Source organism: Magallana gigas, chromosome 6, assembly GCF_963853765.1.
Source record: "Magallana gigas chromosome 6, xbMagGiga1.1, whole genome shotgun sequence".
NCBI lineage: Eukaryota > Metazoa > Mollusca > Bivalvia > Ostreida > Ostreidae > Magallana > Magallana gigas.
In genome coordinates, this window is record NC_088858.1 from 45,886,148 (window position 1) to 46,008,043 (window position 121,896).

Below are 121,896 nucleotides of genomic sequence, written 5' to 3' on the forward strand. Positions count from 1 at the left end.
ATATATATATATATATATATATATATATATATATATATATATATATATATATATATATGAAACAAATGCTTTAAACGTTGGCTAAATATAGCTATAACAGTATGTAAAGGAATAAACCAACAAATCAAAATTACCAATACTGTTATATGTAATTTCAGAGAAAAAGTAAATTGAAATGTTATCTGTAATCAAACAATCAACTTTTATCACTAGGTAAACTGATAAATCATTTAATCATTGAATAGAATTGAAAGTTTGGCTTCAAATAAATGCAAAAGCCACCCTAAAATAGTCACCACTGGGCCTCCATAGCACACAAAACACATAAACAGAACGTTCCGTCTCCAGTCCCGGACTCGAAGGTATCTCACTGGAAACTATCCACACAGGGCCTCCTGACAATAAACGTTCAAACACGAGCTCCCGTGCGTCCCACTTGCGTCACGCGTCGCTCCGTCAACTGCCCTCAGTCAAAGTCCTGCCCCACAAATGCTACGCTAAGCCTTCAACTGTGGTTGCACCACTGACCCACCGGCTTTAACGATATAACTATCCCTGCACTGAAACAATAATAACCTATTCTAAAACCTATAGACATACTCATTTATACAACGAAAATAACAAAGACCACACCCTCGTAAATATACCATGAAACTGAGAAAATATATACAAAAACTTACCGGCTGGAGAAAATCAAATGCCCAATCAGATTTACAGTAATTTAAGGCTACCCGTCTACCAGACTAACATCTGGACTTCGCCAAAATTAACGAACTGGAGGACGAATTCAACAACGTGGCCGCACACTTGACAAGCAGCCACTGCTCTAACTCACCAAACCGGTTATACTAAAAATAGCCCTAATACCGAACACTCTCGATTGACAAATATGGAACACAACTTGGTCCAAAATTACAACTATTTACAAACAAAATACAAAAATGAAATAAACTGAATTCAACTTCATCACATACCCCCAAACTTTGTTTGCGGGGGTATGAAAAGTATCTTGAAGATATAAAAATCGGAAAAATATGAAATTAAACAATTTTTATTACTTGCAGTTTCTTGATGATAAAAGATTAAGAGCGGAAGTAGATAAAGTAAGTCTTCAAGCTATATTAGAAAAAAACAGTAATTTTAGTAGACTATTTTCCTGCTAAATATGTAGCAAGGGGATTTTAGAATTTCAAACAATTTTAAGTGATGATTTGCCTAACAAAACTCAGATCATTTACAAATAAACATATTTGAAAATGACCATAAACATTTAAAACAAATACTCATACAAGAATTGGAACATTACATAGACAAAAAATTAGCAATGTTCTGAAAGATTTGCTTTCCGAAGACAATGTGAACATTTACCATGTATCATTTGATGAAATAAAAAATCAGAAAAGCTTGTGGTTTATCCGACTATTTTCAGAAAATCAAAATTTTTAACCAACGTCAGTAAAAAAAAAAACTTTAAATTATTGAGAGATGAATTTTCCTTGCACACCGACCTGATTGTTATCTTGTAAACATTGCTGCTATAAAATAAAAGCTACAGATTTATATAAAAACACAGCATAAACACAAAAGGGGTAATGCTTAAGAACATTTCAGAATGAACTTTTTTTTAAGGAGAATTTTTAAAATTTGAACACTTTGTTTAAAATGAAACATGTGATAAATAGCTGTAGAGTGTGATTTAAAGAAAGAAGCAACTGAAGAAATAGGAAAATTCAGATTTGACTAAGCAAATACATTCACCAAAAGTGAGAACTAAAATAATCAAGAAATTATTCGATTGAAAAGATATCCTTGTTTAAAATTAAATAAACTGGGAAAAATCAAAAACTGTAACCAAGAAGAAAAATGCAATATCTGGTGAAATAAAACACTTGAATGGGAAACTGGATGATATCTAAAAAAGGAAAGAAGCGTTGAGATACAAAAATGTCTTGTTGCAAGAAAACGTTCGATAACATCAAATGTAAAATTGTGTGACTCTAAAATAAAGAAACTTGAAGGTATCACTTGTAAAGAGAGAAATAGAGTGTCCAATTGTTTAATGGAAATTGAAGCCTTAGGGGTATTGGCAACGTTCTTGGGTTCTGTACAATTTTTTCATAGATTCTTAAGTGAATTTATATGTGTTTATATAGACAACAGCAGACACTACAGACACATCCTTATTTAGAAAAATGAATAAAAAATTTATTTCGCATTTAACATTCATTTTGATGTAATATAATATTTCAAAATTTATTTCGCATTTAACACTCATTTTGATGTAATATAATATTTCAAATAAGTTAAATTACATTTTTTTCATCACAAAAATATCAGGCAGGTTTTGGAAAAAGTACAAAGAGCATACAATAGGCTACAAAGATTGACTTTGTCACTTGTTAGAAAGCCGTATGAGAATATGTGTTCCAAAGTTCTCGGAATTTTGGCAAAAGTTGTTACGGGTCCATTGTTGAAACTCATAGAGAGTAACAAGCATGTCTTAGATTTAAATAAAGATTATCATACTTTATTATTGTACTTTAACAAAATGAGCAAAGATGCAACAGCTTTCAATTCTGGGGAAGATCATCCATTTTGTGCTAAGTTGTGGAAAAGACAAGGTATATGAAATGCTCATTAAACCTGATGAAAGGTTGATAGCATAGCGTGTGCTTGTGCTCAACTAATATTTTAAGGATTGGACAAAATAGGCCAAGAAAGAACAACCTCCCGGCGGTAGTTTTTAAAATTCACAAACACAGACTGTCATTTTTGCACTATAGACCCAATTTTACCACAATAACCAATAAGGCTTTTCTTATGTTTGTATTTAATAAATTTAGGTAGTGATAAGAATCCCCTCCAGATGATGAAAGAGAATAAGTATTAATGAATTACAGAAAAATAAAAGACGTATAGAGAACAGGAGAACAGTTTAGCTGAGGAAAAAAAACAACCCAAATAGCATTGGAAAATAAACAGGAATTTATTGAAAAAAGGTCAAAGTACACCAATGATGTCCTATCCTTATGCAAAATACAGAAGATTTTGACAAAATATTGGACGAGCCATAAGACCTGGCTGAAGAAAAATAATATTACAACAATAAGGCTCAGATAAAAGGTTTTGAAACAACGTGTCAGTGACAAAAAAAATTTCAAATGGGTGAAAAAAATAAAGCTTATTCATTGGGGAAACTTACAGGAAGCCTAAACAAAATTAATTCAGAATGCCGCAGAAGGACCATTGAAAAAAAGGCCACATCATACGAATCCTCTATTTGATGGGGAAACAATTATTCACAAGTTCAATGTAGGAGGATAGTCATGAAGGGTTATTAGTCTTGTCAACGTTTCACAGACTTTTATGATGTCATACAAGCTGTAAGATAATTATATAAAGAAGGGAATATTAGAATTGTTCCAGAGGTGAAGAAGTAAAGAAATTTTAATTGCTGCAGCTAATACACCAGTTGAACCTTTTATTTTTCTTTTAACATTTAACAGATGTCAGTTCTTCTTAAACTATCTCATTTAACATGCTAATGCTCTGAAGAATCAGTCTGAGTAAAATTTGAAGTAATTTGAGTAAAATTGGCCTCAAATTGAGTGGTCAAAATTAATGATAATTTACATTGCTGAAATGTTATATTGTATATGCACATTATTATGTTTTTTGAATTCTACTCGCTACTTACGAATTTTACGGAAAATGTCCTTTGATTTTCCACCTTAAGCTTTTTTATGCCCCTCTCGGAGAAAGCATATTGCTTAGCTGTTGTCTGTTGGCCGGTCGGCCCATTACATTTTCTTCGCAGAGGTTGCACGTATTGAAATAAAATTTGGTATACCGATTTATCATAATAATGTCTAGGTCAAGTTCGATTTTTGGGTACGATCGAGCAATTGTAAACAGAAGTATGCTCCTTGGACATAGACAAATTCCACGTATTTGCAGTTTCCGTTCATTTTCTTCATGGATGTTTTCAAGGGAGGGGCATAAGTGTTTCACAAACATCTCGTTTATTTCTGATTTCAACAGATCAGAGTCAGATAACATGAAGTTGAAGTTACATGTACTTTATTTTCTAATATTCATGAATTAAAAACAGTACTAATTTTCAGTTGGCTGGGTAACAACAAATTAAATAATTACACCCCGCTCCAAAAGAAGAATGGGGGTCTATATGTCCGTCCTTAACGTATTTTTGTCTGGTAAAAAACACATTCTGCAGCATTTTTCTCAGCAACTAATCATTGCAGATGATTGAAATCTTAAAACACTCTTTGTTTAGGCATGCCATACGTTGGGATTTATTTTTGTACCAATCGGACGTCAACTTCCTGTTAAGTAACGACCTTGTTTATGTTTAGCCTAAATTTTCAAACAAATTTTTGTCTTACATTTCTCAGAAACGATCTACTGCAAATGCTTGAACTAATAACACACTATTTGTTTAGGCGTGCCATATCATGGGATGTATTTTGTACCAATCGGACGACAACTTCCTGTTAAGTGACAACCTTGTTTATTTTTAGCCTAAATTTTCAAACAAATTTTCGTCAAAGATTTCTCAGCAACTATAAATTGCGGATGCTTCAAATTTTGACACTCTATTTGTCTAGGCATGCTTCATGTTGGGATCTATTTTTGCACCAATCGGACGTCAACTTCCTGTTAAATGACTACTTTGCTTATTTTGTATATTCTCATGAGAACGGGGATATTACCAGTGAGCTTTGGGGCATTGCATTTGTCTCATTTCAATTATAGCAAAGATTTTTCAGATGAGCACTAAGCATCATGAATTGCACATGATATTTTTAATGCACATTTCCCAATTTTGCATGGTGTTAAATGAATAAGTTTCTGAGATTTCTATAATCCCATACCCCATGGACATTTTTCCTACTTGTACAACAGTATAACTTGATAGTGGGTTGGCATTATCATAATGCTTTGAGAAAGATTATGTTAACACTCTGAGAAACAAAAATGAAGATTTTTTTAAATTTTAAATAATCCTTTACCGTGCATACTAAGTGATTAAAAGGGCATTGTTAATTCTGCACTTATGTACGCAATTTCCATGCGAACAACATGTGAAACCTTATATTTATTGATTTTTGTCTTTTGACAACAGTTTTTGGTCCACATTTGTAAGAGATGGTCGTACATCCCCCTTAAAATACCATTGAGAAGACACAATAGCAGTGAGAAGAGGGCTGAAATCCAAGTATATCCGTTGCTTAAGATGATCACTTGACAGTTATAGAATAATCCACACTTTACAAAAGTTACGTCCCATGGCCACCTTCTTTTTAAAAAAAACCCCAAAATCATTGACTTCTCACATTAACCGTTGTAATTTAAAGGATTGTAACTTTGTCATCTGATAATTAAAAACCTGTTCCCGTTGTGAATGTTGATTTCAAGAGGATGGGGGCAACCTTCACATCGAAGGAGGTAATAACGTTCAAAGATATTTCATCACAGGACGCCCAAATATTTGGTTGCACAAATGACTGACCCTGAAATGGGAAACAACTTTTGCTAAGTGTGGATTGGTTTGGGCTGTACATAACTCTATCGTTGTAAAATAATATTTTTTAATGCTGTGATGTTTGCTTATTTCTGGAAAAAGGAATACATGTGAATTAATGTTGATACATGTAACTGTTTCATAAAGGCCAATGTGACGAAGTTAGGGCCATCAGACATGACGTACATCTGTCAAAAGTGTTCAATTAATTCATTAAGATAATAAAGTTTGAACGCGACTTGCTAAATAATACGGTCTTCATAATTATATCTAAGGACTGAAACCAAAAGACAATACAAAAGTTGATTTATTGAAAAACGGCGGGTTCGCTTATGATGAAGGACTGGAAAATCGGAAATATCGATTTCAATTCTGCCTCGGGTATGTGTATTTTTAACTTGGATTTTCCAAAGGAAAAATCTGGTTATTGAATTGGTAAAAATGGCGGGCGGATGAGCGCCTGCCAAAAAGGTACCCCTATTGTACGGATAACTCTTCCTATAGTTTTTAAGATAGGAAATTAATGATTTGCAGATGTATTTAAAATATATCAAAGATGTGCTGATGTCTTTGATTTTTATTTTTGATAATCTATGAAAAAAGTACCAGCTGTTGAACTTAGTATTATTCTCGCAGAATATTGCATATACATGTAAGGTACCCCTTTGGTACGGATAACTCCTCATACAATGTAAGATATGGAGTTGTTGTATTGCAGATCAATAATATCAGAGATGATTATATTACTTGAATTTTAATTTTTGTAAATTGATGAAAAAATACTTTTGAACTTATTTTTTGCATAACATTTCATAGAGGGTACTCCATTGGATAGGTAGTGTTTATCAATTCAGGGTTGGCAAGTTGATTATGGATACTGTTCACCTAAAAGAAAACCCGGTTTGCTGTCCCATTGACAGCTTTTCCCTTGTTAAAATTCGTCAAAACAGACAAAAGCAGAAGGTAAAACAAGTATTTTTTTGTCTAATAAGTATACCAAGTTCACGAGCGACCGTTTCACCCCTGCGAATGTGTTCGGAATGTTTTCTTTATCGTTGCTAAGGAAGTAATAAATCCAGAGGTGCTCGAATGAAAGTTTACGAGACTTCACCGATATTTGTTCAGTTCCTGTGAAATTTCGAGCGGAAGTATGTGTTCGGATAATATTCTCAAAATACGTAAGTACTGGTCGTTTTTCATATCAAATCCTACTTTGATTTATGTTAAAACGGGAAAAGCTTTCAAGATGTTTGTCTTATTTTACCATCTAGCAGTTATTTATATTAAACGATAATATTCAGAACAGAGTTATCGTTCGTGTATAAACACGTGTAGAATGGTTGGAAATATAAACATTGGGTTGCTTAATAAAATCATAGCCATGTTTGATGCTTGTGGTGTGCAATACCATGTTTTGAAAAAAAATAATGGGTGTCTGTTTTGCATTAAAACTTAGTATATCGAGACATTTTCAAGGAACATTCTGCAAAAAATGGTATAGTCTGTTTCACTATTGATGTTATTACTAGGTCAGGCGCGGATCGAAAATTAATCCCCAGAGGGATCTCTTTTAAGCATGTTAGTTGTTGCAACAGCAGACAAAAACTAATTTTTGTATAGTCACATTTATTTCTAGAACACATTTTATCCACCAATTAATGAAGATAAAGTTTAAAATCAATAAACCTCTAGTTTTTATATTTGACTACTAGAACCAAGATACTGTGAAATAGACTTTATACACGAGGTACGATTTTTACTGCGAAACTGAAAGGGTCAAATAAAACCACGTGGTCTAAAATTTGAATGACAATAACGTTCGCAGGGGTGCGTTTTAAGCCATTTACCTTCATAAATAGACGGGGAGAATTAAAAACTGCAAGTTGCCTCTCTTGAAGCACAAGGTAAGAAATTTTATCAATTAATACCAATGTGATTGGGCTATAATTAATGTATGAAAATAATCCCTTTTCAGTTCAAGGTAAAAAACGTTACATTTATGTCGAATATCTACATTTATAATATAAAAAGTGAGTACAAATATAAAGATTAAATATTTCACCAAATCTTGACGACGATAAACACTTATTTGTAATTTACCCACAAAAACCCTTGGATTTCCTGTTTATTTGAACGAATCATTACAGTGTGCGTGAGCAAGGTAAAAACACCAAATATCTACGTTTGTTTAGATTTCAAATTTTGGTATTCATCTCGTATTGAACTTACTCTTACTATAAATTTTGAAGTCCAATCTGTGTCTCTATTTTTGTTGACTACTTAAATACATTTACATTTTCCAATGTCTTTGTCTGTAACAACACTACGAAACGATTTTGTTAGGTAAAGTGTTTTTAATACATTTCATCTTTGACTTTTTAGATAGTGCAATCGTTTAACTGTCGATTATTATATAAATATAAGTAATTAAAAAAATCATTCTTTGAATATTATGAAGTGATCAAATACAGTCGGGTCTGATTAAATCGGATTTGACCATTCCCGACCGTATTTGATTAACTCATAATAATAATTAAAAAAAATGATTCATATTCCTTAAAAAATTTCGTAAACAATATAAGGCAAAATTATTCAAAGCATTTCAAATTTTATCCCAGTCGGAAATTAGTTAATTTGGACATGGTATTTATTGTAACGCGATAGAAATCAAATAATAATTGCAATAATACATGATTTACCATTACCATTGCAAGAAACAGTTTTTGTGTTATTTTGATGAAATTTTAAATTTTCTCACAACTATTCCGATGCTTATCTTAGCGTTTTCTATGGTGGCATATCTCTGCCCCTTGTGTGCAAGTTATTTTTCTATCAAAAATGTCAACATGCAAGATAAATATGTTGATATGCAAGATAGTTATGTCAACATGCAACTTAAATATATTGACGTGAAAGAAAATTGCAATAAAAAAGTATTATAAAAAAAAATCTCCAAAAATCTCAAATATTGCCAACATGTGACATCCAAGATGCTAGATGCAACTTATTTATGTCAACATGCAACTTAGTTATGCTGTCAAGCATCATATTTATGTCGACATGCAACTTATTTATGTTAACACGCAACTTATTAATATGTCTACATACCACTTATCTATGTTGACATGCAACTTAGTTATGTTAACATGCAAGATAAAAATGTTCACGTGAAACATATTTATGTCGACATGCAACTTAAGTTATGTTTACATGCAACTTATAAGTTCCATTTCAACATATTAATCTGGCATATGAACATTACGAAGTTTAATGTCAACATATTTATCTCGTATGTCAAGATACTAAGTTGCATGTGAACATAACTAGGTTGCATGTCAATACAACTTAGTTGCACGTTGACATAAATAAGTTGCATGTCAGGATATTTATCTTGCATGTAAACGTAAATACATGTAAGTTACATGTCGACATAATTGGGTAGACATAGCATCTTTGATGTCGCATGTGGGCGATATTTGAGATTTTTTATAATTCCTAATAATTGATTGCAACTTTCTTGCATATCAACACAATTATGTTGCATGTTGACATAACTATCTTGCATGTCGACATATTTGATAGAAAAATAACTTGCACAGAATGGGCATAGATATGCCACCATAGTTTTCCGTTATAGAATTATATAGAACTTGAAAAGAATCTGAAGTTTGCACAATAATTTTTTTCACAGAAAATTAATCGGAACACGTGTATTTTACAAAAAAAAGAGTTAAAGTATTAAGTGTCGTTTATTATCCATACATACACACTGTCGTGGATGTTCGTGTACTATTGGTGACAATAGATACATAAATGTCGTTAAAATGTCTGGTTGATGGGGTGCCTTTCCATACGTGAGGTCGTCAAAACATGGCTGAGGCAAAATAATTCCCGAATTTTCCTTTGAATTTGGGGCGTTTCCGCTCGAGACAGGAGCTGATTTTTTTTATGAGATGAAAAACAATGTGTACCATGTCTAACTATCCCAGTTTTGTAATAATGCGAGGTCATTTGAATTTTTGATGCGTGTTGTTTCCGGAGGGGGTGAAAAGGCCCGGGCTTGATTATTAAGCACTTGTGTAACTTCAAGGTAAACAAAGCTGGATGCACGTGTGTATTTTGCTAGAAAATTGTAAATGAAGCGTTGTTTAAAAAGATGTCAAGACGATTTTTTCCAGAAGTTCGTTGTGAATTTTTAATCTGTATGTAAAGTTGTGCAATTTTGGTAAGAATATATTGTGAAATTTAATACTGTAGTGCCACCTGCTGTTGGAAGACCCTTTACTATGGCAAACCATCAATAACATAATAAAATAGAAAAGGACTTGTGAATTTTCATTTCAACTAATATTATTACATAAATAGGGCATGCGCAACAATATAGATTTTGAAATAATGTGCTTTGGTGAGGTGCCTTTCCATACGTTAGATTGTCCATGCTGTTGGAAGACCCTTTACTATGCCTATTCATTAATAACATTGTCAAATAAAAAAAGACTTGTGAATTTTTATTTCAACTTATTTTATTACATAAATAGGGCAACAACAAAGATTTTGAATAAATGTGCTTTGGTGAGGTGGACAAACAACAAAAAGGATAATCATTTATAAAACATGACACACTGCATGAAAACAATACACGTACATTTAGAATGTGAGGTGTTGTAATGTTTTTGTCCTTCTAATGATAAATGTCATATGCTAGAAAACAGCTATGAATTGTCACTTTGGTGTAACGTCGGCGATGCCAAAAAATGAAGAAAAATTTATCCAAGATTTTCTAAACAAATGGGTCAAGAACAAGATAAAAGTTATACGTTTACGTTGATAACAGGACGAAAAACACCATCGGTAAAAATATAAAATTACGGATGATTCAAAAAAATTATAAGCGAGAAATCGTGGTCTTCTGACTGCCTTTTCCCGATAGCATCCGAGATGACTCCATCGTGGAATCAAACATAACCCGACGATATTTGTCTTTGCTCTTTAAACAAATACATTTAAGACATTTCTTAAAATTCTTCCTGAAATTCTGGCTAAATATGCTATAAAGAATAGGATTCGCGGCAGAGTTTATGTATGCGATAACGTGTACAATGGCTACGAATTCCCATGTCTCTTGAAACCTCGTGTTGGATATAGCATTGTAAAACAGCAATACTTGGGGAGGAGCGTAGCATCCTGTGTACACTATTACGCTTGCCACCAGCATTTTCACAACGCCTTTTCTGGCCTTTATTGTGTCGCTTGTTCGATCCGTTTTGCAGTTTGTGTCTTTTCTCATCTGAAACTTGGTGTGAAGTTCACTTGTGCTGACATACAGACGTTTTCCTATGATCGCGTAAAGTATTATTTGAATGCAGACGGGAATAAAGTAAAACAGGGCAAATTCGGAAAACTTGTAAACATGCTGACCGAGCATGGTCGGAAATGACGTCAAACACAACGAAAAGTTCTGAAGAGGATTGACAAGAATAACTTGGTTGTAGAGGGCAGTTGGCAAAGCGCACATGAAGCCCACATACCATATCAATGACACAACTATGAAGTTTTTTCTCCGGTTGCACAGAATTTGAGCCTTAATGGGAAACACAATTGCCACAAATCTGGAAAAAAATAAAAGAGGTTCAGAAAATTATAAAATCGTTCATTTTTTTGTGCATTGTGACCTTTTTAAACATAAAAAATATAATATCTCTGAAAAACAGTTGAACAAAATGTTCAGAGTGGTTTGTGTTTTATTTAAAAAGACCACACATCATTTGACAATGTCATAATTAATTTGCATATTTTAAAAATGTTTCAAGATTCCAATAGCATACAAAGCACTGTTCCGAAAAACTTTACTGTTACTGTTCCGATAAACTCTCCTTTATAGTTAAGAGATTATGTCTGTCAGCAGATGCAAGTAGTGTCATTAAGTGGTTCGTAGCTTTTAATTGAACAAAATGACATCACTTAGCACAGGAGTGAATTAGATCTGAGCTAGGAGTTGTCACCTACTTAAATCTGCGACAGACTAATTCGAACCATTGTCAAAAAATACGCTCGTATACAGCAGAGAATGCATTCTAAATCATTGCAACGGAATATTCAACCTAATTTCTTTGTCAGTTATAATTCCCTTAGCGAATGTTTGAGATAGACCGCGGAAACACCGTAAACAAAGGTGTAAAATTCAGCAAATAATCCACCACGGCCTACAAAACAACGTTAGCCAAGTCTCATACTGCGTTACGATTATATAAATACACGTCCTTAATATCTGTCCCTGACGTTCTTCATATAAATTTTCATTCAAAATACAGAATCCGTCAATCAATTGTTCAGAAATATTTTTTCCTATCCTTACGGGAAATTCGGTTCTGATTGGAAACGGCTATCCCCGTTCTCACATATACAATAAACGTGATGCATATGGAGAGTCTCAACGGCTGTTGCTTTGAACGTTCTTTATCATTCAGTTGATACCTCGTCCATACGCTTCTCTATAAAATGTAAAACATTATTGGCACCGACCTACCCTCCTGGTCGGAGGTTTAGAAAGCTTTTCAATACACGGCTAATTTACCACATGTCAGCGGCAGGAGATCAAAGGGCGCGGATCAATGGAGCTCGATGGAAATTAGATCTGGACAGTTAAAACGAGTTAAAAAGAGGCTGATGTGACGCAGATCCCAATAAGAGGACTCTTGATAACGAGGCTAAAGTATTATAATGTTCTGATACCCTTCATCAAGACAGCCCCTCTTACGTGCTGCTGCAATTCCTACTTCGATTATCGAAATTGTAGTGATGTATATAAGTATCATCTGGTGTAAGAACAATTCTTAATACTACATTATAGATTAATAATGGAACATTACAACTTTATTTTTACGTCTTGGTATGAAGGACTTGTTCTTAACAATTCTAAATCGGTCATTTGAGAATAGACATTAAATATTTACATAAGACAATAAAAGAGGCCCGGGATGTTGTCAAAGCCATTTAAACTTTGGAAAAAATAGCTCTGTATAGAATTAAAGAGAAAAGTTTTAAACTCCAATTCAATCTTTAAGCTAAAACATTTCCGTTTTTACCTTTACTAAACTGTTTGACGTCAAATTGTTTTGGTATTATATATAGTCAACCAAATAAACTTATGCACACAAAAGGATGACACTTTCTCAAAACGATTAGCATTAAATCTGACATTTAACACAGCCTGTAATGTTCCGCGAACAATTATACTGCAAAATACTACTGTGAAAATCGCAGCGCCTAAATAAAGCCAACTCCTTGTTTAAATTGTTTGACTTGAGAAAGGAAGTAAAGAGGTTTAATGTTCAAAACGAACAGGAAATTATTTAAAAAAAAGGTTTGCAGGGTATTAGATCACTATTTAGGTTTATCCATTAGAACGCAACGCAATGATCCGGTACTCTTTTAAGACATACCATTTTCATGCCATTTTTTCACTGTACATTGTTCAGATCAATTTCTTGCATTTTAAGCTGTATCCTTTTTCTGTCTTTCTGCGATATTCATTTAGTCTTCATAAAATTCCTTTCGTTTAAACTTCTTTGATAAATTGATTTCTACACTCGAAAATCGAAAGGCAAAATCGAGACCACTATTTACAGAATGTATTTTTTTTTCACTGATTTTCCCTTCATTTTCAATCGTAGTTGAAGAATCAATCACTTTATGCTACTACATCACAGCTAATCAGGAAAGTGCAGTTCTTTAAGATTGATAAGGTTTCGAAATATAGAGGCTGTATCAACTTCATATTAGATTTATTGACCTATTTGCACATGTTTAGTGCACTGAAAGCACCAGATTGAGAGTATCCATTATATTAAAAGTCAATAAGGAGCTCCTATAAATTAACAGATTACTTTGTACTATTATTGATTTTCCGAAGGAAAAACGTAAGAAATCTTCTACTGAAAAACAAATTTATTTATGATTTATTTAATCTTATAGCTGGTATATTGCATTTTTAGAATCAATGTTTATGTAAATATTCACTATTCAGTTCGTGCATTAAGGTGGATTTAGTCAACATAGACACCTGTTTGTCACATTCTTTTCACCATTTACTAAAAAAAAATCTTATTTCCAGAGCTTCGAGCTCGGCATTCTGTAAATATTTATTACTCTGTTCCTGAATCCAAGTAAATCAGCCTCAGCAATGTGTTGTCATTGCTCAGATCATCAATGATTCATAGCTTCGTTGATTAAACCACCTCTCTTCCGACATTTCCTGTTATTTAAATCTCGTCCTTCTTCGAGAAGTTTAATGATGAAAAGTAGGTTTGGCATAGTTTCGGACGAGAGTCTTCCTGTATTATTTTTATTTTTTTAATTTGATATCCATCTTAATTTGACGAGATGCTTTGCTTAAATGTCTCTAGATCATGTGTTCATCTAAAAGCCTTTGAAAACTTTAAATTCTCCAGTACAAATAATATTTTTTTCTATGAAATCCTCTTCTAGAAATCTCGCTTTGCCCTGTGACAAAATTTTAATATTCGTGTTAAGTACTTTAATACATGTAGTTAAGACGAAAACAAAAACAATTTTCATGATTAAAAGAGGCAAAAAAGCTGTTTCAATATTACTTTAAGTTTTCAGACAAGACTGAATAAGAGATAACCATATAAAATATAATTGTCGCCGACACTGAAGTGATTTATTACACCATGAAGTCGCATTAAAGCTTCAATCGGCTTTTACAAAACATGAACTTTCTATCTTGTGACGGAAAGAAACCAAAAAAATATGTAAATGACACCAAGGAAACGACCGCTCTGTTCATTGTTATGGCAATTTAGTTCCATTCATAAAGTATTTTCCAAATGTCGCAGTCAGCTTGCAATAGTTTTTTTGTCACTCAAGAAATTGATGTTAAATCGTTCGTGATGTATACATGCTTTTAGATAAAAGGTTTTTTTTTTTTTATAATTTGTGCTTCCATTTAGCAAAGTACAGAGTGTATTCTGAATTAGGGTTATTACCCACTAATTCTTGCTCAACCTTTGGTTATATGAAATACAAGTTAATCCCTGTGGAGTTTTGTTAAATAAACTAAATGTTCACCGACTTTTTCTCTGAGCATTTTTTGCAATTAGTGCGATAAGATTCAATTTGAAAACGAAAATAAATTCAAACTTCCATTAACATAATTATTAACATAGAATGATATTATTTCTGGGATATGGGTTTTGTTACCGTACATTAAGTAACAAACGCCTGATTTAACTACAATACATTTGCTACAATTTGTGGTATTTGAGAAAACCCGCCGAGCCAATAGTTTGTGTATATCTTTGATCCAAGGAAAATGGTACGAATCAGCTTTAATTACTCGTCAGTAACAAACATCGAGAGAGCAATAATCGTGCGCTATTGTTTTCCGAGAGGCACGAAGCCTCGATCTGGATACCCGTCAATACTCAAGAGTCTGGACGAGTCAGAGTGATAAAAACAACACTTGGTCATTCCAGCGCGCCAAACAATCGCCTCCTCGGAGTAATGTTAGATTTTTGGGTAATTTGATTGAAGGTTAGACAGGCTTAGCAATTTGGTAGGAATTCACCTGACCTACATTCTATAACGAACAGAAAGTGCACCATTATCTTATTGCAATATATCGCGGGGTATTTGTTAATGTACCGAATTGTCTCAGTGAGGGAATCTCTACAGTTGATACGATCTGTAAAAATTGTTACATTTAATGCATAGATCTCACAAAACAATGATTTTTGTGATTCTTGCTCTCCAGGGTAAAACGGGGAAAATAAACATTCTTTCTAAGGGTTTGTATACTACTTTGTATGCGGAGTATCTCAAGGTCTTGCTTTTTTGTTCGGAACGAATCTAGGTGTTACAGAGGAAAATTGACGATGGATATTAATAAGATTGGATGGAGCAGAACTGTCAAGATCTATCCGCCGCTTTAACCACATTCTTGTAAATCTATCTTTATTTTTTAACCAACTTTATCTCCCATTTTTCTAGCTTGAAATACGTGAAAATCAATGATTCAACTATTTCATCCCATTTAAATTATGAACATTGAACGGAAAAATCTACTGCGTGACGTAAGCGAGCGCTGTCGTTCGTATTATTTATTACTTATGTTCAATTAAGGAGCGCAGAGGAGATTGCTTTTAAGAAAATAGCAAAAGCATAATAATCGGATAACTTTTTGATCTCTGCTGTGTATATTTGTCTGCCTGCGTTAGTTTTCGAGCGCTGAACCCATGAAAGTGCACAGATGTATCAATGTCTTTAGATCAAATGTGTCCTTTTCACGAAACTATAACGACATCTTAATACTATGGGGCTTTTTTATAGAAATTTTGATGCAAAGAGAATTATTTTGGTTTGTGTTTTCTCACAGCACGCTATGTAGAGCTTTGATTACACAGAGGAGAAATCTTAGTAGTGCAACAGGGGGTGACATTAGTTGTGAGAGTAAGGTTTTATTATCATAGTTATTCTTTCAAAAGAAATGAAACAAGAAAGAAAAATGCAAAATATGAAATTTTTCTTTAGCACAATAAGCTATCAATTTGAAATCATCTTTTTATTGTCAGAAAAGTCCACGATTTGCCGCTTTTAACAGATGTATCTTTAAAAATAGTCATCGGGAACGAATCTTACTGTACTACCAACTCACAAATATTAAATATAAAGCAATACAAAACGTTGTTTTTTTTAGTTACATAACTTGTCGGAAACGCCCTAGAATATAATTTATGATTAATCAAATTTCAGCCTAACCAATTTATAACAATTTAGTTAGTTAACGTTGTTTTTTATGCAGAAGTTCTCTCAGATCATTTGAAGCGTGTTTACTTTTCTGCATCACCCAATTAAATGGGATTAGCGTTAATCGACCGAAGCAGTACCCACTATCAAATGCTGCTCTGTTTTAATCTCCAAGATGTGTCGGTTAAACGTTCGGATTCCCCGGCGAGTTTGCCCATGCCTTCATTCATCACAAGAATCATAATCAATACTTTATTAATCACCTGTTGCAACGCGATGGTAATTTAAAAATTCGTTTTATTTGAAAAAAATAGGGCAGCGTCGCGAAAGTTTTTTTTTTGCAAGTACAAATTGAAGCGACTTCCAAGTATGCAATACTACACAACTTGAGGCACTTACAAACCACTAACTCGTCCGTTAAATCTTTGATATGAACGAAAGAATACCTCAGAATTTTACATATAAAATTCAATCTTTTTTTAATGATTCTTTGATTGTTTTTTATAATCTTCTGTAAGACACCGAGAAAATGTCATTTTTCATCATTTTTTTTTAAGTTAAAAGAATTTTTACATTTGATCAAATATATTATCATGATTGTGCATACAGTAGTATTCGACAGGTGCCCGACAAGTGTTTTATAGATACCGGCCGCGGGTAGTCAGATTGTCAACACAAAAGGGATCCTGGGTATGACATAGATAAATATGAATAAAAAAAAACTGAAGACGTTGATCATATGAGAAATGACGTCATAGGCTAATTGTTTTATTTGTCATACATTTGCAGACTATTAATGTTATTATCATGCAAGGCATTTTTAATGGCTGTGTGAAACCCGTTGCAAACTTTGATTCGTCTTTTTTTTTTAATTTTATCTTTTTAAATGCAATTATTTCATCCCAACCAAATGGATGTTGCAAAATATGAATGTGAAATTCATACGTTTTAGCAATCACTGCTGGAATGTGCTGGAATTATTTTTATTTGTTTCCAAATAAGAGCAGTCCTTATTAAACTTTTCCAGACATTTTATCGCTCAAGTCATGTACTGTATTTATACTTTTATTCTTATCTCTAACCCTTTGGTTTTCCACTGTGCGTTTTAGCAACTTTGGTTTTGTCAAATCTTGATTTAATTAAGATAATTAGGAGCGGAAGTAAACCGAGCACGTGGCGAGACTAACTTAGTCATAATAACAATGCGCCAGAAGAAAAGAATACGAATACGAACATTGCACGCACAGGTCCACGAAAGTCGGATTTCAAAACGGACGTCAACGTGGCTTAATGATGTCCGATTAGGATTAATTTTCCTGTTTGTGAGTCGAGATTTTTTTAATAATGAAGGGACAAATAAACGGCGAAGAAAAGAGGGAATTTTTTTCCCCAATCAACACAGAACTCGGTGTCATCAATATTTTTGCGAGGCACGTGAACTCTCCCTCTAAAATTATTTAAAGCACAAAACGCGCCAAATTCTTAACACGGTTGTCTTTACACACATTAAATGTGACAACCATTCTGACAAAGTAGTTTCATAGAGAAACACTTTTACTAAAACCTGATGCTTTCTTACTGTCTTTTGCATTTGTTATGATTTTTCATTAAATAAAAATTTTTTTGGTGACTACGTCAAATTCTGCACAATTGCGATTCGAGCTGGAAACATATTTATATTATAACATAGCATTTTTACTTTCATGCGAAATATACTGAAATAAAGTGTTATTTCTAATGGCCATATCACCATGTGTACCTATAAACATTATATAATGATTTACAAACGATAAAAAGCGGGGTTTTTTAAAACATAAATGAACTCGCAAAAAATGATAACGACATGCACTTTCTCTATCTCAATCCGTCAATCAAATTTTCTATAATAAAAGAGCATGATTGACCATTATGCTGATATTTATACTTCGGTTAGTACTGCGTTCAGACGGACTGCTATCTAACGAGGCCTGATTGTTTAATGGACTCGGAACTGCTTGCTCAATAGGAGAGCACCAAGTAATTACTATATGTGATTTTTGACAAGTACAATTTCTGAGATATGAAGATGGGTTGGGTTGGTAGTGAACATTTTGGCTTGTACACAAAAACGCGGTTTTTTTTTTGTTAAGGACAGTTCTTTATCACTTTCCAAAAAAAATTAAAATCCTCTTAATTTCTCTAATTTCTCAATTCAAACAATAAATCAACGAAGACCCCCCCCCCCCCCCCCCCCTGCAAAAAAAAAAGCAACTGTTGAAATATAAAATAAATGTGATCTTTTATCTATTGTCATTGTATTTTCAAAAACTAAAAATCTTAATTACTCGGATCGTATTATGTACTTTAAAAAAATGGACCTCCAAGAATTCTATATAGACAGCTGGACGTTAAAATTCATGAAGCAGTAATTGTTTCTGACACATTTCTGGCTTTAAAAGAGTGGCTGGCTGCCGGTCATTTCATTTCGAGTGCTGATTAGAACAAACTGACTTTGCGATTTCTTGGCAGAGAAATAATGTTGATAGGATTCCTATCTACTATATCTTAAAGGTTTTCGTATGCATTTCCAAATTGCTTAAAAATGTATGAAGGTTAAAACAATAAATAATACATGTAGGACAAATTGAAATTAAATTTAACACGAACACCGAAAATAAACATATTCTAATCTTAACAAATGGGATAAACCGATTTGTGTGCGAAAGGTTTCAGACTTGAATTAAAGCCACATTTTTGCATGGGTCTGTACAATAGCATACTAATTGATTTTCAAATCCAGAAACTCAAGTAAAATTGTAAGGAGCTACTCGATAAACATTTGACTGAAGGTGAAGCTCTCTCGATTAATAAAAAATCAACAATCTAGAGGAAAGTTTGATGATTTATAAGGAATATTGAGAAGGCCGCCTCGGCGATAAATTAAGCTCAAATAACAAATGTCTCAAAGAAGTTAATGGACTACGTATGCTCTCATTAGATCTTGTATAGAGTTATACACTTTCTGGTAAAAGAAGCTTGACAGAACGTATTTCAGAGATACAAAGGCAATTCATTCCTATTTAAGACTTGATATTAGATAAGTTAAATGTGGAATGGAGATCAATTTGACGAGTGTCAATTTATTTGCAATGCGAAATATAAGTACTACTCGAGTAAGGCCAATCAAACACTCTAATGCTAAAGCTTGGGTCACTAAATAAGCCAGAACACGAGGAAAAGAAACAAGTTCTGAACTGATTTATATATGACAGAAAACCTAAATTTACTATAGGAGAAAATAATGTTTTTGAATGCGCAATATAATTATGATATTCAGATAGTTTTACAAATTTTGTGATGATGGATAAATGGATATCGTGAATCAAAAGTCCAAGGATTCAAACTTCCCTGAAGTAAATTTCAATCGTTTTATTTAAGCCCGCCTCCATAATTGTAGTTTATTGATGTTAAAAATATATGAGAGATATTTTGGTAACGATCTAATACCGATAAGACATTAGTATAGAACATAAAAGTCAGGATTAGTGTTAAAGACAGAAAATGTATAGACAAAACTTTACAGCGATGCCGTTATTTATTGATATTGGAAATTAATCAACCTCTAGTGCGTTACAAGACAAATATTTATCTTATGGGGAAGCCACCAGATATGAGTGCTATAAACAAATTACTTTTTAATTTCCATTGTAACGTCCGACATTGTTCTCGATATCTATAACGGCGCGATGATTATAATAGCTCAACCGAGGAAAGATAAATTGTACCTCAGAGAAAGAGAGAGAGAGAGAGAGAGAGAGAGAGAGAGAGAGAGAGAAGTAACAAAAAAACATACCTTTCAATGCAGACAGATACGAGAGAAAGAACAGAAACATATAGGCATGTCACTAGAATGTATCTGTTGAATTTACACATTCCAACCCCGAGCAACCAGCCTCGATTGAGAATAAACTGGATAATGTCAGGAATGAAGGAAATCATAATAAGCAAGTCAGCAATGGCCAAGTTCATAATGAAAACATTTGTCACTGATTGTCTCATTTTTCTGTCGATCAAAATTACCGTGATGACCAAGGAATTACCCACAATTCCCAAGACACCGATAAAGATAAATAAGATGCTAAGAATGATGATAGTTCCCAGGGCGACGGGTGGATCTGCGGAATCCCCAGGCGAGCTAAATATCCCTGTCACATTCTCCATGCTGCTACTGTTGCTTGTTGTTTCAGTCCAGTTGTAGCCAAACGGCTCGGTCTTTGTGAGGTTCAACAGACCGTGCGGATTAGTTGCATCCATTTCTCTCCAAGAAAACTCGCCATCTACAAGACAAGGTTTTAACTTATCAATAAATATGTCTGAAATGAGTATTGTTTACATGAAATTAGTCCGGACTTTTTTCCGATCGTTTCTGCCGATCGTTTAAGTAAATACACTGTCCTGTCGAGGTAAACTGTTTATTGTCGAAACCATTCTAATAAACTAAGCAAAGGGAGTGCGTCTCTATTGAGCGAGCACCCTATCTTGCTTCTCTCGGGGAGAATCAGTCAATCAAACTCGGAATTCCAACGTTTTTATTTCCGAACAGTCAGTGTCTTGTCATCAAGTTGAGAAAATGCCCAAAAGTCCTTTTGATCAAAAGGAAAGGGTTCACTCTTTCGGCGAGATTTGTTTAGCTTCAGGTGTGAGATTACTCGCAAACTCAACAGTTAATTAAGAAATCGTCAATCACAACTTATATTCCGGAAACTGCTCTCTAATGATAATGCATCTCTAAAATTTATTAAGAGATTAAATATGGACTTAATAATGCAAATATTTTCTCTTTATCAAAATAAAGATTTATCAAAATTAGCTACATGTAAAAAAAAAAATAACGTTACTTTATACTTTAACAAGCACTACAAAAAATTGTAAAATAATGTGAATACAGTATAATGAAGGTTGAGTAAATATTTGGAAGCTGAAGTGTATTTAAAATATAAAGTACATCAATCAAGATAAAAAAAAATACTGCAGCTGCAGACTTACTTGAACCGTATTTTTGTATCAGATATTAAGAAGTCCAGTGAGATATCTATATTATAGATTTACTTTTACAGATGTTCCGTAATAAATAGGATCAAATTTTAATCACTCCCTAATAGCGAAGCTTAACACGAAACACTTCTCTGTATGCTGATTGGATAAAAATGCACTTAAAGAAAACAACATCGAAAACCATAAGGTGCATCAGCGTATATATTTCTAGTTCTGCACCAGGTCAAATCTTTCTTTATTCAAAGAACAGATTTTAATTATCAAATGAAAAATATAACTTCCGTCTGAACACAACACATCTACCTGTAAAAGCATAATAAAATCTGCAGGGGACGTATTAAAAGCACTATCTTTTTACCAATTACACAATGCAATGGGGAGAATTCCTCTCAATGCTCGCCTCTCCGGTATAACTCATCGCCGCTTTTCAGCTCTGTATTCTCGATCGAGTGCGGCCTGCTTGTTCAACAGGCAGAGAATATGTATGGATTTATGTCCTTCTCAGATAATGATATAGTCAACACAATAAATAAGAAAAAAATATCATTTCACAAAGCTACTATTCCTCACCAAAGAAATAATTAACCAAGCGCTCCCTCTTCTCGTCCATGCAACATATGCTTGGTCCGACAGATCCTCAATAACGGAATTAACTCTACCGTCTCAGGTCTGAGTTTTATAATTTCGTGTTAAGTTGTGATCAATGCTCTCGACCATGATTTCTTGTTACTCAATTTGTTCACGTCAGCAGGAGATGTACCAATTAATTTTCCATCATAAATAAACTATACAGTCATTAAAGTGTATCAGAGATTGTGTATGTTCTACAAATTATCGTCATGGTAGTCTCAAATGGTCTTAGGAAACTCAGCACGCAATCCTACTGATAAAGCAGGAATTTCTGCAATAGTCCGTATTGATATGAAAGTAAAGGAAAGATGTGTGTTTATTATGTATATCAATTTTTTCCTGATGATTGTATGATTTATGGTTCATTAGTGTTTCATAGACGTAGATTTCATCAAGATTTCCCTACGAATTTAATGAGAGGAATGTTGTACGACTGGTCTATGGTCGTCTTGCAAACCAGTTCGATCGTCGTGAATATTTATTTATGGCTTTGTACGACTTGTTGAGATTATAGTTTTAATTGAAATCGTGCTCTTTGTACCTTGGGTATTTAAGAAATAGAAATGAAATATCCCCAATTCGATTACACAGTTCTTCAAACCTTTGCCTGGTTCCAATAGAAATCAAGGCAGGTCGAGTCATCTGCCAGAATCAAACAAATCACCACAGACGGGTATTAAGTCTACACTTTTCAAATATTGTTCTACTGTTCTAAATGCACATAACACAAAATGCAATCAAAAGGTCAAGGACTATTGGAGCAGATATTGAGATAGTCATAAAACAAACACTTTGACAGAGATGGGGTTATTTTTGGTCACACCGGGGAAAAAGAAGAACAATATCTATATAATTGTATATTCCTCTTTGTTAACGGTTATATACACATATATATTAAAGAAATAAGCAGCAATTTGAAAAGTTCAACGGGATATGAACTTGGTTGATCACGTTTATCAAATCCTCTGAAGCCCGAAGGACTTCTCAGAAGATTTGATTACGTACCAACCAAGTTCATATCCCGCTGAACTTTTTAACATTGCTGTTTATTACTTATATTTAAGTTCATACATAATTGAACGTTTTCGCTATTCTTTAGGTTCATATAAGGAACATATTTGCAAATGTAAATATACAAGTAAAACTTGCTATAATAACATGAATCAACAAAGAACCCCATCATTCAGCTGAGATTCGATTAAATTTCTCTTACTTATCTACATTGAATAATAAAGTAAAATTAAGATAAGTCTTATCTAGTAGAAAGATTAGTAACTTATTCGAAAGCGCAACCGAGTGTGTAAAGGTCGCAATCTTAAAATCAACTTTCCCCATCGATTGTTGATGGCGAGCAGTGTATTGGAGAGAGCACGACTTCCCTTATCAAACAGCCGCGTTAACTTCAAACTCACACAGGTGTGTTAAAGTCAAAAACAATTTTGATTGATAAATGGTTTCATACAATTTTATTAAAAATATATATCAGAGAATTTCATTAAAATACACGTTAAAGTGCATATGGAAAAGTTTTTTTTTAAATAGGAACTTATTATTGAACTTTAATAATGTTATCCATCCTCGTTTTTTATATTAATTTCTTGGGTTGCACATAATATAAAAATAATAATAAGTACGTGTTGTTTTTTTTTTAAATTCTACATTTTTGCTTATAAATATTAATGAATGACAAGAAAACTAAAAGCTTACTCTTTCTGTGATAAATTTTAGTAATGTATTTAACGTGCAGTACAATTGCAAGGCAAAGTTCTGTCACCACGCCCGTCCGTGTTCCAAGAAAAAGTCTTAAGTCACACGTTATCCGGATTGTGAACGAACATAAATCCTGAAAGGTCAAACACATGACTTTGAAGCACGTGATCTGGTCTTTGATTTTGTTGCAGTCTAAAACAGCTAGAAATCGTTTCTTTTGGACAGCAACTTGTAAAACTTCGCTGATTAAGTGGGGATTACTGAATTCTCTAGCGTTCAGAACTGGTTATTTCAATTTGTATTAAGTATTTGATGAAATTACTCTGTATAAGTAGTTTTCCATTCTAGCCCAATATTTTTTTTTAGTTTGTCATGCACAGCACTTTCATGAAATTACTCTGGATTAACGAATTTCCGGATGAAATTAAAAAGTTATATCATCACATCTTTAATAACAGTCAGAAAACAATATTTCTCTATGTATGTGGATAAACGAAACCAAAAATAGTCCACAAATTTGTTTACGGGTCTTTTGTGAACCCGATTAAGTATCTTGGATTTTCGTAAAGTCGTGAATATCTAAATTTGCCCAAGGGATGCGGGCGGACGGTCGTAATCAGCCACTGTTATTACCAAATACAAAGTCGGCCTTGAATACGGGGCCATTCGAGCATTCCATTTGATTAAGAATACAGACAGCAATACAAATGCAAAACACTGAGAAAAGAAAGTAATAGAAATTTGTTCATTTGAGAATTATACGTGCCCTCTTGGTTGATGAATATCTATGGAGATAAAAATGGCGACCGAAAAACATGTACCATGTTATGCAGCCAATTTTTAATTTACATAAAATATTTTTCTTTAATTGCGAATTCCCATAGATACTTAAAAGAGCTTTCCTCGCTTTCCTTATGATTTTCTGTCGTAAATTAAAAAAAAAACTGGATCAGTGCTCTTTAGCTGAGTGAAATTCAAATGATTCAGAGCTGTCATTTGTGAGCTGACGTCCTGATTGACAAGTGACAAATGATGACAGTGTGGTCTTTTTATTCTTTATAAAACACTCTCTCTCAATAAGAAATCGGGACCACATAAGTACATTATTTATTTAATAATGCACTGCCTCTGGAGAGAGTATTAATAGCAGCCCTCTCTGACTTAGAATCACGCTGTTGAATGCGGTCTGGTTTCATCGTCGCTGTGTCACTAAAATACCACGTCTTGTGCAACCACTTTTTTGTCGATAACGACTTTTTATACAGGTAAATTAATCTATCATGTATAATTATATACATGTTATTCTGCAATAAACTACTACATCAAGCTACTGTTGCCAAGTAGATAATATGAAGTCGACGTAATTACATGAATATGTTACAATACGATTTAGCGTTATATAATAACATGAATGTAACGGGCCGTTTTAACGTAATTACATGAATGTTACGGGATAATTTGATATATTGACAACGTGGTCTTTATTTGAAAGAATTGAGTGTTAAAAATCAATTGAAAAAAATAACAAAATATTTTGGAGACATAACAAACTAATGACAAGACAATTAACGAATGAACAAAGAATAGAAATTATTTGTCTCCCATAATCAATCCCCAGTGTAAATAATTTATAAGAGTACTAATATATTTTTGCCCGTGAAGCGTTAACAAAGCTAATATTATCAGAACTCCACATGTCTATTTACACTCTTGCTGAGCTATGCCTTACCTTAATCATCGAGGTAACAAATATACCAGGTCAATTAATAACACGTCCAAATTAATAGATACTCTTTGTATAACTAATTAAACATTCCATGCTCCAAAACAAGTTGAAGACCCATTTCCATATTCCGTTTAATCGCATTTGATATTGGCCTTTTCAGGAAACGAACATTACGTATTCATTTTTTTTTTATAATTGTTAGTATATCTCTGCAATTGATGAATGAACTGACACTTGACTACGAAATATAAATCCCGAAAGAAGTACCATCCTAAAAAGACCGTTCTGCTATTTGTTAGTTACCGGATAAAAAAGGTTCTTGTGGAATTCAAATAAAAACTGTTCCTTGTTGAACCGACACATTTTTGCAAACAAAAACAAACTGGTACTACCTACCTCCAGTTGTCTCTACTTCTGTCTGCAATGACAGTTGTTGTTGTGTAAACTGAAAATGTTGCACACTTTTCGCACCGTTTGCTTTCTCTCTGACAAGTATGCAATAGGTAGTTGACAAATTGTTAAGCGGCTGGCCCGAAGAGTCTTCTGTGATAACAGAAGCACTAGACAGGCGGTATCTCCCCACTTCTAATCCAGAATTGGGAGCACCCTGACATAAGGTACCTTGTTGTCCAATACCAAGAGATCTGTTTATGACTGTGAAGATGTACAATAAATTTCGGTTGATCTGCCAGCTTACTATGAACTTACTATAATCTGCGGTTGTCTTTGATTGGAAGCTAAATTTCCACTTGTCTGAATGAATTGTACTTTTAGGGACGAAAGCACTTTATCTTATATAATATTCAAAATAATTTCTTCTTAGTGTTGTTTGTTAAATTTGTTGGTTTGGGTGACTATGATAGAGCTGTTACCTCTCTACAATAAAATTATTAAGCAACCTTCAAAACCCCAATCTCTTTTTGTCTGCCTGGTTAAATTTCAATTCTTTAAGTGATTTTGTTTTTATTTATTAAAACATTTGGTAAAATATAAAGACATATCATGTAGAAGAAAATGTGAGGAAATTACTGGCAATAAAAGCATTCCAACTGTACATTGTCATATGACAGTTAATTTGATAAAAATAAAACGATCACACCTCCTTAAAAGTTTTGGCAAAGGTAAGTCAGTACTACATGTGGTTTTAAATGTCATACTTCCTTAATAAGTAGAATCTAAAAAGCAATGCGGTAGTAAAAAAAACTAACTTGACCAAATAGACACTAATTGTGCTATAATCTTTAGAACATGAAATCTACATAGTTAGTATATTCCGAATACATCAGCAAGGTGCAACAATTAAAATACTGAACCAAAAAACATTTATCCCTGTTTCTACTTCACACCACATGAAGCTAAGGAAAATTATCCATCCAAGGGAGTTTGAAACACTCTTTCTAAATGTTATTCTGCAGAAAACAACATTAAGATGCACAAAATGCAAAAAATTACAGTCACTCAGTACGAGATTTTATCCAGTTAAACTTATAAAATATTAAGTACGTACTAAATTATCATTTTGCATAAATATTTACAGATCTTGTTGTATGGGTTTTTTGGTTTTTTTTTTACCAAATCGTCTTTGTTTATTTTGTTTGTCTAATAATCTTTAAGCAGAAAATGTGATATAAGAACATGATGTTCGACTACATAACAGGACTTATTTGATAATGGGTTCTTGGTTCGAATTCATAGCGCGTATCTGACGTTATATGCAATGCGCCCAAACAAGTCGCTTATTGACAGACTGTCTCGATGCCTTATTGTTAAACGTAGCAATTGATTTTGTTTGATTTCTTCAGGGGAGCCATGTGGAGAAAGGGAACGTTATCTATGATGCCTATAGCAATCAATGCAGTGTATTTGTGATCCTTTTGCTATAAACAAAAGCACATTCTCGAAAAAAGGAAACAAAAAATTCAATCTTAATCTCAGCACATAAGTTAAGTCCTGACTTAGAATTAAAACCGAAATACAAGAGAATTTTGCCATACTAGTGATTTGCTGTTGTTCGTGGTAAATAATTAATCAAAACAATTTTAATTCCAGACAAATTAGCATTTATAATTAGAGGGATAAATAATGAGGGGACCGTTCGCTGGATTTGACAGTAGAGCTGGGCTCATGATATTTCTTACCATTGATTGTCTCAGAGCCGCTCAGTGGGGCTCTCTACCGTAACTGAAGCGTAGCATTCGCCAGCCGTCCAAAATATATTTCTTTTGAAGATGTCTTCCAAGTCAAAAATATATTAACATGTAAAAACATCATTTTCATATTAATTAAGCCTGGACCGAATTAATGATAATACAAACTGGTGTTTTGTTTTATATTCTAATAAGATTTACGCAGACCGCATTAAGTGGTATACACGGCATACAATACATCATTATTGTTCAATCCTGGCAAATTTATGTAGTGAATATTTACACAAGAAATGTACAATAACGGTATTACGATGACAAAAATGTACTTACATTTGGTCTATGACAATATCTGTCATTTTGAATTATTCTTTTTATTTTATTGTTATTTTTTTTATTTGTTGTAAAATAAAATGAGATTCAATGATGTGTTCGTGATATGTGACAATATTGTTCATAACTTTAAAGGAATAAATGCCGTGCGGTCTTGACAAGTATTGGTTAAAAAAAAAATATCAAAAGATTGTTTTAAAAAAAAACTTCTATGCTCTATGCATTTTGCCCTTTTTTGATGAATGAAGTACTTTAGTGGACCATCCACCTGTGTATATATTTGTTCCTCAATGTTTACATTTGTAACCCATTTAACAATAATAGACTGCATACGTTTGGTAATTCGTCAAACATTTTGATGAGATCCAACTCATCATTTCTGATATTTTAAACAGAATTCTTCACTAGTTTGTACTATTTTGATATTTTTTAAATCTTTTAAATACAATTAATGATAATTTAAAAAAAAGAATCAAATATCCCAATAACATACACAATTATTTCTCTTCCACTGCTTAATATAAAATTGGGTGATATAAACATTTTTTTAATCCAGTCGAATTTCAGATGGCTGTTTTGAATTGTATTATTTTAATTTTAATTTTAAAAATGATAATACCGTGCATTGCTTTCTGCGCTTGTAATGACAAATGTTTTAGCAAGTGGAGTCTGATAATTAATTAAATAAAAAAATTTAAATTCTTAGACATTTTTTTGGTATTGACATTTTACTGATTTTAGACAAAACGTTTTACAACACCACAGTCGTCTAACAGACTATGGAATATCGAAAACGAAGTCATTAGATACATGCGAGAAAGAGCACGGTGAGGTGCTTGGCATGATTACAACAAGAACTGATAATTCAAAGGAATGGCGACGATTTGTGGAGACCATTCAATGACTTTACATCGTAGAAGAATGGGATTAGCTCATGGTGAGAAAGGATCATTAGAATTACAGAAGATCTCGCAGAAATCTGCGGAATATCATGGAGTCAATCTCAGGGTTGCCAATAAAAGAAAAACAAACCAATACTAGTAGCCTATACTGAACGAAAAACATGCACATGTTGATTTTTGATGGCGGTGCTGAATGTTTCGTATCATTACAATGTAATAGAAGTTAAGTTTACAGAGTTAAACGATATGAAAAGAATGACCCGAACAAGCAGAATATATGTACGCTGGTACATACATGTACAAGAAAGATACTTGTATAATGCTGCAGGTGTTTTCAAAATTTAACTGAAAAATTAAGAGCATCAATTTCAGAAATGAACATAATTATTGCCACTGCAACTGTACAAGTAATTTGGTACTGGAAATGGTTTGTAGTAAAACAACCCAAGGTATGTCTTGGTACTTGATACTTCACAATTAGGCACAAACTGGATGCTAGTATCATCTAGAAGAGTGTATATTCAATATACAAAAACCACGGGGGCATTTATTCTATTAAGAAATAAGGAATCATTCTTTGAGTATTATGAGGTGATCAAATACAGTCGGGATGATGAAATATAATAAAGCCCGAAGGAATTTATGATAGATTTAATCACCCTACCTTATTTGATTACCTCATAATACTCAAATAATGATTCCTCATTACTTATATTTGTATAATTTTCAGCCTTAAATGCTGAAGGTAGCATTTGACGAAATGTATCGGACCATATATTACAAAGACACTTGAAAATGAAAATATTTAGGTATAATTTTTTTGTATCGATAATAATACTTAAATATTACCATTAAAATAAACATCATATCTTAGACCTACCACTCTCGTAGAACCCAGAAAGCATCGTGTTGACACAGCGGCGAGACGATAAAACGCGAGATCTCGCCTAGCACCTTGCACAGTCTGACAGCATCCATGAAGACAAATGCAAGTCTTGTCTGAATTAGGTCTACATTATAAATTAACAAAGAGGCATAACATAGAGAGTTGATTAGACCGCGATTTAACAGTCTTGTCAATCAAAGCAAAGTTATAAGAAGTGTTAGAATGCTCATTTGCATAGGTGAAATCTTGGCATGACTGAGAGGTCCCCTGCTATATTGTTTTCTCTCTCTCTGTAGTGTACCTTTGGTTGGGTCTTCCGCCTAGTTTGGAGCATAATCTACATTGTTGAATTAATTAGCGGTTGCTCAAAAAGTCTTTCATTTGCGACTTTAATTCTTTCATCGGGCCTATCAAGAAATTAAACTAGGGCAAATTATGTATTATAAAGTTGTTTATGGCGGTAGGGATCTGAATATGGAACACCGTTTAAGCTTCAAAAATCCTCTGCTACAAAATACTTCAAAGATTTTTTTATAATCTTCTAATGTACATTTTCATAAAGCACTATGCATTGTGATATAAAAATTTTTATTTGAATCCATCGTGCGGTGCTCATATTCTCAAAATATGATGATGAACAGAACATATGATATGAAGAGATCACACTCTCTACAAAAAATACTATGTTTTTTTATCTGAAAATAAAATCAATAATATTTACCATAATATATAACACAAAGGATCGCATCAAGAGAATATAAAACAAGATATAAAATGTAGGGAAGCGGTGCTTCTTTTGCAACAATAAATTTCTAAAAACAAACAACAAAAACTATAATATTGGGGACGTATATAGTACTAAAAGTCCATGATTTGCAAGAGTTATCTTTCATGAAAAACAAAGATACATCATATATATAATGAATTTTCTACGGTGTCCGGATAGGGCCATTTGCGTTAGCGCGACATCACGTTCAGATAAACGAGACATCGCGCTAACACACAACACGCCGTCGCGCTAACACAACTTTGCACAATATGCCATCGCGCTAACACACAACACACTATCTCGCTAACACACAACACGCCGTCGCGCTAACACAACTTTGCATAACACGCCGTCGCGCTAACACAACTTTGCACAACACGCCGTCGCGCTAACACAACTTTGCACAACACGCCGTCGCGCCAACGCAACTTTGCAAGTCTGACAGTCTAGTAGGAAGTCGTGTCCGGAAATATTAGACTGCGCATGCTGAAATTTGTAGGCCTGCATGCAAGCATGTGTTAGCGCGACGGCGTGTTGTGCAAAGTTGCGTTAGCGCGACGGTGTGTTGTGTGTTAGCGCGATGTCTCGTTTATCTGAACGCGATGTCGCGCTAACGCAAATGGCCCTATCCGGACACCATAATTTTCCATTATATGACCATTTTTATTTTCTCATAAAAAGACTGAATACTACTATCTTTGCCATATCTAAGGGATGCTTTTTTTAAATGATGAAAAGAATTACCGGATGAAGAAATTTTATCTGCCTTTTTTTTTTGGAAACGACGTTGTTTGAAACGCGGGTTATCAAAGTATCAAAATTCAATTTCCTGTCACACTGAAGACTACGAATACCAAAGGAACTTTCGGTAGTAAATATCTATTTTAAAATGAATATGTATTTTCTATGAACCGCTGCAACACTTTGCAGTCCTCAAGTAAATCATGTGCAGTGTGTCTGGATTGTATGTGTAAAGCATTTTTAAGGAAGTTATCTCTCTTATCAGAGTGTATATGTACATTAAATGTAGTGGAGTAATAGTTCAGAAATCGTTGTTATGTAAACAAGGCATCATTACATCTGTTATAATAGAAAATAAAATTGAAACAAGTTTAGTTGCGACACGACACTGACCAAACTCCTCGTAAACGTTAAACATGAAATCTTGCCTTATTTCTTCATTTTTCATGTAGAGTTACGAGGAAAGGTGAGCATTTTCCTCTGCTCTTTATTAAAAAAAAAAGGACGTTAACTAAGATTCCACAGATACATGTATTAGATAGATTGTCCGTTTGTCAATTGTTCTTGACTCCTGGTAAAATTTATACTAAACTTCATTATCTTTGATTCTGGTTCATTTAGCGTTTACATCCGGGAACTGAATTAGCGATAGTAACGATGACGTTGTAACAAAAACTTCAACCGATTCCTTTTACTTTAATCTTTTCCAATAAATGATTTAACGACACGCGGGTTAATTTCTAGAGTACCACGGGTAAATTAATATACCACGCAAGGGAAGAAAATCCGCCTCTGATGACATTCATTTACGGAAAATGCACGACAAGATTTATATTAATTTCCAATTACTTGTAAATTGATTCCTCGGCAAACTGTGTTCTAAAATTAAATATTCCATGTCTCGGTCAACAAAGACTAGCTGCAATGCATGGATTTAAAAGACGTATATATAGATTTTAAAGCTTCCTCTTATATATGTGTGTTAATTCTGTTCTGGAGTCTTGAAAAATACTAGTAAGGATGGTTTTCTGTTATATTCGGGCTAAACGTTTTATTTAGAAGAAGTGTATTGTGGAAACAGATAGGCGTTATGTTGTCAACAAAATATTAATTTTTACACTGAATATTAATTAGACTTTATCAAAAAAAATTGTCCAGTAACTGAAAATGCCCAGAGTTTCTATTTATAGACAACTGCTGCATTGAAGTGAATGAGTATGAGCTGGCTTTAGTCAGACTGCTGCATTATTTATTTTCTATCTTAAAAATGCTTCATAAATGTAAACCAAAATTCGTTTTATCAAAAATTAAATAAAAATAAGAATTACAGAAAAACACGCTTATATTTGTAACGAAGTGTCAGGGACGGGCGATTTTACTTCGTTATAAGTAAGTAAGTAAGTAAATATTTTATTATAGTCACATGTGTATGTCATGAGTATAGTACAATACAATATTATACATTATCGAGTTACACCCGGCTCATTGGACCTATATGTCACTTTGAAATCTTATAATATACAAATATAGTATATACATTTGATTTGAGCGCATGAGTTTACTTTGATTTGTACAGATAAATTTGTCTAACTGAATAAATCAAATTGAGATATTTGGCAGTTTGTCTTTGATTTTTTTCCATGATGATATTTAATTTGACAGTTTCATCTAGATATTTATCTAAGTTTATACAGTGAAAGAAAGAGATTCTATTATTTTCATAAAATTTGCATTGAAAAATAAAATGTTTTTCATCTTCAATCGAATAAGCGTAATTCGTTATGTCTGTCAAGTTTAAAACGTGTGATAAAGTCACCCGGAATGAAAATCACTTCGCTGTAGGCGTCAGTTCAAAATAAGTAAGCGTGTTCGACATAACCGTGTTTTACCGTATATAAATTATTCGATAAGATGATTTTTTTCGTGATAAATCTCATTGGAATCATTGAAGCATATTTTTGACAGTACTGATGCAAATTTTTATTCGTTTTTTTCTTTTTTGATTTTTTCCAAGATCACAGATGTAGTACGAACGACAACTCTTAGTAGCAAAAGATATTGAAATAGTTATGCATCTTTTTCTTTCCATCTTTTTCAGACGTCCTATACACAGGGACCTAGCCCGTTTTAACTTTAATTTCAATGTAACTATAAATAAAGAAAATCTACCAGCTCGCGTTAAAAGTCTTGTAAATCAGTTAATTTTATGATGTATTTTATTATTATCTTATTGATGTAAGATTTTAAAAGATTAGTGCGAATGTTTTTTTCATTTGTCGAGATACTATTGTTGTCATAGGCAAAGACCCATCGGGTGCCCTGGACCGGTAAATGTCCGAGTAAAAATAAACTTGCGACTTCAAGAGAATAATGACGTATATCTCCGCTTTTTTTAAAGATCAATCGACTTGAAATTCGGCATGAGTGTATCTCAGACATTACTATTCTGAAAACTACATGCATATTGCAAATGTTTTAAGAATTAATTGATTTTTTAGGCTTTCGAAGCGAGCTGGTAGTTTTTTATTTGGGTCATAGTTCGACCCCTTTCTTTATTTATGGTTACATTGAAATTAATGTTAAAACGGGCTTGGCCCCTGTGTTCTTATATTCAATAAAAAATGCATCCCTTGTATATCATAAAATCTTCAAGGCCTATAACTGTTTTGTTTTGGTTTATTTTATCTCGAACGGAGGTAGTCAAATTTCAAGCTGATTTATCGATATTCAACATATTTCTTGACATAGTACATACATTGTATATTATCATGAAATTATCAGATCTTTGTTTGAAAACAAATTATAATTTTAAAAAGCGTAGCTGAAAACTTTTAACGTTAAATAAGAGAATTACATACAATTCTATATAGGTAGTCTTCTCTGAAACTGCTGGATAATTCTAATATCTTTCTAAGTCTAAAAGTCCAAAATGGTCAACAATTTCCTTTGTTTGTCACATCACAGGGAATCAATTAACCGTGTGTGTTCAATTTACATTGAAAAGGCAAAAGTAAAAATTAAAGTACTTTTTATGTAATGTAACGTTACATTGAAAACACTGTACTCAGTATATATAGACACGATATAGTGAAATGAGCGAGGGGGTATTTGACGTTTTTATTACAACACACAGAATGATGTTAGATTACCACTTTTAATCTTTTTTGTCTTCGGGAAGAAATAATAAAGAACTATATTGTTCGATAATCAAGCCCCGTGTGTGTCACATTATTCCGGAATTTTTTTTCATACGTATGTCATTTTATATGTAACACTGCGTGCTGTTGTTTCCTGTATAAGTATCATGGCAAGCAGATGGAAAATTCTGCCTCGGATTGTTGCACAGTCAGGACCCAAACATAGTGCCTCTGTGATATGGCTGCATGGCTCAGGTGATGTTGTAGAACACTTCAGATTATTCTTTTATGTTTAACAGTGCTTTCAATAGGATGCAAAGTTCATCGACATAAGGTGTCAATAATAACTGTAATCTTTAAAAAAAATTGTGTTTATTTTAGGTGACACTGGACCAGGCGTGTTAGAATGGATCAACATGGTCTGGAAAGAGGAGTTTCAATTCCCCCATATAAAACTGATATATCCTACTGCAGACCCAATGTAATAAATGTGTTCCTTGCGCCTATATATGTTTATTATGTATGATTTGTTGTTGTTTGTTGTTAATGTTGTAGTAGATTTTTTTGTGTGTGTGACACTTTTAAAGTCGTAATTTGACAATTCGTATTCATTTATTTTCATTATTTTCTTATTTGAAGTCCATACACTCCAAATGCCTGCCAACCATCAACAGTTTGGTTTGACAGGCAACAAATTTCTCCCATGGTTCCAGAAATTTTGTCATCTGTAGATGCTTCAGCTGCAAAATTAAATGATTTAGTTCAAAATGAAGTTGATTGTGGAGTTCCACTGTCTAGGATCATGATAGGTCTGTACAATGACTGCACGTCATTATTATTTAAACAACAGAGATTAATTTGATTTGAAATTTCACATTCATTAAATGACTATGATGTTTAAAGGTGGGTTTTCCATGGGTGGAGGAATGGCATTCCACATGGCATACAGATATCAGAGAGAGGTAGCAGGTTGTTTTGCACTATCAAGTTTCCTGAATAATGAGTCTGTAGTATACAAGGTAAGGATAACTATTAAAGTATATGCTCTAATTAGATTTATTTTCTTAGTATAATTTCTTATTATTTCAAATCAGGATAAGGATAACTATGAAAGTATATGTGTGACGGTGCACATTTTGATTTTTATATATTTGACGTAATAATTACATATAGTCTATAATATTTCGTAAATGTTTTAATTATTTTATATTTTACAATTTAAGATTTAAGGGACGTGAAAGTTAAGAATTTCTGGGCTATAGAGATATTAAGAAGAAAGCGTCGTGCTAGATAAATAATTTACATGAGTTCGGATTAACGTTTACACGTACTGTAGCCTTTTTGTTCGGATCTAAAAAGTTAGTAACAATTTATTTAGGAATCAATCATTCTCACATATCGGCAATTATCAAATGTTCAAGTTAATAAGTAATGCAAACAAAAGTAGGTCTATCTATTCATCTGTCAGCACGTAGGTATTTGAGTTAATTTTACTATCACTTTAGGATTAACGCATAACAATAGATGTCAGGGATAGTGAGAAACTCTTCCGCTAATTGAATAAAAATTTAGGTAAAAGGGGACGCTAACCCCGCGAGGCTCCCCAAAGGAAATTCAATAAAGTCATTATAATAATTTGTTAATTACACTGTAATTACCCCCTTTGAGTGACCTCACTGAGGACAGGTCGAGGATTAAGTTTATTCCCCCGTCTCCCTCTCGTCACTTACGCTTGGGACACAGAGGAATAAACATCATATGTACATTGTATCCTCGACCTTGTCTTTATTCAGGTCAGTATTTTTATGTTTAATAAGTTAGATTGTTTATATGAATTATAGGTATTTTTATTATTTAATCAAGTTATTAAAAATTAAGTTAAAGTGATAGCTTTAATTTAACATTAAGAAATTAGTAAAAGTTCCATAACCTTTAGCTTGGGTGTTAAGATAATTTTAAACATAATTTTGTACAGTAAATCCAATTCATATTCACTTAATTTAATGATAATTTAATACTAATTTGGATATTGGGTTCAGTATTTGAAAAATTGTTTAGTCAATATTTTTACTTTAAAATTATAATACTGTCAATCAACGGCCGGGAATTGATACCGGAAGTTGATTTTAAATATGGCCGCCACTCTTTTAATGGCGGACCAGTGATGTTATATTAATGTCTATTTTAATCATGTTCTTTAATAGTGTTCAATTTAAATTTAATTGTCAATATGTTGTAATTAATATTCATTTTTATACTGTGTCACTTACGCTTGGGACACAGAGGAATAAACATCATATGTACATTGTATCCTCGACCTTGTCTTTATTCAGGTTAATAAGGTTTCTTACCATTTACGTCCGGGCGTAAGGCTAATTACAACAGCGAGTTCCCCTTTACGAGAAGAACTTCGTAAAATATGCTCTAATTGAATTTACCTTCTTTGTATAATTTCCTATCTCAAATTAAAAAATCTGCAGTCTGACTTCGGTTTAATTAAAGATATTATATACTGTAAAACTGGCAATATTTTACCCTGCATATTAATCAAATTACTATTACTTGTTCTAGTTTGAATGCCTTTGATATTTAGGAGTATATTTGGGCAAATTATCATTTGGAGATTAAAAATGTTTAATTTAATGTAAATTATAGGCCATATAATAAAGATATTTTACATCAGACAAAAATCAGTCCAAAATGTTTACAGAATTATGATGATTAACAATAAATGATAAATTGATTGATGATAACTTTAATCTTAAAATTAGGCTGGTCTTAAAATCTTGGTATCTTGAATTGTTTTTAATAGTTTGACAGTAATTAAATTAATGCTTTGATTTGTAATTAAAGAAGCTTAGAAACGTTGAGGACAGATCGGCCTTACCGCCATTACTTCAGTGCCACGGGACCAGGGATGAACTGGTGTTATTTGACTGGGGAAAAACGACCTTCAAAACTTTGACAGACTTGGGTGTTTGTGGAGAATTTCATGAATTTAACATTTTCCATGAATTCAATAAGAAAGAATTACAAATATTACAACGATGGATACTTGACAAGCTCCCACCAGATTAAGATAAAAGTGATGCTGTGTGATTTATAGATCTCTACTTTATTTATTCGGATGCATTGATTAAATGATTTTACTTTTGTATATATCTCCATGTTCGTATGAATTAGAACATGTAACGTTTTTATAGATATAAATGTTGTACAATTTTAGCGAATCTACAACCTCTTCAATAATAAGAACATTTTTATTATTGCAGAGAAATGTAGATTAGCTAAAATTTTAAGATATTTAGATTTTTAAAACAAAATTTTATTTTTCATCATTCAACATAAAAATGTCTACAGATGCGAATCGTGAGGGAAGTGAAAATATAGGGTTTGAAGCCCCACTCTAGAGCAAACTACATTATACCTCTGACCCTACAGTACCGATCAGACCCAACCTAACAGAAAGTAAACCCCAACTAAACCCTGGGTTTTCTTCCTGGGTTTACTCTGGGTTTACTAGAGTGGACCCAGAGTAAACCCAAAGTAAACCCAGAGTGGACACTGAGTAAACCCAGTCAGAAGTATACCCCTGAAAGCAGACGCTAACTGTGTATTTGGAATATACAAAGGGTAGGAATTACAGGCAAGTAGGATGGTAAGATAAAATACTAGTCTGCTTCACACTTCAGTGCAATACATATGTAAGTGGACCTCAAAAGTAATTTCAAAGTAAACCCCGAGTAGACCCAAATTTTCAAAAAGTAAACCCAGAGTAAACCCCAAGTAAACCAAAGGAGTAAACCCGGGGTTTAGTTGGGGTTTACTCTGGTGTTAGGTTGATCAGTACTGTAGTAGGGGGGGGGGGGGACAGTTGATTCATGCGTGTTATGTGTTTAGTACAGTCTTTTCTGATGCTATTATATTAATGTACTCGGATGATTTAAATAAAAATTGGATTTGTTCTCTCTCGATTGTCTGTTCACACCAACCTTATGTTCTCAATACGACAATGCTTTCAATCCTTTCTGACACATTTTTCTGGGGTTCAAATCCCGTCGTTATTACCCTGTGTTAATACAAAGTACTAGTATGAAATATCCCTGCTTGGAATACTATTTATTGTATATATACTGATATCTGTGGTCTAGAAGAATAAATAAATATATTTTCGCAAATAACTCTTCTTTACATATATTTCGGAAACGATAAAGAGGGATGTACAACACAATTGCCGTTCATGGCTTGACTCTGCCTACTGCCCTTTCCAAAACTTAAGATTATTGGGAATCAAAATTCGTACATGACAATAAGACACTACCAACGGAATAACACAAATGTTAAAATGGTGTACATGTCGATTTCATTTTCTTTTTCACTTTATAAATACGGGGGAGGGGGGGGGGTAGTGGATGTTTTATTGCAATACACAGAAGCATATAAGATTGCCAATTTTAATCTGTTTTGTCATCGGAAACGAATAATACAGAACTACATTATCCGACAACCGAGCCCCAGTGTGTAGCGCATTATTCCGGAATTATCTATCACACGTATGTCATTTTATATTTAATACTGCGTGTTGCTGTTTCTTGTATGAATTCTCATGGCGAGCAAATGGGAAATTCTGCCTCGAAATGTTGCACCGTCAGGAGCCAAACACAGTGCCACTGTGATATGGCTGCATGGTTCAGGTGCTATTGCATTGCATTCATCTATTTATTAAGAACCAAAGTCCTTTCAGAATTTTTTTCCTAATATGATAACTTTATTGTATGCCACCATATTTTCATCTTTAATCTTTATATGTGTTTTATTTTAGGTGACACTGGGCTAGGCGTGTTGGAATGGATCAAGATGGTCTGGAAAGAAGAGTTTCAATTCCAACATATAAAACTGATATTTCCTACTGCAGATCCCATGTAATGAACATGTTTCTTGTGTTTAAAATAAATATTTATTGCGTCGCTTTTTATTGTGTGTGTGTGTGGGGGGGGGGGGGGGTGTTGGTATGTGACACTTTTTTTTAAAGGTCAGGTTATAATTCATATTCATTAATTTTTCACATTTCAAGTCCCTACACTCCTAATGCTCGCCAACTGACAACGGTTTGGTATGACAGGCAACAAATTTCACCCATGATTCCAGAAATTTTGTCATCTGTAGATGCTTCAGCTGCAAAATTAAATGACTTAGTTCAAAATGAAGTCGATTCTGGAATACCACTGTCTAGGATCATACTAGGTCTGTACATTGACTACCCACCATTGTTGTTAAAATGTTTTGCATCATTATTGTTGAAATGTATGAGCTGAGATAATATTTGTGAATTTGTTTTAACATGAATTATATGACTTTGATCTTAAAGGTGGGTATTCCATGGGTGGAGGAATGGCATTCCACATGGCATACAGATATCAGAGAGAGGTAGCAGGTTGTTTTGCACTATCAAGTTTCCTGAATAATGATTCTGTAGTTTACAAGGTGAGGATTATACTGAAGTCATATGCTCTAATCTTATTTAAAAAGGTAAGGATAACTAAGAAAATACCTGATATACGCTCTAATTAGATTTGTTTTCTTTGAATAATTTCTTGTTATTTCAAATCAGAAAAATCGCCAGCATGTTTTTTGTGATTTTGACAATGCCGTATACAATAAAACTGGCAATATACTACCTTAAATGAGACTTATTTTGTATAGGTATTTATCAAATTATGGGAACCTGTCCTGGTGTAAATGCCTTTCATATTTTAGGAGTAAATTTTGCAAACTATCATTTGGAGTTTATATTTAATTTAACATAAATCTATAGGTTGTATAAATATGTTGCATCATGCAAAAATCACACACGGAACATTTACAGAGTTACATTTATGATGATTAACAACAATGATAAATTGATTGAAGATAAATTTAAATCTAAGGCAAATAAAAGTATAATTGATAAATATTTTGCATCTTGCATTATTTTTAATAATCTGACAGTAATAAATAATATTGCTTTGATTTTTTAATCAAAGGAACTTGAAAAATTAGAGGACAGAACAGCCTTACCTTCATTACTTCAGTGCCACGGGACCAGGGATGAACTGGTGTTATTTGACTGGGGAAAAACGACCTTCAAAACTTTGACAGAATTGGGTGTTTGTGGAGAATTTCATGAATTTAACATTTTCCATGAATTCAACAAGAAAGAATTACAAATATTACAACGATGGATACTTGATAAACTCCCACCAGATTAAGATAAAAGTGATGCTGTGTGTTTTATAGATCTCTATTTTATTTATTCGGATGCTTTGTTTAAAAAAAAATGATTTTACTTTTGTATACAATTTAATAAAATTTTAGCTAATCTACAACCTCTGCAATGATAGGAACATTCTAAGTATTGCAGAGGAATGTAGATTAGCTACAATTTAAAAATATTTATATTTTTAAAATAAAATTTTATATTTTTCATTATTCAACATAAAAATGTCTAGTATACATGCAGATCTTGAGGGAACCCAAAATATAGGGTTTGAAGCCCCACTCCCAGAGCAAACGACATATGCACTATACCTCTGACCCTAGTAGGGGGAAAACAGTGGATTAATGCATGTTATGATTTTAGTACTATCTATTTTATGCCATGATATTAATGTACTCGGATGATTTAAATAAAAATTGTAATTGTTCTCTCTCGATTGTCAGTTCACACCAACCTAATGTGGTTAATATGACAACGCTTTTAATCCTTTCTGACGCTTAAATTATTCTGGGGTACAAATCTTGTCGTTATTACCCTCTTTCAATACAAAATATGCATAGATCTCCCTGCTTGGAACACTACTTGTTATAAATTTATATAAATACCGATATTTGTGGCCTAGAAGAATAAATAAATACATTATCGTGAATAAATCTTCTTTACATCTATTTTGAAACAAGATGGAGATATACACAACTGATGTTGATGGCTTGACTCTGCCTACTGTCCTTTCCAAAAATTAAGATTATTGGGAATCAAAATTTGTACATGACAATTATTGTCACGTACAAATTTTGATTCCCAATCTGAATTTTTGTAAAGGACACTACCAAAGGAAATAACACAAATGTCAAAATGGAGTACCTGTCGATTTCATTTTTTTCGGGAGGGGGGGGGGGGGTGTCGTCAATGTCGGCGCAATAACATGCCCTAGTCCGATTGGCTACTTCTCATTTTTTTGTTAAAGTTTTTACCAAAATTACATTAAATTCCCCTATAGAATGAATAGTTGCGTTTCTTCATTGGTGGAGTGGGAGCAAAAATATACTTATCCAGAACTGGAAAAAGTTCAACATGATCGTCAGTAAGCATATCTAACACTGACGATATTAATGGCTGTATTGTGACGACTAATAACAACCATCCTCATAATGTCCCACGACCACGAGTGGACTCGGGACCCCTGATATTAAGAGAATGTCCCACGGCCACGAGTGGACTCAGGACCCCTGACATTGTGAGGATGTCCCACGACAACGAGTGGACTCGGGACCCCTGACATTGTGAAGATGGATATGGTCCCACGGCAACGAGTGGACTCGGGACCCCTGACATTGTGAGGATGGATACGGTCCCACGGCCACGAGTGGACTCGGGACCCCTGACATTGTGAAGATGGATATTGTCCCACGGCAACGCGTGGACTCGGGACCCCTGACATTGTGAGGATGTCCCACGACCACGAGTGGACTCGGGACCCCTGACATTGTGAGGATGTCTTACGGCCACGAGTGGACTCAGGACCCCTGACATAGTGAGGATGGATACGGTCCCACGACCACGAGTGGTCTCGGGACCCCTGACATTGTGAGGATGTCTCACGACCGCGAGTGGACTCAGGACCCCTGACATTGTGAGGATGGATATGGTCCTACGACCACGAGGGGACTCAGGACCCTTGACATTGTGAGGATGTCCCACGACCACGAGTGGACTCGGGACCCCTGACATTGTGAGGATGTCCTACGGCCACGAGTGGACTCAGGACCCCTGACATTGTGAGGATGGATACGATCCTACGACCACGATGGGACTCAGGACCCTTGACATTGTGAGGATGTCCCACGACCACAAGTAGACTCTGGACCCCTGATATTGTGAGGATGGATATGGTCCTACGACCACGAGGGGACTCAGGACCCTTGACATTGTGAGAATGTCCCACGACCACGAGTGGACTCGGGACCCCTGACATTGTGAGGATGTCCTACGGCCACGAGTGGACTCAGGACCCCTGACATTGTGAGGATGGATACGGTCCCACTACCACGAGTTGACTCGGGACCCCAGACATTGTGAGGATGTCCCGCGGCCACGAGTGGACTCGGGACCCCTGACATTTTGAAGATGGATATGGTCCCACGGCCACGAGTGGACTCGGGACCCCTGATATTGTGAGGATGTCCCACGACCACGAGTGGACTCGGGACCCCAGACATTGTGAGGATGTCCCACGACCGCGAGTGGACTCAGGACCCCAGATATTGTGACGATGTCCCACGACCACGAGTGGACTCAGGACCCCTGATATTGCGAGGATGTCCCACGGCCACGAGTGGACTCAGGACCTTTGACATTGTGAGGATGGATATGGTCCCACGGCAATGAGTGGACTCAGGACCCTTGACATTGTGAGGATTGATATGGTCCCACGGCCACGAGTTGACTCAGGACCCCTGACATTGTGAGGATGGATATGGTCCCACGGCCACGAGTGGACTCAGGACCCTTGACATTGTGAGAATGGATATGGTCCTACGGCCACGAGTTGACTCAGGACCCTGACATTGTGAGGATGGATATGGTCCCACGGCCACGAGTGGACTCGGGACCCTTGACATTGTGAAGTGGATATGGTCCCACGGCAACGAGTGGACTCGGGACCCCAGACATTGTGAGGATGTCCCACGACCACGAGGGTACTCAGGACCCTTGACATTGTGAGGATGGATATGGTCCCACGGCCACGAGTAGACTCGGGACCCCTGATATTGTGAAGATGGATATAGTCCCACGGCCACGAGTGAGATATTAATGGCTGTATTGTGACGACTAGTAACAACCATCCTCATAATGTCCTACGACCACGAGTGGACTCGGGACCCCTGATATTAAGAGAATGTCCCACGGCCACGAGTGGACTCAGGACCCCTGACATTGTGAGGATGGATACGGTCCCACGACCACGAGTGGACTCGGGACCCCTGATATTGTAAGGATGGATATGGTCCCACGACCACGAGTGGACTCCGGACCCCAGACATTGTGAGGATGTCCCACGACCGCGAGTGGACTCAGGACCCCAGATATTGTGACGATGTCCCACGACCACGAGTGGACTCAGGACCCCTGATATTGCAAGGATGTCCCACGGCCACGAGTGGACTCAGGACCCATGACATTGTGAGGATGGATATGGTCCCACGGCCATGAGTGGACTCAGGACCCTTGACATTGTGAGGATGGATATGGTCCCACGGCCACGAGTGGACTCGGGACCCCTGACATTGTGAAGATGGATATTGTCCCACGGCAACGCGTGGACTCGGGACCCCTGACATTGTGAGGATGTCCCACGACCACGAGTGGACTCGGGACCCCTGACATTGTGAGGATGTCTTACGGCCACGAGTGGACTCAGGACCCCTGACATAGTGAGGATGGATACGGTCCCACGACCACGAGTGGTCTCGGGACCCCTGACATTGTGAGGATGTCCCACGACCGCGAGTGGACTCAGGACCCCTGACATTGTGAGGATGGATATGGTCCTACGACCAAGAGGGGACTCAGGACCCTTGACATTGTGAGGATGTCCCACGACCACGAGTGGACTCGGGACCCCTGACATTGTGAGGATGTCCTACGGCCACGAGTGGACTCAGGACGCCTGACATTGTGAGGATGGATACGGTCCTACGACCACGATGGGACTCAGGACCCTTGACATTGTGAGGATGTCCCACGACCACGAGTAGACTCGGGACCCCTGATATTGTGAGGATGTCCTACGGCCACGAGTGGACTCAGGACCCCTGACATTGTGAGGATGGATACGGTCCCACTACCACGAGTGGTCTCGGGACCCCTGACATTGTGAGGATGTCCCACGACCGCGAGTGGACTCAGGACCCCTGACATTGTGAGGATGGATATGGTCCTACGACCACGAGGGGACTCAAGACCCTTGACATTGTGAGAATGTCCCACGACCACGAGTGGACTCGGGACCCCTGACATTGTGAGGATGTCCTACGGCCACGAGTGGACTCAGGACCCCTGACATTGTGAGGATGGATATGGTCCCACTACCACGAGTTGACTCGGGACCCCAGACATTGTGAGGATGTCCCGCGGCCACGAGTGGACTCGGGACCCCTGACATTGTGAAGATGGATATGGTCCCACGGCCACGAGTGGACTCGGGACCCCTGATATTGTGAGGATGTCCCACGACCACGAGTGGACTCGGGACCCCAGACATTGTGAGGATGTCCCACGACCGCGAGTGGACTCAGGACCCCAGATATTGTGACGATGTCCCACGACCACGAGTGGACTCAGGACCCCTGATATTGCGAGGATGTCCCACGGCCACGAGTGGACTCAGGACCTTTGACATTGTGAGGATGGATATGGTCCCACGGCAATGAGTGGACTCAGGACCCTTGACATTGTGAGGATGGATATTGTCCCACGGCCACGAGTTGACTCAGGACCCCTGACATTGTGAGGATGGATATGGTCCCACGGCCACGAGTGGACTCAGGACCCTTGACATTGTGAGAATGGATATGGTTCCACGGCCACGAGTGGACTCGGGACCCTTGACATTGTGAAGTGGATATGGTCCCACGGCAACGAGTGGACTCCGGACCCCAGACATTGTGAGGATGTCCCACGACCGCGAGTGGACTCAGGACCCCAGATATTGTGACGATGTCCCACGACCACGAGTGCACTCAGGACCCCTGATATTGCAAGGATGTCCCACGGCCACGAGTGGACTCAGGACCCATGACATTGTGAGGATGGATATGGTCCCACAGCCATGAGTGGACTCAGGACCCTTGACATTGTGAGGATGAATATGGTCCCACGGCTACGAGTTGACTCAGGACCCCTGACATTGTGAGGATGGATATGGTCCCACGGCCACGAGTGCACTCAGGACCCTGACATTGTGAGGATGGATATGGTCCCACGGCCACGAGTTGACTCGGGACCCCTGACATTGTGAGGATGGATATGGTCCCACGGCCACGAGTTGAATCAGGACCCTTGACATTGTGAGGATGGATATGGTCCCACGGCCACGAGTGGAGTCAGGACCCTGACATTGTGAGGATGGATATGGTCCCACGGCCACTAGTGGACTCAGGGCCCTGACATTGTGAGGATGGATAACAACTAGCTAAGATAAACGTAGCAAAATCGGCCATGTTTAGCAAGACTCATCTTTGCTAGCCAAGGGTTTTCGGTATACTCTCTCCCCATAAGAGTGCAGAGTGGACCGAAAAACCTTGGTTAGCGAAGATGGGCAAGACTGAAATTGACTTAATTAATATAACTTATTTCCTTTCAGTGCATTAAAAAATGTTTTTGAACATTTACTTGATTTGTTGTTTTTTTTAAAGCAAAGTGTTCTGTTGTATAAGATCATACCGGTGCCAATTGCAAACTTGCTTATCTATTTCAGAAGGATCAGAGAAGCATATGATTTTATTGCTTTTAAAAGAGATGGAAGTAAACTGTTTGCTTTTCATTTATTGCATGATAGTGATTGATATAGGCTTATCTGTAGCTCACTGGTCTGGAAAAATAAATGAATTTTCAATATTGAATTGAGAAACCGCGCACTTTTTTGTGCGCAATAAACATTCACTCTTTTTTAATGGGTGGCACTTTAGCTCTTTAGTCGTCCATCCTTTTTTTCAGACCAGTTAGCTACAGATCTGAAGCTCATAGATGGAGATATGAATCATTTTCTCACCTAAGAAAAATTCTGAGGACATCGCCAGAATGTCGCACAACTGGACACTTGAATCTCTCTTCAGATGGTGCATTTAAAAGCGGTAGGGAAAGTAATGAAATACGGTACGCCAATAAGGTTGTGCATGTATACTAACTTTTACAATACAGTGTACACATATATGCAATTAGAAATTCTAATAAACTTTTTAATTTGTATGTCTTTCAATAGCTGACATGCAATAATTTCCTTTCAATATAAGCTGTTCCCATTTTAACAGTGTGAGTACAACTGTTAGAGCAAAATAAAGAGCAATACACGACGATTGGCTCATATTCTATACACACTTTATGTACATGACTATTGTTACAACGATAGTCTAGATAACAGAAATGGTATTTGCGACAAGTTTAATGTGTCCTTCGCTTAGAATTTATACAAAATAGAGCTGGATTTTCACCAACTATGACACAAAATCCCTTCTTTAACAGAACATTAAAATCTTGCATTTGACCCCCCCCCCCCAAAAAAAAAAAGCCCTGAAGATATAACAAAGCGCTCACAGTTTTTATGTTTGGGAGTATAAAACATCAAATATTAATCAAAGATTGTTTGGATCGTAGACATAGATTGCTTATAATCAACAGAATGGACTAGTTTCATTCCACTTTAGATATTGTTCCACTTTAGATATTGTTTTACCCTATGGTTATAACACTCTTTATCCCCGACGGACCAGGCCTTTTTTTCGAGCAACTTTGGAAACATGAAACATAATGGCTACCAAAATCTTGGTACGCGTTTTGGCGAATTTCCAGGAAATCTCGGTGGATTTATTGTTATCTGTCTTTATTTATGCATAAAATTTAGGGAAAATGCCATACAGGTTCTTTGACTGACCAAATGTATTGGATGTGAGTATAATAAAGACAACCAAACGTTTTTCGCAGAAAACGACATTCTTGTTTCCTGTATGAAGCAATTTCCATATAATTGCTCAAACACAGTCGCGTTTAAGGCAGATTTGTTTCACAATTGGAAAAATGACCTTAAATGTTCAGCGAATGTCAACTGGAGGTGCAGCAACGGTGTTGACTATAGAGACAGGATAATTGGTCGGTTCCCTCGGGATGTTATTGAAAATCAGAGTCGATGGACGTGATGGGGAGCTGGGTCACGTGGATTTATTATCTTATTTATCTCCTATAAAATTAATTTGTTGATTCACTTCACGCACGTGGACGATTCAGGAAAAGTCAATATCAATCAGGGTTCTGACCGTTTAGAAGTGGAATTTCATAGCAAGATGAAGGTACCTGTATTCGTTTTAAAAATTATCGACAGTATGTTTTGTATCAAAATAGATTTTGAATTAAAGTAGTAGTTTTTCTTTTACATAAAATTCAACAATGTACAAGTCTATAAGTTTTTATTTTATTACAAGCTAGCGCTGTGAGAAAATGAAATAGAAAATAGCAAAATAATATATCTGTCGTAACTTCAAAAACGATTACTCTTTTGTTGATTGTATAATTAAAGGAACTCTAAATGATTTTTGTAGGTTTTGGCAAGTTTGGTTCTCATTGTCTTTGCCGTTGATGCGGCTACACAGTCAACCTGCAGCAACTGTAACTACAAGGGAAAAAACTACCCGTTCCTTTCCAGATTTGAGGCAGAGGTGGACGCGTGCATGCGCGAGGTCTGCTATTGCAAGTGTAACGGCACCGCAGTGTGTCCGCCTGGCCTACGTATCCGCACGTGCGGAGACTGCACACAGTGCACTCACCCAATCACGGGAAGGGGGATTGACCCGTACTCTACGTTTTTCTTCCACCTCAATTGCTACCGCCTGTCCTGTCTCTGCAACTGTAACGGAACCTATGACTGCCCAGGGGCAGTTCTACTGTCAAACTGCAAATGAAAAGTTCCATCTGGCAAAAAAGCGAAGCGCTTGAAATGGAAAGTTTCAGTAAACAGCAACTGCATGTGTACTGCAGGATTACATGACGTCTTAGATGAAATTAAAAAAAAAATCTACTGATATATTATATTGTTGAATGTAAAGAACTAGGGATAAACTGTAAACAATTGCAATATATGATGGGAAGGTGGAAACAAACCATTCTGTGACTAACAGCTGAATTGGATAATTACCTCAGTAAAGGCGATGTCACAATATTTGGAATCAAAGAGAACAGGAGCGGTGATAATTCAGATAAATTGATTCATAAAGTAATGTTTTTAAGAAAAGGAAGCTGTTACACTTGTATTTGTCGTCATCGGATTTAATTAATAAATGAATATCCTTTCTATCATTATTAGACGACTGTCATCGGATCGAAATAATTAGCTTATAATATCACACGTAGTTCCGCCCTAACAAAAATCGTTTACATGTACGTGTATTTTTTTTCGCGCAAAAATTGCGCATTGAAATCATTTTTCATAAGTCACAACCTTATCTGTCTGGTACTAAAATTACCCTCTAGTTTAAACCTTTCAATATACTTAAAAGATCCACCATAATGCCTCTGAATGAAGGCTGCCAAATTTTTGACGACCTTTGGTATTATGTAATACAATCCTTAACTATAGAGTAAGTGTTGGATCTATAGTCAGAATGGAAGTTTTGGAAAACGGACTTGCATGGTCGCATTTTAAGCTTTTATTTTTTCCAATTTAATGTTTACAGTGCTTCACCGGGGTAATTCTACTGCTCAACCAAACTTACATTGTTGTAGATGTCAAACTATAAACTCACAATTCTTTGTAATTTGTAAATAACGCTCGCATCATTTTTTTTCCTGTTAACGATGGTTAAATGCACTAGGAAAAGTACTGTTTCAAACAGACTTTTACTATCTGCTAGTTTGTTTTGCATTTGATAATAGAAATTTTACAGTTTCGAGTATTTGTGACATTCAATTGTGTTTTTAATCAGGTAAAGCATTACACTCTCAGTATGTAAACAAAACATGACATGGGCATTGCTGAAGAGGGTTGGATAGTTTTGACAATTTTTGGACCAAATTACAGTCTCTAGAAGAATTATATAGCCCTGTATAAAGATGTAAGAAATAGAAAGTGTCCAAAATTTAAAGCTTAAAGCTTCGTATTCAGGTACATTCTTAACACCCAGGTTTTAAAAAACATTTCACACACTTAAAGTGAATGATTGGGAAAATAGCTCGGTTGGAAGCCCATATGCATCTACGGCTATGATTTTTAACGATCTCCGATCCTCAGCAATGCTCGATAACTCTAAATTATCCGGAATTTTTCTATTCGTACCATGAATATGCCTTTTACAAAATTAGTCTTGTAGTGTTAATAGTACGCAAATTGCTTAGCTTAGTGGCTCCACAGAGACCCACTACATAGAGATAAAGGGGTTCGATCCACCGATGCACCGAAACAACCGATTTTTGTTTTCTAATTTGATATAAACTTAAAATAGGTGTTATTAATATTGAAAGCAAATTCCACGCTGCCAAAGCGTCATGGATAGGTAGAATATTAAATGAAAACAGTGTTACACATAGAACATTTAGTGCAGTTATGAGACAATATATATCCGATATTTTAAAAACAACATAATTCAATGTATACGTTATTTATTCCATTATATTCATCGTGACCAAAATTGCAATAACTTCGTAAAATACTTGGGTATCATAAAAAAATCTTATTTTATTTCAATTATGAATTTAAGTTTGAAGGATAAATAACATCTTTATGATGATAAAAATACTTTGAGGGTTGAGATCGGAGACGTTAAACAAGAGGAAAATAAAAAGCGATATAATAATCAAAAAAAAACTTCAGATCTTATGCCTAACTCTTTTTAGATGTGATTTGCAATTTCTAATAGAAAATAGAAAAATCATATTGGTATGGAATGTGAGAGAAATGTTCGATACTATCTCAAGCTAAATTTTAATTAGATTGATACCAATCTATTGATATTCAATTTTAAGTCATTAATAATCAATAAAGCTAAGTATCATTCTTTAATCGTAACTGACTCTAATCGATGTGATTAACGTACTTGAATATAAAAATGATTATAATCTCTTGAATACCCAAAACATCTTATGAATTTTCCTATTTACAGCAAATGCGGAAACCGTGTATATTTCTATCCATGAACATGTCAAACTGGAATACAAAGCATTTAATGTCATATAACTCAATAAAGAGCATAGTTAATATAGCTAAACAGCCAACACCAAACATGATTCAAAGTGCAACAACTAAAAAGGATCAAAGTGCAACAACTAAAAGATATCAATACAGGATTTCCTGAGGATGGGTTCTGGATAAAAATAAACATCAAGGTTTTCCAGTGACTTTCAAGGTGGGTGGGTGGGGTCTGGTCGGAAAGATCACTTCAATACATGTTATAACTGTATTAAATTGTCTAGCGTATTTATTGCTTTCCATTTTTTGGGAGCATGTAAAATCAAACATGCAGAAATCTTCATGAAACATATAAATGAAGAAGATGATTATAGCAAGTACTATTTAAAAAAATATTTACAAAGCGGTATGGGTACATTAATATTTTCCCAAATGACTCAAATTATGAAAGAGCCCAGGTATCAACAAGCGTTCTGGGAGTATTGCATAAGCAATACACGTCCCCTACCGGTTTGTGGAAATTGTGAAAACAATGCACTGTTATGCAGAATATCAAACCCGAGCATTAAAAAATTGGAATGTAAAAAATTAATTTTCTCGAAAATATGTCAACCAGACGCTACAAAAGTGTAAACTTGATCTGTAGTTTGACATTTTGAAGCTGTTCAGCAAATTTCATATTATTCCTCAAACGCATAAAGAAAAAAAGTGTGGAAAACTGAAGTGGGACAGACAGACGGACGGACGGACTGACGGACGCAGAGGAAAGCTATAGTCCCCTCCGGTGAAAACCGGTAGGAGACTAATAATGACCAAGACTAGTACGTAAGGCAAAAAAACCTAATATTTCCATCATTAAGATTACAATACAATGATGAAATGATAGCGAAACTGTTAATATTACAAAGTCTTGTCTTTTTTTTATCGGAAGTTTTGGATCTGCACCTGCAAAAAAATGACAATAGAATTCTTCGAAGTGCTTGCAACTGAGTATTGAAATGTTCTCAGCGTGGTTTCTTTAAAAGAAGAATACACATTGATATCACAATGACACCCAAGACATAAGAAAAAAACATTAAAAATGCACAACTTCTAGTCTCCTCAACAACCTTTAACTTTTTAAGAATTACAGGATAGATAAAGAATTCTACGCGTAGTACAGGCCTAGGTAAACCGGTATGTAAGAGGTTATACAATATGTGTGACAATTTTAATTCTTTACCTTTCAACAAACTTATCCAAAAACTCAATGTTCTCATTTTAACATTCACACACACAATGGATGTCTAGCAAGTTCGCCATAGATCATAGATCCATACATACGGTGTGGATGTCTAAGCATAAAGGCTTACAAAATTTAAGATGCAATTTTTCAATGGTGTGTACATTTTCAAAACCCCGCAACTCAGAACCATATATACATGTAGTAAAATTGAAACAATCATTTTATCAAAAATATCAAATTGACAATCAATCAATAAATTTATTTCTCTTAATTGACATTTTAATTATTGCATGCATATGCAACTATGGTAACTCTTGTCATTATTGTATAGAAATGATACATTCGAAGTTTGTCTTCCATTACCAAAAATTATAATATTAGTATTCTCAACATTCACTTATATTTTACATTTTCACAGTACATTTGAAAACAATGAAGCTGACATTGTAGATCATCTTCTGTTTCAGACATTAACACAGTGTCATCCACATAATGCGTAATCATGATTTTTTGGTAACAATTAAGTTTTGATCAATTTCTTCAGAGAGGCTTTTCAGTCTTATGGCATTTTCAAGTGTCAAAGAAAAATTGTCAATGTCGTTTAGATATAATGCAATAAGAAACGAAGACGATTTTTTCTTCATGAAGGACACCATCCCGACAAGGCAAATATTCGGAAAAATCGTTATTACCGGTATGTAAAATTCTTGATCTGCAACTTTTATACGTATATATTTACATTATCCAGTGTCTTTGCCTGTGATAACACTACGTATCGATTTTGTACTATATAACTCATAATACAAACGACGCCAAATCGAGGCGCCAGCGGGGTTTGTTTATTTATATTTAAATATTCAATCGTAAGATGGCCTAAGATTATATAAATATAAGTAATAAGGAATCATTCTTTGAATATTATGAGATGATAATTTCGGTCGGGGCGTGATCAAATCTATCATAAAGCCCTTCGGGCTTTATTGGATTTGATCACGCCCCGACCAAAATTATCACCTCAAAATACTCAAAGAATGATTCCTTATTCCTTATTACAAACAACCCTTAATTTCTCTGTCGAAAGCTCCCTGTTGATTATTTGTCTGAATGTTTAACGCAATCTGAGCTGTATCTTTTTAAAAAATTTATTTTTAGAACTAAAATTCATAGATTAAATGCAAAAGAAAAAAATCCCTAATGCAGCTCATATTGCTCTACTTGGTGGTATTTTTTTCCCATTTCAATTCTATATATGCCTTTTGTAATCTCTGACTATCCTTTGCACGCTTGGTTAAATATATATGTTTAACAAATCGATCTTGATCAATAAAATACCTTTGATATATTGATTTCCCCGTAAGTTGGTAATGGGAGCGCTTATGGAAATACATGTACTTCGCATCCCTCAATCATGAGTATATAATTTTTGTTTTAACAACACCTATCCAATCAGCATTTTAAAATTTAGAGAGAACAGATTTGCCAGGTGCTGAACAATTTAAAAGCTGTATACGGGCAAAAAGGCGTGGCTACACAAATCACTGCGGTGTTTGTATTTTACAAGGCCGTTCGCCGGTGTGAGGGAAGGGCAGAGGCTCCATCCGCTCCTAGCCTTGAATGTCTACGTACATTCAATGGCGCATCTTTCTCTACGCCTCATGCCGACATAATATATGCATACGTTGGAGCTACGGGGGCCAAGAACAAGCATGAAGATGCGAAGAATGGTTAAGAGCTTATAAGATACAACATGCAGACTGTTCTTAATAGAATATATGTAATTCTATTATAATCAATGGAAACTTTAAAAATATTGTAGTTTGATAGCTATAAAATTGTTTTATCTTCTGACAATATACAATGCATTGATCAACATAATTTTACACCTTCTCGGCTTCCGTAGAAACATTTTTATCCTGGGAGCTTCAAGCTGCCCAGCGTTCTTCTATGCACAAGGGGTCCATGTACATTCTTTAATAGAGAACTGTGTACACCAAAGTGCCGATATCGCCACCATATCAATTACTGTATGCATCTGTCCGTCATATGCACGTGCATGTAAATAAATTGTCTGGACAGTTTCTCAGTGAACCGTAACCAAAATTCAATAGCAATGAAGATAGAATCTGTGGAAGTGACTTTTAGAGATGACTATTCTCAACAAAGAAGGCTGTACTTTCCGGGCCAGACTGTCAGTGGGACTTTTAGCTTCCGAGTGACCGAGACATTTACAGTAAACAGTAAGTATGACAGTGTGTAATCAGTGCATTCCTATCCCCATCGACAACGCTAAACAGTGACCGCTCGTTGACCCCTCTGCACTGGGATACTGGCCATAATACACGTACAAGTGTATTACCGAAGCTGCATACGCATGCCTTTTAAAAATTGATTGCAACTGAAATAATATTCATGCATATACATTACGCAATCAATCATGAACCGATTATGGATTAATTAAGACGATCGCGAATTCTTATTCTACATGTAAGTTGCATGTAATGCACTTTTCATGTTGTCCGTGCTTTAAATATATGGAAGGAAATTATCGCCAAAAGTCTATGCATCTAGCTTTTATTCTAATTATGCTTACTTCTTTAATCTTCAGTATATTTACACATGTACACGTATGTCACTTTGTTGTTTTCATATCCATGCTTATCAAATTTCACTTTTATTCAATTTCATTCTTTATGTTTTCCTTAATACTTTGTTGCAATATTTTCTTTTTATCCGTGTAAATTCTTACTTCTTTCGTTTATATTCATACCGGTTCTTTACATCTTCGCTAGCCAAGGGTTTTCGGTCCGCTTTGCTCCCCATAAACCCAAGAAAAGGGGAGTCCGAGGCCTTTTGCAGTATGTTTATTATGTGAATTTAAAAACTTTGAGTTATGAAGGTTTGAGGGGTGGCTAGAGCCCCCCCCCCCCCCCCCCCCCCCGAAAGAAAAACAACAAAAATAAAAAAATAAAAACTTTGAGCTCTGTGAAAGACTGAAGATTTGAATCACAAGATTACAAGCTTTGATAACTCTAGGTACTTTAAGATATTGATGTATATTTGATGCTCTTTTCAATATTTCTCATAAACACTCTCCATCTGCATTTACATCTAATTTAAAAGGTGTTGTTATGAAATGCAAGGGGAAAACTCACGTGGAATGGACGGATACAGACTCTAAAGGCGATGATAAAGAAATCGACGTTGATGAGATGCATTTAGAAGATGTCCAATATTTGATAGGATCAGGTATAGAACTGTAATGTCAGGGGCATGAATAGCATGATGTTAAAAACAATTTTTAAAAATTAAGACATATGGAGTTTATTACATGTTTAGCTTAATATGTGGTGGTTATCACTCATGTGATAAATTTTTGATATATATTACTGTAACCGAACGTGACGTCGCAATTAACAATACACATTGAATCAATTGATTGAAAAAGTAAAAGATATCTCATTTGAAATGTTTTAAGTTGTGAATGTGAAGCATTAATGCTGTTTTATTTTTTTTTTTACATTAATATAAAATTAAATGTTTGTCAATCCTCACTTTTTCCATGCGTAAAGTTGTTTACGTGTTGTAGTATATGTGTTGTGCAGTTTGCAGTTATAATTTTTACACAAAAGATTGAGGTGTAACAAAGACGTGGTAAAACATGATAAAAAGAATCTCCCATGATTTGCAATGGTATATGAATTTTATCCAACTCATTGTGTGTTTTCTACAAGTAATTTTTCAAACACACAACAAGTTTGATAAAAATCATATGCCATCGCAAATCATGAGAGTTCTTAATGTTATGATTTTAACGCAGCTTAATTGGTAAGGGTGTTTCATGGCAATGTTTCCCAAATAAAAATACTGAGAATACCGAAAGAGGGATTGGATTCGTAATTTTCTATTACACTATAATCTTACAATAGATCGTGTTACATGTTCTTCATAACACGATGATATTTAAAAATTTGTATTTAGATGTCATTTAATAATATGTGAACCTCAAACGGGCAATATTTGATATGGTCGAATACCTGCCCCAATTTTATCTATTACGTCACATAAAATATCTAATTCACGCAATTTTGCCAACAAATAAAAATATTGTCATATTTTTTCTTTATATTTTGCATTTGGGAGTATAGAGCGAAAATCTTTTCAAGTACGATTTTTGCATATGTTTTTGTTCTTATAATTACACATCATACTTAATGGTACTTAAGCAAGCATGCACTCGATTTTTCTCAGTCGAAAAACCATCGGAAAACACCCATATTTTGCTCCAAAACATTAATTTATCAAATAAGACAATCTCATTTCTACACGATGACGTCACTTTGGTGATAAAATTTTACACACTTGTTTTTAATATGAATTCAACTATCTTTCACCTTATTGTTATAGCTCTTTATAAAACTTAATAAGAAGATGGGTGAATAAGGCGTGTAAACTGCCCATATGAGGATAGATAAGATACTATAAAATTAAAATATGAACAAATCGCATAATTTCTTTCTCAATTATTGAAAACAATGTATATATACCATAACATCGATTTATAACCTTTAAATATGTTAAATATTTAGAATTTAAACTGGCGTGTGCGAGTCAAAACCTCCAAATAGTGTCATTTTTAGGACTTCAATTCCTTTTCTTTTATAAAGTGGGTCTGGGCTCCATATTTTTGTCATAGTCTATATGAGGTTTAAAGGAAATCAAACCGATTTCAATCAACAAAAACGTGGAGAGATGACCCACTATGGTTTAAAAATGTCATTTTGTATCCCAACAATTGAACGTTTTAGAGAAATACTACAAGTCCGTCAATTCGTGGTTGAAGTTGCATTTAGCATTTAACAATGATGTTTGTTGTGACTGAAATGGCTCAGTGGTTAGAGCACCAGACATGAGGTAACATTGTAGAGCTAAGGTTTTTAGGTTGTGGGTTCGATACCACCAAAACTTTAGAACTTATTTTTTTTTCTTATCGTTTGTTAAAATATTCAAAACTGAATATAGTTAGAAATCGTGCTTTTATAAACTTGTAATATAACATCATCTAGTATATTTGGTTGGAAAAAAATTAATTTGAAATTGTTTTTTACGACAAAACCAAATGGGCATTTCCGCTATCTTGTTCCCCCATCTTCTTTGGGGGCGAAAAATGCATAATACCGCATATAGTCCTTTTGTAATACATACTAGTTATCCAGATTTAATAATTTAATTCTGGTTGCGACGCGGCATTTGATTGGATAGGAAAATTTTGTTAAATTTGTATAACTTGGTTACACGTCACAAGACACATCACCATGCACCAACGTCAAAAACGTACTAATTCGCTTGACGTTACGTTTGATTTTTGAACAGATTAATATCATTTTTAAAAGTAAAACGCACTTAATTTGTACAGTAAATTACAGAAAAATAAATTATATGGAATGAACTCAATATATACCTCAGTTATACTCGTATTACTTGGGTAGACATTGAGTTTATTTCTGTAAAAATATTGTACTACATGTATATGTATCTTACAAACCCAACTTTACATCATAGTCGTTTCATATCATAACAATGCCTCTGATTTCGAATAAAATTAATATCTTTAACACATACATGTATTTTATAAGAAAAACATCAGTTTGTATTGTAGCATTTGTTACATGAACACATGTGAAACGGTGCTTATCATTAACCAAACTATACATCATGAACAGTGTTTATAGGCAATAATTTCTGGTTCTCATTGGATTTTTTTGTAGAGTATGACAAAAATTTTCGTCAAGATTTATATGTTGGGGAGCATAGACATGAGTTCTCGTTCAAGTTACCGGAGAATCTGCCAACATCTTATGAAAACAAGCATGCCTATGTACGCTATTACCTGAAGGCAAAGTTTTACAGACCAGAGTGGACGAAAACTGACTATGAGTTCAAGGAACACTTCACTGTGATCGGTCTTATTGATCTTAACGGAGATCGTAGGGCCATGGTAAGATTATCGTATCTGTGTGAAAACTTCATAAGGCATAAGTTATATTATCATATCTCCTAGAAAACTTTGTAAGGCCACATTAAGATATCGTCCCTCTGTGAAAATTTCGTATGACAATGGTAAGATTATCCTATCTCTGAAAACGTCCAAGGTCATGGTAAGATTATCGTACCTCTATATCTCTGAAAACTTCTTAAGGTCATGATAAGATTATCATATCTCTGTGAAACCTACGTAAAATCAAAGTAAGATTATCGTATCTCTGTGAAAACCTCGTAAGGCTATGGTAAGATTACCATACACTGTATCTCTGTGAAACCTTCGTAAGATAAAACTAAAATGATTGTATCTTAGGGAAAAACTTATAAGGCCATGGTAAGATTATCGTTCATGTATCTCTGTGAAAACTTTGTAAGGCCATGGTAAGATTATTGTATCTCTTTGAAATCTTATATATCAAGAAACTTTGTTTTCAAAATTCAGAGAACACTCCGCACCATGGTCTTTCACTAAAACAACCATCACAAAATATATTAAAAAAAATCTAATTTCCAATTTAATGTCAACGACGGAAAACCCTCCATCTTATTGCATAAACAATACTCCATTGGCTATGTCATGTTCCCATTCCTACCAGGTTTTGTTGAATTTCTTTAAAATAAATAGTAATACATGTACCTTTTGCCAAAGAACATTTGGAATCGATCGCTTTAATTTATAAGGGAAAATTACCAATAAATCTCCTCCACTCAAATGTTCCCTCTTTTCACTCGGAAAAATTGAAACGAGTGAAAACAAATTACTAACAGTGATTAATAATGCGAATCCATTCTCAAAACCAAACACCCAAAACAATATTTTCAACATCATCATCGGGGTACCATCACTTTAATTTTATCAGCAATGAAAAATCTCCTTAAACTCATTGCTTCATTTTAAAACATGGGCGAAAATGGGGCGTTTCAAAAGAAAATTGACCGGTCTAAAAGATACAAGTTTAAACATCAAATTCATTGTCATTTCAAAGACAGTCACAACCAATGGATGATTGAAATAAATAATAATTTGAAGCATAGAAGCTCATTTGAAACAGTTCGGTAATTTCATTATTACATTTTTGCCCTGAATTATTGCTTTGTGACCTTGGTATTTTTACTAATAGCAACCGGTCAATTCAACCGATACGGACACGGTTGGATGCTGCTGCTGTGCTGAAGGACCGATTGTCTCGGAGTTCAAGCTGGAGAGAACCTGCTATGTGCCAGGGGAGTTCATCAACATACGGGCACTGATTGACAACAAAACCTCCAAGAAGATGAGCGGCTCCAGGGTGGAACTCTGGATGGTAAAATTTCTAAGTATCGGGATAAATTAAAGATGATAAATTACAAGTTTTCTTCAATGTGCATATTTTTGTCCTCTGCTTGTAGGTGTATATATACCGTAATTTTAAAATAGTAATGTTAAAATAGGGGGCGTGATCAAATACAATGAAGTCCAAATGGCTTTAAGATTGATTCATTTATTAAGTTAAGATAATTTGATTTTCAGCAACTTTACTATCAAATATTTAAAAATCATTGATATTTGAAAATGATTTTTACATTATTTGAATTTTTTTATAATCAATATGCAAACCCCGCTTGCGCCATAACAATGCGCCATTTGCTAGCTTCATTGGTGAACTTTATCGAACCATATACGTTTCAAAATTTGACCGTAGTATCACCGCAAAGACACATGAAAATGTAACGTAAATATTGAATAATACACATAGTAAGAGTTTTCAGTTTCAGAGTGTTAGTGCATGGGGCATTAAATGTATGTACTGAATTGATATTTATTCTTCCAGAAAGAAAAACTGGTATATAAAAACTATTCGCATACAGATAAAAAAATGATAGCTGAACTAAGACACGGGGAAACTCAGGCCGGGGGTCAGGATATATGGAGTACCGAGAGACTTCATATCCCTCCGTGTCCCCCAACGATGGAATCGAGTTCCATCATGCAGCTGACATATAGTTTACAGGTTGGTACGCCAACATTAACCTCTTTGTTGTTTTGTTATCTTTCGCTTCGCTAAGCCGAACATAAAACTTTTCCTGTCCTAATACAATAAAAGACAAACACAAATATAGGATGAAACAAAGTTAGCCATTTATTATTATTATACTTTCATGTTAAATAATGAAATCTGATTGGTTTAGATGCAGTTGGTAATCCTTTCTATTACCCTCAGCGTAAGCAACACACTTGGCAACGGGTAACACAACGAATTGTTACATGCGCGTAAATTATGCGCTTACAGTTCGCCGTAGAATTCACTTTATTTCTGTATAAAAGCAGTAAAATTTTCTTTAAAATTAAGACATTCAGTATAATAAAATAAATAGTGCCTGTTTAGGAGGGTAACTGTTGAAATTGACACCCCGAGAAAACCATTGTCAACCTCCGCTTCGCGTCGGTTGACAATGGTTTTCTCGGGGTGTCAATTTCAACAGTTACCTTCGCTTCGCGTCGGTTGACAGTGGTTTTCTCGGGGTGTCAATTTCAACAGTTACCCTCCCAAACAGGCACTATTTATATAATGCCAATTCTGAACAAAGATCATCGAAACCATAGGAGGGTCAGTCAGCATCCATATAGTTGAAGTCGAGATGAACTGTTACAGACGGACGAAATCCTGATTGGAATGACACTGTTAAAACAGCCCCAATAGACTGGATATATTAAACAAAATTCATATAATGTCTCTGAAAAGAGAACTAAAATTAAAGCATAGAATTAATGTAATATGAAGACAGATTTACCAAATTCTGGATTAACGTTAAAGGTCCCCCAAAGCATGCACTTGTTTCCGTGGTAAACTGTACCCCATAGTATAATAACACAAGGTGTCACATTGAATTATTATACTTTATGGTGAACTGTTATTACAGAAACAAGCTCATGTGACCCCAAATTAATAATATTGACAGCTTACAATGCTTTAACCAGATACCTGTATCAGTAGTCTACTAAACACAGTTGAACTTCGAAGTCTCGAACACTGATATCTCGAATACAATGGATATGTCGAAGTGATTTGTAAGCCCCAACTACTTGTTTTTTAAGTATTTAACCCTCGATATCTCGAACACTCATATATCTCGAAGTTTTTAAACAGTCCAATCTAGTTAGAGATAACGAAGTTTGACTGTAATAACATTATGTATCGTTTTTAGTTTATCGGCGACATTGGCTTCCTGGGGGTCAATCACACCGTCCCTGTGACTATCGGAACCATCCCCTTGACCAGTGTTTACTCCATGCCCAGTAACTGGAGCTCCATGCCCAGCCCATTCAGCTCTTTCTACCCGCCCCTACCAGCTTCCGGTACGATTACCGATCCAGCGGATATATCCCTCAATCCTATTACGTCACAACCTGGCACCCTGCCATCGGCACGTAAGTGACGTTTGGACAAAAAAGACATTTTTTACAAGAAAATTAGAAATAAATGCATGCGCATGTTTGTGAGATAAAGCCTCCAGATAATAATAATAGTAAACTTTCAGACAAAGCAATGTTCATAGCTTAGAAAAAAAAAACATCTAAAAATTTAAGGTAGATCTGATGGTTAATTTGTTTACCAACTACCGTAGTCTCCTTAATAAGTGTTAATAGAATGTATTTTTATTACATACAATGTGTAAAATGTTTTATTACATTCAAATAGTGTTTTTAAGTTGGCGAAGTTAGTAACTAAGAATTATTATGCACAAAAAAATATAACCTCTTATTTGTGCGTCTTCATCTTCACATTTTTGAAATTTTATGTCAAGATTGTCAAGCAACACTCAAAAGAAATGGATAAAAGACAATTTTTTTGTGTAAATATAATAATTCTGTTAACCATATCAAAATACATGTACCGTACCTAGTACAATGTCAAGTTGATGTTTCTCTATTTTTTATGTCAAAAATTCTCTATTCATTACCAGTATATATAGTATTAATGAATTTGCTTTGATATAAAACTTAAGAGACTTGTCGCCTACAGGTAATTCATGAATACCTACAATACGGGAGTATTTACTTTTTTGATTCCACATACATATATAATAACTTTTGTTGTTCCCCTAATATCTATTCATCACACCCTTTCAACATTTTCCTAACGACCAACTACCTGGGTATATATCATTGTCAAAGATTATTGCAAAATAGATTCAATAATTCAATAAAATTTAGACTGATTTAAAAAAAAATAAAGGCGTCAGTCTAAAATATTATTGTCAACAAAACAAAACTGTAAACCGCTAAATATAAAATGTGTGTAACTTTTCTGTTACAGCCCCTCCTTCGTTCCATGAAAGTGTGAACTTCACAGGAACCATTGTGACGGAGAAAAATGAAGGGAAGAAGAAAAAACAGAAGTTTCAGCCGACTTTTATATATTATAACTTTGGGGGAGAGCCATTGCTCCCCAAAGACATGGGTCTGCGCTGAGAATGCATTGTCTGATTTTATTTGTAGGTCTGATGATTGCAAATACTGAATTTTGTTGATGTACGTATGTACATTCTCAATTTTTTGATTTTTATTCAAAAAATTTCTATGAATTATATTATCAATTTTACTACTCATTATAAATATCAGGGTTTTTTTATTAAATAATGATTTTATTCATAATTTTATGCTATGTGTAATGTACATGTTATAGAATCGGAATGGTTTAGTCAATGGATTTTAAAAAAAAAATCATATGCAAGTGTACATGTATTAATATCTATTTATTAGCAATAACCATTAAAAGATGAACATTTCTATATGATTGGTTGCAGATTATATTGTTTTTTATGAGGCTCTTGGGCCACATTGCTGGTCAGCTGTGCATCAATCTAAGTACCAATAGTTTTCTTTCATCAAATTGTTATAAAATCTTACAGTAGTTTTAGACTGATTAACTTAGTTTACACAAGTTTTTGCCACCGCCATGAAATGGCTGGGGCATAAATTGTTACCCCGTTCCTTCATTTCATCATTCCATCCTTCTGTCATTCCATCATCAATCACTTTTCGATTATTATCTCAACTACCATTAATTGCACACATTCAACTCAAATGTGATACAAATATATATATATATCTTATAAATGTACAGGCTAAGTTCGAATTTGGTTCCGGTCCGATGATTTTTGAAAGAGTTATGCCTCTTGAACTTTGAAAAAAATGGGAAATTCACTTTCTATTTTTATCTCAACAACCGTTGCAAACATTCAACTCAAAATTAATATATGGATGTTATGACTATACAGGTTGAGTTTGAATGTGGTTCCGGTCGGATGACTTATGACAGAGTTATGCCTCTTGAACTTTGAAAAAATGGGAAATTCGTAGTTTCTGCTCTCTAATTTTAAAATAAGGTTAATCTATTAGGAAATACAGATCAAGTTTCAAATTGGTTCCAGTTCGAGGTTTTTGACAAAGCTATGGTTCTTGAACTTACAAGAAAATGAGTATACGTAATTTTCAGGGATTGATAACTTTAATGCTATACTTTTGGCATTTGAAATTTTGGTCACCTGCGGGGGCATTCCTGGCGTTACGAAACATCTAGTTTTTAAATACATTCTGTAAAAATACTTACCAAAAATATCTTCAGGCATTTAACAACCGATATTACAGTAAATAACGCATATTTTGTCTTCTGTTAATCAATTAAAGGGATGTGCATTTATCAATTAAATATTCTCTTTTAAAGACTGAACCATTTAGTGCCAAGTGTACTGTATAGAGGGAAACATTTACCCCCATTTTATTTTAGCCTTATTTTAAACAGGGCAAATTCAAAACAGTTTTTCAAATTAATGCTTACTTAAAGAATATTTGTTTCTGTGTTTAGATGAATACAAGACGAGGCGGAATTGTTTGTATGTGTAGAAGGGCGAAAAATAGGCGGAAATTACCATGTATACATTTATAAATCAAAATGTAGATTGAAAGACACATTCTTCATGTAACCAAATTACAACAATGCCCTTTATATATCAGGCTGGAGTGTGGAGCCATAGTAAAGATGGGTGAATAAGGCATGTAAAATGCCTAGTATACACGGACGGGTAAGATACTGAAAAAATAAAATATCAATAAATCTGATATTTTTTTCAAAAATTATTTAAAACAATATGTATGTAACATGTCATCGATTTTTTTACCATTAAATGTCTTCAATACTTATAATATTTTGACTCAATCAGGCGTTTAAGTATTAGAACCTCCAAATAGTGTCATTTTTTCAAACTTCAAGGTCTTTTCTTTTATAGAGTGGGTCTGCTCCATATTTTTCTCGAAGTCTGAATAAGGTCTAATGGAAAACAAACCGATTTCAATCAACAACAAGTGAAAAGCTGTCAATGTGACAGCGAACCGGGTTTTCATTTATGTGAACTGTATCCATAATCCATGTCAACCCGTATCCAGTGAAATTGGAATACCCTATATGCAATATTTTGCCAAAAAATGACTAGCAGTATGCACACCTCTGATATATGTACAATTAATCTGCAAAAGAACAACTTCTTATCTTGAAAACTGTAGGAGTTATCCGTACAATGAGGGTACCCTATATGCAATATTTTGCCAAAAAATGACTAAGTTCAAAACTGGTACTTTATTCATAAATTATCGGAAATCAAAATCCTAACAATTTATGCACACCTCTGATATATGTACAATTGATTTGATTCGAGAACTGTAGGAGGAGTTATCCGTACAATGAGGGTACCCTTTTGGCAGCCGCCTGCCCGCCCGCCATTTTCACCATTTTCATAACCGGATTTTTCCGTTGGAAAACCCGGTTAAAAACGTGGAGAGTTTCACCACTTTATACATGTATTAAAAATATCATTTTTGTATCCCACCAATTTAGTGTTTTGAAAAAGTAATACAAGTCCTTAAAGTTGGGGGCAAAAGTCACACACAGTATTCAAACAACCTACTTTGTTTTGTCTGAATTGTCTTAGTAGGTTGAGCACAAGACATAAGCTAACCTTTATATATATAAAGGGTATTTATGATGTGGGTTTGATACCACAAAAATTTAAGGCAATATTTTTTCTCTTATCATTTGTTGAATATATTAAAAACTGAACATACTTAGAAATTGTGCTTTTGCAAACTTGTATTATATTTGAATAGATGCAATTCGAAAAAAATTAATAAAAATTTGTATTTTAGGACTAAACTGAATGAGCATTGCGCTATCTTACCCCCCAATCTTCTTTTGGAAGAATATTTTTATATCCTATATTTGCACAGAATTCGTTAGGAAATAATTAACCATCAACACTAGCACAAATTTTAATGTCCTATAAATTGCGCGTTTTTTTTGTATATGTGAGTAATGGCATGTCCTACCTTTTGCACCACTGTAAGTTAATTTCCGCGTAAAATCACGAGAATCAGTCCTCGCGGATTTTAAAATATCGCTCTTATTTTTCTGACAGTTTTGTGCTATATGAAATCATAACAAATAATTGGGGCCCGCGATTTTATATTCTCACGATTTGATGAAAAACAGCATGTAAAATAAAGATTTTACAGCAGTTGGGTCTATAAATCAAGTAACAGCCTACACACCCACTCTGGCTATAAGCTCTGCAGGTATTAAAATCAATTCAACAAAAAAAAATTCATCTTTTTTTTTAAATTTAACTTTCTTTCATTTTACAACTTACAAAATACATGTAGTTCTAAAATGACAAAAAGTAAGAGAATTATATATGGATATGTTCCCTTGCTTTTTCTGTTTATATCACATTCATATTTCTAGAATTCTTCAATCATCAAGACTTCTTTCACTTCTTGCTCACGAGGTCAGTCATTTCCGGAACAGCCTGAAAAGCAATATACAAGTGTACAATTACAATTGAAACAAACCTATTGAAAAAATAAGATAAAAATTGGACAAAAATTTTATATATTTACAAAATTCAAAAGAGAAAATATTCTTTCAACATCTAAAGCTTTTGCAATGCACTTTTTTAAATGAAATAATGTTATCGAGATAGAGACAAGGAATAGTTCCTCAGACTTTGGACTAAGTCACCATTTCCATGAATGCTAGCCTATGCAATTTACTCTGTGTCAAGAGTATTGATATATCTACGCAAAATAAAATTTTTAAGGCATAATTTAATGTGATTATCTTGACCTTGAATAAATCCTGCACGATTCCGTAATCAGCCACCTGGAAGATGGGGGCCTCGGGGTCCTTGTTAATGGCCACAATCACTTTACTGTCCTTCATGCCCGCTAGATGTTGGATGGCTCCGGAGATTCCAACCGCCACATACAGGTCCTACAGAGGGCAAGACAAGTATCAGGAAAAAATACATAAAATAGCTGTCGAAATGAAAATACATGTAGATACTTCCTCCAAATGGCACCGATACGTATAAATTTCTCGAATATATTTGAGAATAATCTAATTCTGGTTGTAACTCGCTTTCTGATTGGCTAAAAAAAATATTTTATAACATATATTGAATGTTGCCTATGTCATAGTAAGACTAACGTCAAAAACGTATTAATCTGTGAAACGTCAAGTTTGAATTTTTTTACGATTTAATGTCATTTTAAATATCAAATGACTGTTTTTATCTACAAATAATAGCAAACAAGAGAAAAGCTGTCAATGTGACAGCAAACCAGGATTTCTTTTGTGTGAACAGTATTCATATTCCATTTGTCAACCCTGAATTGATAAACACAACCCCTCAAGAGATATGGGGTAGCCTATATGCAATAATCTGCGAGAAAATGACTAAATTGAAATGCTAGTATTTTTTTTTTTACATGATCAAAAACAAAATCCAAGTAATATGCACAGCTCTGATATATGTACAATTGATCTGCAAAACAACAATTTCCTGTCTTAAAAACTGTAGGAGGAGTTATCTGAACAATAGGGGTACCCTATATGCAATATTTTGCAAGAAAATGACTTAGTTCAACAGCTTGCTTTTTTTCAAAATTATCAAAAATCAAAATTCAAGTTATATGCACAGCTCTGATATATGTACAATTAATCTGCAAAACAACATCTTCCTATCTTGAAAACTGCAGGAGGAGTTATCCATACAATAAGGGTACCCGTTTGGCAGCCACCTGCCATTTTCACTATTCCAATAACCAGAATTTACCTTTGATAAACCCGGTCAAAAATTAAATTTTAGGCAATGAATTCAATATTCATTACTTTTATATTAAAATGGTTTGGAACAGTTTACCCTTATATATAAACCACTTCATGGTTTATAAAGTGTAAACTGTCCAAAACCATTTTTTATTGTATAAAAAAATAAATATTGAATTCATTCCTTAAATACTGGTATTAGGATACAAAGAGCAAAAAAAAAAATCTGCTTTTCACTTATGTAGATGAGTATGTAGATATATTTTTTCATGAAGTGTGTACTGTGGTTTTATCATGAACATTTTGTAAAAATGAAATTCAAAAAAATTAGTACGACTATATACATAACTTACCCTTTAAAAAAAAAAAATTTAAATCATTTTCAACCAGGACAAATGACTGGATTAGTTTTGTATTTTCATTCATAATCCTTCTTGAAGTGAAGAATACATAGAACACTTTGAACGATACTGCTGTACTTACTGGGGCTACAATTTTGCCAGTCTGGCCAACCTGCATATCATTAGGAACAAAGCCTGCATCAACTGCAGCTCGTGATGCTCCAACAGCTGCCCCCATTTTATCAGCAAGGTCGTACAAAAGCTTGAAATTCTCTCCATTCTTCATTCCACGACCTATTTCAATATATTACAAACATATATTCATGTATACATGTAGCAGATACACCAATATTAAATTTATACTAATCCTACAAGTAACAAACAACCCTCACTGGAATAAACTTTTCAACTTTTGTTTTGTAAGAAGAACAAGGGTAAATCCCTATCAGAGAAGGGAGAACTTTGAAATTGAGACTGCTTAAACAACACAGCATTGGGTCATCTGAAATAACTTTATAGATGAAACCAACAACTAACTGGACCTCCATTTTCATGCCTGATTTTAACCCACATCCCACCCACTCACCTCCAGAGATGACCGTGCCGGCACTGGTTAGTTCTGGTCGGTCACTCTTACTTAACTCTTGGCCCACAAACTGACTCAGGTCATTCTTTGCATCACAGGCTGGGGCTACAGTAAAAAAGTTATGTACAGGTCTACATAATCCAGTTCATTGCTACATACTGACATTCTGCATTCATTTCATTTTCTTAAAGTACTTCTGATACATGTATATACAATATATCCAGTCTGTTACTTTAGAAAGCATGTAATACACGGGTATTTTAAGATTTACATGTATATGCCAATACATTGCTATATATTGAGTGCCTGATTGACTTCATAGTTTATCTGCTGACTTGGACAATTATTCTAATTTTCATGTACTATAAATCCTAGGGTATAATGTATTGCAAAAGAAGCTGACCATCTTCTACTGCTCCCTCTCCCCCTTCAACTTCTGCTGCCTCAAAAGCAGTCCCTCGTACTGTAATCACCTTGACATCATCCTTAGATTTCAGGGTCTGGATAGCATTACCTGAAGGATAAAAATGAAAGTATTCTCAGATACATATACTGCAAAACAACTTTAATTTACCCACTTCATTCTTTGGTCAAGCAGTAATGCACAGGTAACTTTTGCAATCTAGAATATGTAACGGTAATGCACACTTGAAGATGGTATTCATGTTAATGTAATGCTAAAATAGGTACCTGCATAAATTGTTCTGACAAAGGTTTCTTTATCCTTGATTCCAATAATGTCTGAAATGGGAGACACATCCAATTTTGCAGCCAACCTAGGAGCTACATTCTGAAGGACAAAACATGAATATACATCATTCTATTTGCATATCTATCTAGACAATTTCACTGTAAAACATAACACAGGTCTGCATTTTATTTTAAAGGTATGATATCTGTGACAGTTATCAATGGAAAGGACATTACTTGGTTGCCATCAGTGCCATCACACCTGAATTTAGACCTATGTATCCATAATTCATTAAGACTGATACATTTAACCATATTTATCAGTGATTTTGTAACTAATCTACCTTTCCAAAAGCTGTTGCAGGTGCCACAATGTGAGAAAATTTAAACTGCTTCTGGGCTGCCAACAGCAATGGAGTCAAAGCCTCTAAAAAAACAAAACATTCATGTAAAATTCATTTTTAAGCATCATATATAATACTGATCAGTGTTGTCTAAAATTAATACAACTTTTTAAATTATAGATTTTGAAAACCCACTAAATGTTGATATCTAGTAAATGTAACAGCTAGTCTTGAAAACACACAATTTCTTTTTGCAATGACAATGAAACCTTCAACAAACCTGGAAGAAAGCCCTTGTATGCTTCATTGTCAGCTAATATCACTTTCTTAACTCCTTTCACTTTTGCCACTTCAGCAGCAACCTGTAAGATTTAGATCAACTCAGGAACACATGACAAACTTTTTTTTTTTACACAGGCACTAACACATTGTACATGTATATACATGTATAGCTATTTAAACTATGGCAATCCCATGAAGAGAGCAGTTCAAAAGATCTGCCTTCAGTTCTCATAGTCTCAGTAAATTTTCATTTGAACTCCACTCCTTGATATGCAAAGGACACTTCTTCAGAATTCAGTAACTGTAAATTTAGGCTTTAATTAATATCACCACATACCTGTGCACATTGTGTTCCTGCTACTAGACAGGTGACTTCCCCAAGACTGCTGGCTGCTGTGATTGTATTCAGAGTGGAGGGAATCAACTTCTGGTTATTATGCTCAGCTATCACAAGGGTACTGTTATTTCTACATAGTGTAGTAAGCTGAAATGAAAGGTAGGACACATTACTAAACACGATGAAACCTTGCACATTTCTCTATGCTCAAATGATCCCCTAATATTCATTGGGCTGTTATATGTATTGTTTCGGTAGGTTAACTAGAAAATGAAAATTTAATGAAAATGTATAAGCCAATAAACATATATTTTCAACTTTGATATGTAGTTTACACAAGGAGTGCATTAAATGTAATAAGGATCTATTGGCAGTTCATCAAATTAGCCATGGATGTGTTACAGAGTGTTCCTCATGCTTGGTTTATAATTAAAATGAATTATCTTATCCGAGATTATACTTTTTCAAACAAGTTTGTATCCTGATTTTGGGATATACATATTTTCTGTCAGAGAGGCTTACTTATTGCCATGAGCGAGCAATGGGTTCTACAGAGTAATGCTTGCATGGGAAGAAGAATGATCTAGGGCATAGAATTTTTTAATAAACATTTTTGAATGCATTTTAGTAAAAAAAAATAGTTTCCTTTATTCTTATAGTAATTGTTTATAATAGGGACAGAACTTATGAAAGCAAAACCAAATGTTTATCACACAAAACTTTATTAAAGCTAGAGAGATTTTTCATTCCCTCAGTTTATCAGAATCCAAACCTTCTTGGGGAAATCTTACAAATTAAAGGCTTATAGGAAAACTTGCCAACCAAATGTTATTGCATTTGATATACACTTAAGAGGATTTATATAAAAAAAATTTGCGCTTCAAATTATATCATAATGATCTAGGATATTAGGCCAATGTGTATATCCCAAATGGGCTGTACAATTGGTTACAACATGTTAAATGCAACATAATGAAAACCATATTCTTGTAATGGTCATATTGTCAACAAATTACTTAATAAAGCGTTCTGAAGTTGAACTACTGTAACAGATTAAATGTTACATAAAAAATTTTCAGGTAACAGTGCAGTGCAAGAGGTTCAAAGTCCACCTTTTGAATTCTTAAGCGTTAAGGAAATCGTCATAGAATCGCATAAAACAGCTTTAACGTTTGTCTCTTATGGTATCAATTTGAGAGGGGTTAAACTAGAATGAATATAGATGTACTTTCTTCCAAAGAAATTTGTGTCAAAGTTATTCACAAAAACTAGCTCGAATTTTCTCAGAATTACATTAGCTCAGACAATTTTTCGTGTTGCTAATATCTACTAGATACATTTATTCTTTAAAAGAAAAATGATTTGGTAACTTTTTGTATAGCACTTACGGTTTGACGGAGAAAATTAATCTTTTTCGCAGACGAAAACATCTCGGACTGCTTACAAAACTTACAAAAAATATTTAAAGAATCCCAAACCCGATGTTCGACCTCTTGGGCAGGGGGTGGGGTTAAGTCGCTTTTACTTTTAAGTAAACAACTCCACTTAGCAATAATTTTGAAATTTACGAGTTTTTTTTTTCAATGAAATCAACGACATCATGCAGAATGTTCGAAAAGTTTAGATAAATTTAAATTGCCTGTAATTCGAGGCTATTCTCAACTGGGTTTTTTTTTTCTGTCACTGAGTTTGTTAAAGTTTGCTACAGTCAACTTTTACAGTAGATTTATCAAAAATGAAATAACTGTATAGATGTTTTTCATCAGATATGATAATATATTTTTAATTCAGAACATTAAGAATATCATTCTTTGCAGTCATGCAGTGATCGATATCCCAATGACAAGCATGGTGCGTTATGAAGAGATGTTACATGTTCAGGGATTTTAAAATTTTAAATTTGTGTAAGAACCCCCCCCCCTCCCCCCCCCCCAAAAAAAAGGACAAATATAAGACTTCAACCATAATAGATATATTTTTAAAAATAGAACCGAGGAACAATAGCAACTTAAGTAATGCAAGCACAATTTAAACGACCAGTATCGTCGATCGAGTCAGCAGCTCGGGAAATCGGATTGATTAAACTCGAAAGTTTTTCAAATAGGATTGGTTTTTTTTTTTATTTTCGCCTAAAAGAATTCAAGTTCATCTTTTTATTCAATGATTAAAAAATAAAGTTAGCAAGTTTTGTTTTGAATCAGAATTGTAAGCAAGTTTACACTGAATATTTAAGTGTATTTGACTCTTTATTATTTCTTTTAATCATGTATATGCATTTGACTCTTTATTATTTCTTTTAATCATGTATATGCATTTGGCAATTGCCCGGGTTGTTACAACCTTTTTTGTATGGCAAACATACAAATAGAATTGTGTATATCTATATTTCTCAAACTTAATTTTTGCGCAATTCACCCCTATTCACAACTTAAAAGACCAACTCAACTTCTATATACTTATTTGTCCCACTAACATCCTCTGAAACAAGGTGTGTCGTTCCCTCATAACAAACATAGAGTATGAATATTTTTATTTTGGTTATTCTGTAGTAGGTAGTTATTATGAAATATGGTTTTTTGTCCGGCTCTGAATGAATAATTTTAGGATATTTTTTTTATTTTTAGGAAACGTTAAAAGAAACTCCTAATATGTTTGCATCTCTCCCGGGATCCATAATAGGTAGAATAAGTAAAAGATGATTTATTAATATATTGCAGCACATAAACACGATGATATAAAACTTATAAATTTCACTATAACCTTTATAAGCTATTATCTGCATTTCGAAGTAAATATGTAAATATATATTGAAAAAGCGCGTTATGGACTTTATTTTGAACAGCAATAAAATCATTAATGCAATCAAAAATCAAATTCCGTCATTGACACAGAGAGAACAATATGACTGATATACATTTGTGCTCATCGCAATAAGAGTTAAGATGTAATTAAAAAAATGTTTTGATTTCGTGCTCACCGTGCTGTCTGCTAATTTGATCGGGATCGAAAGCCAGTGACGTAGCCCGTTAGGCGGAGCTACTGTCGCCTACTTCCTGATTTGATCTGTCGATTGACGTGTTTTTTCACTTTGAAGTAGGCTGTGAATTAACACGGGCCGACGTTGGAACTTTTCTTGAACATGTCTCTTTATTACTGAGTGATATAACTCTTTACTCTTTGTTTATTTCATCCGCCATGGGTTTCATTTCTGGTATTGGACGGACGAAATTTTCAGCGTTGTTTTTGTCGAATGTCAGTCGGGGATTCAGTTTATTTTGTTTATTTGTCATTATTTCGTGTCAGCATACTAAGTGCACCTATTTGAATCAAATAGCCGTCCACATAGAAGGGGGAAGTCATATAGCAGACAGAATAGCTACAAAACATGGATATACAAATATGGGACAGGTATGTATTCCAATTATTGTAATTTGCCATACATATTATTGTTTATTAAGTTGGGACCAATAGCCCAAATGTGATATATAATAGCCTGTTTGGGATATAATATTCCAATTCTCAAATGGAATATAAATTTGGTAAAATTATTATTTTGCTAAAATTATGATAAATCTGCATTAGAATAGATGAAATATGCAAAACTTTTGGTAAACAGCTTTTTCTATACTGTTACAGAGATTGATCCCTAGGTATATCCTAAACTTCTTTAGGATCAATCTTGCAAACTCTAAGCTTATAGGAAAACTTGAAAACCAAAAGTTATTGCATTTGATAGGCATGAATGCAGATTTATACAAAAAATTACAAAATGAAAAATTTTCATTTTTTTTTTTTTGCACTTAAAATTTATATCCCATTTGGGATATTATATCCCAAATGGGCTATTATATCCCATTTGGGCAATTGGCCCCAACCAGTTTATTTCATAAAATATATCTTTTTGATAGTGGCCTTATATTCAACCACAGTAATTTTGTCCTAATAAAGAACTTATTTCAGGAAAATTTCCTGTACTATTTTATACAATATCTACCGTAGTTAAAAAGTGACACTCAGGAAGTACAGGAAATATGTACAATTATACAGGCTTGTTCTTTGTAGATGAAATTTAACTGTTTACCGGTAGTTATAAGTGTGGAGCATATGATGTACATGCTCCTATAGCCATCAATTTATTCTGTATCAAAAATTCCTGGTTGTTACAGACTTTTCTCCCTAAATTTGCACAGCTAGTGTATATCTTTGAAAGATCGACAGGAAGAAAGTACTTTTTAGAATAATGCATGTGTTTATATGGATCATAGATATCTGCGGAGATAACTCTATGGTTAATAGTGCTTGAGATGTTAACACAGTGCTGCATTCAATATTAAAAGTGTCCTCTTTCGTAATTTGCCTCATGCATGAACATTGCCTTTCTAAGTGTCAATTGATTCCAGGGTGGTGCTCTTCATTGTTATGTAATATTCTTGCAGTAAACAGTTTTAGTTTCTTTCTCCTAAACAAGTAACAGAGAATCTTGAATCTCAGATATATTTTATGAACTGGGTGCTGTGCATTTTCTTTGAGTTTTATTTAAGAGCATTTGTGATAAGATATACATGTACAATGTATTTATTATTTATTTTAATTTTTTTTTATAACTTCACTTTGCACAAATCTTAGTAATACATACACTTTTCTGATGGTAAATATAATAAAGGACAGGTGTCAGTTTAAGAGAACTAGGATTATTATATATCACTATTAGTGAAAGACTTAAGTGAATTACCATAAAATCAATAGTACTGCATGGTATTACTATTAGTGAGACTATCAAGATTTACAAATGTCCTATGGTGAACTTGTTGAGTATTAATGTATAAAATCCTGCATGACATTTATTGGATTGTTCTATCCAATTGGATTGTTGAAATCAATCAGTAGCAATTAACCGTACATTATTTCATAATGCTTGGTCAAAATTAACAGCAGCTGAAGCAGCAGTCTTCTCTTTTGTAAAATCTCTCTATGTTTTAACATATAGTATTGAAGATTTGAACTACAGTATACATGTGATATATTTACCAGTGTGTTTAAGAAAAGAAGAATTTTTAATGCAGAAAACAAAAACCCCAAATACATGAATAATTATTTTGTAATGTAGATATGTTTTGTATTATAAAAATTTATATTGCAATGTATGCAAATAAGGAAAATTAAAGTTAAGTTTGTCATGTTGATAATCAAGGAAGCCTTTGCCTGACTAAGATGAACTATCAACAACTGTAGGATCATTAGAAATCATGAATATTTCAACCCATTGAGCATGTTTTTGATAGAATATCAATCTTCCAATTTAAAAAGATTAAAAATATATGCATACAATTGTGTCCCTCAAAATCTGCAATACACATTTTACAAGTCATGATAAATTGAAAGTTGGTGAATCCAGTGGACTTGAATATTTGACTAAAGTGAACAATTAGTACTTGTATTGGCATTTTGTTTAGTTTTGATTGATGAATATTTAAGACAAACTCAAACTCTAAGCATTTGAACACCAGTGTAAAAAGATCAAGTTTAGAAACAAAATACTAATTTAACATAAATTGCATTTTCCACAGAAAACAGATTTTTTGCTAGTTTTTCGACATTGATAGATGTAGTTCCTTCACAGATTTGATGTTTGCAAACCATTGGTTCACCAAAGTTTAACTAAAGTGTACATTTTGTGCTGAATTTCTGAAAAATGAATTTCCACATATTATGAATTAATGACTCCAAGTCATATAAACCTAAAGATTCATTATCCAAAAAAATTGTCTATATTGGACCTAAAGAAATTAAATTACAGCATTAATTTGATTAGATCGATATTTGGAGTTTATGTATATGCAGCTCTTATCAATATGTGAAAGATCTTTAATAATATAAGACAATCTTGAACTCTAAGCATTTAAACACCTGTGTAGAAAAATGTAGCTATTAGCATTTTTAAGAAACTAAATACCGGTACTAATTTAACATTAATTGCATTTTCTTGGTTATACCGACACTGATAGATGAAGTTCCTTCAAAGATTTGATGTTTATGAACTATAGCTTCACAATTATATAACGAAGTGTACTTTTCGTGCTGTTCATTTCTGAAAGATGAATTTCCATTTTCCACTAATTATTAATTAATGACTCCAAGTCATATAAACTGCAGAATTCATTGTCAAAAAAAAATTGTTTTTCTGTTGGACCTAAAGAAGATTACAGCATGAATTTAATAAGATATTTAGAGTCTTATATGCATGCATATACATGTACAGCTTTTACGAATATATGCAAGATCTTCATATCATCTGAGATAGAATGAAGCATTAATATTTAATGAGATTAATATTAGCACTTTGAAGATCACAATTCTCAATAAATACCAGCATGTTGCCCAAATCATCATTTATTAATGTTTAGATATATACAAATAATATGTTCTTTTTTCATGAAATTTTCTATTTCTGTAACTATCTTCCTCTGTAGGATAGGTTACACGATGCATATTGCAAATCCCATTCTGGGAATAGGCTTATCTTATCAATGTGAGCCGGATTACAATGTCTATAATATACATTTACTTGTGTAATTCTTTCCCATTGCAACGTTGATGAAATTAACTTGAAACATTTGAGCCTATCAAAGCAAGAACAGCCTTAGTGGGCTGTTTTATTTGAAATTTTATCCAAAGGTTATCCAGACTTTCACGGATCATTTCCCATACTGTGATGCCTCACTGCCTCCCTAAGTGAGTTTTCTCTGATGCAGCTTAAAGCAGTCTGGGGTTGTGTCATGTTTCCCACGTAGCACTAGTAAAGTCAACACATTATGAAACGATACACCCAGACAGACAGTTTGTTAAAAATGTGTATTGCATGTTAATGAGTTTGTTTGATCTGGTAGATTTTGACTGATTTATCAATTAATGATTGTCAGAGCTGTGATTTGTGACCAAGCAATTATTCATTATTTTGGTTCTCCTCTTTAACAATTATAAAGCTGACATCTGTGATAAAAAGACTAAGACTAGTCATAATTAGCAGTGATTTTATTCAGAATCATTTATGTTACTGCAACTAGTCATTTTAGTAAATGTTACAGTAGTCCTCGGGAAATGACTTGGGACTTTCTGCACACCAGATAATGTGTTTTGATGATTACTTAATCAGAAAAGAAGTAAAATTATCATTAATTAGTAGTCAAGGCTGTCCCATATCTCCTTAAGCAAGCTCATGAATTTCCTGCATTTCAGACATGACCGATGAATAAAGCAGATAATATAGCAATCATTGTTAAGGAAATGCACCTCACATATTGAGTCATTACCTTCCACAAGGGGCCATAACTCTGTATAGACAGTATTTAAGTACATATTGTTAGGATTTGTATGGTGGCCCCATAAGATTGCCTTATGATGATTTGATGATCCCTATATGACTGGAGTGATTGACCCTTTTATGGCTGTTGTAGATCAAGTGAGGTCAATTGATGTAAAATCACAATGTATTGACAAGTTTTATGATGATTTGTCAGTACCATTGCTAATACACACAACTCATGTTGGATTGTTTAAGGTCACAGTCATAACATGTATGTAATCAAAATAAAGAATGTACTCTGTTAATGTCTGCAATATTATTTGTAGACCTCTCTCTCTCTCTCTCTCTCTCTCTCTCTCTCTCTCTCTCTCTCTCTCTCTCTCTTTGCTCACTCTGTCTCATTATTGTATTTATTCTGGATAAAAAAGTATGTTAAGAATTATACTTGGAATGACAAAATGACTTTAAAATTCACATTTCACATTGATTATTATAACAGAAAAATAATATTTTTCATTTTGTTTTAGATCAATAAAACTTAAGAAACCATTTCCCTTTTCTTAATAAATACTGTGGAATCATTAGAATTCGAGGTGGCTCAATTTTCGTGGTATTCGTGGGTACCTCTTACCCACGAATTTACATCCTCCACGAAAACTAATTATAAAAGATTTAGTTTTCCTTCTGAAACTGAAAACCGACGCATCCACGAAATTACGTCCCCACGAATAAGCAAAAATCCCACAATCCACGAAAATTGGCCCCCACAAAATTAAATGATTCCACAGTAAAAGGGAAATGGGGATTAAATGTACTCATAACTTTTCTGCAGTCTAAAATTATATCTGTAGATAGACCTTTTTAAAGATCAATTCAAGACTATTTGATCTGTTGATCTCTTGATACTGATTCCAAATATACATGTAATGTCATCTCTTGATTATCATAGTGATTCAGAAAATGATTGGGATGCTTTTACACATTCATGGGTAAAAAAGTTTTATTTCGATCATCATTAAAATGGTAAAAATACTGACACTACAGAATTGTTAGAGTAAACTCAAAATATTAGATATTTAATGTTGTATTTGACACTTGAGAACATTTATAAGATCAGGAATATTAATTCAATATTTTCAAAAAGGAAGTTTTACAGATAACTTCATTGTAATCTAATGTTGAATTGTATGTGAATACTGAGGATTATCTGAGAGGATAATCTGGTCAGGTACAGGTGTACTGAGTACATGTACATATACTAACTAATAAGTAGGTATTTACAATATACATGTACTGGTATGTAGTGAGGCAAGTAATGATTGTACATGTAGTACATGTTACATGTGTCAGCCCTTTCATCAGCACCCCCAGGAAATAATGCTTAATCATTGCTTCTCTTGCTACAGCCCTAGCTTACAAAATGTGACACATATTTTGTAATTGAACCTATTTGTGTTTTCTGTTTTTTGCAGATAGGAGATTTAAAAGACCATTATTTATTTCACCATCCCCGCATTAGTAAAAGATCTGCAAATCCAAGCCTGGAGCACCATCAACAGTTATCGAAGGAACCCGAGGTAAAGAAGGCGTTTTATCTACAGCATTGGCACATACTATCATTAACAATTTAGGGTTGTCATGCAGCCTGCATGTAGGCAGTTCAGAGGTTGTCAGAGGTTTTAAATCTTGTAACATATCTTTCTCTTTGAACACCAAGTATCAGGAATAGACAGTCAGCGTTCATCCATGATTAAGTTGTTCCTGATTTGTTGAAACCTTCAAGAAGTGTTATTATACCCCCCGCAAACGAAGTTTGGGGGGGTATATAGGAATCACCTTGTCCGTCTGTCCGTCCGTCTGTCCGTCAGTCTGTCCGTCCGTCCGTCCGTCCGTCTGTCTGTGCAATCGTGTCCGGTCCATATCTTTCTTATGGAGACACATTGGAAGTTCTTACTTCACACAAAGATTGCTTATGACCTAAGGGTGTGTCATGACCTTGACCCAAGGTCATTAAGGCAAGGTCAAGGTCACTGGCAGAAAAAATACAAAATTCGTGTCCCGCTCATATCTTTCTTATTGAGAAACATTGGAAGTTCTTACTTCATACAATGATTGCTTATGACCTAAGGGTGTGTCATGACCTAGACCCAAGGTCATTCGGGCAAGGTCAGGGTCACTGGCAGAAAAAATACAAAATTCGTGTCCGGCCCATATCTTTCGTATGGAGAAACATTGGAAGTTCTTACTTCACACAAAGATTGCTTATGACCTAAGGGTGTGTCATGACCTTGACCCAAGGTCATTAAGGCAAGGTCAAGGTCACTGGCAGAAAAAGTGCAAAATTTTTGTCCGTCCCATATCTTTCGTATGGAGAAACATTGGAAGTTCTTAATTCACAAAAAGATTGCTTATGACCTAAGGATGTGTCATGACCTTGACCCAAGGTCATTTGGGCAAGGTTGTTGGGGGGAAAAGTGCAAAATTCGTGTCCGGTCATTATCTTTCTTATGGAGAAGCATTGAATGTTCTAACTTAACACAAATATTGCTTAGGACCAAAGGGTGTGTCATGACTTTGACCCAAGGTCATTTGGGCAAGGTCAAGGTCACTGGCAGAAAAAGTGAAAAATTCGTGTCTGGTCATTATCTTTCTTATGGAGATGCATTGAATGTTCTTACTTCACACAAATATTGCTTATGACCAACAGTTTAAAAAAAATTGAGCAGTTGTTATTTAAAGAAATAGACGGTGAAATAGATTCATCCAATATTTTCTATAATTGGAAAAATACACGCATTATGATTTTTATCTTAGCGGGGGGTATCAATTGTGAGCTTGCTCACAGTACCTCTAGTTACATCTTACTACACTTGTATCAGCTAGTATCTTTGAGATCAGACATTACCGGTAACTCTCTGAAAAGGGATGGTAGCAAATAAATAAAGCAAAAAAGTCTCTCCCTCCATATCACTTGTATATGAATTTTGTTTGAAGAAATTCTATGCAACTATTTAGAGTTCTTTAAAATTTGGTTCAACATCATTACCAGTATTACATTTTATAACACAGCTGTTTTGCTCCTTTGTGAAATTATTAAAAAAACCACAATTTTTCTCCTGGGACACAATACATTTATTTTGATGGATTGATTTTTATTTTTCTAAATAGTTGTTGGTATAACATGTAGTGGATGAATTATATACTGAATGGCCATGAAACATTTATAAAAAGTATTGTGTGTGGAATCAATATATACCAGTACTGGTGGTTTCAGATAGGGGACAGTAACCCTTATTTCTTTTGAAATTTCAGATCCGATGGTTTGAACAACAGAGAGCAAAGAGCAGGGTGAAGAGAGATTTCAATGACTTCAATAACTTTAATGACCGCCTGTGGAGATCGCAGTGGTATCTGGTATGTATATTAATTGATCAGACATGTCAATGATAACAACCCATAGAACAGGTACCACAGATCACTGGAGTCAGTGTCCATCTGTAGACTGTGTAGTCAGGAACATAAACAGTAGTTTGATGTTGTTTCAACTGACAAAATGTGGTCGGTTTTATTTGCCCCCAGACACTTTGTAATGATGAAGGCGTAGGTCTCATAGCATTGAGGATCCTTGAAGTGTCCTAACACTGCAGTCGGTGACAAACACATTCTTCTGTAGATAGATAGGGTAAAATATTGTAAACTTGCAATCAGGATTCCTCCAAAACAATTTCCTGAACACTCTTTTTGACTAGCTGTTAATGAAGTCTGACAGTATACAAGATGCTTGGTTACACATGTACTATAAGTGTGGGCTGTAGGTGCATAGCCCCAGCAGGACAAACCACAGCTAATGTTTAACAGACAGATAAATTGATAGAAAGATGGGACAATTGACAGGCAAGACTCAAAGCATATTGGTATTTAAAAAAATGTGGCTGTCTTTTCAATTTTTTTTTACATCGTGTGCCCAGATTTTACACCTTCTAGTAAGACGTGCGAGAGAAAGATCTGTGTCGGGATTCCTTTTGATATTTTTTATTGTAAATTAATACAGTACTTTTATATGATGATTTTTTTTTATTGCAAATGTTAAGGTTAGGAATGATTAACAAAAAATTGAACAAATGTATCAGTATGATTTTGACTTTCCTTCACCAATCTGCCAAGTCATCACTTTCTAAAGCTGTCTATTCTCATTTAAAAAATTATGGCTAAGCCGAAAAGCATGAAGTTTCACATACAACCTAGAAACCCATCTTTGCCATGGTCATCATCGTATGTAAATTAGATCTGCCAGAATTGATACAGAAAAGATTCGCATTGATTGCCTGGCCTGTGTGCGTCCGTGTCTCCTCAATTAACAGTTGATGGAATAACCCTTATTTAGCACAATCTTATTCCCCGAGTCTCTGCGGGAAAACACCGATCTCAGCTGTAATCGTCCTCCAGAAATATTGTACAATTATTAGTAATTGTGATTGATTTATTAGCTTAAGTTACATTTCCTGGACTCAAGTTGAGCGTAGTATGAATCTAGCAGTAATTTGATTCAATTTGTATTTTTCTAAATAAATACTGTAATTTTCTAAATAATGGTATTAGTCACATTCTCTGATCGGAGTGGTTAATCTAGGTAATTATTAAAAGTACACGTAAGTTAGTGTGAATCCAAATAGTGATTTAAATAAATTCAAATTAAGTTGAATTTATTATTCAGCATTAAATGATTGAATACGTTTTTGAAAATTGAAGAAGGAAGGAAAAGCATTTTAAGCGGTATGAGCAATCAAGCAACCTGTGAATTAAACGAGTCATCTATCAGTGTGTCTTGATGTGCATGGCTAACTCTTCAAATACGTGTACCGTATATCATCTATATATACATTAATGATGCCTGCATTTAATTCATATTATATGTGTTCCTGATAACTTTCTGAGATTGCTTTTTCTCTTAATTATTAAGAATAACTTTATGCCTCTGTTAGTTCACAAAACTTTTATTCAAATGGTTTATAAATAAAATCGTAAACAGATTCAAAGAAGAGGATAGAAGGGTTAAATGGAAAAGGACAAAAGCGAAAAATCTATACAACAATTCATTAACTAGTAGTACATGTACATAAACCATGTTTGATTGTTGGGGAGGGGGGTTCTTATGTAGTTCTTGCTCTGTAGTAAATTTTCCCAACTTTTTCTTTTCCACAAGACCACCGTAGTCAGAAAGCATTAGTGTGACAGCAATTTATAAACAGCATAGTTGAAGCAATATCGTTATACTACCATTAATTACCGTAGTACTAATGAAGGACCAATTTTTATTTCAGTTTTTGAATAATTGATGTGATTTTCAATTTCAGAATGGAGGAGGCCACAGGGGAAACAGTGGTAACTACGATATGTCAGTCAAGGGGGCGTGGCAGATGGGGTACACAGGAAAGGGGGTGGTAGTCAGTATCCTTGACGACGGGATTGAGCGCACTCATGATGATCTGAAGGAAAATTATGTAAGTCTCTCAGAGAGAGAGAGAGAGAGAGAGAGAGAGAGAGAGAGAGAGAGAGAGATTTTCAAAGTAGAACTTAATACAATGTAATTAGCTTTGACATTATGGTTTCTCCAGAAAGGAAATGTAATGAAGTTAAACTAACTGATTGGTCTGCAGCCCTACAACTGAGTAGCATTTTGATATTGATGTAGGATAATTTCAGTCAGATGCATAATGCCTGGTGATTTATCTTTGTTAAGGGTAACCATGTCAAGAGAAAAGATGATATCTTGCTTCTGAAGAGAATTTTCTCCTTAGATTTATAAGCCCTTGATTTTCTGTTTTATGTCAAAAGTTAACACTGCATGCATAAAAAACAAAACCTTTAAAAGTCATGCATCTTGGCAGATAGTACTTCTAAAAGCCTTGACATCAACTTGTAATGTAAGATTCCTGTCTCAAGAACAATTAACATTTAAATTAAACTTAATGCATTAAAAACAAATTTGTGGACAAGAATTTAGATGAATCATGATACAACAGCACTAAAACGTTTGTCATTTCAGGATCCATATGCAAGTTATGATGTCAACAACCATGACCCAGATCCAATTCCTCGATACGACCCATCCAACGAAAATAGGTAAATTAATAAAACATGTAGAGTTTTCAATAACAACTTGAAGGACTTCTCATTTGCTCTGCTTATTTGTTCATCACTCGGAATTTTTTTGTGAAACCCGATGAGCTTGAATGTTTAGTTGTCTTTGATGAGAAATCTAGTGTCTATTATGTTTGAAACTCTTTAATAACTGCACATGCAGTGATTTATGTTCTGCTGTTTCATTAGTTGATCTGACAGTGATGGAAAAAATAAATGAAATAACAGACAGTATTGTATAGGGGAAAAAAGAATTCCTTGAAATTCCAAGTCCCCAATCCTTAAGTATGAATGTAACTGATAAAGATTAAATAGTTGTCAATCAATAAAAGATTAGTATCACTAGTGACGGCAATTGCAGACTAATTAAGGTTGCCTTATGCTCACACTTGAAAAACATTAGAAAAACTTTAAACGATAGATGTACATCCTAGCAAAAACCCCCTACATTCATAGGTTAACAGCCAATACATATTTTTATCTACTGCCTCTCGGCAATATGCACTCTTTACCCTTATCATTGACAACTATGAAACATTGCAAATCATGCTTCGTTTTTTTTTTGTCAGTATTCAAAGTTTCCCAAACCCACTTATCAATGAAATTAAGAGTGAAACATTTATTGGTATGCTTGTGATTGACAAATTTGTCACGTTTGTTTTAATTTATACCTTATGAAGTTTTTTAACCTTTAGTACATTAATTTATTCTCACATTTTTATACCAATTAACATTGTAAATTTATTTTTGGACATAGTGCTATAATAAAACTTTTTAAATATACCGGTATTATTTGCAGTATTTAATGTTTTCTACAACAATTAAGGGAGAACTGTCTATGTATTTTATTGATGATGTGTTACATTTGATAAATTACTGTCATAAACCCCCTAAACCTGAGAATGTTCCCTCACATTTGGTTATTTACTGTATCAAAATGTGTTTTTTATTATTGTATGATTGAAAATATTAGATATACATGTATTTTTTTATTGTATACTGGTATGTATCCAAACCCCAGTGGATTATAGTTTGGTTGATTGACAGTTGTAATTAACTTATTCTTTTCGTTGTACACTGTGACTTTTTCATTTTGCATGTTTATGTGCTACATATTGGTCCATCAAGATATATACCGGTACATGAAACTTACCAGATAGTTATATTTTGCACAGAGACATAGGGAAAATGTAATGTTTTATACATCCAAGGTTTGGTAATTTTGTTCTGTAAATTCTGTTTGTATTTGTATATAGACATGGAACACGTTGTGCTGGGGAGGTAGCAGCAAAAGCCAACAATAACAAATGTGTGGTGGGGGCAGCTTACAACTCCAGGATAGGGGGTGAGTACACTAAGGAGAATAGCCCTTGGCTTTCATCAGATAATTATCACATTACCTTCTGTATGTTGTGTAGTTCATGATCAGTTACTATGTTTGAAATAGAGAAATTGACTCGTGTCAAATTAATGCTGATTTAGATCAAATACTTAGGTCATTTGTACATGTATATGTGAAAGGCTACCAATCTTTCTTCATAGCGGAGAATAACCTGTACATATAAATATAGCTACAATATGTATAGATATAGAGATACATCAAGTAGGTTTTGAGTGGCAGTATGCCCCATCTGTCTGCTCTTTGAATGCCCTGAGTTATTTTGAATGATGGTTTTATTGTATCTACAAAGTATAAGACATCAGCTTTATATTTCTGTCATCAGCACGATAATCACAAATATTTCTCTGAACTCTCAGATACTCTCTGTCCCGAGTGACAGCTATATGCAGTTGGAGTGATGTGAATAGAAATGGGGGCCATATTGCTTGTACAGAAACTTTATTGCTCTCTCCCATTAGATGTTAATAGTGACATTAAACGGATAGTAATTCGTTGAATATGAAATTAAACTGGTGCACTTTACTGCAGAATATTGTAAAGCCTTAGAAGACTTTTTTAACGCATGTTAGCTTAGTGTCGACGCCGTGACATTAATTCTCTGTCCATCATCTACTGAATCAATATCATACCAACGAGAAAAGGAAATGAGTTTTACGAGGCGTGCTGCAAAGAGCTGTTGTTTAGTAGCCAACTGTGTGTCATTTTGTCAGGTATTGCGTGGCAAAAATTTACTGGCATTTGTGATGGAAGTTTCAAACTTCAGATTGAAAATGACTGTTTATGACAGAAATATTGCAGACTCTGTCAAGGTTAGGAACAGAATTGCAGATTGGGTTGTATCTTTGGAGGTTTATTTGATATAATGTCATACAACACCTAATTGGTTCAAGGAAAATTATATGACATATGAAAATATGAACTATGAATCACCAAGAATCAGATGAAGGAGACTTCGGCACACAAATTTTTAAGTACTGTTGAATCATAAGAATTTATCATGGCTCAATTTTCATGGATTTTATGGGGTACTCCTCCTCCAGAAATGAACACACCTAATAATTTATAAAACAAGGTCATTTTTCTCTTTATGGCGCTACATAATCCCCAAAAAAACACGTCCAAATGAACCTAAAAAAAAATTGACAATCCTTGAGAATTGTTCTAGTAAATGAATTAAAATATAGATTTCAAAATATTTATATATATATATATATATATATATATATATATTGATTAACTGTTTATGAAAATTTATTTGTTTGTATTTTAAAAAGTGTGAAGGAAGAAGGAAAATGTGCATATGGTGTATGAATCTTAAGTACATGCACATAATAATACAACTACTACTAGAAGGATTTGTCATTTTGAATTAGGAAAATTTCCATGTCCACTTTGGTGAACATATTTTATGCTCCAGGGAAGTGTAAAGTGGATAAAAAGAGATTTAAAAAACATTTTCTTTAAATTCTGGAAAAGGAAGTGATTATGTCTACAGAGTATTTAATTTTTAGACTTGATCAACAGCAAACAAAAGCTGAGGTTGCATTTAAAGTACTGTGTTTATGGCAGCTCTTTCTAAAGTATTTCTAAAGGAAAACTCCTCTATAGTTCTTTTCATGCTTAGAATGAGACAGAACTTAAGATTTTCCTTTGAAGAGAGGGAGTAGGGAGTAGATGGATCATAAATATCTTGATTAGAAAGTTATTGATTTTCTTTTATTGATAAACAGTGCAGTACAGGCATGCAGAATGGACCAAATGTGAAACCTGATTGGGTTTTTTTTTTTCAACCTTCCAAGAAAATATTTAATGTTGACATTGTCTACTACATCTACTTGCATTGACATTTATTTTTAAGCTTGAAAAGACTTAAAAATGTGTAAAAATTCCCACATGGCCCCAGAATACTTTTGCCTCAAACAAAACAGATTTTATCACCTTTCGTGCACCTGCATCTGTTGGATGTTCAGTCTTGTTTCTTTTTTTCCTGTTTTATTTGTTATCATGCTTTTATGTTAATTATGCATACAGGTGTTCGGATGTTAGACGGAGATGTGTCTGATGCAGTGGAGGCTGCCTCCCTGAGCTTTAACAGAACCCACATTGACATCTACTCGGCCTCCTGGGGGCCAGATGATGACGGTCGGGTGGTGGACGGGCCGGGCCCCCTGGCCAAGAAAGCCTTCATCACCGGCATAGAACAAGTTAGCTTACCTTGTATGCTCTGTAATGCACATGTAAAAGAAAGGCATCCTAAAATTACTGTGACATAAATGAAAAACATTATGAATTGTTTAGGTAACATTTATTGTACATGTAGTATGTTCATATGGGACAAAATTCTTGGGAAAATAATGCAATCCAAATTTTCTGTAAATATGGACACCTACACATTATGTTGTACAAAGTTTCTAGAAATTCTTTTCTCAGACTGAAGTTTTAAAGGTGTTGCATTGCAAGTCTATTGAAAGTAGTAGTTGTGCAATATTCTTATTGGAAATATAAATGAAACAAAATCATGAACATCATTTTATTGATAGTTATTATTCATACACATGTAAAATAGTACATGTTGCACTATTGTTGAGATGAATGTTTGTGTTGACTTTCTGTAGGGTCGAGGCGGGAAGGGTAACATCTTTGTGTGGGCCTCGGGTAATGGAGGCAGTGCCTTTGACAGCTGTAACTGTGATGGATACACCAACAGTATCTATACCCTGTCCATCAGCAGTACATCGGAGCACGGCCGTAAACCGTGGTACCTGGAGGAGTGCTCCTCCACCCTCGCCACCACATACAGCAGCGGCGCCTACAACGAAAAACAAATCGTAAGCCGCTTTTAACTCCAAATAGTAAATCCAATAGTGCTTCTCTGTTGTGTCATTGGAATCTTATCTTTCTGCAGTGTATGTATTTGTTCAGAGAGAGAGAGAAAGAGAGAGAGAGAATACATCATGAAGAAATTTTAAAAGGTGCTTGTTCAACAATTAAGAAAATTTATACATTGGTGATGCATTGGGAGAGAAAGAGAGAGAGATCAAGATCGTAAAGTAAAATGTTAGCACAGGTTTTACCTTAATCAATACTGTGTTGCATACTGCACCTGTTGGATTTTCTGCTTGCTATTAATGCATGAACATGTGTGCCATGTTTTGTACACTAATGTGTAACTTCTATTTTTGCCAAATAATGGCATTTGCTGCAGCTACAGAAATATTAAGTAGACATAAGTTTAGTTCTTTTTAAGCGTGAAATATTGAAAATTAGAAATTGAAATGAATAAAAAATTGTGATTTTAAATAAGAGGAAAGTATCTATGTATTAGGAGAAATGAGACTTAAATGTTTTAATTATGCTTTGCTAACTACTGGCACATGAAATTTAATTATTGCCACTTGCCAGTGAGATAAGAATTACCATATAAAGTATCTTCTCTTGTGTTGTTTCTTTTTTTTTTTTATTTTGACCTATCTTTTTTATCCGTATGTAAACTAGGCTTATATTACAGTTATAATTAATCCCTTTTGCAATAAATACCGGTAAGCAATATACATTTGAAATGTGATATTTGTAGGTTCATGTAAAGCAAATACATATAATCATATTAAAAGCTATCACCCACTAGAAGCTAATCATATTGATGCTGGTCATCAGAAATTAAGTGCCATATTAACACCACAAAACTATTGATTTTTATATTAAATCTAGATAGCATTGCAATTGGTTGATGTGCCAACATTTCTTTTACGTGATGTCGCATCATGATTTATATTATTGCATTTACTTTTACATTAGTTCATTGAGGTGCCTGGAAACAGTACAAAAAGAATTGTTACAAAATCACAATGTATTCAGTATTAAAATGGTACTTAGAGAGGTCATTCAGCAAACCCCTTGAGACTTAAAGATTTAAAATGTAGAACGCGTACTGGTGGTACATTTAAACAATTGGCAGGCTGATGCATTACATGCTCTGATAATATACAGATAATGCAACCATTCTATTTCAATACAATTTTTTTCCTACCTTCATGAGGAGGAATAACTAGGCTTATATTTAGTAGTATGTATTCCTGATGTTATTTATAAGAAGTACATGTACATTTTGTCCTGATATTTCTGATATCAATGTGTCCTGATATTGCTGATTTCCCACATCTTGCTGTTCCAGATAACGACAGATCTCCACAACCAGTGCACCAGTAGCCACACGGGGACCTCCGCCTCTGCACCACTAGCGGCGGGGCTAGTGGCCCTGCTCCTAGAGGCCAAGTAAGATAACCTCACATTCTGATAGAAAGGAAAATTTAGATAAATTGGGGGGGGGGGGGGGGTCTCTGACAGTTTGATGTTAGTAACAAACTGTGTGTCATTTTGTAAGATATAGCATCAGCATGGCAAAAATGTACTTGCATCGACATCTCTTTTATTTTAAGAAAGACAAATGCAAATACAGTCTTTAGTGGCCACTGTTTTAGGATACAGACAAAAAACAACATCAAGTCATGCATAGAAAAATAAGATTTTAGTTTTTAAAGAAATTTTTAGTGACTGCTTTCAGATATTAGAAATGATCATTTCTTTTGATAGTCCATCCTTGACCTGGAGAGATGTTCAGTATATAACCTTGTTGACCTCTAACCCTGAACCAATGGAGGACGGAATGTGGACTACTAATGGCAAAAACAGGAAAGGTCAGCCTCATCTATGACTTAATGATTTTGATTCAATGAAGAAAGAATTTGTAAAGCTTATCTGATTGATCTGTTTATGACTTAACCATTTTGATACAGTAAAGAAGGACTATGTTAGTATTAAGTTGTAAAACCGTACATAATTTTAGCATAATGCTGCTGAAAGGGATAATAGGCTAAACAAACTAATTCTGTTTCCAGTGAGCTTAAGGTATGGTTACGGACTGATGAATGCTACAGCTATGGTAGACTATGGACTACGATGGACCAATCTTCCACCAAAACACATCTGTACAATTCTGAATGGGGACAACAATGTGTAAGCTTATCATACAATGTAACAGATAGCAGTTAAAAGCAGATATTTTTTTATAAGTTCAGCTGTTAAAAATGGGTTGCTTTTCTCTTTATGATTATTCATTCATTTATAGATATATACTGTGGAATCATTAGAATTCGTGGTGGCTCAATTTTCATCGTATTCATGGGTAGCTTACCGCTCTCACCCACGAATTTAGATCCTCGATGAAAACCACTTATGAAAGTTTTAGTTTTCCTACTGAAACTAAAAACCGACCTATCTATGAAACTACATCACCACGAATAAACAAAAAACCTACAATCCACAATAATTGGCCCCCACGAAATCAGTTGATACCACAGTAGTTTGTATCTCAACAGTAATGTCTTTCACAGCAAATTTTACTTTGCGTACAGTTTTAGATATTATATTTTTAAATTCCTCATGTAAAAGGAAGAAAGCTATGTTTTTTGTTAAATGTACAAATTATACATTTTGTTTGATAATTACATAATACTATTTTACCAAAAGTTTAATCACATACATGTATGCCACTGGTTTGTTATGAGTTATATTGATCAGAAGTTCTTTTTATTTAAATATATGTATCTGATTTTTATAGAAATTTGATGGGGACACCATATTCAAGCTCAGTCAATACTGATGGGTGCCAAGGCACAGCAAATGAAGTCAATTACCTAGAACATGTCCAGGCCAAGTTAACCCTGACATACTATCGCCGTGGTAACCTGGTCATCCACCTGACCTCACCCAGTGGCACCAGATCAACCTTACTCCCTAAGCGACCCTCGGACATGAACAAAGGGGGCTTCAACCAGTGGGCTTTTCTGTCGGTCCACTTTTGGGAGGAGAATCCCAGGGGGACCTGGAAATTGGAGATCGAGGATCAGCACCCAGCCTCTAGCTGGCCGAGACCCCCCAACGGGGCCAAAGGTATGGTGTTAAGACCAAGCTAAAGTAAATACTCTGAGTGGGAATGGGCAATACTAGATTCTTTATCATAAATTATCTGTAATATCTGCAGACAGTGTAGGTAATTACATGTATATTTATGGATACAAATCAATTACTTTGCGTACATATTCCATAAAGTGAACCATTGAAATAAAAAATTTTTTATAGATATAAAAATGAATTTTAAGAGATTAATGTACATATGAACCTTATAGGAACGCTTGTATCCTGGTCATTGATTCTGCATGGAACAAAGGACTATCCGATCCAGCTGAAGCAGTCGGATTCTAATACTCAACCGGAGGTGACGGAAACACCAGTCTTCACAGGAACTACACTCCCCCCTGTAAGTCAGAAGTCAGCCTACTGGGAAAACTTCTCTAGATTTCATCTAAAAGAGATTGTTATTAAATTAAAAGAAGGGAATTGAAACACACATTTCCTTTCAAAGTATTTAGGAAATACAAAAGCAATTGTGTCTAACATGAATTTTACATGAAATAAAATTGCAACAATGTTTTAACTTAATGTGAAATTCATGTTTTAAGTGAGATTTTCTTGATGCCCTTTTCATGTGACTTTTACAAAAGGCACAAATGGCTGAGTATTTGGTCTACATTTACTGTACATGTGGTTTTTAGAAATGTGACGATGAGTGTGTAGACACGTGTACAGGAAGTCGGCCGGAGGATTGCAGACTCTGTAAAAATCTACGGATGGGGGACGCTGGGTAAGTTGTCAGTCAGGTCTAAACTGTGAAGAAAGATAAAAACACTGTATGTTTTATCAAAAGATTGAAAGTTATTTTACTTTAATTTAAATTGTATCAAAAATTTCTTAGACTATAGATTGTTATAAAATATATATATTTTTAGGACATCATCATTCTGCCATCTAACATCAGTGATCAAAATTTCTTTTATCAAATGTTCTTCATTGAATGATGATTGTTGTATTTTATGGATCTTGTAGAAATTGCTTTTAATTAGCTTAGTAAGAAGTATGTACTATAGTTGTTGAAATATTTAAAACTGATGTCAAACATTCTACATTTGTATTTTACATGTGTTAATTGAATGACAACAAAAATTTTCAGTGCTTGTGTGAAGGAGTGTCCCCATGGAACCATGGAGTTCGAGAGGAAGTGTCTTCCATGTGACCCCAAGTGTCAGAACTGTACATCTAAGTATGGCTATCGCTCTCACTGTTACGCATGCCGGGACGGGTACTTCCTGTTACCGGAGGAAGGAAAATGTTCAGTGGAATGTCCTGAAGGATATTTCTTAGGTATTCATCCAGTCTGTCTCTTTGGCTCTCTCTCTCTCTCTCTCTCTCTCTCTCTCTCTCTCTCTGTTTCTGTGATTGTAAAAACTAACATTTTTAAAAACTTTTACAGAGAGTTCAGGTCATAGAATCTGCCAGAAGTGTAACAACATGTGTGAGACATGCGAGGAGAATCAGGACAAGTGTTCCAGCTGTCCCAAGACCCTGACCCTCCTGTCCAACAAGTGCTACCTCCCCGAGAACGTCTGCTCCAAGGGTTACTACAGGTTCAGGAAGCAGTGTGTCAAGTGTGACGAAAACTGCCTACAGTGTCAGGACAATGACAAATGTGTTCTCTGTGATCCAGGAAGGTAGGCAGTAACTGACCAGTCTCTTGAAATAGTCACTATAAATGTATGTAGACCATTTTTAAAGCAAGAGAACAACATTATGATAATGCCTTCTGCAGTGTCATTGTTTATATGTTGAGCACCAATTTTTGTGGATTTTGTTGTTGAGTCAGTTCTTGAAATTGATTGTTCATCAAAGTAAAAAAGATGATAAAATCCATACTGCTTAAAATATTGTGATTTTTTCCTAAAATTTTTAAAAACTGATATCCATTAATATTTATGAAACCAATATAACAATCGTATTGCTTTTATAGTTTTCATTTAAAAAACAAAGTTTTGTATTTTTACACATTCTGCACTTAGTTTGCTCTATCACTACTAATTGCAGCAAAATCTAGGCAGTTAGCAGTTCATCATTTTTTCTTTGTTACAGCTATTTTCATAATGGTAAATGTCTCCCAAACTGTCCCAATGGATTTTTACCATATGTTGTTAAGATGGACCAATCAACATCTCATACAGAGTGCCACGCCTGTCAACATGGTAATTAGTTCATAGCTGTAATTCACTAAAAAAAACCCATTTAGTAGTCAGCCAGTTTATGTGTGTTTTTATTTGTACTTACTGCATAAGCAATGAACAAGAAAAAACTGACACTTATAGATATATGAAAGGAATGTTGAATGCCCTATAGAAAATGAACAGTGTACACTGAAACACAGAGTGTACAAAATTGTAAAAGACATATCTCACATGTACAAAGAGTTTTCTTGACAATAAGATTATTTTATATATTTATATATATTTTTATATTTATATTTTTATAAATATATTTCTATATTTTTATTTTTATAACATTATTTTTATTTTTAAGATAATTATTCTTTAGACATATATCTCCATCTTGTTTTTATCACATATCATACCATTTTGTGTTTCTTAATACATGTACAAACAATGAATTAAATTGTATATGTATTTCATTTTATATATGGATTGTTTTATGCTTTACATACACATGCTCTGTTTCTCTGTTACATGCATGCATCATTTGCTTCCAGGGAATTGTAACAACTGCATTGGTGACTTTTTGAAGCGAGAGGGCACCTGCCATCAGCAGAGCTCTTGCTTCAGAGAACAGTATTATGATTTCATCAATATGGTACGTACACATACAGTTAAACAGGATTACAATAAAGACCAGGGATAAGCTGAGCAATTTTGATTTGTTATCAACATAAATTGTTTTATCCAAAGACAGTACATAAATATCTAAAGACAGTTTTAAGATTTGGAGAATGAAACTGACTTTGCTGCGAATTTGTTAAAATGTTTTGATACTGTAACCATATTTTACTGTAGCTGAATTTGAAATTTTTCTGATTACCGTATTAAATACCTGTGAATTGTCCTATGATCTATGTATTGTAATAAATGCTTTTAATAGGAGTGCCGAAATTGTCATTACCGATGCAAGACCTGTTATGGGCCTGGATCACATGAATGTTTGTCCTGTGAGCCGCCGTATGCCTATCACTCTTATCTACAAACCTGTGTTATGTGCTGTAAAGACAACGAAAAGGAGGGGTCATGCTGCAAGTGTGACGGTCACGGTAAGTAGCTCTACAGTATCCAAGAATGGCACTAACTGGAGAGAATGTTGAATAGCTGAACACGTAATATCCTAGTAAATATACAGTAATAAAGTCACGACAAATATACAAATATCACTCTCACGTATTTGTATGCAAACTCACCAAATACTTGTATAGAGTTTGGTAGATTTTAATAACTTGATTGAAATCTAGTTGTGGTTTTGTGCGTTAACATAAACTAACACAGCTTATAAGATATTGCATTAAGCTGTTAAATTTGGCTGACTAATGAATTTTGGGGACGAAAAGGGTTTCAGCAGCATATTTAAACAACCCTTGCTTGACTAGTGGGACACGAAGCGGTTAAGTAACTATTTATGCTTTTAGGCATGTGCATTCTACCCCAGACCAAATCAGCAATGGCGCTACAGTCGGGGATGCTGGTGACCGTGCTAGTGGGTCTATGCTCCGTTCTCATTGTCCTCGTTGTGTTGGTCGTCGTTTACATGGTCCTCAAAAAATCGAGCTGGTGGTCTAGAGGAAATGAGAGTGAGAAAGGCATACATTACAGTCCATTGCTGCAGGAGGACCTTTAGATGCGGCAGGGTAGGTGATTATTTAAAAACACTGTATTTTATCCTTATTTACTTTGGTACTACTTAATATTTAAATGGGCAACAAGAATCATTCTTTTGATACAAATTTCTTATCTACAGAGGTTGGTAATACAAAGGATTTATTGATTTTTAAAGTGACACAGTGACTCAGAAGTTTTTTTTTACTTTTTGATTATGACAACAGAAATAAGAAAAAAAATATAAAAAAAACAAAACATTATCATACAGAAAATTTTGCGCTTTCCAAGTCTTCACATATCAGTTAAGTCATTGAAAATTAACCAGAATTATACATGTAAACAAACTAAGCAGAGTTGGACATTGATTTGAGTGTCACACAATTGCAATTGCTGTCTAAAAATAGGTACAGTGGTATTGACACAATGAGAAAAGAATTGGAATTTGAAGTTCTTCGAAGTCTATAGTAAAAAATATGCATTCATAGAGGGTACATCTTAATAAATGTACAAATAATATTAGTTCTTGAAAACGTCTGGTGTCACTAAGAGCCTGCTTGCTCATACTCTATGCTGTGCTGCAGTACTTGCATTCCTTTACCCTTGTGTGACTATGAAGTGGAAGGAAACTCAATATTCACGTGTTGGGCCAATGAATAATTCTTTGTTTGCTTTTTAACCGGATTTATTTACTTTTAAACACTGTAATTTTCAAAAACTTCATCCTTTCATATGAGATATAAAATATTTGGAAATCATATAAAGCTTTGATATATGGTAAATCATGTAAGACTTTGTAAGTGTCAATTGCATCTGTCTTTTATGAAATATCAATGATGCATTTCTTTTCATGATTCCGCAATTTTCTCAGTATTTATCTATGTTGTCTTTCCTTTTTATAGCAATCTCTGAGAGTCCCCAGGTAAACGATAATCATCAGCAGATTAACAAGAGAGAGAAAGGGCAGCACATTCCAGTTGTACTCATGTAGTACAAACATGCGCAGTCTCCATTATTAATACCACTCTTAAGGATCACTAAGGATCACAACATCCAAACCAAGGGAGAGAACTCCTTATGATTTAGATTTGAGTTGTTATATGCAATGTTATGTTCATCTTCATTTGTTTTTCCCTTCATTCTTCTTTCTATCATGTTCTACAAATTATTTTGATAGATTATTGTTATCATGTTTCAAACACGTGTGTGTGCTGGTCACCGACCAATTCATTTACAGATTCTTGTGAGTTTTGTGACGTGTACAGAGTAGGCTGGACTAACTTGTGATTACTGTTGAGTTTTAGAATGGAATTATTTTAGATTGGTTACACTGGCTTGCTTTAACAGTTCTGAGATTGTTCTTAATTTATTAAAAATATTGTCAAAAGGAAGATGTAGACTTAATACAGTGGGATAGAAATACATGTGATGTACATATAGCACATAGTTCTTCCTCTTAATTCCTCCCTCTGCCCTTGTAACTGACCCTGATTACCTTTTTCAGCCCCTCAGGAGTTACCCTTTAACAGATTTTGTATCAACCTGGACAGTATTCATAAAATTGCAAGAAATATGTTAACATTTATTTGGTTTTCTAAGCTTGATCACTAGCGTAGTTTTTGTGTGAGGTACAACTAGATTATGTTCGACCCCTCTCCACCGTAAAGCTTTTAGTTTACATTACGGGGTCATTGCCAGGTGTCTGCTGACCTGAAATACACATGCTCAAGCTCCGCAAGGTGATATGTATATTTTTTTACACTGTCGAAAGACTCTAATGTTTGTGCTGAACTGACATCACCGTTGGCAATTAATTGGACTAAATTGATGTTTAAAGAAAAAAAGGATGAAACAGATGCTAACTAGAAAGTTACAATCAATTTAGTCCAAGATTTGTTATGGACTATATATCTGTGATACCTGTGTTTATACAGATTAAGAAATTTAAGTTTGTTTATGAATTTGTATTATGTTGATGAGTTCAAAACAGCGTGTCTTTCCTTATGAAGACTAACCAGGGTATGCATCATCATGCATGCACATGTATTAAACAAATAAATTTGGTTATATATGAATGCATAAATTGTATATGATTGTTTTATAAAATGCTGATTTTGTAATATAAATTTGGTATTAATTTGAAAGGAAACTATTTAGGAGTGAACAAAAATTAATGGTAACTGAATAGTTACAGAGTTAGGCCATAGCCAGATTTATGGAGTGTTGATATTTTTCAAGCATACATGTATAATATATGTGAAGTTTTTTGCTGTCATAGAAATATGAATTGATTTATCATAGAGTTTTTATGTGAAGTTTAATACATGTATTAATAATGACATTTATTGTTTTTCTCATTTCTCAGTTATTATTTTTCATCACTGCATGCCTTTATCACCATGTATCTTGCAAAAAAAGGGGATATCAAACATTTGAAGCCATTTGATCCCCAATATTTTTGTCATTAGAATGTTTTTTTGATGAAATGTTTCATTTAAAAAACTAGAATTTGACATTCATATTAATTTGTTTGCATGGAGATTGAATGTTAGAATGCATGAATGAAAAAACAATAACTTATGTAGAGCATGCCATTAATTTCCAGAGATATGCATTTTGTTTAAAGAAAAAAGGGGAAGTACATGTACATGTACAAATGTATTAGTATTTGATGACAGAAAAGTTATCCTGTAAATGATACATCGAAGAAGTTTCTGCATAATATAGGGCGGTGAAAACTCATTTGAAAGTAGGTCAGACATTGGATGTGTAAAAATTCAAAGGAAATTTTACAGTGAAAGATATTTGTTGGTTAATGATTTATAATTTCATGCCTTAAGAAGGAAGAACAAATACAGTTTAAATATTTTAACTGTTTTGCTTTTTATCTGGGATTCTTGATATCTAATTGGCATTCATATTATGTATTTCCTTGGGTAAAACAGTTAAACTTGTGTGCACAATAACACAGTTATTAATGATGAGTTTATGTAGGGAACTCTGCCTCTTTTTTGTCTGACCTTTGGCTGTGATTTTCCTTTTCAGCCAGGTGTTTGGTTAGAAGGCGGATATTTTTACCAACTCCCTGGCATTACCTCTACCCAGGATACCCCAACTGATCTCAAACTGAGGCTTAATACTGTTCTTGTCTAGTCTAGAACTTCTTTGCTGTAACATTTTTTAACACAATGCCATTGTAGTATTTGCATTTCATAATAAGTTTGTAATTCTTAATTTGTAAGATTTATTTTGCAAGTTTACTCAGTTTATTCAGCATGATGTTGAACTTTTATGTAGTTCGAAAATCGGGTAAGAAATGCATCTGGACTTTTTTTCAGACACACAGAATTTGTACATTCTTCAATAATTTTCCATTTTGGTTTAGACTCTCTATTGGCATTTGCTTGTGTGTGTGCGGAAGTTTATATAGAGTGCTAGAGTGTTATTTAGAGAAATCCATTTTGTTCATTTTTTTTGTGTGCCAATTTGCATGGACGTTGCTGCAGAATTTATGAAACAAAATTTCAGAGAAAGAAAGAAAATGCAGAAAAGAACTTAAACCAGTAAAAACTTTAGGAAATAAATGGAGTTGTCTTTCTTGATTTTTTTAATGCTATGAACAGCATATTTTCAAATAAAATTTTTTTTTGCATAAATTGTTTATTATGTCATTATAAGTCTCCAGGGTCTGTCTAAAGACCTTTTACACATTTAACTCCAACTGTTGATTTTTGTTGAGAATTTTTTTTCTTATATTTTGATGTTGTACTTGAACGGCTTCTTTGACACATTTTTTCATGCATGTTTTTAAACATGAATATTATGTATACGAGTTACAAAATGGAATAAACAAAAAGCAGTGGGTCAGATTTCTGTGGTTTTCTTTAGAAGGAATGTAAAGTACATATTGTATCAGTATCAGTATCAAGAAATCAAGTAGATATTTTTGGTGGTTAGAATATATGCTAATAATTATTTTTTTTTAAGTGATTTGACATCACTGATTTAAGGTGGCTCACTACACCTTGAAATAGTTGATCAAATCAGCAGTAAATTACTTGATTATGAAAAAATAACATGATGCATATTTTGGATTAAAAAGAGATGATTTTCATAAAATCATTTATTTAATATGAAAAAAGCCCAAGGCAGAGCCTTGTGATCTGTGGTTTACAACACTGATACTTTAACCACAGAGCTATGGTGATGTTCATGCAAACGATTATAACAAAACGTTTGAATCACCATCTTGTAACATGTCTTAAAAAGTATAAGTCTTCGTAAAATGAGCCACCTAAACAGTTATATTTTTCTTTTATCAAGAATAGAAAGGTTGTTTAATTAGAACCATGCCGAAAAAGATTCCGACTTATAGTACAACAAAAGAAATCTCGATTCATTTAATTGGCCTTACAACTATGGCCATCACTTGTTAAATTTCGACTACGAAAGTGTAAAACTGAAATAATAATCTTTCTGTAATGAGAACTAGTAAATGCTTTAAAAAGCATTTAATTATAGTACTTAATTACATGTACTTTTTAAAAAATGAACATGTCTGGAATGGGCTGACATAACGCGACCAAATATCAATTTCTTATGCATTTTGTAAGTTTTGAAGTACAATCGTAAAAAAGAAAAAAAAAGGATTGTTAAAATCTCAGAATGGCCAAATACTGACAATGTAATTAATCGATGAAAAAAATAATGAAAATCTAATCGATCAATCCGACAACAGAGTACTCGGAATAATTAATTGTGTTGATATTTCCTCCTGCAAAAGATACCGCCATTTTCGTCAATAGAAACATACTTAAACATGTAATTTTATTATTGTGAAATATATTTTGAGCAGTGCCGAAATCAATTATTAAAAAATCCCAGAAATTCTAAACCTTAGCCTGACAAGTTTTCTATACGTAAGAGTGGGATTGGGCAAATACCGGTAGTCCTTTTTAAATGACTGATTTGATATGACCACATGGGCATTATATCCGATCTACTCTCTGTGACATATTGATTCATTCGAGATATGAAAGTAGCGACATTGCAGAAAAATACATAATCTGAGCTATTGGGTTATGTAATTTTTTTCTGCAATGATCGCATATTCAACTCATAATGTCATTTCAAATGACCATGTGTCTTGTCTATTTGTTGTGATGAATACGCTAAGTAAGACGTTGATTGGACAATAAATACAAACCAATTCGAAACAAAATGAAGAATCGATTCCGCCAACGTGATGCAATAGTATAATAGAAACAATCAGACTGAAATCTACACGCCCCGTTTATCGATTGGTCGAAACCTACAACAGTCCAAGAAAAATCACGGACTGAACGAAATTATCATGATGATGTCAGACTCAAATTCCAATAGGAGACGATTTAACTGTTTCTTTTAGCTAACGTACCGATGTACATTAACAGTAATTTAGTAAATTTTACTTACTTTTTACAATCAATTCATTATTTGTTAAAAGAAAGATGTAAATATAAACAATAAAATGCTTTCGTTGATGATTCATGCGAGTTATGAAGGTAGCGACCATTGCAGAAAAAAATTACACATCACGCTAACGCGGGTTATGTATTTTTTCTTCAATGTCGCCACCTTCATAACCCAAATGAATCACTCAAAGAAAGCATTTTATTGTTTATTTCAGTACTTAACCATATAAAGAGACTTAACAGTGGACATTAGTGTTAACACCACGACTAAGTCACGAGGCATTTGCAATTGTGTTTAGCAAACAAATCCTAGGAGGTCAATATAACATTTGATTTTCTCTACATTGGACTAAAAATAGATCGTCCATTGAAACATCGCGTTTCTCATTTTTTTTTCGGCTATGACCTCAAACGAAACCGTTGCTTGTAAACACTCAATTTAATATTTGTCTGTATCAATTCGTCGCTGAATCATATAATAAAATAATTATCGCTGGGTTTTTTTTTCGATCAATACGATGATTTAAGCTATCGATCCTTGAAGTACAATATTCACCTCGCCTTCGACTCGGTGAATATTGTTCTTCTCGGGTAGCTAAATCATCGTATTGACCTCAAAAACAGCAATAGTTGTATATTATTATATGGTTGATTAATCCCTAGCTCTCTGATTGGCTCAAATCGAACTATCTCGAAAAAACAGAACGTTATATTCAGCTGCACGTGACATAGGAGTTCAATAAAACATTTTCTCTACATTGGACGAAAAATAGATCGTCCAATGAAACGTTGCGTTTCTCAATTTGTTCGGCAATGGCTCCAAACTAAAACATTGCTTGATAACACTCAATTTAATATATATCTGTATCAGTAACTGTTCGTCGCTGAAACATATAATAAAATAATTCTTGCTGTTTTTTTCGATCAATACGATGATTTAGCTACCCTTGAAGTACAATGTTCACCTCGCCTCCGGCTCGGTGAACATTGTTCTTCACGGGTAGCTAAATCATCGTATTGACCCCAAAACAGCAAGAATTGTATAATATTATTCTATTATACATGTATATACAAGTAATTATACAATTAATATAGAATTTTTATATTATTTTTATATTTGACTATATATTCATAGCATTCATTTATGTTAAAGGTCCTATTTCTTATATCTAGTGCAAGGTCAAGAGTTACCTAACTTATACGTCAGTAGTGGAATATTCTTGATCCGTGTTTACAAATTGTGTATTCTAGATAGTCAGCATTAAAAAGATGGTCAACATGTTACTTAATTTTTGATTACATTTAAGTATTGGGACCAAGCACTAGGATTATTAATTGATTCATCAAATATTTCATGTACGTGATCACTGTTTGAATAAAGATAAAAATGTTGAATTTCGATAAAGTTTATTATTATAAGCCAATGCTGATATTGGTGTTATGAAGTAAGAATTTGGAAATTTGGCAAAGGAGTAAACTTTTAATTAAGATTATGAAACAGTGATCACAGGATGACCACATGCGGTCAAGTCACATGGGTACTAAGAAAGTTAACAAGTTGTGGAAACGTCATGGAAACCGGTTCTGGGGTATAAAATGGCCATGCGAGCCCTGACAACCTCAGTTGCGGTTTCTCATTAATAAAATTGTAACGACATACAACTTGTTTTCTTTTAAGGTACGTATGTGTAGTTCAAATCATCTTAGCTTTAGAAATAGTATTTATAAGTAAACGCAACTAAGATGTTATAACTTGGAATTTAAAATGTTATTAATTAATTATTTATTTTCAGGATATTTTGTTAAATTGATTTAATTATTGTTACTTATTAATTTGTTTTATTCTGTTGTTATGAGTTGCGGTTTCTCATTAATAAAATTGTAACGACATACAACTTGTTTTCTTTTAAGGCCAGACAATAGAGGCTGAAATCAAGTACTAAGGTCCATTGCCCTCACAAACCAAGCTTCCCCTCAACTAAAGTCAAAATACAATACAACAATCTGGTGGAGAATCCGTAATCTTCGGAAATGGATCTTAGGAATGGCAAATCTATAAACAATTTCCAGGGAATGTTTCCCGTTAGACCGACGTCGGCTCCAACTACCGCCATCGGGGCAACACCAACGGCGCCACCATCCATCAGGATGCAAAGCCTGCAGAGGGCGAGGAGACTTTTGAGCGACCTGGCTACTCCCTCCTCGGATAGGCAGTCTCCTGATGTGCCGGCACGGCCATCCTTAAGACCAGCTACAAGTAATATTACTTCTGTAACTTCATCTGCAACGCCTCATTCAACTCATTCGGTTAACGTAACTGCATCTTTACCACCCTATTCACTATCATCCACTCATGCGCCGCCACAGGAGATTCGGCACGCGCCGAATGTTATAAAATTGTCTCCATACCACCAGGCTGAACCCGCTAGTCAATGGTGGTCTCTTTTCATGGCCATGGTGGCATATTTTAATATGTCGGAATCGGCAGCTTTGTCTGCTTTTCCTTTTTATTTAACGGATATCCCTAAGCAGTGGTACTTTCAGCTTAATGATACGATAAAAACTTCTTTAGAAACATTAAAAAATTCTTTTTTGGAAAGATTTCAGAAACAAAAATCGTCCTTTGATTTAAATTTGTTAAATTTAAAACAATATAAAGAGGAAAAAGTAGATGACTACATGGCTCGTGTAACGCGTTTGACCACTGAGTATGATCTTCCCATGCACTTGCTTGTAGGGATCACTATTCAGGGGTTAAAATCCGAATTGAGACAAATCGTAATGCCTCAAAGTCCGGATACTTTAGAAAAAGTTCGAAAACTTGCTCTTGTGGCGGAGCAAACCATAAGTAGTACAGAAACTGCAAATGCTTCGTTTGCAGCTTCTATTCAGCAATTAGAAGACAGATTAATGTCAAGTTTATCTAACAAACTAGAAGCGACCGCGGCTGCAATTTCCAACACAAACAATTCAAATTTTCGTAACCAATCTTTTCAAAATCGTTTTAGCCAAAACACTCAAAGAAATTTTCGTTCGAATTTTTTGCAGCATCCAAATTCAAATTTTAATCAAAATTATTCCAAAAACACATTTGTTAAATGCCAAGGTTGTGGTGGAAATTGCGCGAGCAGGCGAAATTGCCGAGCTCTAGGTAAATTATGTCTCAAGTGTGGCAAGCCAGATCATTTTGCTAGTGTCTGTCGATCGTCGAGACGTGTTAACAGAACCCAATAGGGGTGCGCGCCTATCCCTGGGTACTCCAAGGATGGGCACAAAGGTCAGAAAGCGGTGGTTTTAGGATTAACTATGGCCCTACAATCGCGAAACACAATAGATGTACAAATTGGTATCAGAAAAACGAAAGCACTGGTTGACACGGGTTCTCAAATAACACTTGTCAGTCAATCATTTTTTCAAAAATCTGAGTATGCAAATTCAAAATTATCCCGCCCGGATTATGACGTGATAAAAGGGGTTAGTAACAATACTCTTCCTATTTTGGGTAAGTTATCTCTCCCGATTGAAATGAACCACAAAATTCTTTGGACTTCCGTTCATGTTGTTAGAGGTCTGAATCAATCTTTGATTATTGGCATGGATTTCATGGAAAAGCATAATGTTTCAATACATCTAGGTTCTAAAACTATTCAAATTGCAGAGGCAAACAACTCTTTACCAATTGTGGACAAGCATCATTTTGCTAGAACAGCTCAGAAAATAACCATCCCAGCAAATCATGAAATGTTAGTTCCCGTCAAAATCTCCAGACTAAAATGTAACCAAACTGTTTATTTGGAACCCACTGAAAATATAAATCATATGAACTTATTAGCAGCAAAAACAATCACGCGTATTCAAAATCAACGCGGTGTTTTAAAAATCTGCAATCCGACCGAAGAGGAAATCATGCTTAACAACAACGCTATTGTTGCCTCAGTTGAATGTGTAAACACACATGACATTATTCCTTTTTATTCCCCAGAATGTGTTCAAACTAATGCAATAGAAACACAATTAAACTCAAAAAGTCAGCAAAAAACTCCAATAACCTTTGACTTGAAAAACTCTGAATTAAATGATACTCAAAAGTCGGAACTGCAAAATTTTTTAAGAGATTACAGGGATATCTTTTCAGTGGATTTATCAGAAATGGGGAAATCGATTAGGAGATTTTCACACAAAATAGAGACATACGACGCTCCCCCCATTCGAATGCCTTTTTATCGTCAACCCCCTCATTTACAAAAAGAAATAGATAGACAAGTTCAAGAGCTATTAGAAAATGACATTGTTGAAGAATCAAATAGTGAATATCATTCACCTGTTGTTTTAGTAAAGAAAAAGGATGGAAAATATAGATTCTGTGTAGACTATCGCAAATTAAATAAAGTTACAAAACCTTTGTCATTTCCCCTACCCAGACTTGAGTGTGTCTTTGACACTATTGCAGAGGCAGAATCTCAAATATTTTCTACTTTTGATCTGCATTCTGGGTATTGGCAATTACAAATGGATCCGGAAACCAGACATAAAGCAGCGTTCATTACTCAAAATGGAGTTTATGAATGGAAAAGATTAGGTATGGGATTAAAAAACAGCTGTGTTTCATTTCAAATGGCAATGTCACAAATTTTAAGGGGTTTACATTGGAAAAACATGTTGGTTTATGTGGACGACATTTGTGTCTTTTCAAAAGATTTCAATTCTCATTTACAACATCTTAAAGATCTTTTTGGTCGTTTGAGAAATGCAGGTTTAACCTTAAACCCTAAGAAATGTCACTTTGCGGCCAAAGAAGTTAAATTCCTTGGGCATCTTATTTCTAAACAAGGTATTCAAGTTGACCCCAGCAAAACAAAAATTATTGATACTTTTCCGATCCCTCAAAAGATAAAAGATATTAGATCATTTTTGGGAATGTGCAATTATTACAGGCGTTTCATTAAAAGTTTTTCAACATTGGTTGAACCCTTAAACAAATTGTTGCGAAAAGACGAAGATTTCATTTGGAACGAAGATTGTCAAATTGCTTTTGAAACTTTAAAAAGAAAATTAACATCTGCCCCAATTCTTGCATATCCAAATATGAACAAACCTTTCATTTTAACAACTGATGCTTCCAATTCAGCCATTGGTTATATTCTTTCACAAAAAGATAAGGGAAACAGAGAACATGTCATTGCCTATGGTGGTCGATCATTATCTAAACCTGAAAGAAATTGGTCCGCATCTGATGTTGAATGTCTAGCTGTCATTGAAGGTATAAGAGAATACAAGACATACCTTTCAAATAATGAATTCTTGGTCTTCACAGACCACAAACCATTACAATATTTAATGTCACAAAAATCCACAACTGGCAGATTAGCCAGGTGGTCCCTTGAGCTACAAGGGTACAATTTTAAGATAATTCACAAGGAGGGAAAAAGCAATGTAGTAGCAGATGCTCTCAGTAGACGAACGTATGAAAATCAAGATGAAAATGTTACCCATTCTCATAGTATTGAAGTTTTTGAACATGGTGCAACTGTAGAAGTTGAGTTCCACTATGAAAGTAGTGTGCAGGTCACTACTGTGGAACCTGACAATATTGAACCAAACTTGTCTTTAGTACATGAAAACATGGGATCTCTTCAGAAAGAATGCCCTGATTTCAGAGACATATATTTGTATTTAGAGTCAGAAACTCTTCCCGATGTTAGCAAAGAACGCAAAAAGGTCATTGCACAATCAGAGTCATACAGTCTTTGCAATGGTGTGCTTTATCACTGGTTCCAGAGACGAACCAAAAAGGTCAAGGATGATGATAGGTGGATTAAACAATTAGCTTTACCCAAAAAACTTCGTTTAGACGCACTCACAGCTTATCACGACAATAAAGCTGGAGGGGCTCATTTTGGGGTAGAAAAGGTCATGGCAGCTCTTAAACGAAAATATCATTGGCCAAGAATGCATCAAGAAATTTATGATTACATACAATCATGTGAAAGGTGTCAAAGAATCAAAAAGCACAAACATAATGGTCCTCCGCCTCTGACATCTATGCCTATAGATGGTCCATTTGAACGATGGCACATTGATTTTTTGAAACTAAGTAAAACAACTGAGGGTTATCAATACTTGCTTCTGGTTGTAGATTCATTTACAAGATGGATTGAAGCTTTCCCTCTTAAAAATCAAGAAAGCAAAGAGGTTGCAAAAATTTTGTTTGAACAAATTTTTTCAAGATATGGAGCACCACTAAAACTAGTGTCTGATCTAGGGAAACAATTTACATCAAACTTAATATTGTCCCTGTGTGAAATCTTTAATGTAAAAAAACATTTCACTTCAGCTTATCATCCTCAATCAAACAGTTTTTGCGAGAGAAACAATCGAACAATCTTACAAGCGATTCGAGCTTACACTGACAAAGAACAAAACAATTGGCCGAAATTAATTCCTGGAATTCTAATGGCACTAAGAAATTCACCTTGTACTCAATCAACAGACCATTCTCCCTTCTATATGACTTTTGGTCGTGAAATGAACTTGCCTTTTGATTTGAGTGTAACACCCAAAGACTCGCTGCAAGCAGATGCTAAGGAGCATATCCGCGATATACTCGAAAATTTAAAAATTACGCATGAGATAGCTAATCAAAATATAGCGGAGAAACAAGCGAAATCAAAAGAAAGATATGATGAACGGGCAAAAGAACCTTCCTTCAGATTAAATCAAATGGTTCTATTACAGCAATTTAAAACTCCAGTGGGTAAATCACCAAAGCTCATCGACAAATATGATGGTCCATATTACATATCTGAATTGGGACCAAATTTTACATACAAACTTCGAAGATGTTCAAATCACAAAGAACTGAAATCTTATGTAAACGCGAGCAGATTAAAAGATTACGTGCCAGGTGATGACATCAGAGATCAGCAACCTGAACAGGACATAGGCAGATTATTTAATGAAAATAATGACAATAATCAAAATGTCGTTGAAAATGCAAGGGAAAATTTAAATCCCCCTATAGATAACAATGTTGACAAAATCCAAGATAACACGTATTATCCTGTTGACAAAGTATTAAAGCTCAGAAATCGTACTGGTAAAAGGGAATTCTTTGTAAAATGGGAAGATGGTAGCAAATCTTGGGAACCAGAGGAAAATTTAAGCCAGGAACTTGTACGAGAATACTTCGTTAAACACACTAAACAAGGGAAGAAACGGAAATTTCCAACAACGCTTAAAAAACCATAAATACATGTACATCCAATAAAACATGTGGTGCTATGGGATATCTTTTCAAATAACGTTATTTTTTTATTTGGACGTTTTAATAATACAAATCGTGGTGCATTATGTGCCTGATCAACACATTTTGACAAAACACCACTAATTTTTTTTTATCTTTGGTCTATTTGTAGAAATTCAATGGCCCACAAAATTATTGTTGATGATGATGTTCTGGGGCGTATTTTCCTCCCGTGTGTCAGTATTGGGAATGGTAATACAAGGGTCTCATCCTCTGACAATACCAGGATCAGTTCATCGGCTTAACTATGGTACAATTTTTAAAAGTGAGAAAAATTTTGTACTAACTAACGAGTATTGGAGACAGACTTATGAAATAGTTCTTCCGAAACTACCCCCACGACCTAATTTAAAATATGATTGTATTACATTACCATCTAAAGCTTGCTCAAGTTTTACAAGATTTTTGCATCAAATAGAAGATTTAGATGCTAGAACAATGCTTGAATTTAAAGACACATACAAGTTTTTAGATGAAAATGTACCATTTATTCGAATTTCAAACAGAAAAAAGAAATCTCTCTTACCATTTGTTGGTGACTTATCAAAATCTTTGTTTGGGACTGCAACAATGGATGATGTAAATATTCTAAAACAACATGTAAACTCTTTGATAAAAAGCAACATTAAAGTCGCTAAATTCATCAAGATGCAATCACATCAATTTTCTTCATTTATGTCGGCTGCAGACAATCGATTTGACAATATCCAGGAGAGTGTAAAAGAAAACTATTTGGTCATAACAAATTTATCACAAATCATAACGGAACAAATTCAAAATTTTCAAAGTGGTCTTCTTCAACTTTCCGAACTTTATAATTCTCATATGGAAACTGCACACACATTGGTAAAACAATACTCGGCTTTCAAACAATCCATTGGTAACTTAATTGATGGTAAACTATCACCTGCACTTATATCCACACCGGTCATCACAAATACCATCCAAGAAGTTTCAAAAATTCTAACAGAAGAATATTCAAATTTTTACTTAACGATTAAAGATCCAGAATATTATTATAAACATGGTCAATTTGTATTTGGACGACATTTCGGAGCAATATATGTAACACTTAAATTTCCACTTTCACATGAAAAACTACCACTGAATCTCTATCAAGTTATATCCATGCCAGTACCTGTCAATGAAACGTCCAATCATGCTACGCAACTGCTTGATTTACCGGACTACCTAGCCATTACATCACACCAACAGTACTATTTACTCTTGGACAAGACTGACTTAGCAACTTGTCACAAGCACCAGCTATATCTTTGCAATTTCAATAAAGCCCTCATGCCGGTCACTCAGAAATCCTGTATTATGAGTTTATTTGCTAATGATAAACAGTCTGTAAATGAAATGTGTAATTTCCGATTTCAACATGATTTACTTAGACCTACGGCTATTGAATTATCAGCAGGGTCTACTTTAGTTTACAACAGTTATCACCTCATTGTAGATTGTCCAAACAATCAAACAATTTTACATGGATGTTCTATGTGTATAATTCAACTACCTTGCAGATGTTCCATAACTACAAAATACTGGTATCTTCCACCCAGGTTAGTCAAGTGTCAAACCGAATCTAAAGTTCAGATATTCCATCCAGTTAATTTAGCATTATTGCAACAGTTCTTTAATGACTCAAAATTACTGGCATTACAAGCTGACACTACGTTTGCTTCTTCTTTAAAAGTACAAATTCCTGGATTTGAAATGTATAAGCATGATTTTCAAAAAAGGCTAGTCGCAGATTCAAAACTTCATTTTAACATGAAAAAAATGACTGATGCTACTAAAAGGAACGAAAAAATTTTCCAATCACTATCAGAACCAATTTTGACTGGAGATATTGAATTAAATACTATCTGGCCGACTACTAATGATGTATTGACTTATATTTCATTTATCATGACAATTTTGGTATCTCTGATTTCAGGATGGTTATTTTTCAAACAGAGAAAACTTTTATTACTTATTTCGCTTTTAAAACAATCCCCTTATGCCAAAGCTGTTGAAAATGAATATGTTTTTCTACAAACTACAACTGAAAACCCTAAACACATTTTAGACGTTATCAAGGATACTTTGAAATGGGATCATGTCTTATTTGCTCTCTCTATTTTTATTCTTGTCACATGTGCTCTAGTGCTTCTTAATATGAATAAGCGGTATCGGTGTGGAACAACAATTATTCTGGAGGTAACTTCAGGTACTAATTGTGCTATCATTCCGCTAATTTCTCTGTCGTTGTGTCCATCCTTGCTTGAGATAAATCCACCCTCTTCAATTTCAAACATGTACATAAAAGATTTCCCATCGAGAATACTGATAACTGATTGGACAGATTTCAAAGTTACAAACAAATTACAATATTCAACTATAGAAATTCCACCCTGTACTAAACTGTCATGGATAAATCGATATCGAGTAAAGAAAGTTATGAAACAACCTTACATGGCATATATCTTGCTGAAACACGGAAACATAACAATGCCTATTCCTTCAATCAGCATCCAAAAGCATCTTGAGTATTACAAATATTAAGACTTCTGTCTTCTAATGCTTGCTTAGCACTCTCATTGTCATGTTTGTTTCTTATGTTACTCGCATTTTCTTTTCATTTAAACTGATTGTCAAATATTCTACGGGTGATTGCAGACTATACTATAATAATTATTTATATATGAAAATATATTAGTAGCCAACATAAAGATGTATTAATAAAACTACATAAAATATGTGTTGTTTATATATTGTATATTTACTAACTATGTTATTTTTTTTTATATTTTTCATGAATCACTCCGATGATGTTAAATGACGACTCGCCCAAGGTGCTACACCATATTGTACACAATCTAATCAAAACAAAAAGGAGTGCTTTAAGGACTATGTATACAATGACGCTATATTTACCTAAATAGGTAATGGTACTAACACTTGTGAACTGTGCAAATACAAGTGAAACAAAGTGAACTGTGTAACTCCTAGACAACACTGTGTATTTACAAACTGTGATCATGTGACTTTCCACATACCTAACAAACGGTGAACATTATGAACAGTGGTTGGATGTAAACTGTGTACTTATATATCATTTATAGTGAGATGTTGTAATTTTTATCATTGTTTTGAATGGTGTTTATACACTTATAACTGACAAATCATGTAAAATATGGTTGGCACTCAAACTGTTTTTAAATTTGGAGCACCAAATTTTTACGGGCGAGGAAGTAATTAATATAGAATTTTTATATTATTTTTATATTTGACTATATATTCATAGCATTCATTTATGTTAAAGGTCCTATTTCTTATATCTAGTGCAAGGTCAAGAGTTACCTAACTTATACGTCAGTAGTGGAATATTCTTGATCCGTGTTTACAAATTGTGTATTCTAGATAGTCAGCATTAAAAAGATGGTCAACATGTTACTTAATTTTTGATTACATTTAAGTATTGGGACCAAGCACTAGGATTATTAATTGATTCATCAAATATTTCATGTACGTGATCACTGTTTGAATAAAGATAAAAATGTTGAATTTCGATAAAGTTTATTATTATAAGCCAATGCTGATATTGGTGTTATGAAGTAAGAATTTGGAAATTTGGCAAAGGAGTAAACTTTTAATTAAGATTATGAAACAGTGATCACAGGATGACCACATGCGGTCAAGTCACATGGGTACTAAGAAAGTTAACAAGTTGTGGAAACGTCATGGAAACCGGTTCTGGGGTATAAAATGGCCATGCGAGCCCTGACAACCTCAGTTGCGGTTTCTCATTAATAAAATTGTAACGACATACAACTTGTTTTCTTTTAAGGTACGTATGTGTAGTTCAAATCATCTTAGCTTTAGAAATAGTATTTATAAGTAAACGCAACTAAGATGTTATAACTTGGAATTTAAAATGTTATTAATTAATTATTTATTTTCAGGATATTTTGTTAAATTGATTTAATTATTGTTACTTATTAATTTGTTTTATTCTGTTGTTATGAGTTGCGGTTTCTCATTAATAAAATTGTAACGACATACAACTTGTTTTCTTTTAAGGCCAGACAATAGAGGCTGAAATCAAGTACTAAGGTCCATTGCCCTCACAAACCAAGCTTCCCCTCAACTAAAGTCAAAATACAATACAACACAATCATATTAGAGAGGTTGAGATTTTAAACGTGTACGAGTACGCGTACGTGTGTTAAAACTACACATACACGTACACGTTTTTGTAATTTATCAGTTGAGATTTCTTAACTTGTAGGATATAAATTTGTACGTAAATCGACGCAGTTTTGTGACATGAATTTATTAAGTTTATTCCAAATAAATGGTAAATTTCTTATCAATTTTCATGCAAATGAAGTTTAAAAATCTATGTAATGTATCACAAGAATACATTCACTCATCAATAAGAATTTATTTGTTGTAAAAAGCTACACGTTTGTACTTACGTGTAGACGATACTCTACAAGTTTAGAGAACGTGTAGAAACCATGTTGTCACAAAAACTGATGACGTAATACGCGAAGAATTTAGGTGATTCCCCTAGTTCACGTACACGTACCCGTACACGTTTGAAATCTCAACCTCTCTATTTATAAGTCAATGTAAGGCGCGGTTCTTTCTATAATTAGAACAATGTTGTTTGTATCAAAATAGTTCCAAGATCTTAGACTAAAATCTAAGAAAAGCCAACACCCTACAAGATTCCAATATTGTTATTCTCATCTACATACATATTGCAAGGTTAAATCTTTCTCTGTACTAGTATTTTCATAAGATACAATGTATTCCCTGTATAATAGAGAGGTTTAGCAAACCAACGTGTACGCGTACGTGTACGTGTAGAACGGAAAATATGTGCATTACGTCATCAGTTTGTGTAATGACGAATTTCTACACGTATGTACCCGAATGAACATACGTGTAAATTGCAAAGTACCCGTAAGGTCGAACTTGTACCCTCTGTTTCCTTGTTGTCTATTAATTTTAAAAAATATGTTAACTTTTCTTAAGCCTGAATATTCAATGCGAATACTGATATCTACCAACATAAATTTTCATTAGCGTTTAATATGTTATTGTAGTTTTATTTCACGCATCTCTTCCTCCAAAACATGCAATGGCTCCGTTATCTTATCAATTTGCGATAAATAAAAATGTGCATATATAATAAATGAAGTTTAATAAAATTAACACATGCAGAATATCTACTTTTCGTTTATAACCAACATTTTTAGCTTAGTAGGAGAGGATATCCATAATGGCATTAAAACATTTAAACGTACAAGTACACGTTACAACTGCTAAACAAGAAAAGTAATTGAGCTGGTACGGGTAGTTCTAACTTGTAACCTACACGTACAAGTACACGTACACGTTGGTCTGCTAAACCTCTCTAATATTTACTTTTACCAGTGTCTTCGTCTGTGATATCGGTAGGAATCAATTTAATAGTGACGTCGAGTTCAATACAATTCATCAGTAACGCAAGTGACGTAGTAAGGGTCTTAAGCGGAGTTTGCAATGTTATACGAATTGGAAAACACGTAAAAATGTCGATTATTTCATATCTAATCGCGCAGTTGTTGAAAATTACATAAATGTAAGTAATAAGATAACACTCATCGATATTTTGAGGTAGTAATAGTGGTCGGGGAGTGATCAAATCCATCATAAAGCCCTTCGAGCTTTATATGATTTGATCACGTCCCGACCAAAGTTATAGTCTTATAATACTCAAAGAATGATTATTCCATACATATAAGGAAAGTCGATTGATGCCTTGTGGAAAAATATATCAAGGGACTGATGAAGGAACCTATTTCATAGAAAAACAAACGTCCATAGCTATGATTTCTCAATATGCTATTTAAAGCGTATTTTGGTACAAGTACTTAAATATTGTTAAGAAAGTATTGTTTCTACATGTATTTACAAAATTGTTGTTTCAACAGAAAACCAAAGCATTTTGCACAGTACATTAGGAACATGCATGTCTGCAACTAAAAACTGTAGAACAACAAAACTCGATTTCTCAAATAAATATAGATACTGGTAGATTTATGTAACACTGTCAAAATATAAATATTAAATGCAACCCTGCATAAGTTAGGCGGTTTATTCCACGGGAAGAAATATCACATCACTGGGCCAGAAAGAAGGGGTGCGTGCTTTAGTGTCGAGCCGGACAGACCCCGACCCACGAAAGGCGTGCGGATGAAATCCCCATGCATTAAAAAGAGATAACATGTCTTCGCCGCTTTTTTGTCCTTTGTGGGTTTCCCATGCTATCACTATTGCACGCGTCCTCTTACTCATGAGAAGAAGTTTGCTTCCTAGAATTACAGTATGCTCACTGCCGTCAGTGTCAATTTTGACTAGAACATTTCGGTTGGACAAGGACAGAACCTTGTCTACCGTTATAGTATGTGGTTCAGCCTTCTGCTCGCCGGGTAACACACTCGTAAAGTCTTCAATGCCAACTGAATGGTAAACAATTGTCATATTCTCCATGACTTTATTTTCTGCCACAGACATGCATAGTCCGCGAATATTCTCTCTGTCCGATTCCACAGAAATCACGTGATGACCTTTTCGCGCCATACGTAATGATGTCACACCTACACTAGCTCCTATGTCAACAAAAGTTGTTCGTGGATAATTTTCTAAATACATCGATATGAAGTCATCAACTTTCATCGAAAATCGGTAACTCAGCTCGCTCATTTTCCTGTACAGGCTTTCATCTTCGCTATTCCCAACGCCGTACAAAACAAACGGAAGTTTGCCGGAGTAAAGTCTGTAGGAGACTACACTAGCTGGAGGATGACTGGAATCGCACACCTCAAAGTTTTCAACCCACTGACCGCTCCATTGTAAAACTTTGACTTTCTCGCTGCCATCCAACATTTGATTGACTCGCCCAAGGATCATCAAACTACCACTACCCGTAACGTTTATGCGAAGTCTCTGGCGTATCTGACTCACTTTACTCTCATCCAGAAAAATGAAGACAACGGATAGCACCAGAAGCACAGATAGGCCGTACGTTATACACCGGCCTGATCGTAAGAACCTCGAAGACACCATTTTTGATCTCTGTTTCTTCTTGTCTTGTGGAATTTAAATGACAGGAGCCGAAAACATTGTCCCTTTTCTAAGTCAAAGTAATTTCTCCATTTTTAAAAGTATACTCAGTGTTGAATGGATTACATGGGGTCAGTCGCGCTCTGATTTATACTAGGGATCAAACAGTGTGCAGTTTTATAATCCGATGTGGATTTAACTACCGGAAAAGACCGGTATTTTCAAATGAGAAATAATTTTAAAGGCCAGCTTTCATTAATGTGTAGATCAATTCGATTCGATGAATACATCATTCAAGTCACTGTTTACATTTTTATAAAAAGAATGGTTTAATTGAGGTGTCCATTCATAACAAATTCCAATTACGTCAACTCTTCAATCACTATTGTAGGTACAGGTACAAATGTGTAAATAAAAAGGGGGACGGGAGTGAATGTAAATGATAAATGAGTAATTATGTGTCGTTATCATATCATCATAAGTTTACCAAAGCTTCAAGCTGCTTGGTCCGATTTTTATCAAATTTTATGCACGCTTTTAAACGATAATGCTATGCTTAGTATATGTATAATAATAGACATTGCAGTAGTTTTACCCGTCAATTATGCCAAATTTCAATGACGAAAAATACGTACAAAATTTGCTAACAAAACAAACGACATTAAAAGGTACCGCGTTATTTCGCCTCATGTTAAATTTCACCCCTGACAACGAGACGGGTATGGTTGTATTACGAATTTGACATCGCTTTAAATAAAGGTCAAAATGATCAGACAAATTACAAATAAACATGTGTACGTTTTGTTCGCTAATATTTCCAAAGACTGCTTTCTTTACAATAGATGCATAGCATGCGGGTTGAATAACCTCAATTATTCGGGGGACGAAACCAAGCGGTTTCCTTTTCTAAACATTCCCGTGATGCATTTTGGTTTGTTTTTTCGTTTGCCCAAAGAGAAATTATTTTTATTTACTTTGAATATTTCTAACTTTGAAAGGAGACTGATTCTGCTGGTGTAAATAGGACAAAGTCCATAACTTTCTAAGATAAATGATTTGTATGAAAAAAAAGTTGATACTGTAATTACAAAAAAATCGGACCAAGCAGCTTTCAATACTTGTTCATTAAATTATCAAAAAGTTAATAACTTGTGTATTAATTCGGAAAATGTGTTCCAGAAATATTTCATATGTGGACGTTTACTATTATATGAATTTCAATTTAGACAATTTAGCATTGAGCAAATATGTGTTGAGTGTGTATTTTGCAGAATTTAACACTGTTAGTTGTTTTTGCTACAAACTATTGTCGCCTTAATACTTGATGTAAACAATAAATAATAATGATAATTCATATTATTACATTTGGATGGACACTCTATATATAGGATAATATGTCAAGCTTGGATGAGGAGTAATTTTCAGTCTTTTGGTAGTACCCGTATTAATCGCATCACGTTTCGTGCTTCCGGGCGCTTAAAGCGTCGCTATGCAATGTACAAAAAAATCAACAGTTGAAACTACCTTACAAGTCATAAGTTATCTGTTACAAGTTTGAAGAGAAAATATCATACGTTAATAATTAATTAATGTTTTGCTGACATTAACGGGGGAAATTTATCTAGTAAGAAACGCTGTTAAATATTTTTCATTTATGATGTAGCTTGAATAATCGAAGAAATTAACAAACTGTATGATGATAAATCGGCAATTTTATATGCTTCATGATCTGTAAAGATTTTTTTTTTAAACTTATAAAATGTAGACCTAATTACTGCATTTTCAAAACATCAACAGATGAAATTACCAGACCGTCTTGAGGCTGTTCAAAGTAAATCCTATATTTTAACGTAACGTACATTTTTTTTTAAAATTCCTATTGGAATTTAATTTTTACCAGTTTGATTTGCTAAAATACTGTAATCTGTAGAAATTTAAAATGTTTAAAGCATATTATGGACTATAAATCAGATACTCAATGGGATTCTCAGATCAATATTAACGATGAATTATTTATGGATAACGTATAAGTAGTTTGAACACTCACTGTATTTGTATTAATGTAAATGAATAAAAAAGTATTTTGAAAGTTTTGTTTGTTTTAATTTTATCGCTCCCCTCTTTGATTTGGTATTTTGAAGTGACGTTTAACGTAGAATTAATTTTGGGCAGCCCAAACTGTATGATGATAAATTGGCAATTTTACATGCTTCAAGAACTGTAAAGATTTTTCCACAAAACCTATCAAATGTGAAACTAAATTATGCATGTTCATCCTTCAAATCAATATTAGAAATATTATTTTTGTCCTTAAATTTCCGTTCATTGATAAGAAAAATAATGATAGATGATTTAACTTTAACATTTTTGGCCCAATATAAAACTGAATGAATTGAGGAAATAAATGCTGTTCCAAAGCCAATTGAAAGCTGAATAAGTATAGGATAAAGAGGGGAAAGTGCAGTCGTTTCGGGTACTCCGAATCTCCTTTTACAACTTAGATGCAATATATGCAAAACGCATGTTTGTAATTGGTTGTTTGGTGTCAACGGAACGGAAATTATGTAAGAAAATGGATCTTTGTCACAAAGTACATGTATTTCAATCTTTTAAGTAGCGACTTTGACAGTAGTTCTTATGACATCACCGCTTTAGTATATTGTTGGTCACTTTTTGGTATTTCAAATCAAAGCTAAACTGGCACAAAACATTCGGATAAAAATAACAGTTTTATTTAATAAAATGAGAAGAAATGCTGATAGTTATTAATTATTAACCCTAAAACACTTCTAAAACAATCCTAAAATTCTTCTTGTGTCATCGCTTATTTAAACCGGGTCCGTAGGACATCTGTCATTTTAACGATAGAACATTCTATCTAGCAAAACGGGAACACACCATTGCGATCCGTTTTATATAAGTTTTTGCTTTTGCAATATCAAAGGGGAAATATGTCAAACTATGTGTGGTTTTTCAAATATATGCATGGTCTGAACAAAATTGTGTAAATCTAAAGTGGATTTCTGCCAATGTAAAACAAAGGTTACAAAACCAATATATCCAAAAGTGGTCTAGTGAAATTAATAACTCGCCAAAAGGGAAAATTTACAAGATTTAAAAAAAAAAATCTTAGTTATGAAAATTACATTAATATATTGCCACATAAGCTCAGAAAGATTTTTATGAAATTTAGACTAGGAGATTGTACAATATTCCTTTAATGTAAAGAATTATTGACGTTTAGACATAAATATTTTGATGATAAATACTGTTCAGCACCAAATACTTTTAAGTTTTGTGAACTTATGTCTTGTACTTATGTTACAAATCTGAAAAAAATATGTTATTTTATTATCAAAATATACAGTCTGATTTAATAGTCTGTCCTCCATAATTTTACTTCATCCTATTTCCATGCAGTCGGATATAATAGCCTATAATAATTCTACTTCATCCTATTTTCATGTATATATTGTATATTTATACTTAATTACTATTCATTTACTACCTATCTATGCATTTATAAAATGTACCTATGTTTTTGAACTGTATATAATGATTGATCTCATGGAATAATCTGAGTTGAATTGAATTGTAGATCAACCTGGCATGCTACTTGACGCATAATTTGTAGGTGGATGGGGTGCTCTGTTGTTCAGGGGTCCTGCAATTGTTGTAAAAGTCCTGACCACTGTGCCCAATAACTGCCAGACAATAAACCAATTATTGTTTATAATATAAAAATTAAATTATACAAATGAAATATTTTACAATACAAATAATTTTTTTACAATACAAATGAAAATTATACGGTACAAAAAGAATCCCTACAATACAGTTGAAAAATTAAACAAACGAAAATCAAACAATGTAAAATTATACAATACACATGAACATTAAAAAAACTAAAAATGGAAAATTATACTATGTAAATGAAATATTATACAATACAAATAAACATTTTATAATAAAAATGAAAACTTTTACATTACAAATGGATAAGATCAAATTTTGCAACGTTTAAGATGCCATAAACATGTACATGTATGTTATTGTATTCCAATACCGGCACACTTTACGGAATTTATTATTCAAATCACAAATCAATGAGACAGATATTCACAATCTTTAAATAATAAAATAAAGTCTTTTTTGTATTTAAAAAGAGTAAACAAGAGTTACTTTTCTTTCACTGCATTTTGTGTGCATATTTAATTTTTCAAGGAAATTAAAAATAACGCACAATCGGTTCTGATGCGAGATATTTTTGCAAAAAAAGAAAACATTGTTTTTCTCTGATATATCAATAAGTTATTCTATAATATTTACTTTACGATTACTTCTGATGTAAAAGACACGGCAAACTTTAATACATGTATTAGGTGTCATTTTTGCCATATTAGTTGTATTTTTTTTCCAAAACTTTTCCCCCAAAGATTTGATAAAAAAATTAAAGACACAAATTGATTTGTTTATTGATTGATCAATTACATGTATATAATAGTAATACCATCAACGATTCCTTTCACACACCCATTGAAAACAAATCCAATGTAAATTCCCTGTTTGAAAACTTGTTCAAATCTTATTTTATATATGCTGATTTTTCCTATCAGCGTGAAAATTTTGATAAATTCATTCACCTGACTTCACACACAAAATTTTCATTTACTTTCCAATTTCTGAAAATTTGGGTCGGTCCGTCTTGGAAAACAAATTATAAAAAAGTGGCCTTTTAAAATTCCCGTAGACAAAGCTGTCCCTATCCTGAATGAATGAGATTTGTAATACTTACTGTTGATTCCCAAAACTTGTAGGGCTTTTGCCAGTACTGATAGCGGGTTAGTAGTTGGCCGGAGTAGTGGCAAAACAGGGGGGTTGTAACATTTGGCCAGACTTGTAAATATTTGTTCATTATTTTCACCGGACAAAATTAGGTGTCATTGGCATTGATGCGCAAGGGGGTTCCTTTGCCTAGTTGATCGGTCTTGGAGTATTTAATAAGCAGATTGATAATAGAGTGTTTAATTGAAATATCCTGAACCTGGATAATTTTATCGGGTGAGTAACCCTTAGATAATGCCAATTCCCCACTCTTAATAGTGCATAATATGCTAAGGTAAACGCAGCAGAAAACAGTGAAGTTTCATATGTATCCTGGCATACCACAGGCAACTTATGAAGAATTTGATTCAAAATGTCTAGTGTTATGGGCATGCGCACATCCCTGTTGTAATTTTGCCTTTTCATGCCTTCTAATACTTTACCAACACGGAAATGCTTTGTTGGGTCACTATTTTCTAATACTTTACATTTAAATGCAATTGCAGATATATAGGCCCTATCAGTGGTTTGTTTGCAGCCTTGTATAGACAAGTGAGCTATGAACATTAAAATGTGATTTGATGGTGGTCAAAGGATGGATAACTGTTGATTTAATCTAAACTGGTCGAAAGCTTGCAAACCCACAGCGTTAGCTTTGGTAGTGTTACTGGCTAGAGATGACATGAGAAGACGGTTCAATTCATCTTAAAGAGCACGTTGTAAAAGGAGGTTGGTATGGGCTGGGGTAGCTGGTCTGCTGCTGGAGCGAGTTCCCTGAATCTGTCCCACTGTTGACGAGATATTGCATCTGCTATACCATTTTGATTGCCAGGAATATGCTCGACTTTGAACTGAATGTTGTGTTTTATAGTGACAAGCATGAGTGGCCTAATGAGAAACATTACTCTATCTAATCAGATGAGGATGATTGTTTGTTAATGATGTGTACAAGAGCTATGTTGTCTATATGTAAGATAATTTTTTTGTTTCGGAGTGCTTTAGCACAAATAGTGAATGCCAAAACAATGGGGACTAATTCTAAAAATGTAATGTCATGAATGATTGGTTTGTTTGCCCATGACGATGGCCACTGGAGATAGGCCCACTGCCCTTGAAAATATGAACCGCATCCTAATAAAGCTGTCCCAGAGCTATCTGTAAAAAGGTTAAGTGTTTCTTGAGAACTCCATTCGGAATCCGGGAAATATACAACCCCATTGAAATTGGTCAGGAGGTCGAGTTACCTTTGCATATCTAATTTCATTGCAGAGGTAACGTTAATATGGTGAAAGGGTTGAACCTTACCAGTCATAGCATTATAAAAACATTTCTTGAATGCTCGACTACCTGGTATGGCCCTGGCCAAAACATTAAACTTGCCTACAATGCTCTGCAGTGAATTGATGGTAGTTGTTCTTTTCTGAATATGATGTGTGAGAATTGACAACATTTCTTGAATCTTTGGTGGTGGTATGCGAATTTGCATTTGAATTGTATCTATGACCAGACCCAAGAACACCAGTGATGTTGTAGGCCCATGTGCTTTGTCCTTATTAAGTGGAATCCCCATATCTGTACATATGCTATGAAATGTGTCGACTAGAATATGGCAGTGGTTAGTATCAGACCTACCGGCAAAAATAAAATCATCTAGGTAATGGTGGGTGGTTTCTAAACCAGATTGCCTTCTGACCAACCATTCGACGAATGTAGAAAATGTTTCAAAATTTTTACACGAAATCGAGCAGCCAAAGGGCAACATTTTATCGAAATAGTAAGCACCCAAAAAGAAAAGTCCTAGCAATTCAAAGTCCCCAGGGTGTACGCGTATTAGCCTAAAAGCGCTTTTTATATCCTCTTTTGCTAACAAGGCCCCCCTTCCCAATTTGCTAATGGTATTTGCGACTGTATCGAAGGAAGTGTAGGTTACTGTTGTATATTTAGGGTCTATGTATGTATTTATGCTGGACGACGGTGGGTAAGATACATGTGTTATCATTCTCCAACCGCCGTCGCTTTTGGGAACTAAACCGATTGGCGAGACATGAATGTTGGGCATAGGTGGTTGTAGGAAGGGGCCGGCCATGCGGCCCTAATCCAACTCCTTAGAGATTTTTGTTTGCAATATATCTGGGTATTGATTGGCTGATACTAAGTTGTGGGAAAAAATAGGAAGTCTGGGTCCTGCGTAACTCAATTTAAATCATTCCTTAAAACCTGTATCAAAGTTTATGCGGCTTGCCTATCTGGGTAATGTTGTAAATATTGTGAAATGGACTTAATGAGGATTGGGGTGAATCCCAGAGACCAAAGGCTATTATTGTTTGGGGTGTCGAGGGAAATTGGTCGTGGGGTTGTTGTTGAATTGGTAGGGGGTTGACCTTGGTTTGATGTGTTGAAGCGAAATGGTCTGTTAACTTTGGTTGCTTGTGTAGGTGTACCCGAAGAGCAGGTGTTACAGGAGTGTGCATTATTGCACCTAAGGCATCTGTGTACATATTGGCAGTTTGGTCTGGTGCATGCACCTTTGAAGTTGTAGTCAAAGCATTTGTCACTGTTTACCCTTTTGTTTGAGGTGTAAGTCTGGTTGTATGTGTGGGTCTGGGGTGCAGTGGGTGTCATGTAAATCATCCATAACTCAGGATCAACTACACCCCAATCTGTGTTTTGGTTAATGGAGGCCCTAAGGCGGTACTGTTCGTCGTATGTGAGCCAGCCCTGTGATCTCTGGCTTCCTAGCCTAATGTCATGCATGTACTTTAAGAATTGTTGTATTTTTTCTGGATGTGCTGCTGTGTAAATCCTCATGAAGATAATGAATGCATCTGTCCAACGATCAATGTTTTGAATTTTGTGCTGAGGTTTAGGTTGGACAATTAATTGGCCGGTTGCATAGGTCTTCATTTGAGATGGTATTAGGCCAAAAGATCTTTAAGATGCGTCTGAGGGATTTGGTTTGGAAGACTTCAAGTTTTCTTTCAATCAGTAGAGAGGTTTTCCAGCACTCTGAACCATATAGAAGGACGCTGAGTACATTACTATTGAAGATCTTGATCTTGGTGCGGCTGTTAAGTGCAGTAGATCTCCATATAGTTTTCAACATTGCAAAAGCTTGGTTTGTCTTGCTGATCCTGGTGTCGATTTCTTTGTTGCAG

At 34.4% G+C, this 121,896-nt stretch overlaps 7 protein-coding genes and 2 long non-coding RNA genes across 18 annotated transcripts; 6 read left to right on the top strand and 3 right to left on the bottom strand.

Moving 5' to 3' along the window:
• Nucleotides 1-10,075: 10,075 nt before the first annotated feature.
• Nucleotides 10,076-29,812, bottom strand: LOC105328027 (neuropeptide receptor 15). 6 transcript variants are annotated; one of them, XM_011428756.4, is made up of 3 exons: nucleotides 29,669-29,812; nucleotides 20,142-20,625; nucleotides 10,076-11,151 (listed from the first exon to the last, which is right to left on the bottom strand). In XM_011428756.4, the coding sequence occupies exons 1-3, from the start codon at nucleotides 29,691-29,693 to the stop codon at nucleotides 10,428-10,430; spliced, it is 1,233 nt and encodes a 410-aa protein (XP_011427058.1). In that variant the 5' UTR covers nucleotides 29,694-29,812; the 3' UTR covers nucleotides 10,076-10,427. The 6 variants fall into 6 exon arrangements, with proteins under 6 accessions (XP_011427058.1, XP_065944648.1, XP_011427050.1 ...); XM_066088576.1 differs by lacking the exon at nucleotides 29,669-29,812 and adding an exon at nucleotides 25,413-25,571; XM_011428748.4 differs by lacking the exon at nucleotides 29,669-29,812 and adding an exon at nucleotides 21,914-22,027.
• A 4,632-nt stretch (nucleotides 29,813-34,444) lies between these two features.
• Nucleotides 34,445-38,444, top strand: LOC109617041 (lysophospholipase-like protein 1). The gene is made up of 5 exons (XM_011428812.4): nucleotides 34,445-34,576; nucleotides 34,703-34,802; nucleotides 34,961-35,130; nucleotides 35,225-35,340; nucleotides 37,175-38,444. Exons 1-5 carry the CDS (start codon nucleotides 34,489-34,491, stop codon nucleotides 37,397-37,399), a joined length of 699 nt encoding a protein of 232 aa, XP_011427114.3. The 5' UTR covers nucleotides 34,445-34,488; the 3' UTR covers nucleotides 37,400-38,444.
• Nucleotides 38,445-38,886: 442 nt separating this feature from the next.
• Nucleotides 38,887-41,004, top strand: LOC105328053 (lysophospholipase-like protein 1). Of its 2 annotated transcripts, none has more exons than XM_066088186.1 (5): nucleotides 38,887-39,015; nucleotides 39,144-39,243; nucleotides 39,396-39,565; nucleotides 39,690-39,850; nucleotides 40,345-41,004. In XM_066088186.1, exons 1-5 carry the CDS (start codon nucleotides 38,928-38,930, stop codon nucleotides 40,567-40,569), a joined length of 744 nt encoding a protein of 247 aa, XP_065944258.1. In that variant the 5' UTR covers nucleotides 38,887-38,927; the 3' UTR covers nucleotides 40,570-41,004. The 2 variants fall into 2 exon arrangements, with proteins under 2 accessions (XP_065944258.1, XP_011427105.3); XM_011428803.4 differs by having other exon boundaries at nucleotides 39,690-39,805.
• Nucleotides 41,005-47,500: 6,496 nt separating this feature from the next.
• LOC105328076 (uncharacterized) lies at nucleotides 47,501-48,647 on the top strand. The gene is made up of 2 exons (XR_010715001.1): nucleotides 47,501-47,641; nucleotides 47,891-48,647. It is a non-coding gene; the product is annotated as an uncharacterized lncRNA (long non-coding RNA).
• A 4,935-nt stretch (nucleotides 48,648-53,582) lies between these two features.
• On the top strand, nucleotides 53,583-62,501 carry LOC105328086 (arrestin domain-containing protein 3). Of its 3 annotated transcripts, none has more exons than XM_034468832.2 (7): nucleotides 53,585-53,931; nucleotides 54,815-54,940; nucleotides 57,460-57,689; nucleotides 58,855-59,037; nucleotides 59,545-59,724; nucleotides 60,920-61,142; nucleotides 62,032-62,501. In XM_034468832.2, the coding sequence occupies exons 1-7, from the start codon at nucleotides 53,805-53,807 to the stop codon at nucleotides 62,184-62,186; spliced, it is 1,224 nt and encodes a 407-aa protein (XP_034324723.2). In that variant the 5' UTR covers nucleotides 53,585-53,804; the 3' UTR covers nucleotides 62,187-62,501. The 3 variants fall into 3 exon arrangements, with proteins under 3 accessions (XP_065944923.1, XP_034324723.2, XP_065944924.1); XM_066088852.1 differs by lacking the exon at nucleotides 53,585-53,931 and adding an exon at nucleotides 53,980-54,178; XM_066088851.1 differs by lacking the exon at nucleotides 54,815-54,940 and having other exon boundaries at nucleotides 53,583-53,931.
• Nucleotides 62,502-65,355: 2,854 nt separating this feature from the next.
• LOC105346968 (electron transfer flavoprotein subunit alpha, mitochondrial) lies at nucleotides 65,356-70,984 on the bottom strand. The gene is made up of 10 exons (XM_011455792.4): nucleotides 70,845-70,984; nucleotides 69,457-69,603; nucleotides 69,118-69,199; nucleotides 68,838-68,920; nucleotides 68,494-68,593; nucleotides 68,207-68,317; nucleotides 67,804-67,908; nucleotides 67,360-67,511; nucleotides 65,893-66,039; nucleotides 65,356-65,575 (listed from the first exon to the last, which is right to left on the bottom strand). Exons 1-10 carry the CDS (start codon nucleotides 70,884-70,886, stop codon nucleotides 65,537-65,539), a joined length of 1,008 nt encoding a protein of 335 aa, XP_011454094.3. The 5' UTR covers nucleotides 70,887-70,984; the 3' UTR covers nucleotides 65,356-65,536.
• Nucleotides 70,985-72,498: 1,514 nt separating this feature from the next.
• On the top strand, nucleotides 72,499-97,926 carry LOC105346967 (furin-like protease kpc-1). 2 transcript variants are annotated; one of them, XM_011455789.4, is made up of 21 exons: nucleotides 72,499-72,864; nucleotides 78,232-78,336; nucleotides 80,072-80,173; nucleotides 82,114-82,260; nucleotides 82,806-82,882; nucleotides 84,157-84,245; nucleotides 86,334-86,506; nucleotides 86,918-87,130; nucleotides 88,474-88,574; nucleotides 88,893-88,996; nucleotides 89,198-89,315; nucleotides 89,920-90,251; nucleotides 90,488-90,618; nucleotides 90,914-91,002; nucleotides 91,369-91,559; nucleotides 91,669-91,906; nucleotides 92,322-92,431; nucleotides 92,950-93,050; nucleotides 93,336-93,501; nucleotides 93,871-94,089; nucleotides 94,960-97,926. In XM_011455789.4, exons 1-20 carry the CDS (start codon nucleotides 72,652-72,654, stop codon nucleotides 94,077-94,079), a joined length of 3,009 nt encoding a protein of 1,002 aa, XP_011454091.3. In that variant the 5' UTR covers nucleotides 72,499-72,651; the 3' UTR covers nucleotides 94,080-94,089; nucleotides 94,960-97,926. The 2 variants fall into 2 exon arrangements, with proteins under 2 accessions (XP_011454091.3, XP_011454092.3); XM_011455790.4 differs by lacking the exon at nucleotides 93,871-94,089 and having other exon boundaries at nucleotides 97,103-97,926.
• A 2,775-nt stretch (nucleotides 97,927-100,701) lies between these two features.
• LOC109620344 (uncharacterized) lies at nucleotides 100,702-109,470 on the top strand. The gene is made up of 3 exons (XR_010714812.1): nucleotides 100,702-101,767; nucleotides 106,926-108,378; nucleotides 108,756-109,470. It is a non-coding gene; the product is annotated as an uncharacterized lncRNA (long non-coding RNA).
• A 2,811-nt stretch (nucleotides 109,471-112,281) lies between these two features.
• On the bottom strand, nucleotides 112,282-114,170 carry LOC136276544 (uncharacterized). Its single transcript, XM_066088827.1, has one exon. The coding sequence runs from the start codon at nucleotides 113,918-113,920 to the stop codon at nucleotides 112,949-112,951; it is 972 nt and encodes a 323-aa protein (XP_065944899.1). The 5' UTR covers nucleotides 113,921-114,170; the 3' UTR covers nucleotides 112,282-112,948.
• Nucleotides 114,171-121,896: the final 7,726 nt, after the last annotated feature.

Excerpts from the sequence above, each read along its gene's own strand:
- LOC105328027 (XM_011428748.4), bottom strand. The coding sequence starts at position 21,953 with ATGGACGAGAAGAGGGAGCGCTTGGTTAATTATTTCTTTG. Across the intron at positions 20,626-21,913 it reads CTTGGTTAATTATTTCTTTG|ATGGCGAGTTTTCTTGGAGA; the intron begins GTGAGGAATAGT and ends CTTGTCTTGTAG. Across the intron at positions 11,152-20,141 it reads GTATCTGTCTGCATTGAAAG|ATTTGTGGCAATTGTGTTTC; the intron begins GTATGTTTTTTT and ends ATTTTTTTCCAG.
- LOC109617041 (XM_011428812.4), top strand. The coding sequence starts at position 34,489 with ATGGCAAGCAGATGGAAAATTCTGCCTCGGATTGTTGCACAGTCAGGA. Across the intron at positions 35,131-35,224 it reads ACTGTCTAGGATCATGATAG|GTGGGTTTTCCATGGGTGGA; the intron begins GTCTGTACAATG and ends TGATGTTTAAAG. Across the intron at positions 35,341-37,174 it reads ATGAGTCTGTAGTATACAAG|AAGCTTAGAAACGTTGAGGA; the intron begins GTAAGGATAACT and ends TTGTAATTAAAG.
- LOC105328053 (XM_066088186.1), top strand. The coding sequence starts at position 38,928 with ATGGCGAGCAAATGGGAAATTCTGCCTCGAAATGTTGCACCGTCAGGA. Across the intron at positions 39,244-39,395 it reads TTTCCTACTGCAGATCCCAT|TCCCTACACTCCTAATGCTC; the intron begins GTAATGAACATG and ends TCACATTTCAAG. Across the intron at positions 39,566-39,689 it reads ACTGTCTAGGATCATACTAG|GTGGGTATTCCATGGGTGGA; the intron begins GTCTGTACATTG and ends TTGATCTTAAAG.
- LOC105328086 (XM_034468832.2), top strand. The coding sequence starts at position 53,805 with ATGAAGATAGAATCTGTGGAAGTGACTTTTAGAGATGACTATTCTCAA. Across the intron at positions 59,038-59,544 it reads CCAGGGTGGAACTCTGGATG|AAAGAAAAACTGGTATATAA; the intron begins GTAAAATTTCTA and ends TTATTCTTCCAG. Across the intron at positions 59,725-60,919 it reads AGCTGACATATAGTTTACAG|TTTATCGGCGACATTGGCTT; the intron begins GTTGGTACGCCA and ends TATCGTTTTTAG.
- LOC105346968 (XM_011455792.4), bottom strand. The coding sequence starts at position 70,886 with ATGTTTTCGTCTGCGAAAAAGATTAATTTTCTCCGTCAAACC. Across the intron at positions 69,200-69,456 it reads CAGGAACACAATGTGCACAG|GTTGCTGCTGAAGTGGCAAA; the intron begins GTATGTGGTGAT and ends TAAATCTTACAG. Across the intron at positions 67,512-67,803 it reads CGGCACGGTCATCTCTGGAG|GTCGTGGAATGAAGAATGGA; the intron begins GTGAGTGGGTGG and ends ATATTGAAATAG.
- LOC105346967 (XM_011455789.4), top strand. The coding sequence starts at position 72,652 with ATGGGTTTCATTTCTGGTATTGGACGGACGAAATTTTCAGCGTTGTTT. Across the intron at positions 88,575-88,892 it reads GCCCTGCTCCTAGAGGCCAA|TCCATCCTTGACCTGGAGAG; the intron begins GTAAGATAACCT and ends TTCTTTTGATAG. Across the intron at positions 91,907-92,321 it reads GTTCTCTGTGATCCAGGAAG|CTATTTTCATAATGGTAAAT; the intron begins GTAGGCAGTAAC and ends TCTTTGTTACAG.
- LOC136276544 (XM_066088827.1), bottom strand. The coding sequence starts at position 113,920 with ATGGTGTCTTCGAGGTTCTTACGATCAGGCCGGTGTATAACGTACGGC.